The sequence below is a fragment of the Sebastes umbrosus genome, chromosome 21 (assembly GCF_015220745.1).
Source record: "Sebastes umbrosus isolate fSebUmb1 chromosome 21, fSebUmb1.pri, whole genome shotgun sequence".
Lineage (NCBI taxonomy): Eukaryota > Metazoa > Chordata > Actinopteri > Perciformes > Sebastidae > Sebastes > Sebastes umbrosus.
Window position 1 is genome coordinate 26,857,838 of NC_051289.1, and position 144,179 is coordinate 27,002,016.

Here is a 144,179-nt window from a genome sequence, read left to right on the forward strand (position 1 = left end):
TTTGAAGTGAATGACTAGTACTGGCTACTGTATAAAGAACGATGAGTGAAATGAATGACTAGTACTGGTTACTGTATAAAGATCGATGAGTGAAATGAATGACTAGTACTGGTTACTGTATGAAGAACAATGAGTGAAATGAAGGACTAATACTGGTTACTGTATGAAGAACAATGACTGAAATTAATGACTAATACTGGTTACTGTATGAAGAACGATGAGTGAAATGAATGACTAGCACTGGTTACTGTATAAAGAACGATGAGTGAAATGAATGACTAGCACTGGTTACTGTATAAAGAACGATGAGTGAAATGAATGACTAGTACTGGTTACTGTATAAAGAATGATGAGTGAAATGAATGACTAGTACTGGTTACTGTATGAAGAACAATGAGTGAAATGAATGACTAGTACTGGTTACTGTATGAAGAACGATGATTAAAATGAATAACTAGTACTGGTTACTGTATGAAGAACAATGAGTGAAATGAAGGACTAATACTGGTTACTGTATGAAGAACGATGAGTGAAATGAATAACTAGTACTGGTTACTGTATGAAGAACAATGAGTGAAATGAATGACTAGTACTGGTTACTGTATGAAGAACGATGATTAAAATGAATAACTAGTACTGGTTACTGTATGAAGAACAATGAGTGAAATGAAGGACTAATACTGGTTACTGTATGAAGAACAATGAATGACTAGTACTGGTTACTGTATAAAGAACAATGAGTGAAATTAATGACTAGTACTGGTTACTGTATGAAGAACGATGAGGGAAATGAATGACTAGTACTGGTTACTGTATAAAGAACGATGAGTGAAATGAATGACTAGTACTGGTTACTGTATAAAGAACGATGAGTGAAATGAATGACTAGTACTGGTTACTGTATAAAGAACGATGACTGAAATGAATGACTATTACTGGTTACTGTATGAAGAACGATGAGTGAAATGAATGACTAGTACTGGTTACTGTATGAAAAACGATGAGTGAAATGAATGACTAGTACTGGTTACTGTATAAAGAACGATGTTTGAAGTGAATGACTAGTACTGGCTACTGTATAAAGAACGATGAGTGAAATGAATGACTAGTACTGGTTACTGTATAAAGATCGATGAGTGAAATGAATGACTAGTACTGGTTACTGTATGAAGAACAATGAGTGAAATGAAGGACTAATACTGGTTACTGTATGAAGAACAATGACTGAAATTAATGACTAATACTGGTTACTGTATGAAGAACGATGAGTGAAATGAATGACTAGCACTGGTTACTGTATAAAGAACGATGAGTGAAATGAATGACTAGCACTGGTTACTGTATAAAGAACGATGAGTGAAATGAATGACTAGTACTGGTTACTGTATAAAGAACAATGAATGAAATGAATGACTAGTACTGGTTACTGTATGAAGGACGATGAGTGAAATGAATGACTAGTACTGGTTACTGTATAAAGAACGATGAGTGAAATGAATGACTGGTTACTGTATGAAGAACAATGAGTGAAATGAATGACTAGCACTGGTTACTGTATGAAGAACGATGATTAAAATGAATGACTGGTTACTGTATGAAGAACGATGAGTTAAATGAATGACTAGTACTGGTTACTGTATGAAGAACGATGACTGAAATAAATGACTAGTACTGGTTACTGTATGAAGAACAATGAGTGAAATGAATGACTAGTACTGGTTACTGTATGAAGAACAATGAGTGAAATGAATGACTAGTACTGGTTACTGTATGAAGAACGATGATTAAAATGAATAACTAGTACTGGTTACTGTATGAAGAACAATGAGTGAAATGAAGGACTAATACTGGTTACTGTATGAAGAACGATGAGTGAAATGAATAACTAGTACTGGTTACTGTATGAAGAACAATGAGTGAAATGAATGACTAGTACTGGTTACTGTATGAAGAACGATGATTAAAATGAATAACTAGTACTGGTTACTGTATGAAGAACAATGAGTGAAATGAAGGACTAATACTGGTTACTGTATGAAGAACAATGAATGACTAGTACTGGTTACTGTATAAAGAACAATGAGTGAAATTAATGACTAGTACTGGTTACTGTATGAAGAACGATGAGGGAAATGAATGACTAGTACTGGTTACTGTATAAAGAACGATGAGTGAAATGAATGACTAGTACTGGTTACTGTATAAAGAACGATGAGTGAAATGAATGACTAGTACTGGTTACTGTATAAAGAACGATGACTGAAATGAATGACTATTACTGGTTACTGTATGAAGAACGATGAGTGAAATGAATGACTAGTACTGGTTACTGTATGAAAAACGATGAGTGAAATGAATGACTAGTACTGGTTACTGTATAAAGAACGATGTTTGAAGTGAATGACTAGTACTGGCTACTGTATAAAGAACGATGAGTGAAATGAATGACTAGTACTGGTTACTGTATGAAGAACAATGAGTGAAATGAATGACTAGTACTGGTTACTGTATGAAGAACGATGATTAAAATGAATAACTAGTACTGGTTACTGTATGAAGAACAATGAGTGAAATGAAGGACTAATACTGGTTACTGTATGAAGAACAATGACTGAAATTAATGACTAATACTGGTTACTGTATGAAGAACGATGAGTGAAATGAATGACTAGCACTGGTTACTGTATAAAGAACGATGAGTGAAATGAATGACTAGTACTGGTTACTGTATAAAGAACGATGAGTGAAATGAATGACTAGTACTGGTTACTGTATAAAGAACAATGAATGAAATGAATGACTAGTACTGGTTACTGTATGAAGGACGATGAGTGAAATGAATGACTAGTACTGGTTACTGTATAAAGAACGATGAGTGAAATGAATGACTGGTTACTGTATGAAGAACAATGAGTGAAATGAATGACTAGCACTGGTTACTGTATGAAGAACGATGATTAAAATGAATGACTGGTTACTGTATGAAGAACGATGAGTTAAATGAATGACTAGTACTGGTTACTGTATGAAGAACGATGACTGAAATAAATGACTAGTACTGGTTACTGTATGAAGAACGATGAGTGAAATGAATGACTAGTACTGGTTACTGTATGAAGAACAATGAGTGAAATGAATGACTAGTATTGGTTACTCTATGAAGAACGATGATTAAAATGAATAACTAGTACTGGTTACTGTATGAAGAACAATGAATGAAATGAAGGACTAATACTGGTTACTGTATGAAGAACGATGAGTGAAATGAATGACTAGTACTGGTTACTGTATAAACAACGATGTTTGAAGTGAATGACTAGTACTGGCTACTGTATAAAGAACGATGAGTGAAATGAATGACTAGTACTGGTTACTGTATAAAGAACGATGAGTGAAATGAATGACTGGTTACTGTATGAAGAACAATGAGTGAAATTAATAACTAGTACTGGTTACTGTATGAAGAACGATGATTAAAATTAATGACTAGTACTGGTTACTGTATGAAGAACAATGGGTGAAATGAATGACTAGTACTGGTTACTGTATGAAGAATGATGAGTGAAATGAATGACTAGTACTGGTTACTGTATGAAGAACAATGAGTGAAATGAATGACTAGTACTGGTTACTGTATGAAGAACGATGATTAAAATGAATAACTAGTACTGGTTACTGTATGAAGATCAATGAGTGAAATAAATGACTAGTACTGGTTACTGTATGAAGAACGATGAGTGAAATGAATAACTAGTACTGGTTACTGTATGAAGAACGATGATTAAAATGAATAACTAGTACTGGTTACTGTATGAAGAACAATGAGTGAAATGAATGACTAGTACTGGTTACTGTATGAAGAACAATGAGTGAAATGAATAACTAGTACTGGTTACTGTATGAAGAACAATGAGTGAAATGAATGACTAGTACTGGTTACTGTATGAAGAACGATGATTCAAATGAATAACTAGTACTGGTTACTGTATGAAGAACAATGAGTGAAATGAAGGACTAATACTGGTTACTGTATGAAGAACAATGAATGACTAGTACTGGTTACTGTATAAAGAAGAATGAGTGAAATGAATGACTAGTACTGGTTACTGTATAAAGAACAATGAGTGAAATGAATGACTAGTACTGGTTACTGTATGAAGAACGATGAGTGAAATGAATGACTAGTACTGGTTACTGTATAAAGAACGATGAGTGAAATGAATGACTGGTTTCTGTATGAAGAACAATGAGTGAAATGAATGACTAGCACTGGTTACTGTATGAAGAACGATGATTAAAATGAATGACTGGTTTCTGTATGAAGAACAATGAGTGAAATGAATGACTTGCACTGGTTACTGTATGAAGAACGATGATTAAAATGAATGACTGGTTACTGTATGAAGAACGATGAGTTAAATTAATGACTAGTACTGGTTACTGTATGAAGAACGATGAGTGAAATGAATGACTAGTACTGGTTACTGTATGAAGAACGATGACTGAAATGAATGACTGGTACTGGTTACTGTATGAAGAACAATGACTGAAATGAATGACTAGTACTGGTTACTATATGAAGAACGATGACTGAAATGAATGACTGGTACTGGTTACTGTATGACGAACGATGAGTGAAATAAAGGACTAATACTGGTTACTGTATAAAGAACGATGAGTGAAATGAATGACTAGTACTGGTTACTGTATGAAGAACAATGATTGAAATGAATGACTAGTACTGGTTACTGTATGACGAACGATGAGTGAAATGAATGACTAGTACTGGTTACTGTATGAAGAACGATGACTGAAATGAATGACTAGTACTCATACTGACGAACAGATTGCATGTGTGCGTGTGCGTGTGTGTGTGTGCGTGTGCGTGTGCGTGTGCTGTATCTTCTCCTTCCCTCTCTTCTCTGTCTATGTGAGTATCACAGTCGAGGCTCAGAGCAAGCAGTGGGAATGAAAGGTCAATAGCGAAATGAGGAAATCGATGCAGTAAATCATTAAGTGGGCTGTCTGCCCCCTCCCACCCCTACACACACACACTGCAGTGCCGTGGTGTGGTGTGACACTCTGCCTAGGAGCCATTGAGCTGAGGACTGCAGCAGCAGCCCCACTTACTGTGTAAAAGTGCAAACTACAGTAGATCCGGAGGGGGGTTCCATATGGAGTCTCGTATATATTGTGTATACATTGTGTATATATTGTGTTCAGGATGTGCTCTGTGTTGCAGAGGCTGGACACATTTCCCAGGAGAGAGTAGAAAATGCGCTGCAGCAGGTTTCTTCATGATGGAGGTGTGTGTGTTAAGACTTAATATGAAAGAAACACACGTCTGTGTCGTGCTCCGTGCATGTGTGTGTCTTTGAAAGATACACATCAGAACGCGTGGTTGCATGCTCCTCCTGATAGGCACACCCATAAATCAATCCCAACTGGTCTGATTAGAATCCTCCTCCAGGAGCTCCACTCTACTGTTGCTTATGATGAGATTTCACCTGCATTGCATTGCAACACTAACTATGCCTGAGGGGGGGGATGGACTTTATGAAACAGGAAGTGGTGCTGTATTTTCCTCCTTGGTCTGTGTGTGCGGAGGCTAAGAATAGCCTGATAGGCTCTCTGCAGATGGACAGTGATGTATGGATGTTGGCCTGCTGCTGCTGCTGCTGCTGCTGCTGTTGCTGCTGCTGCTGCTGCACACAAAGAGCATCATCAGTCAGCGAGCTGAGGCTTGGCGTGTTAGATAGATAAGTGTGTTAATGTTAAATGGTTAGTACAGCTAATGCATTAATAGTTAGTTTGAATGTCTTTAAAGGGGACATAATGTCCATTCCCAGGTTCCTACTTGTATTTCGTGGTTCTACTAGAACATGTTTGCTTTAATGTTGTAAAATCCCATTCTTTTTCTCATCCTGTCTGTCTGAATATGATGTACCTGTATTCAACAACCAGATAGTTTCTATGATAGTAAATAGAAAATATTCACAGTTGAGAAGGTATTTTTGCAGCTTGTTAATCGATAATTAAATTGTTGCTAATTATTTTTCTGTTGACTGAGTAATTGATTAATTGATTTTTTTATATTGATATTATAGATAATTAATCGTTGACTGATCAACTCTAATATTCTCACTCTATATGCAGTACAGCGACTCAACATGTCTTTATTCAGTCTAGGTTGTGCTCTGGACTCTCTGCCTTGGTAACGATCACCATCGTCACATCTCAGGCTGGAATTCTTGATATTGTCATCACTTGATTGATGGTCGGCTTGTTGCAGTCACATGATGTCACCATGGGGGGGGGTGCTGCTGTCCGTCACATCACTACTCCACATCAGTGTGTGAGAGTGTGTTAGACCAAACTGGTGTTTTTACGTACATATCAAGTATACCTTCCATTACTGCTGACCATTTCAGTTGGGCTTCCTCCTGCCAGCTGTGAAACACATGAATGGGAGCATTTTAAGAGCCTGAGCCGAAGTTGCAGCAGGTGGCACAAATAGCATAGAGGCTATATAGTACACAAGTATTTGTGGTGGGAAAGATGATTTACTTAGCTTTTTATCTGTTTATTATAGGGTGACCAGATCCCAACAAAACAAATGTGGGACAAAGAGTATAGTATGTTTGTGGGGGACGAAGTGTCTGGAAGTTTTTATGGACTTTATTAGTTGTAATCCACAGAAGACAATCCACAAATGTGTACCATGATTTCCAAATATTTCACTATCCACAAACATGTATTTTTGTATTTGTGTTGTGTAAAGTCACATCCACAAAAACACAGGGTGATTTGCAAATACGCATAACTTACTCTGTAAATACGCATTTTAAGGTTTACATGTAAGGTGATATATACACATTTGTGCATCCATTTGTACACGTGGAATGATATTTGCACATTTGCAGATTGCTTCCTGTGGATTTATGGGCTACGTGACATTCGTAACTTTCCTCTTGCGTGGTTACGTCATTTTGTCTAATTCGTACCACAGATCTGTAGATAATAGTTCTAATCTACAGAAGACAATTAACAAATATGTACCATGATCTACAAATATTTTACTACCCACACACATGTATTTTTATATTTGTGTTGTGTTAAATCACATCCACAAAAATACAGGGCGATTTGCAAATACGCATAACTTACTCTGTAAATACGTATTTTAATTCCACATAAAAATGTTATAGGTTTACATGTAAAGTGATATATACGCATTTGGGCATCCATTTGTACACGTGGAATGATATTTGCGCGTTTGTAGATCGCTTCCTGTGCATATATGGGCCATGATATGACATTTGCAACTTCCCTCCTGTGCGGTTATGTCATTTTGCCCAATTGCAGATCTGTAGAAACAATGGGTAAGTATGAGGTGCATTTACTAGCTCCACCAGGAGGGGGAGACATTCCCTCACATGAGCTGACGGAGCTACAGTCTACTGCTGCTGGCAGAAAGCTATAGAAGAAGAGTCAGTCTCACCACCAGGAGACAACCAACAGCCTGGCTTCTTTAAAAACTAGGAAAGTGATATTTTCTACAACCCCATTATGACCCTGCACTGTACTGACCCTGGATGGTTAACCTACCCGTCACTAACATACCCGTCACTGGAGCTACCATCCATGAACACTATCCCCTGTTTCTTCCCCTGTTCTCCCACTCCATTCATCCTCTGCATCTCTCACTGTCTGTAAGGTGGATACATGTTTGACTGTTCCAGTGCTACTCGGATGGACGTTGTCAGACATTGATAGATGGCATTATCCCAGCATTTACATGTGTTTGGAGTCAGTCTCCAAAGGGATTAGAACATCATTACTGCCCTTCATGATTTCATCAAAGATCTCCCACTGAGCACCGGATGGAGATGGAGGAAACACCGAGAGATCATGCAGTATAGCAGGATGTGGGGAATGCTGTATACATTCAGCAAGTGAACCATGTTAATTGCTCAACAAGCAGATGTTTCAAAGATGTGACATGCTCTCTGTATATACAGTATAGTCCCCTTCATCAACCTCCTTGGGCTAAATTCAGTAGGTCAGCCTACATTTCTGTTCTTTTTCTAGCATCTGCTGTGTTCTCATGAAATTGTATGCAGATATGAATCAGATACCAACACAGGCTCTCAAAATGATAGCATTAGTTAGTTAAGTTGTGAAGTTCCTGTTCCATTTTATACCAACAGTTAACGTTGGTTTCCTTTAACCATGACCACAACAGGCCTTTTTCACTGAGGTAAGAAAAGCACGGGTGTGAATAATGAAATAAATGATGGCTGATCCTAGTATTGTGCCTGCTGGCTCACTGTAACTCTCACTGGGACAATTAAATACAACGGAGCTGTTGTTAGTGTTATCAGTAACATCTGTTCTTTTCTTACTGTATTACGACAAGTCAAAATGTCTGCCTGGCCTTAAAAAAGCACTCCCGACTTAGCGTTGTAGTCGCCGTGACGGTTTGTAGACTGCCGTTTTGAAGCCTTGAGTTTGGCATTTTGGCCGTTGCCATCTTGGTTTCTTGCAGCCAGAACATGACAGTGTGGAGCTACGTACAACCGAATGCTGAATAAGACACTTTTAGGCGACCAAAAAGGTTATAATTAATTTTCATGAAGTGAGAACTCTCTGAAAGGGTTAAAGTTGACAAAAGACAAAAACACGGACAACTCCCAGACTGGACAACACTGTGGTAGCGACCTGTCAATCACAAGGTAGCCCCGCCCTAAAGCATCCCCTGCTTTATGGTCTATCTGACTCTAAATGGGACCATCATTTACTAAATGAACATCATGCTGTATTGAAGAAGACTTCAAACTAGCGATTGAGACCATAAACTCATGTTTACAATGTTTACTGAGGTAATAAATCAAGTGAGAAGTCGGCTCATTTTCTCATAGACTTCTTTTAGCAACCAGAGGAGTCGCCCCCTGCTGGCTGTTCGAGAGAATGCAAGTTTAAGGCACTTCTGCATTGGCTTCACTTCTCAGACCCGGAGGTTCCCACTGATTTCCCTCCTATAACATTGTCAGACCCACGATGGACAGTTTATTTCTTAAAAAAGGATCACAATCAATGCTGCAGAGGATATTGTCCTTACGCCTCCTCCTTGTCAAAACGTGATGCCTACACTACCCACAATGCAAACTCATTGCCAACAGTTGGGTGGGAGATAAGGCTGTGTGCTAGTAGCACAATTATCCAGTATTGAAATGTGTTACTTTTGCAGCCTCTAGGGGCCGCTAACAGAGTGTTTTAAAAGTCAGTAGCAGTAGGGGAGAGCGGGGTGAGTTGAACCAGTTTTTACTTGAGGCACTTTTTAAGTGACAGTAATGTCTCCAACTAATATGTACATATATTTCAGGATGTGTTGTATCCTTGGGAATAATCCCTGGATCTAAATAAACAGTTTCCAAAATATGACTTTCCAAAAAAGGTGGTCTCTTGGCTCAACTTGCCCCTTATGAGGGGTAAGTTGAGCCTATAGGGAGGTGAGGGGTAAAATGAGACTATAGGGAGGTGAGGGGTAAATTAAGACTATAGGGAGATGAGGGGTAAATTGAGACTATATGGAGATGAGGGGTAAGTTGAGCCTATAGGGAGATGAGGGGTAAGATGAGCCTATAGCGAGATGAGGGGTAAGTTGAGCCTATAGGGAGATGAGGGGTAAATTGAGACTATAGGGAGATGAGGGGTAAGTTGAGCCTATAGCGAGATGAGGGGTAAGTTGAGCCTATAGGGAGATGAGGGGTAAATTGAGCCTATAGGGAGATGAGGGATAAATTGAGCATATAGGGAGAGGATAAGTTGAGTCTATAGGGAGTTGAGGCCCAGTCTATCAATCATACCTGTCCATCACTGAGGTGAGGTTATCAAAGAACTCCCCCACCCTCCCACCACCATTTTAACTAACTTGTATCATCCAGCAGTTTAGAGCTAATGTAATGCTAACAGTATAGCCTCATATTATAACTTCCTGAATCACTAACATGTGACATTTTTAATTGTTCAGACACAAGAATCATGACTCCTTGAACATCCTTCCACGGGCCTCTCTCCATCACAGGGTGAGTAAAACGGATGACTCTTCAAAAAGGTGTGGTGACGTGACCAATTTTGTCGGGTTGCCTAGAAACAAGGGGTGACTCAACTTCCCCACGGATCAAATCACCCTGCTCTCCCCTACTTATACTGATTTTATTATTAATATCTAATCTAATATCAAATCAAATCAAATCAAATCAAATCAAGTTTGTCATTTAACCATGTGCAAGGCAGAATGAGAGAGCGTTCCTTACATAACAAATCATGTCATCAATAATAATCATATAAACATCTCAATGTCTTTAAATTTGAAATAAGAAGTCAAAACTAAACTTTTCTTTAGAACTTTTTTTGTCAGAGTTGAGGATTTTTTTAGGATTTTTGTAGTGTTACAAGCCAACCTGATTCAAAAAAGCATCACTGAATATCAGCCGCATACAAACAAACTAGGAGGCATTATCTGTCTCAGCCTGATGTAGATAAGTCCAACTTATCCCTGTCCTCTGATGGACAGTGGGACCAGATAAATGACTGAAAGCTCAACTGAAGGGCAGCGTCCCAGGTCAGGCTGCTTTTTACATTCTCTACTGTAATATTGGACAGGATTACTGCAACTCTGCTCTGTAGATCTACTATATAAGGGCAAGATTAGATAGGAAACAGTTGAATCCAGTGGCAGAAGTGCTGTGATCTCACAATTGATGATGATCCTTTAGAAAAATGGTGAATTTTTGGGGGGAATCACATTGAAGGGTTCTATGTAAGAATCAGAAACTGCTTGTTAACAGTGACACCATAACAGTCAGCGTCCTGTCCTGCATCATGCTGATTAATGTTAGCAACATAAGCCAGCTAAAACTACAATATCACTACAATATCACGCTTGGCAGTAATGGTAGCTTACTTTTGCCAGCTCGGGGTCCGTTTTGAAACCCAAATTCAAACAAATCAAAATTCCCTGCATGAATGGAAGGCCTGGTTGATGTTGATCCTAGTTTTCCTCCGACATCGGTCACATTCCTGTTTTGCAAACAGGCTTCACTGGATATAACTTTGGGTTTTTTTGTGCTTCTGTGGAGTTTGTGTCTGAGTTGTGGTGGGGGATGGTCGTTGGCGGACTCCATTTCTAACCCAACGTTACGGTTGCACACTGTTAGAGAGCAAAGACACCCGTGAGCACGTCACATCCGTTGGATTTGACCGGAAAAAACGTTCCACATTCTTCCCATTAAAGCAGTCTATACAGGCTGAGAGAGGAAACCCAGAAAGTCGCAGAAGGTCTCATTTTTTAGGGTTAGGTTACAACCTGTTCACACATTTTAAAATGTTTCTACTGTATGTGTAAAAACGTACATACAGTCCCATTGAGTAAGACTCACGTTTTAGTCTCTGAGTATGTTTAATTAAAGGTAAATCCCAACATTTACAAAATCATATACATGTCGTCTTTTGAAGGGACAAAAAGAGAAAGCAGGAGGGATGAAATAAGCCACAGGGGGAGGTGGTGGTATGTGTGAACGCCAAGGGGTGGGGGGTGCAGATTTGTTTGCAATGTTGCCTAATCCCGGCAGCATCACACACCAACACCATCTGTCACCATTCACATGTGGAGTCAGCTGCCTGGGCTGGTACTGGTGGGAAGGGCTGGGGTGGGGTGGTGTGGTGGGCGTTTAGGACACCTACCGCAGCCTCTGGTCTCTACACAGCGTACACGGGGTCTGCCTTTCAAGCTTGAGCGGAGAGGTGGATGTGAAGGGGGGGGTTGTGATTTGACAAACAGCATCAGCAGCACTCTGATGGTTCGGTGCGCTCAGAGGAGGATGCAGAGGAGGGAGGATGCAGAGAGAAGCACGGTGATGCAGTGACATATGGCAGCTGGTATCGCCTGCACACCCTGACTGCAGCTTCCACTTTCACATTCTCCGGGAAATAGGAGGAGGAGGCTGGACACTGGGAGGCTGAAGGCTGGAGGCTGCTGCAACCACGGACCAGGATCAACCAGCAGACAAACAAGCTGTGAAGAGACTGTAGCCTGCTGATCATATTGCCTCTTGGTAAGCTACATTCTAGCCCCACCTGTCATTACCTGCAGTGTCTGAGCAGCCTATAACTGTAGATCCATCTTACAGCAACCACAGAGCAGCAACAATTGATCTGTTGTCACTTCACATTTTGACTGAGCCAGCAAAACAAAGGAGGTGTTGAAAATTAAACCATTTCTAATATAGCATTAAATGCTTGGCATATTTTGATTTGATTTGACGGGCCTACTCAAGGTGACATTCATTAGCTCATTTTTTTATGCCTCAATATGAGTATTGGGGCCACATTGAGGAAAAAAAATAAATCTGAGATTTCAAGAATAAAGTCATATTACGAGAATTAAGTTATGACTTTATACTTGTAATATGACATTTTTTTCTTGAAATAGTATGACTATTCACATTAAATTATGACTTTTTAATCATAAAGTTATGACTTTATTCTCGTAATATTACGACTTTTTTTCTCGTAAAGTTATGACTTTATATAATATTACGACTTTTTTTCTTGAAATAGTATGACTTTATTCACATTAAATAACGACTTTTTTCTCGTAAAGTTATGACTTTATTCTCGTAATATTACGACTTTCTTTTCTTGAAATATTATGACTTTATTCTCATTAAATTACAACTTTTTTTCTCGTAATATTATGACTTTATTCTCAAAGTCTCAGATTTTTATTTCCCCTCAATGTGGCCCTAATACTCCGTTGTACCTCAATAAGGCTCAATAGCCTTAGTTGTTTTAAATTTGTTAGTAATTTATTTGAAAGTTTCAGCTGTACAAACTTTTTTTTTTCTTCCTATAAGCACCCCCAGTCTTTAGTCTGAATATGTGAACCTCAACCAAAATAATTTAGCCTACTGGTTAAAGGTACTATATGTAACAATTTGCATGTATTAATTGCTTTGTATTGCCATTGTGTGAACAGCTTGTAATGTAACTTAAAGGCCGAGACCTTCCCCGACTCTCTCGGGTACCTCTAACAGCCTGTGGACTGATTTCTATGTAAAGGACTCGGGACGGTTTTGCTTCGTAACGTTAGCTGATGAAGTCATTTGCAAATTGCGAGCTATAGTAGTATCGTGGAGATTGTAATGTCGCGTCACTGTTTTGGCCGATGCCCAGGATGATCGCTCGCGCCTACGGAGTGCGAGCACGTACACGAGCAACAGCATGCCAACTGCAGTTCACTTAACGGCCACCGGGGTCATTGATAACAAGGATCTTCTGAAAGTTACATATAGTACCTTTAAATAATAATAATAATAATAATAATAATAATAATAATAACAAACATGGAATGACAAATATTCATGAGGTCATTGTGCCATTTTATAGACACGAATATCCTCAAAACCAACAGAGATCAGACAAGAAATCTGCATTTCCAAATGTAAAATATGGTTCAAATAATCTGTATGAACTATTGTCTTCAAAACAAAAGGCTCTTTTGTCCCTTTTCCATCTGGCTGCTCTCATCGGTCAGGGTCTGGCTGCTCTACTCTCTAGTTGTTCTCCAGCCAGGTTGGGATGAAACTCCTAACTTGTATTTCTGCTGTATATTGAGCAGTAGATCTCATTGTGCCTATGCATTGCGACAAGCTTTAAACACATCTGCATGACCACTTCCATCCTCCTGCTATTAATCACTAGTGTCCCTTTGCTGGTTTACACATTTAAACATCTGCTTTTCTCAAACGCAATTTCTTATTTCCCCGTTTGTCCGTCCAGTGTCCGCGCCGAGCCGCCGTAGCGATGGGAGACAACGTGTCCAAGAAACTGGGACTGATCTCTGCTACAGACGCAGAGATGGAGGAGCGCTCCTTCTCCAACCGATACCCGGACTGGGCCCCGGGACGCCTGTCCTCAGGCTCCGGAGGACAAGGAGTCCTGTCCTCAGGCTCCGGAGCAGAGCTGGAAGACAACGAAGACTACGAAGACAACCAGCCGCTAGATGCAGAAGGAAAGGTGAGAGACACTAACACTACTGACACTAACCCGAGCTAGTTTAGCCCGCATTGTTGTCACTGTTAGTGTTCTACTTCTCTGGGGTCTGTTTCACTAAACCTAGATAACATAGAGGATTATTAATTCATAATATTACAGATATTAACCCGGGTTTTACAGTTATCCTGGCTCGGTTTAGCCTTGACTCGGTTTCATGAAAGCAGTGGCACATCAGTTACCATGGAGATGTATTGTGTACAGTTAGCCTGCTCCAGATCAGCTAACTGACAGCCAGGCTAACTGACAGGCTAGCTGACAGCCACTAACTGACAGCCGGGCTAACTGACAGCCGGGCTAACTGACAGCCGGGCTAACTGACAGCCACTAACTAACTGACAGCCACTAACTAACTGACAGCCACTAACTAACTGACAGCCACTAACTGACAGGCTAACTGACAGCCAGGCTAACTGACAGCCAGGCTAACTGACAGCCGGGCTAACTGACAGCTGGGCTAACTGACAGCCACTAACTGACAGCTGGGCTAACTGACAGCCACTAACTGACAGCCACTAACTGACAGCCACTAACTGACAGCCGGGCTAACTGACAGCCACTAACTAACAGCCACTAACTAACTAACAGCCAGGCTAACTGACAGCCACTAACTAACTGACAGCCACTAACTGACAGGCTAACTGACAGACAGGCTAACAGACAGCCACTAACTGACAGCCAGGCTAACTGACAGCCACTAACTAACTGACAGCCACTAACTGACAGGCTAACTGACAGCCAGGCTAACTGACAGCCGGGCTAACTGACAGCCACGGGCTAACTGACAGCCGGGCTAACTGACAGCCGGGCTAACTGACAGCCGGGCTAACTGACAGCCGGGCTAACTGACAGCCGGGCTAACTGACAGCCACTAACTGACAGCCACTAACTGACAGCCGGGCTAACTGACAGCCACTAACTGACAGCCACTAACTAACTAACAGCCAGGCTAACTGACAGCCACTAACTAACTGACAGCCACTAACTAACTGACAGCCACTAACTGACAGCCGGGCTAACTGACAGCCGGGCTAACTGACAGCCACTAACTAACTAACAGCCGGGCTAACTGACAGCCGGGCTAACTGACAGGCTAACAGACAGCCACTAACTGACAGCCGGGCTAACTGACAGCCAGTCTAACTGACAGGCTAACAGACAGCCACTAACTAACAGCCGGGCTAACTGACAGCCGGGCTAACTGACAGCCGGGCTAACTGACAGCAGGGCTAACTGACAGCCGGGCTAATTGACAGCCACTAACTAACTAACAGCCGGGCTAACTGACAGCCGGGCTAACTGACAGCCAGGCTAACTGACAGCCACTAACTGACAGCCGGGCTAACTGACAGGCTAACAGACAGCCACTGACAGCCGGGCTAACTGACAGCCGGGCTAACTGACAGGCTAACAGACAGCCACTTACTGACAGCCGGGCTAACTGACAGCCAGGCTAACTGACAGGCTAACAGACAGCCACTAACTGACAGCCGGGCTAACTGACAGCCGGGCTAACTGACAGGCTAACAGACAGCCACTAACTGACAGCCGGGCTAACTGACAGCCGGGCTAACTGACAGCCGGGCTAATTGACAGCCACTAACTAACTAACAGCCGGGCTAACTGACAGGCTAACAGACAGCCACTAACTGACAGCCGGGCTAACTGACAGCCAGTCTAACTGACAGGCTAACAGACAGCCACTAACTGACAGCCGGGCTAACTGACAGCCGGGCTAACTGACAGCCGGGCTAACTGACAGCCGGGCTAATTGACAGCCACTAACTAACTAACAGCCGGGCTAACTGACAGCCGGGCTAACTGACAGCCGGGCTAACTGACAGCCGGGCTAACTGACAGCCAGGCTAACTGACAGCCACTAACTGACAGCCGGGCTAACTGACAGGCTAACAGACAGCCACTAACTGACAGCCGGGCTAACTGACAGGCTAACAGACAGCCACTTACTGACAGCCGGGCTAACTGACAGCCAGGCTAACTGACAGGCTAACAGACAGCCACTAACTGACAGCCGGGCTAACTGACAGCCGGGCTAACTGACAGGCTAACAGACAGCCACTAACTGACAGCCGGGCTAACTGACAGCCGGGCTAACTGACAGGCTAACAGACAGCCACTAACTGACAGCCGGGCTAACTGACAGCCAGTCTAACTGACAGGCTAACAGACAGCCACTAACTGACAGCCGGGCTAACTGACAGCCGGGCTAACTGACAGCCGGGCTAATTGACAGCCACTAACTAACTAACAGCCGGGCTAACTGACAGCCGGGCTAACTAACAGCCGGGCTAACTGACAGCCAGGCTGACAGACAGCCACTAACTGACAGCCAGGCTAACTGACAGGCTAACTGACAGCCACTAACTGACAGCCGGGCTAACTGACAGCCGGGCTAACTGACAGCCGGGCTTGATTAATCCTGATGTCTCATCTGTTCAGTCAGCAGTCACTCTGATCAGAAACCAGTGTGTGTTTTTACAGTTAGTCCATGACCTTATGGATGTATTACAGTTAGTCTATGACCTTATGGATGTATTACAGTTAGTCCATGACCTTATGGATGTATTACAGTTAGTCTATGACCTTATGGATGTGTTACAGTTAGTCCATGACCTTATGGATGTATTACAGTTAGTCTATGACCTTATAGATGTATTACAGTTAGTCCATGACCTTATGGATGTATTACAGTTAGTCCATGACCTTATGGATGTATTACAGTTAGTCTATGACCTTATGGATGTATTACAGTTAGTCCATGACCTTATGGATGTATTACAGTTAGTCTATGACCTTATGGATGTATTACAGTTAGTCCATGGCCTTATGGATGTATTACAGTTAGTCTATGACCTTATGGATGTATTACAGTTAGTCCATGACCTTATGGATGTGTTACAGTTAGTCCATGACCTTATGGATGTATTACAGTTAGTCTATGACCTTATGGATGTATTACAGTTAGTCTATGACCTTATGGATGTATTACAGTTAGTCTATGACCTTATGGATGTATTACAGTTAGTCCATGACCTTATGGATGTGTTACAGTTAGTCTATGACCTTATGGATGTGTTACAGTTAGTCCATGACCTTGTGGATGTGTTACAGTTAGTCTATGACCTTATGGATGTGTTACAGTTAGTCTATGACCTTATGGATGTGTTTTGTCTTGTTTTTACAGTTAGTCTATGACCTTATGGATGTATTTTGTCTTGTTTTTACAGTTAGTCTATGACCTTATGGATGTGTTTTGTCTTGTTTTTACAGTTAGTCTATGACCTTATGGATGTGTTACAGTTAGTCTATGACCTTATGGATGTATTTTGTCTTGTTTTTACAGTTAGTCTATGACCTTATGGATGTGTTTTGTCTTGTTTTTACAGTTAGTCTATGACCTTATGGATGTGTTTTGTCTTGTTTTTACAGTTAGTCTATGACCTTATGGATGTGTTACAGTTAGTCTATGACCTTATGGATGTATTTTGTCTTGTTTTTACAGTTAGTCTATGACCTTATGGATGTGTTTTGTCTTATTTTTATCAGCCTGCATTAAAATACCATATTTTAATGCAGGCTGATAAAAATAAGTTCTTAACTGAATACATATTGCCAATGAGTTAAGTACAGTTGTTATTTTAACATTATGAACATTCATTTTTATTTTTATAATCATTCATGTGATAATCATTATTAGGGTTGTATTGTGTTTATGAAGACTGCTGTTCATATTGTTGTTAGAGGTTTGATGAATATATTATTGATTAGAAATAGCTGATAAAGTTCACTGGACCAGTAGCTATATAGTGTACTGTACATTATATAGTGTATATATACATGTATATATAGTGTTCTGTATATTATATAGTGTACTGTATATTCATGAAACAACAGGGAGAGGACACCACGATGCTTTGACCTTTTATTGTTCTTGGATCACTGGTCTGCTGGGAGAGAAACACACAGCAATGATCAACACATCCTGACAGTTTGTGAATTCTGTAAAACACATATCAGCTCTTAATTCTGCATGGTGTAGATGTCCTACACATTACACTCACTACGATGCCAGGCTGCTCTCAGACTGTACAGTATCTGGGTCCAAAGAATGTCAACATCTGAAGATGGCCGCTCCTGTATCCGGGATATTTTGGCTTCACTTTTGTACAGTGGGAGGAAGTGGAGACCCGTCCTCCATCTTTATATACAAGTCTTTGTTCTGGAAAGGAGTGTGGACTGGTAGCTGGAGAGATGCCAGGTCACCTCCTGGGCGTTGGCGAGGTGCCCCTCTAGCAAGGCACCAAACCCCCAACTGCTCGGAGCGCCTGACTTTGGGCAGCCCCGTCACTCTCACGTCTCTCCACAACATTAATGCATGTCTATAGCTCCTGTGAAAAACATTTAAGTTCCCCAAGAGGGAATCATTTTTCTTCTAAAGACAAATGACATAATTCTCTCTTTCTAAACAGTATCTACTTACTTCTTGAGAAATCCAAGACAGTTGTTAAGCTATGATTCTGATAATCATTTATGACAATAATTGCATCTTGCATTGAGTAAAATGGTGACCGCAGATGCAGACTTGTACTAGCTTTGTAAAAAACAGTGTATACATGGCCGGCTTTCTCTAGCAGCAGCAGAGACGGGAGGCCAGTGGACGGGAGACAATGAGCCAACAAGTAGCTCCTGTGTTCCTCGTGCACTGCTGGACTCCCATCTGTGTTTGTTTGAAGAGCTGATAGACACTCACTGCTCAGTTCACTTTCACTTTATTCACAACACAAGTACAATCATAAGACACAATGGAGATATGTGAAATGGGACATCCTGATAAGCTGTCTGAAGCTTGAGAATAGGGGCCTAAACACTAACATACATTGAAATATGAACTGTCGTCTAGATTTGAAAAAGTGCACGTATTAAACAGTAACGTTTCCAACCTACCAAACACCTAAGACTAACCCAAGACCCTAAAAACTAACTAACCTACGACTTAAATCTCTATTCAACTCGGTAGTCGACGGACGACGCCGGGAGATCTCTGGGTTACCAACTCCCAGAACTATTAAATAGTCCAAAAACACTTATTTCATCAGTTTAAACATTGATTAAGTAGGTAAGATACAATAAGAAAAGGAAAGAACAATACAATATAAATGTGTTTTCACACTATATACTATATAATAACTAGTCCCCGGCTAAACTGAAATATTCATAACAATTGTGCATTTTGCGATAAAAGCAACAAATTTGGCACAGATGTAGGTTTATATGTTATGAAAAGATATAGATATCGGGGCGCTGCAAATTTGATCCCCTGAGAGGCGTGGCGGCCATTTTGAAAAATGGGCGCTAAATATTCCAAAATGTTGCAGAAAACTGATTTTATGACTCTTGATGATTTCCGAGGTGTGTTCTGATTAGAGCAGATGTCAGAAGATCACAGACATGTTTTTATTACCTCTTTATTTTTAGGGTGCTTTTTAAAAGCTTTTAACCTGAGAAAAATGCAAAATCTGAATAAAAGGAGCATGGTCAACTCAGGGTCAAACTTCACCTCCTTGCCTTCATGATAGAATGACAACCAATACATCGTTAGAACTGCAAGATCTCCAGCTTTCCATCGGTGCATTTATCTTTTCATTAGCAGTAAATTTGAGAGAGCTGTTGCTGGATAAAGTTCAAGATCGCTGGTGTTTAGTTTGGGTAGGCGCTTCAGGTTCATATGACAATGTTTTATTTTTGCAGTGGCCTTCAAATTTGAGCAAGGGAGCTGACGTCTGTCTCTAACCTGTGACCAAGCCGACTTGGTTGAACCTATAAGGAAACTAAGATCAGTCTCCTGTCACAATATTTAGGGTATTCAAGCTTTAACCGGTTTTTGTGGTAACTGCTGCCTTAAGCTGGTTTTAAACCCAGAGACAGAGACATTTTTATATTATTATCAATTTCATTCAAACCACACTAAAGCTCGTACATCTAAGTTTACATTTTTTACCCTTTTATCAGATGCTTTTTCCTAGTCTTATAAATGTAAGTCGGTATAAGGTCACAGAGTCTTTGAGCATATATACAACATTATACATTCTACAGGCATTGTGAAAGATGTTACATTCAGTAAGTTTCAGAAGACTGTAGCTGTGGATAATAGGGTTAGTGGGAGTATTTACCTTGAACCATAATATGGCACGTATGACTTTCTAATTGGGAAAAGTATTGCAACTGTATATAACATTACAGTAATTCATATGGGGCTCAAATAAAGACTTGTGTAGGTTAAAAGTGCTTTAAATGGAGGAAAAAGCCTCAACCTGAAAAATAAAGCCAACATATTTGGACAGTGTTTTCATCAGTTCATCAACATCACTCTTAAAATTAAAAAATTCATCAACATGTACCCCCAGGAAGTTAGTGTACTTCACTCTCTCCATAACCCGACTATCGATTTTGATGCAAACATGTTCAACATTATTTTGAATTCTATTGGAGCAAAAAAAAAATGAAGTTCGTCTTGATTATATTTAAGGATCATTTATTGCATTTAAGCCATGTAGCCACTTTAATCGGTTCATTTAGATTATTTTGCAGATTATTTGAATTTGTGTGAGATGAAAACAAATTTGTATTGTCAGCAAATAATACTTTATGCAGAATCATTAATATACAGTATGAAGAGGAGCGGCCCCGGTGAAATCTCTGTAGCGGCTTTGATTCAGGAAGCTTATCGTCTGAATGTGAACGGAGCCTGTAGAGAATGAATTAACTCCATATTCATGAAGCAGGCTTTGAAGCATAGTCTGACCTATGCTGTTAAATCTGTAAAGGGTAAATAGAGCCTTGAGCCTTGCGGAAAATAGCCTAATTAACATAGTGTGTTTCTAAATGATGAAGAGTCTGGATCATAACCCTCTGGGAGATGTCTGAGAAATGATTAATCTGCCGGTATATACCATGCAACAGTAAAAATGGATCAAGGATGTGCCTCCTCAGACCATCACTGATCCACCACCAAACCGGTCATGATGGATGATGTTACAGGCAGCATAAAGTTCACCATGGCGTCTCCAGACTCTTTCACGCCTGTCGCATGTGCTCAGTGTGAACTTGCTCTCATCTGTGAAGAGAACGGGGCGCCAATGGTGGACCTGCCAAGTCTGGTGTTCTCTGGTGAATGCCGATGGAGCTGCACGGTGCTGGGCTGTGAGCACAGGTCCCACTAGAGCACATGTGTCAAACTCAAGGCCCGCGGGCCGAATCCGGCCCGGCACCTCATTTTATGTGGCCCGCGAGAGCTTGCAAAGAATATAATTTGTTTATCATACAATTCTATGCCGCTTTATAGAAGTACGGTGTCCATGAACTACATGTGCCACAATGCATCTTGATTTTGTTACCTGCGCACTGAAGCGTCTCAATATCAGCCGTTTCCAGCAGCGGCACTCTAGCAGAGAGATGTGGTCGCCAAAAAATGTCCAAGATTAATATTTGTGTGAATATATGCGTACAGGAAACAGCAGAACAATCAAATGTGCATCCTTGGTCGCACTACTGAAAAACAGTTTAGGGGAGAGGGATATGTCGCGAGGTGTTTTAACTCCTGAGTGAATCAGGAAGGGAGCGGAGAAATGTTTGGTGTGTGTGTGTGTGTGTGTGTGTGTGTGTGTGTGTGTGTGTGTGTGTGTGTGTGTGTGTGTGTGTGTGTGTGTGTGTGCGCGCTGCCTGCAGCCAGTGTCGCAGCAGAGAAATGATGATGTGTGTGGCCTGGGGGTATGTGTGTGCGCTGCCCACCGTCAGTGACGGCTACTCCGTCTCGTTGTTGTACCATAGTTCTGCCCCTCTCAACTGTGACTAAAAAGTTAAACAAAGTCAATGTAATAAATAGTGCTTGATAATATTTGTGTGATGGTAAAAATAAAAATAACTTTATTACTCACTTGAAAATGTTGATATTTGATGGATAAGTAATGATGAGGGTTTCTTAATCTCATAAATTCATGGGATCTATGTTATAATAACACATAGAAATGTGAGTGTGTGCCCACATTCAGTATTTTTGTGTCTATACGTACATGCATATATATCGATGCAAAAGCATGTGTTTTTGTTACTGAACTAATTTTTTAAATAAATTGTACAATAGTTGTACACTTGAATGCCTGCTTGCAATAATTTTTCCTAGATTTCTGCTTTCAGAGCTAGTTATTAATTTAGTTATTACTAAAACCAATAATAATCGAATGCAGAGGCAATTAAGTAACATGATAAAGACTAGGTATATTTATATTGTCTTACGATACGTGTCGGACGCCCGTGATTTGCATAATGTAGATGAGCCCTCAACTTTATGCAGATGAGGAGCGGGCGTCGTGACGCCTAGTCTCTCGAATCGCGACGCCACGCTACCAGAATGCATTGCGCGGATGCTTACATAGACATTGAATGGGTAGCGTGGAAAGCACGGAGCCTTTGTACACGTACCATTACAGTTACAACCGGCCCTTTGAGGGCTACCATAATGCTGATGTGGCCCGGGATGAAATTGAGTTTGACACCCCTGCACTAGAGGATGTCGGGCCCTTGTGCCACCCTCATGGAGTCTGTTTCTGACAGTTCGGTCAGAAACATGCACACCAGTAGCCTGCTGTAGGTCATTTTGTAGGGCTGTGGCAGTGCTCCTCCTGTTCCTCCTCACACAAAGGAACAGATACCGGTCCTGCTGCTGGGTCAATGCCCTTCTACGGCCCCGTCCAGCCCTCCTGGTGTAACGGCCGGTCTCCTGGTATCTCCTCATGCTCTTGAGACCTGTCTGTGGCCACCACATGCAGAACCATTCCCTTTTGGCGGTTGTCTTGCTGTTGCCTCTCCGTTGCACCTGTTGTCACTTTCATTTGCACCTGAAGTTGAACTGACTTGGTGTTCTACTGTGATGATTAAGTGTTCCCTTCATTTTTGTGAGCGGTGTACATAGTAGGCTTGTCGCGGTAGTCGGTGTTACACGGTGGTCGGGCACACACCGATTACATTCCGTACCCAACCCCCACCGTCGTTTTGCTTCTTTGTTTTTACAGAAATAAAACCCATCTAGTTCATTCAGTTCTATCAGCGCCGTGTTATCAATATAAAGTCGGACGACGGACGCTGCAAATTGACCGTGAATGCATCCGTACGGAGTCTCAGCTCAGAGTAGCAGGTGTCATATTTCACACACACGGGACGAGAGGGAGTTGACAGACAAGACGATGTGAAGCGACAAGCAAAAGTGCCTATTTGGCAATATTTCAGATTCCAACCCAATACTACAAGGGATCCATAACGTTACTTAGGCCACACTTGTGCTTTCTCTCTCCTCAGGTGAGCGCAGCATTCCAGAAGAAGGTGGAGAACAAGATCAAAGATCTCCTCCAGCAGATGGAGGAGGGCCTCAAGACCGCCGACCCCCACGACTTTTCCGTTTACACCGGCTGGACGGGTCAGTTGCCAGCGCTGTAAAACTGAAGAAAAGCCAAATCCATGTGTCAGGTTAAGCCTATCACTGATCCCCAGTGTGCTGTCTTCACTACAGGCATTGCCTTGCTGTATCTCCAGCTGCACCGGGTGTCCCATGAGGCCACCCACCTGCAGAGGGCGCTGGACTACGTGAAGAGGACCATGAGGATCCTGAATGGCCGTAAAGTGACGTTCCTGTGTGGTGACGCGGGGCCGCTGGCAGTGGGCGCGGTGGTTCACCACAAACTGAATAACACCGCTGACAGCCAAGACTGTCTGTCCAGGTGAGTGGCTGGTCTGTTGGTATGGATGTGGTTGTTGCAACACGGTGCATCTCATGTGGACCACGTCGCCGCCTTAGATGAGTAGCAACATTTGTGTTTCACCACAAAGGCCAGTCTGTGTGGAGTTGTGATCTTTTGAACCGTATTTCTGTGTCATTATTGTTAACCTTTTAATGTTAATGTGTCTGTCAGGCTCCTCCAGCTGCAGCGGTCAGTGCTGAGTCCAGACTCTGAGATGCCAGATGAGCTGCTGTACGGCCGGGCTGGCTACCTTTATGCTCTGCTCTACATTAACAAAGAGATGGGAGCTGACACGGTGGATGAGAGCACCATTACGAAGGTCAGACAGGCCCTTAGTTATTCCAATATTTACGGTTTAACTTGTAAAACTTTGTTCATCTTAGCATCTAGAACTTTCAAGTATTAATCTATGAAGCGTGGACATGTTGCGTATTTGGCCTTGGGCTGCCATCTAAGACACAGATCTCCATTATGGTGCATTTTGTCAAGCAGAATACTGAATTCAGCGCTGAAGGTACGTGTTCACAGGGGCGTTTTTTATCGCGAGGGAACGCGCCGCTTCCCAGCGTTGGACGCTTGGTGGGCTGCCACTAGAAACAAGGCACTGGCTCCTGATTGGACGAACGCTTTCCCTCCGTGGGCTAATGTTCCCAGCTTTCATTTATCGTGTAGCATTATTTATTTATTTTTAACTATTCTTAACAAAATTGTATATTAACTATTTAAATCAAAGGTAGGATTGGTAATGTTCAAATCCATTTTTGTTATATTTGTTGAAATTCTCATTATCATCTGAAGAAACAAATCAGGTATCTGTGGCTGTCGCAGGACTGTAATCAGCCCGAATAATAAAGTACAAACGTCAGAAGATGGCAAGTACTGCTCCCCCCATCTCCAGTCTGATCTGGAGCGCACAGCAGATAGGTATGTGGTTTGTTTATATGACGTAACGTGGCGCTCAAGACAGACCTCCTGAATGAACGGTGCGTGGCGGCTGCGTGATTCACGCGTCTGGTGTCCAGACCAGACCAGACCAAAGAAGAGTACCGGCAGCATGTGAGAAGTGCCGGCGCGCTATTTAAAAGTCACGATGTGCCAAAGAGTCAAATGTAGAAGTGCCGGTTCTGCGCACCGGTGAGTACCGGCCCACTTTGAGCACTAGCAGGGACACAACCTCTCAGCTGAGCGTGCACGCACACACACACATTCGTAGCCTATAGAGCATGTTGGACGGTAAAATCATCATCTGCCCAGTGTCAATGTAGAAAGACAAACAGACAATGGGCCGATCTACTTGTTCTATAGGTCAGTCAGAGAAAAGATGGTTGCATCGGCCCAAAAGGTCCGTCGGTCCACCGAGTGTCCAGAGTGCCAGATGGCCAGTCCAGCCCTGCATGCACACACTCACTGCAGCAAAATGCAGGACCAGCTGTCCCCTTTGGTAAAGTGCCAGGCCAAAACACATATAGTACACACACACACACACACACACTCACACTCACACTCACTGTGACAGAAGGGCTGAGAGAGGAGGCAGCAGCAGCGGCTTCACAAGTCTTAGATAGAGATAGATATTATTATGACTGATGAAGGAAACTAAATGTGAAGCTGCAGCACTGCTCTGCTGTTCTTCTCCCCATCATTTGTGCTTCTATACCTGTCACCAGCTCACACAGCACAGCAGCACTCTGCACACTTTACCAGAGAGTGGCTGCACTCCAGGCTGCTGTTTACACATGCTTCATCTTTGTCTCTTACCTTGGTGTTGTTCTCTGAAGACACTTTTTCTTCTTCATGTCAACTTCTTGTCTCTAGGTTGTGTCCTCCTCCTACTGTCTGGGATGTGTGTGTGTCTTTCTTTAGCCTATCACAGATAGTTTTCTGCTTGGTTTGGTTATGAGCATTAGTTTGTCTTCTCTGACTGACAGCTTGTAGTAGAGACGCCCAGTGCTGAAAAGAGTGTTTCTGCTGAGGGTTGTGTTTTTTCAGTGTCTATTGTTTGAGTTGCAGCCAGATAGACACATCTCCAGTTTGTGCCAGCTCAAAAAGAAATAGGCTGTGTTACTGCCTTTGCTCGACTGAGAAACAAAATCTTTCCCAGTCCAATGCTGAAATGAAATGAACAAGATAATTAGTCCAAAGCACTGCTGGATTATCAGTCTTTAATTAATAAACCTCTTCTCAGAGCCTCACCAGTAGTGGTTATAGAAGGTCAGGGTCATTCATCCTCTGGGCAGCATCAGTGTTCTTAGTAGATTTGGTTTTTTTTCTCGTGTTTCACAGGTTGATTTTGTTGGGGGGGAGAAAGGTGCATTTGAGGCAGGAATGTCAGTATAGATGTATAGGAGTGAAGGGACGTGTATATGAACAAGCTGCTCTGTCATGAGGGAGGCAGAGCTGCTTTCTTCCCTCTGTCTTGCTCGGGGACAACAAACTGCTGACTCACAACCTCCAGAACCTCCCGTACACACACACACACACACACACACACACACAGAAAAGCCCCCCTCCAGCCAGTTTTACTTCCTGTTTTTCCTCTTTCTCAAACAGAGAATGGGGGTGTGGTAAATAGTCAGACATAATTCATTACCATGGCAACCAGATTGCATCGTTTTTCAACCCAGTTTAGATGAATTTAGCGCCCGTCTGGCCGCTGCCTCACCGAGGAGCTGCACAGCCGCACGCCGGCCACAGCGCACCGGAGGACGCATAGACACGTTACAGAGGTCCGCCGTTTGAAATTTGGGACGTTTTGGAGTTTCACCGTCCACCAGCACTGTCCGCTCTCTCTCCTCTGCTCCAGCACCGACACCGCACAGGCCTGCACTGTGATTCCTTTATTTATCTAATGGGACTTTTTCTCTTGTTTTTCTTGTCGCACTCCCCGTTGTTCAGACCTGTTACGGGCCACCAAACCTCCAAAATGGCATCGGCTGCTTAGTGTTAATTTGACTCTCGTTGAGAGAGACGGTCAGTGTGATGTACTCATTCTGCCGGTGGCATTTTGTGTAGACTAAACCACTGCATTGATTGCATCCGTTCACCGCACACACAAATTATATTATGAAAATAAACACACTAAACTAAGGTGGAGGAAAGTAAAAAAGAAAGTGAAAACCCCTCAGTTAGCTGATGCAACAAGTTGGGCTAGCTAACTACACCATCACCTAACTAGCTAACTACACCATCACCTAACTAGCTAACTACACCATCACCTAACTATCTAACCACACCATCACCTAACTATCTAACTACACCATCACCTAACTAGTTAACTACACCATCACCTAACTAGCTAACTACACCATCACCTAACTATCTAACCACACCATCACCTAACTATCTAACTACACCATCACCTAACTAGTTAACTACACCATCACCTAACTAGCTAACCAACTAGAAAGACAATATAACAGACAGATAAACTGCTCGGACACAAACAGTATGACGGCATGAGTCCGCCTGCAGCTTGGAGGATGACCTTTGACCTGCAGCTTGGAGGATGACCTTTGACCTCCAGCTTCTACTTTAGTCATACGTCATATTCACATTATACCAACAACCTTTTCTTTCTCTCCCTCACCGATCCTCAGGTGGTGATGGCCATCGTGGAATCGGGGAAGAACATGTCTGCAGAGCAGAAGAAGACGGATCGCTGCCCTCTGCTCTATGAATGGCACAAGAAGCAGTACATCGGTGCTGCCCACGGCCTGGCTGGCATCTTTTACATGCTCATGCAGGTAAGAGGCTGAACGGGTTGGTGGTTGATGTTGTGATGTCTAAGCCAAGGGTTCTCAACTTTTTGGAACCTAAGGCCCACTTTTGATTGTTGATTTGCCAAAAAAAAAACATTACATGACAAAAAAATAGAAAACAGTAACCTGGGCTGTAAAAGTGTTATGCCACTGTCAGCTGGAATGACCAACATATATAAATACTGCTCACCGTCAACCATCACTGTCTGCCATTATGAATCCAAATGGAATGCATTCAGGGACATAAAATAAGAAGAGCACTAGTTATGTCCCTACATTTGCCGCAGTGACAAAACCTGAAATTCACTGAATCAAGCCTATATTTTATTGGCAATTGACATAATAATACTTAATATATAATGATGCATTTTATTTGTTACTGACTATGTCTTTACTTGCATATAACAAAACATGTTTTTCTGATTGTTTATTTAACTTCTACGACAAAGTCTGTAAAGCAGGAGATGGAAGGCTACCGTTATCCTTCTGCTAATGTACACACATCAGGAAATAGAAAGATTAGATGGCGTGTTGCATAGAGTAATTAAAAGGGGACCCCAAATATGTTACCAAGTCAATCATAAATGAGCTGCAAACGTGTATTCAGTTTGCTTGTAAAACACAAAAAATGTGAAGAGCAAAGAAAAGCTAAACAATATTGGAAATGTGCCGAAGAGCATTTCACTTCCACTGGACATTTGAACCGCGATGCGATGCAAACCACGCAGCAACCAGAAGGCAAACCGCCACATCCAGTTGACATAAGGTGTAAGCTCGGGTTCTGGACAAGGCTCAACCTGCAGCACGCTCTCACTGCTTCTCCAATCTTGACCAGAGAAATCACCACCACCTCTCTGTCTCTCCTCATCCCTCTGTGTGTGTGCGAGTTCAGATGTGCCTCACAGTCATGTTTGCGGCCACTCTCCCCCTGAACGGCGGCGTTTTGAGGCTGATGTGTCCGTGCATTACGCACCGCCTCTCCGGCAGTGCCCGGCTGCATGCAGCCTTCTTCTCAGCCCTTTCAGACAAAGCGATGAGATCTCAATGTGGACACTGAAGACACATATTAATACCAGGTGTAAATATAATTAGGTTAAATCATATCTGGATAGGAATGCATTTTAATGCCAGGTGAAAAGGGGGTCAATAATGTTACTAAATGAATGAACAGATGTTACTGTTCTGGCCTGAGGAAAGGAACTTTCAGTTCATTTCTGCAGCCACTAGGGGTTGCTGTTTATCTTTACTACAGGCATTATCTGTTGACCTGTGACCTGTGACCTTTGACCTTTGACCCTAGCTGCCATCTTTGTTTTTCTTGCATTCCTGAGTAGAAGCACATGTTGAAACTATCTAGTCCATATCTACATCCATCTTCTTTTGGAAGCACTTTTAGAAGCATTGTCTGTGAGTACTGCTTTTATAAGATGTCCATATTTATATCTATGTTTATATTTTGTGTGGATGGCTAATTTAAACCATGTTTTTTATGTGTGATGCACTACTCATTGTTTCCTTTATATCCTTTTTCATTTCAGTTTTACTCCTTTGTCATGCTGGCAATAATAACGGTGGTGCAAAATAAAGCCTCCATTTATTGTCTACAGTGTGTGAAGAGTTATCTGTCTGTCTAGTCAAGGAAGGGGACTCTCTGATGAGGGCAGAACAGTAAAAAGACAGACTCTACGGTGATTTCTACCACAGTGGGATAGATATCAAGCCTTCTCAACTCCATCTGCAACAGCCAAGATGTCCGCTGCAGAGGGAAGAATCCATGGGACTAGATCAGTGTCCTCACACTCATCGAAATTGTCAAAACACTCCAGTAGATCGGCAGCTACCTTGGCTGCAGTAGAAGCACGCGCCAAGGCGGAAGCGGCACGAACAAGAGCATCTTATGCACAAAGGGAGATCGACGTGAAGGTAAAGAGGGCTCAGCTAAAGGTAGAGGAGACGCGTCTTGATGCTACACTGGAGGCCATCCAGCAGGAGAAGGAGGCAGAGGCCACTTTAGCTGAAGCGACTATTTTTGAAGCGGCTGTGGATTCAGCAGACATTGAAGAGCCGTCTGCAGTTCGTGACATGGACCAAGGTTCCTCTTATCAAACAGCTGAGAGAACTGAAAAGTATGTTCAGGACCAGTATGCCTACATGAACACCAGCCAGCCATCGGCATACAATGACAATCCACGTCCTGACGCGAAAGTTGAAGTGACTTCCCCAGGAGCTGTAAATCCCATGCCACGTGATGACTCTCCCCCACATCACAAACCTGTTCATAGCCAAGGTGAGAGGCAACATTCATCCTTGCATGCCCCTAACCCTATTGAAGCAACTTCTATCTTGAGGATCGTTTCAGGCCTAAAAGTGAACGGGAATGGAACATGCCACAGTCAACCATTGGGTTCAAGAGCTCATCATCACCCAGGGACAATAGAGGAGATAACGGGCAGTCACGTAGAGGAGGACACCATGCGTCTGGTGAATCCGGTTCCAACGTCTCAGACCTCGCAAAGTTCCTAGCTCGCCGCGACCTACTTACAGCTGGACTCACAAAATTCAATGACAAGCCAGAAAATTACTGGGCTGTGAAGTCTACATTCTCCAATGCCACTGAAGACCTCGATTTGAAACCCAGTGAGGAACTTGACCTGCTGATTAAGTGGCTTGGACCAGAATCAGCAAAGCATGTGAGAAGAGTGAGGTCGGTTCGCATCAACCACCCTGCTGAGGCCCTCAGTATGGTCTGGGAAAGGTTAGAGGAGTGCTATGGATCTGCAGAGGCAATGGAGACTGCTCTCTTTAACAAGCTTGAACGTTTCCCCAAGGTCTCGAATAGGGACCCCCAGCGTCTCCGGGAGTTAGGTGACCTTCTCCTTGAACTGGAGTCAGCCAAAGAGGAAGGTTACTTGTCAGTTCTGTCCTACCTGGACACTGCACGTGGCATTAACCCTATTTTGGAGAAATTGCCCTTCAGTCTTCAGGATAAATGGATGGTGCAGGGGACAAGATACAAACAACAAAACCACGTCAGCTTCCCACCCTTTTCCTTCTTCTCTAGTTTCATTCGTGAGGAAGCAAGGATGAGGAATGACCTTAGCTTCATCCCTGCAACCTCCAGCATCACACCACCAAGGGAAGAGAGATTCTCAATGAAAACAGCGAGAACCCCCATAACGGTGCACAGAACAGAGGTGGACAATACTCAATGGGAGGATGAAGCAAGAGGATTGGACAACCCTAAGAAGCAGTGTCCTATTCACAAAAAGCCTCACCCCCTGCAAAGGTGTAGAGCTTTCAGAGAGAGACCCCTAGAGGAACGAAAGACTTTCCTTAGAGAAAATGGAATATGTTTTCGTTGCTGCTCCTCAACCTTGCACCAAGCAAAAAACTGCAAGGCTGTCATTCAGTGTTCAGAGTGCAACAGTGACAGGCACATTGCAGCCCTTCATGCTGGCCCGGCACCCTGGTCGACAAGGCGGGCTATCTTCCCCTCGGAACATCATGGCGGGGAGGAAGAGGGATCGCCCTCTTCTTCAGTCGCCACCTCAACTTGCACAGAGATCTGTGGAGACGGCACTGCAGGGAAATCATGTGCCAAAATCTATCTTGTTTATGTTTACCCCAAAGGTCAACCGGAGAAGAAAGCAAGTGCGTACGCCATTCTAGACGACCAAAGCAACAGGTCTTTAGCCAGGTCAGCCTTCTTCAAAATGTTCGACATAGCTGATGACACATCCCCTTACACACTCAGAACATGTGCAGGTGTGTCAGAGACTGCAGGCCGAAGAGCAAGGGGTTTCATTGTGGAATCGGCTGACGAGAAGACCAGTCTAGCTCTTCCTACACTTATTGAGTGTGACCAGCTACCTGATAATAGGGCGGAGATCCCAACGCCAGCAGCTGCGATGTATCATGCTCACTTAAAGTCCCTAGCCACTAAGATACCTCCACTTGACCCAAAGGCTGAGATTTTGCTCCTCTTGGGAAGAGACATCATCCAAGCACACAAGGTCCTAGAGCAACGCAATGGGCCCCTGCATACTCCCTTTGCACAACGATTAGCCCTTGGCTGGGTGATAGTAGGTGAGGTCTGCCTCGATGGTGCACACAGACCCTCACCTGTGAACACCTTCAGAACCTATATACTCGACAATGGACGCGCCAGCCTTATGAGTCCTTGTCCCAACAAAATTAATGTCAAGGAGAGTTTCAGCCACACCCACCAGTCTCAGAGTTATCCTGCCTCAAACCAGGAACCACGACTTATGCCAAGAGACATAACAGATCTCATGGGAGAGTCTGTTTTCCGCGTCACAAAGGATGATGACAAAACAGCTCCTTCTATGGAGGATCTTGCCTTCCTGAGGATTATGGAAAGGGAATTCCATCAGGATGAATCGAACAGCTGGGTTGCTCCGCTCCCTTTCCGTAGCCCACGACAACGCCTCCCTAATAACTTTCAACAGGCAAGGAATCGTCTCACCTCACTGAACCGCACGCTGAGGAAACACCCAGAGAGGAAGGACCATTACATTGAATTCATGAGTAAGGTCTTAGAGAACGGACACGCTGAAGTGGCTCCGCCCTTACAACCGGATGAAGAGTGCTGGTACCTACCTCACTTCGGGGTATATCATCCTCGAAAACCTGAACAAATAAGGGTGGTGTTCGACTCTAGCGCCCAACACCATTGTGTGTCTCTCAATAATGTGCTCCTTACTGGCCCAAACATGAACAACAGCCTGCTTGGGGTGTTGCTGCGGTTTAGGAAGGAGCCAGTCGCTGTGACGACCGACATACAGCAGATGTTCCATTGCTTTGTGGTACATGAGGACCATCGGAACTTTCTGCGCTTCCTCTGGTACCGCAACAATGACCTTGATGATGATATTGTAGAGTACAGGATGCGGGTTCACGTATTTGGGAACAGCCCATCACCATCTGTGGCCATCTACGTACTCAGGAGAGCTGCCAAAGAGGGAGAGAGAGAACACGGAGCAAAGGCAAGGAAGTTCGTTGAGAGGAACTTTTATGTTGATGATGGTCTGGTGTCCCTCCCCACAGAGGAGGAAGCCATCACTCTTCTCCGGAACGCTCAAGACATGTTAGCCATCTCAAACTTGCGGCTTCATAAATTATTGTCCAACAGAGTCACTGTTATGAGAGCCTTTCCTCCAGAAGACCTTGCTAAGGGGCTGAAGGACCTAGATCTCAACACGGACCTCCCTCCCATGCAGAGAAGTCTAGGAGTGAGCTGGGACGTCTCAGAAGATGTGTTCACCTTCCAAGTGTCAGAGGCAGAGAAGCCCTACACAAGGCGTGGGGTCCTGTCTACTACAAACAGCCTGTTTGACCCGCTGGAATTCGCTGCCCCTGTAAGCATTCAGGGAAGGTCTCTACTCAGGGAGCTTACCACAGAAGCCAGTGACTGGGATGCCCCTCTGCCAGAAGAGAAGTACAGAGAATGGAAACTGTGGAGAGACTCACTTAAAGAGCTTGAGCAGGTCAAGATACCACGCCAATACACCTCCATCTCTCTCAGCCAGGCGCAAAGTAAGGAGCTGTGTGTTTTCTGTGACGCATCCACAACTGCTATTGCTGCTGTAGCCTACTTGCGGACAACTGATGCGAGCAGTAATACAGATGTTGGCTTCATATTTGGCAAGGCAAAGCTCGCTCCACATCCTGAGATGACTGTTCCAAGGCTTGAGCTGTGCGCTGCTGTTTTGGCTGTGGAAATAGCAGAGGCAATCATGGATGAGATGGACACCGAATTTGATGCTGTGACATTCTATTCTGATAGCAAAGTGGTCCTAGGGTACATTAACAATGAATTTAGAAGATTTTACGTGTATGTACACAACAGAGTGCAACGCATAAAGAGATCAACCAGTCCAGAGCAGTGGAGGTACGTCCCTACTAAAGAGAACCCAGCTGATCATGCTTCCAGATCGGTACCAGCAGGCAGCCTGACTCACACCACATGGTTGACAGGACCAGCATTCCTGTTGAAGTCAGTTGGATGTGAAACCCCCTCTTCCTTCAACTTGGTTGACCCGGCTTCTGATGTTGATATTCGCCCACAGATTACTTGTCATGTCACCAGTGTCACCAATGGCAGATTAGACCCCAAGCGCTTTCAGAGGTTCTCAAGTTGGCGATCACTCACTCGTGCAGTTGCAAGGCTTGCACATGTTGCCCACTCTTTCAAGCAAGACATCAGCTGCAAGGGCTGGCATATTCATGAAAGCCCTTGTCTCAAGGAAGACTTGGATCAAGCGAGGACCATCATCATCTGTAGTATGCAACAGCATGCCTTCATGGAGGAATTAGAATGCATCAGAGAAGGAACATCTATTCCCAAACAAAGCCCACTCTACAGCTTGTGCCCTTACATTGATACTTCTGGCCTTCTCAGGATTGGGGGACGCCTGTCCCAAGCCAGCCTAGGCAGGGACGAAATCAATCCTCTAATCCTCCCTGGACAGAGTCACATCACAACTCTACTCATCCGACATTATCATGAGCAGGTCCAGCATCAGGGGCGTCATATCACGGAAGGTGCCTTGAGAGCGGCGGGTCTGTGGATCATTGGTGGAAAACGACGCATCAGCAGCATACTTCGTCACTGTGTCCAATGCCGAAAACTGCGGAGGAAAATAGAGACTCAGAAGATGTCTGATCTACCTGTTGACCGCCTCAGTACCGACCCACCTTTCTCCTTCGTAGGTTTGGACGTTTTTGGACCATGGATGGTTGTGGCACGGCGGACTAGAGGAGGTCTAGCAAGCAGCAAACGGTGGGCGGTGTTTTTTACATGTATGAGCACCAGGGCCATACATATTGAGGTCATCGAGTCAATGGACTCTTCGAGCTTCATAAATGCTCTGCGACGGTTCTTCTCTATCAGAGGCCCAGCCAAACAGATAAGGTCTGATTGTGGTGCAAATTTTGTGGGGGCCTGCAGAGAGCTGCAGATAACATCAGTGAGCAGCAATAAGGAAGTGCAGGGTTATCTGAACAACAATGGATGTACATGGGTCTTCAACCCACCGCACTCATCGCATATGGGAGGCAGTTGGGAGCGACTGATAGGACTCTCTCGGCGCATCCTGGATTCCATGCTGTTGAAGGTTGGACCATCAAAGCTCACCCATGAAGTCTTGACCACATTCATGGCAGAGGTCGCAGCTATAGTGAATGCTCGCCCATTGGTTCCCGTATCCACGGATCCAGACTCCCCATTCATCCTGACACCAGCAACACTTCTCACACAGAAGATAAGTGCACTTCCTCCTCCCCAAGGTGCATTTGATGGGAAGGATCTCTATGGAAAGCAATGGAGGCAAGTACAAAGTCTCGCCAACACCTTTTGGCATCGCTGGAGGACAGAGTACATTCCTACCCTGCAGAGACGTAGGAAATGGCAAAAAGAAGAACACAATCTTCACGAGGGGGATATCGTGATACTGAAAGACAACCAAGTGAAAAGAAACGAATGGCCCATGGGCATCATAGTCAAGACATTTCCCAGCACAGATGGTAGAGTAAGGAAGGTGGAGATCAAGACAGCAAGGGATGGTTTGTGTAAGACCTTCTTACGGCCTGTCTCGGAGACTGTCCTACTCCTCTCCCCAGAGACTGATTAGAATTTAGTTCTGTTTTTCGTTAGTAATGGCATCCTGCCAGATACCAGGCGGGGAGTGTTCTGGCCTGAGGAAAGGAACTTTCAGTTCATTTCTGCAGCCACTAGGGGTTGCTGTTTATCTTTACTACAGGCATTATCTGTTGACCTGTGACCTGTGACCTTTGACCTTTGACCCTAGCTGCCATCTTTGTTTTTCTTGCATTCCTGAGTAGAAGCACATGTTGAAACTATCTAGTCCATATCTACATCCATCTTCTTTTGGAAGCACTTTTAGAAGTATTGTCTGTGAGTACTGCTTTTATAAGATGTCCATATTTATATCTATGTTTATATTTTGTGTGGATGGCTAATTTAAACCATGTTTTTTATGTGTGATGCACTACTCATTGTTTCCTTTATATCCTTTTTCATTTCAGTTTTACTCCTTTGTCATGCTGGCAATAATAACGGTGGTGCAAAATAAAGCCTCCATTTATTGTCTACAGTGTGTGAAGAGTTATCTGTCTGTCTAGTCAAGGAAGGGGACTCTCTGATGAGGGCAGAACAGTTACATTATGAGTACAATCATCTACAATCATATCAATTGCTAAATTCCCCAATTCTTAATCTCCTGCCTCCTGTTCTGACTCCATCTTTCTCAGTTCAGACCCAAACTGCCTTGACATCATTAAATGGAGGAAACAAAGCAGGATAGTATAAAATCAGACAGAAATGAGCAGTAATAATTAAACTGTCTCCCTCCAGCCAGAAGCCAAGGTCCATCCAGACATTCTGTCAGAGTTGATCCGTCCCAGCATCGACTACGTCCGCCACAAGAGGTTTCGTTCGGGGAACTTCCCGTCGTCGCTAAGCAACGAGAGTGACCGGCTGGTTCACTGGTGCCACGGAGCCCCGGGTGTTATCCATCTGCTCAACATGGCTTATAAGGTGAGAGCGATTTATGCATTGTACTGTGTGGTTCACGTTGTGCAGCAACATCAACAGTTCAACACCAGTCGGACCACATCGGTATCTGTCTTAACTGACCAGACAGAAGCTCTTGCTTTATGAAACCACCCTGTCCAACTGTGGCACCTTGTGGCAGAGTTCTGCACTGCATAGGCGCTATATTGTCTGTACTCCCGTCCTGACTAAACACAAGCTGTCTTTAATGTGAAAAGCCTGACTATGCATACAGTACACACATACTGCAGCAGTGCATTGTGGGATAATTTCTTCTTTTCTTGGCCCATTAGGGAGCCACTTGATAGCTAATGTGCTGCTATTCTGGCATTTCCATTCATCTCACTAATACAGAGACACCACACAGAGAACAAAGCACAATGGGAGACATGGTTGCTTCTCTCTGTCTCACTAGTAACAGAACACACAGCAGATCTCTCATTTGTTGTTGCAGGAGGAACATTTCCTTGGCTGCATGTATTTTGTCAGTGAACATTTCAGATCAGCTGTAACAGCTGTGTCTGTATGCTGTTTCATTTAAAGCTTCAGTAGGCAGTATGTTTTTGTCATAATTGGGCAAAAATAATAATAACATTTCAGCATATTGTAATTCAAGTGTTCTGAGAGAAAACTAGACTTCTGCTCCTCCTCATGGCTCTGTTTACAGGCTTTAATGTCCGTGACGGGACACTTGATTTTTTTCAGGTTACCTATCTCATGAACTGCTGTCATGATATAGTGACCATTTTGTAAAAATAACTTCTTTTTTTTTTTATATTTTTTATACATTTGTAATCATATTTTTTCTCCATTTCTACCCACTGCAGCTTTAACCCTTTTCTCTCAGAAACCCCCTCATTGTTAATCTAGCTAGGAAAGCCATCCATCCTCTGAATGCTCTAGGACTCTAGTTTGATCCATCCATCCTCTGAATGCTCTAGGTCTATAGTTTTATCCATCCATCCTCTTAATGGTCTAGGTCTCTAGTTTGATCCATCCATCCTCTGAATGCTCTAGGTCTCTAGTCTGATCCATCCATCCTCTTAATGGTCTAGGTCTCTAGTTTGATCCATTCATCCTCTGAATGCTCTAGGTCTCTAGTTTGATCCATCCATCCTCTGAATGCTCTAGGTCTCTAGTTTGATCCATCCATCCTCTGAATGCTCTAGGTCTCTAGTTTGATCCATCCATCCTCTGAATGCTCTAGGTCTCTAGTTTGATTCATCCATCCTCTGAATGCTCTAGGTCTCTAGTTTGATCCATCCATCCTCTGAGTGCTCTAGGTCTCTAGTTTGATCCATCCATCCATCCATCCTCTGAATGCTCTAGGTCTCTAGTTTGATCCATCCATCCTCTGAATGCTCTAGGTCTCTAGTCTGATCCATCCATCCATCCTCTGAATGCTCTAGGTCTCTAGTTTGATCCATCCATCCTCTGAATGCTCTAGGTCTCTAGTTTGATCCATCCATCCTCTGAATGCTCTAGGTCTCTAGTTTGATCCATCCATCCTCTGAATGCTCTAGGTCTCTAGTTTGATCCATCCATCCTCTGAATGCTCTAGGTCTCTAGTTTGATTCATCCATCCTCTGAATGCTCTAGGTCTCTAGTCTGATCCATCCATCCTCTGAATGCTCTAGGTCTCTAGTTTGATCCATCCATCCTCTGAATGCTCTAGGTCTCTAGTCTGATCCATCCATCCTCTTAATGGTCTAGGTCTCTAGTTTGATCCATTCATCCTCTGAATGCTCTAGGTCTCTAGTTTGATCCATCCATCCTCTGAATGCTCTAGGTCTCTAGTTTGATCCATCCATCCTCTGAATGCTCTAGGTCTCTAGTTTGATCCATCCATCCTCTGAATGCTCTAGGTCTCTAGTTTGATTCATCCATCCTCTGAATGCTCTAGGTCTCTAGTTTGATCCATCCATCCTCTGAGTGCTCTAGGTCTCTAGTTTGATCCATCCATCCATCCTCTGAATGCTCTAGGTCTCTAGTCTGATCCATCCATCCATCCTCTGAATGCTCTAGGTCTCTAGTTTGATCCATCCATCCTCTGAATGCTCTAGGTCTCTAGTTTGATCCATCCATCCTCTGAATGCTCTAGGTCTCTAGTTTGATCCATCCATCCTCTGAATGCTCTAGGTCTCTAGTTTGATTCATCCATCCTCTGAATGCTCTAGGTCTCTAGTCTGATCCATCCATCCTCTGAATGCTCTAGGTCTCTAGTTTGATCCATCCATTCTCTGAATGCTCTAGGTCTCTAGTTTGATCCATCCATCCTCTGAATGCTCTAGGTCTCTAGTCTGATCCATCCATCCTCTGAATGCTCTAGGTCTCTAGTCTGATCCATCCATCCTCTGAATGCTCTAGTACTCTAGTTTGTGGCTGTAAAGTTTCATGAGGCTGTGATTATCCTAGAGGTCACCACAGGTCATTTTATACAGTGAGGTCAAGTTTCCAAACATGGTCTCACTACAATGAAATGTCTCCTATGGGGACTAACATCATCACACATGAATACAGTTGGGCTCATTGGATACACAAGAGTCTCTGCTTTTGAGTCATACCCAAATTATGTAATTCCAAGATTGTTTAGGGACCCCAGTATGCAGATATATTGAAATACGCCATTTTAGAATAGTAGACAATAACACCTTTGTACTATTTGCTGAATCAGCATTCCGTCAATGAGTTTGAGCGGTGCATGACTAGGCCTTAAATCGGTCCCAATCTGCAACCTCACCACTAGATGTCACTAAACCCTACACACTGCTCCTTTAACGCTGACCGTTTTCAATTGTTTTTTGTTTTTTTTTACAATGAGGCTCATTTGCATAGAAAGGGGCCGGTATTGCGCTAAATGTCTGAATATTACCTAATTTAAATATGTGCAAATAGCACAGGAGCACCGAGATCATTCATTTTAATGAATGCTGACGTCTGTCATGAATTTGAAGTGCAAGTGCAATTAACAGTGGTTGTTGTGAGCTACTTCTTTGTCTTCTGTGTCTCCCCAGGTGTTTAAAGAGGAGAAGTACTTGAAGGAGGCTGCAGAATGTGCTGAGGTGATCTGGCAGCGGGGTCTGCTCAGAAAAGGCTACGGTATCTGCCACGGCACGGCAGGCAACGGCTACGCCTTCTTGTCCCTTTACAAGCTCACCCAGGAGAAGAAACACCTGTACCGCGCCTGTAAGGTAAGAACAAGTGTTAGCCTGCTTTTGATTTCATCCCGTTACCTAACAGCAGTCAAGGTACTGTTGGCTCTGACATGGAGGTCTGTGCGACCCTCCAAGGATAGGCCTCCCGAGACCATCACTGACCCAGTGGATGATGTTACAGGCAGCATAACGCTCACCACGGTGTCTCCAGACTCTTTCACGCCTGTCATATGTCCTCAGTGTGATCCTGCTCTCATCTGTGAAGAGAACGGGGCGCCAATGGTGGACCTGCCAAGTCTGGTGTTCTCTGGCATATGCCAGTGGAGCCGCACGGTGCTGGGCTGTGAGCACAGGTCCCACTAGAGGACGTCGGGCCCTCATGCCACCCTCATGGAGTCTGTTTCTGACAGTTTGGTCAGAAACATGCACACCAGTAGCCTGCTGGAGGTCATTATGTAGGGTTCTGCTCTAGCAGTGCTCCTCCTGTTCCTCCTCACACAAAGGAGCAGATAGCTGCTGCTGGGTCGATGCCCTTCTACAGCCCTGTGCAGCCCTCCTGGTGTACCGGCCGGTCTCCTGGTATCTCCTCCGTGCTCTTGAGACTGTGCTGGGAGACACAGCAAATGGATGTGCCATCCTGGAGGAGCTGGACTACCTGTGCAACCTGATTGGGCTGCAGGTACCGCCTCATGCTACAAGTAGTGACAAGGACACTAGCAGAACACAGAACTAGAGAAGAATCAGCCAGGAAGGATGAGGAGAGAGCAGCTGTCTGTGGCCACCACATGCAGTATTTAATGCAGATGACAAGGCATCATTGAAATGTTCAACCATGTCATTAAAAGAGCAGTCATAGCCGTATGGCTCAAATGATCTCATAATATTAGAGAACTTTGTTTCAGCCTCGCCATCTAACAATCTCTTTTCAAACAAAAATTCCCTTTTAGTCTATCTAATAGTTTTCTGTTGAGACCCAACAGCATTTTATTATTTCTGCTATGAAAGCAGCTGGAACGTATTGTATCATATAGCAGGGCTGCATTCAAATGTACATTTCCTCACCATTAGCAACCACTAGGCTTAATGGTTTACTGTCTGATTGAATGGTATCATATTACAAATCCCCCCCCTCAAAATCTCAGCAATAAAGCAGGTGAATAGTGAGAATCACGTTGTCCACAGCTTAAAGAAAGGACATGTTGTACTGCTGAAATGGGTTGTTGGTGGCACTGACTTAGATCAGGTCATTACTTGATGTGTCAGTTTCTTTCTTTTCTTTTGCATTTTCTCAAACATGTACAGATGAATGTTGCATGAATATCTCTAAACCCGTTGATATGACCTTCCTCCAGTTTGCTGAGTGGTGTTTGGACTACGGGACCCACGGCTGTCGCATCCCAGACAGACCCTACTCTCTTTTTGAAGGTATCAAACATTTCACATTTTCCTTACCGGGCAAGAACCCCAACAACATTTATGCTAAAATCAGTGGGCAAATATGTGATGCGTGATTGGGGGAGAGAGTCCAGTAGAGGATGGAGCCTGTGTGAGTTAGTGAAATAACCCTGTAATATACTGTCATATCATGTCATATCCAACTACCGTTGTATTATTGTTCTACTGTTTACTCATTTGAATTGTTTCTATTAAATACATGTTTAAGCAACATCAGAAAGAGAGAGGGACCAGACTCTCCAGTCTGTCCTTTTGCCATATAACAGAAGATCAGATGAGCCTCTATGAGCTGAAAGTGTGAGTCAGAAATACAGCTAGTACAGATAAACAGAGAAATGTTCCAAAAAATAAAAATAGAAACTATAAAAGAGCAATTAAACTGAAAATGACAAGGTAAGCAGTATCCAGACAGTGCCCAGATCAGTGTTGTACTGAAGGCCTTGAGAGAGCAGGAAAGTACAACGTTGAAACGTGACTACTGGACAGTGAAATGTGTAGCTGGCAGTAACGGACGTGTTTCCCCTCTCAGGTATGGCGGGGGCCATCTACTACCTATCAGAGGTGGCACAGCCCGAAGCCTCCTGCTTCCCTGCTTTTGAACTTTGACCTACCAGCTGATGGGGACTGAGGACGACGAAGGGGAACGGGGGACTAACTGTTTTGGACAAAAAACTTTGAGTCTTTGCTTGAAAGCTGGACGAGGATGTGTTTGTAATGCAGCTTTCAACCGAAGTCGTGAGTAAGTAATGTCTGAATTGAAAATGAAGAACTCGACAGAGTTAGTGCAATTCGTTGTTTGTTGGAGTAACCATATTGTTTGGTTTATGGAATTGACATTTAAAAGATAAATGGAAGATTAATTTTGAACAAAACTATAAGTTGAATGTTGTTGATAGAGTGAAAATCAAAGCAGCTGCTGGACTGAAGAGGACAATGCTAATGGATGTTTCTCTCCCTAAAGATGGACAGTTACATCCTGTGGGGTCCAAACGTCCCCTCTCATCCTCCACTGTTTTGGGGCATAGACATGTCCCATGTGTCCTCCTCGCCCATTACAAGTCAGTGCTAGCTGGCATGGACAAAGATGAACACCCTTTAACCCTCAGCCTTTAATATCATAGCACCTAGGCCAAGAAAGAGGGCGTGCGGGCGGGCGGGCGTGCACTTACCTTCCTATCCAACTGTGGACTTCGGCGTCGTTACACATTCACCAATAGGGGACTTCTTAGCAAGCAGGGGACATTTTGGAAGTCCCCTGCTGGTCATGCTTTAAATCAGGGGTCTCCAACAAGTAGCTCACTACCCGTTTCTGAGTGGCTCGCTAACGGTTCAGAGAATATGTACATACATTTGATAACAAAAAGTCACCAAATGATTATATCGGCTGTCAATTAAAGTAGTGAGGCTGCTGTCAGGTTTGTAACGCCATAACATACAGCGATGTGAGCAGACTAGCAAGCGTACACCAGATTTGACAATGACCACAGAAAATAGCCAGGCACATAAAAGGCAACAAATCTACTATTCTATACTATATACTATACTACCGTCAGTAAAAGATGTAACATCGAGCGCCAAGTCCACAGACACTTTTCATGGGACTTTCCGTCTGGTAGCAGTCTACGAACAGAGAAGGTAAAGGAGCCAAAAGCAACGCTTAGAAGACGACAGTCTCCGTTTACTAATCTGACGAAGAAGGCCGATGAGGCAAAGAGCCTTCGTTTAGCGGCTCACATCCTAACAAAACACAAAAAGCCCTTCGTCTATGGAAGATATGTAATAGAGACGATGACTGCGGTGGCTGAAACGTTATTAAAGGACCATGAAAGTAAGACAGAAATGATGTCTGTTATTGGCGATGTACAACTTGGTGCTTCGAGGAGCGCTCAGCCACTTTCATTTTGTCCAATTAGCTCTCAGAGGGGAAAAGGTTGGAGACCCCGGCTTTAAATCATGTATAAAACCCTCTTGTTGTTTTTTTTTTTTTATTTATTATTTTAGGCAAGAAGGGACTTGCAGATGTGTAATGTAGGTATGTGTGAAGCTGTTGTGGTATTTCTATGCACATGCATGTACTGTATAACAGGCTCCTGGTCTCCTCTTCCTGTATTTGTCGGTGTGCTGTTTCCCTTCTATTTGTCACATAGTGGGGACAAGTTTCTCTGTCATATTTCATTTCATGAGCCATATGAGCCTATAAGCCAGTAAAACTGAAGTGAAACTAACCAATATATCAGCCTTTAATGTGGCAATCCTTCAGATTTCAGTCCCGGTTGATTTAGAATTTCTATTTGAGTGAAAACCATGTAATGTGCTTAGAGTTTATCAGTCTGGTCTGTAGTCTTTTTCTTAATACACAAGCTTCACATTTTCAGAATTGTGTGCATAGTTTCTGGGAATGTCGCCACAGACACTTGTAATACTGGAAATATATAAATATTGCAATATTACGAACATCAGTTGGTCATCAGTGGGCTACAGGCTCAATCACCATTGTGTTCCCTCCTTAGGTGATAGTTACTTAACAGACATTTATTTAAATGAAAATCTTTGAGATTGCCACTTAAAGTCAAACTTAAATTTGATTTCGCTTTACTTTTTGTTTAAAGGGACTATTTGTAACTTTCAGAAATGCTTCTTAACAGCGACACCTGTGGCCGTTAAGTCAACGAAAGTCAGCGTCGGGCTCGTTCTTGTGCTCGCTCTACATAGACATGAGTGAGCATCGCTCAAAACAGTGAGGCGACACACGTCAGCTAAAAGCACAATATCACTCTATATTTCAGCTGCTTGGCAGTAATGTTAGCTGACCAGACGAAGGTCTCTTCATGAATCATTGCTGATACTGTGTTTGCTTCTCCTGCCTCAGCGCAGGCTTCAGCAGCGGGACTCCGCAGCGAGAAACTCGTCTCCCTCCGCCCGCAGCCGGAGTGAACAGGGAGACACCGGCACCCGGTCGGTAACGAGACAACAACGTTTCTCTCTGCGGAGCCCCGTCACTTCACAAGACACGGGAAACCTCCGTTGGAGGAGCTGCGGCATTTATTTCTGCACAAACGTCCACTGTACATTCACTAGATATTCTCAGAGCTAAACTAACTCTTCTGCAGTGTGGAGTGAGCGCGCGTTCACGTCTAGAGGTGGAGCGAGAGAGCGAGAGAGCGAGAGAGCGAGAATGCGCGCACTGTCTGAGTGAAGGTAAGCAGGCAGAGGAGCGGGGACGCCAGCCACACGCGAGCGTGCATATGCGAACGCGCATGTGTCCCGACCCGCTACATTTATACGCTTAAAAAGTTACAAATAGTCCCTTTAAGGAAATATAAACTATAATTAAGCTACAGACATTGTGCATATTTTTCAGTTTTTCAAAAAAACAATAAAAAACATTTTTGGACGTGATTGATTTACATTTTAGAGAGTGTTGCTAAGACACTGTCAACTTCTGTGGTGACTGACCAGAGAATGTCACATTTTCTAACATACAGACGTTCAAAAAAAGGAAAAGGCTTTGTATGAAGTCTATTTAGCATTTGGTACTGTATCAATCATTAGCTATTCAAGCCTTACTTTATGTCCCGTTTATGATTGAGTATTTGGTAGGACCCATGGTGCTGTCAAGTCCTATTCCACTTGGAAAGTGGAAGCCAGTTAGCCATGCTTGCTAATGTTGGCTCTGATTCCCACTAGACATTCCATTTTGCTCATGTCATTTCAGCATCTGCTGAGTCACCTGCAGCTCCTTCACACTCGGGTCAATTCATAAAGAATGGATTGTGGCTGCCGACAGAACCATGAACTGCACATCATCTGTTACTGCTGTCTGCCCCATCTCAAGGTCTGATTCACAAAAGACATTGCCCTAATGACAGAACAGTGCAAACATGCCCATAAACCTTTGCAGCTGAGTGGAATTTGCCCTTTTTTTGCATCTGATTGCAATTATCCATGTGGTAAACTATAAATGTGCCAAGAACACAGTAGGCAGAACAACGGCAGAGAGAAAAAAATAATTAAAAATACAGATCCGGACTGACGAGGTACAGACATATTCCTCAAAACTTCAGGCAAAAATGTTTGCGATTGGTCATATGCTGCAAAACATGGCCCATTTAATGTGAACGCGCTAACAGCCAGATAGAGAAACCCTGGGTTACCGAGTTAATGAAAAGATACCCCGGGTATGTTGAACTCCCTTCATAGTACAGGCCTCTGATGGTAAAAGTCTACAGTATGTCCAATAGTCCCGACAGCACACGAATGCACATAAATGCCTAATTCTCTTGCCGAGATCTCGTCATGAATGTCTTTGCATGAGGATAATGTCACATATATAATGTGTGTGTTTAACTGTAGGGAGTGTTTCCAGGTGTTGTGGTGGTGATTTGTGTCCTGATCCCAGCGGTGAGGAGTGTTTCACCTTTCTGTCTGTGTATTTGATGTGCTCTCTGCCTCATTGGTGTCAAGATAGGAATGCGTGTGTGTTTCCTTTTCCTCATTAGACTCCTGGGCTTCAGTGACTGAGCAGGGACAAGTAACATGTCTTCATTGTTCTTCTTAACCTGCTTTTGGGCTAGTCAGTGCTTACAAAGGTCAAGTGACAGAATTAATGTAAGGTTTGATATTGTTGGAAATAAAAAAAATATGAATAGAGCTCCTTTTTCATTGTTTGTTTGTTTATTATTATTATTATTATTATTATTAAAGGATAAATGGTATTTTCTGAAAATGAGGAACGTGGAGCATCTTGTGAAGTTCTACTTTAGTTTAGGTTTCACTAATAACCAAATACTTCATCTTTTGGCACATCAGCAGCACATTATCATGTGCATCAGCAGCACAAATGTCATATTAAATCACTCTATTTCCTCATTCACAACATCTCTTACTAAAAGGCAGGAAAAGGGTATTCAATATAGGACAAAGCAAGAAACTGCATTTATTCCAAAGAAAGAACCACATGGACCTGGAGGAAACTGACTCTTTAGTGGAGGAGGAAATTACTTTTTTTCCTGTAAAGTTATGACCTTATTCTCGTAATATTACGACTTCTTTTCTCGTAAAGTTATGACTTTATTCTCATAATATGACGACTTTTTCTCGAAAAACTATGACTTTCTTCTCTTAATATTCAGACTTTTCTTCTCATAAAGTTATGACTTTATTCTCGTAATATCACGACTTTTTTTCTCGTAAAGTTATGACTTTATTCTCGTAGTATTACGACTTTTTTTCTCGTAAAGTTATGACTTTATTCTCGTAATATTATGACTTTATTTTCGAAATCTCGGGGGGGTTTCTCTCAATGTGGCCCTAAAACAAAAAAGCCATTAAGACCTTTAAATTATTAAATGAATATAACATGATGTATATAGCATAAACTCTGGCATTATGAAATGTATATGTGTAACGGTATAAATAAGAGTGTTTTTGTAATATAGTTAAATTCATGTTTAATTCGGGACAACCAATCATTGTTTCTGAGGAGCTTTTATTTTATAAACAGTGCATCTAGCATTGCGGACATCCAGGGCTTTTATTTTGTATTCCATGCAGGTGCACTGTGGGTAACCTCCAGCAGAAAGAGACTGTCATGCTGTGGGTCAGTTGGTCCGCTGCTAGCTCCGCTATAATAAGTTGTTAATATTATAATTAAAGTTGTTACACAGTGTGGAAAAGTGGCAAATATTACATTGTTTAACACTGTAACTCATGTACAACACATTTAGTAACTTATCAGTCCTGTAAATGCATTATTTAGGCGATGCTAATGAAAACGGGGCTGCTAGATTGATGTGTAACGCCCGGCCGGGTGTCTGGTTGTAATGCAGACAGGGAATGAAATGAGCACCTGCCAGATAACAGGGTCAATGTTGGGTATGGCAGGTGAACATTTCAGGTCACCTGCCACCATGGCAGACAGGTTTTCCTTGTATTAAGAAATATTATTTTTAAAAAGCAATTCTAACACTTCATTTTACAGGTCCACAAATTGCATGGTAGTTAAGTAATAATTAGCAAGTGACCTATGTGACATTTCTTTGGAATTACTGCCAAATTATCCAAATATTGACCTCTAAATTTATTGAAAATTACTTTATTATAAACATTATTTAATAATTATATTCCGCTATTTCTCAATAGCTGGTGATTTATTTAATACATTTCCAGGAAAAGAATACAAAGTGAATTGATATGCTTTATTTCCATGTCTGCTGGTAAATAGATGATAATTAGCAAATAACTTCTTTGAAATGTCTTTAAAAGCTCCCTGAGTCATGACATCAGCTACCAGGTTACATCTGTGTAGACAATAAGTCACACAATGGTGAGATCTGTGTCTGATCAGAAGTGTCTTCTATTAGTTTTGGTTTTCCACCTCCGATGAAGAGCAGCGCCTAAGGGCCCTATTTTAAAGATGATATACTATTTTAGCATATAATTATTAAATCATGTTTATAATAAAGTATTTTTCTATACATTTTGAGGTAAATATTGGGGTCATTTGGCAATAATTCCAAAAACATTTCAAATAGGTAACTTACTAATTATCACCTAATTACTATGAAATTTGTGGAGCTGTAAAATGAAGTGTTACCAAATATAGTCATGGATTAAGGTTACATGATATATTCCATAATTCTACAGTCTGGTACCACTGACTCAGTGTTTACAATTTGAAAGCGTTGTACATATAGATTTCAGAAGTGGCAGACAAAAAAATGAGTGGCTGGTAGAAATGTTCAGTGACCTGCCACAGTGGTAGGTGAGGAAAAAGGTTCATTTCAAACCCTGAATGCAGACCTTTCTATATTTTTCATCCAAGTTGGAGCGAGCTGTGCCGACCACCTTAACAATATTCCTGTCTGGTTGTGTGTGTCCCATTAACACAGAGGAATAAGTACCCAAGTGCTCCATCCACCATTCGTGCCATAAATGGGTGAACATGCAGAACAGAAACACAGTGGTCACATATGTCATTATTTTTGTTTGTCTTCTTTTTTCTATATTCTGTGTATCTGTTTGTACCTCTGTCAATGAGCATGTGTTTAATAAAGAAAGCATTAGCCCCCTGCCACAGAGGACCGCGGACAGGATATGGTCTAGTTTATTAATAACTTTATTAAACTATTTGATACTATTACTATTAGATGAACAAATACGAAAGTCAACAGTCAAAACATGTGGCAGGTTCATGAGTTAAATCGGAGCTTGTACCTAAGTAAACACTACAAAATCAGGTGTTAGCGGGCTAACGTTAACAAGCCAATAATGCCAAAAGTTGACCTCCAGTCTCATACACTATTCAAATGCATCAGTGTAACGGTGCTGTAGACAGGTGGTTATCATCAAATGCTGCATTAAAAATGTACCATTGCCACTGAATTGGTTGACAGTGAACCTTTTTTTATATGTGTGAAGTACACTAAAGGCAGCGAGTGGGAGATTTCTGGAGGATGGCTCTGAATTAGTTTGAGAGGAGACGGACATTCACACTGATGCATGGAACGGCATCATTCCACAGCCTTGCAAGGTACACTTCCCCACACATCACTCTCTGTCCCTTCATGTGCATGGAACTTCTAGTTCTTAGTAGTGGGTTACCTCAAGGGGACTTTTAGAAGGATGTGAACCACTGCCATCTTGTGGGCAAGTTATGGAACTAAGACTAATGGGTGCATTTTCTGAAGAAACTTCCTATGTTGTTGGAAGTAACTTCATATTCCAAGTTCAAGTTTACTTCAGATAAATCAATATCCAAAATACTTGCTGAAATTGACTCCACATGAATGGAGGACAGTTAAGGAGATTTTTGTAATGTTTTTACTTTCAATACTTTACAATCTGTCTTTTAGCTAAGTTAAGCATCTTTATAATTAGGATATACTCAGGGCCAGTTCTATCCTACTATTTTAGGGTGGGCTGGTAGAAATAATAGGTGGGCAACTTGGGCGGTGGGTAGTCCAGAGGTTAGAGAAGTAGACTAGTTGCCGGAGGTTGCTGGAGGTTGCCGGTTCGAATCACTGGCCAGGTGGCTCAAAAATCTGGCAACTGGCAAGCAGAGGGTTCTCAGAGTCAAGATCAGATGCAAGCTCCTGCTATTGTGCTCTCAGGCCTCTCCACATTATGGCTGTGTGATTGTGGACGGGATGTTTGGATGGGTTAAATGCAGAAGATTCATTTCCCAATGGGGATTAGGAAGGTAGGTTTCTATTTTATTCTATTGTAATTTATAAACAGGTGCATACTCATCAGTGGTACAAAAGGTGACCAAGATGTGAACCCCCCATGGGGTCCAAGGACATGAACCACTCTGGGAAGACATTTTTAAAATACCAGTTTTAAAATGTGGATTTGCAGTTGCTTTTAGCACCCTAAATGTTATGATCTTGTTCACAAAAGCGTGGACTCAATTGCAGGCACAAAACACAAGTCTCTTGAAGGTGTAATAAATATAAATTTATTACAAATATATAAATTGGAACTGTGAACAGGGGCTGGAGTTCCTGGAGGTAAAGATCCAGGTCGAGGAGGAGGAGCGTGCAGGAGTGAGCAGGCAGGTTGGTTCCAGGAAGCAGCAACAGCTGACAGGTGAACAGACCTGAACAAAGGACAAAAAAACAGTGTGAATCCAAAAATCCAAAAACACGAGCATGAGCAAGTCCAAAAGCCAAAATATAAGGGAGCCTGAATATGTCATGTACCACTGTGGGTGACGGAACGATCTGGCGATGAGTGGCAGGAAGACCGGGGTAGATATACTGCAGGTGTGTGTGATGATTGGTTGATTACTTGATTTGTGTCAGCTGATCCAGCAGTGCCTGCCCAGGAGGAGGGGGAGGAGGAAGGCCACACCTCCCAACACACTGACAGACTAGACACACAGGGAAAACACACAGGAGACAAAAGGGCAGGGAAACAGAGGAAACACAAGGAAAAACTAGTCTGCCAAGATTATAACATGACACTAAAATTAATGTAATCTCTCTGCTACAAAAGTAATGTAAGGGGGACGTCCACAGTGTCTGGTTTACCTCACCTGTCCCTCTCATTGTCTCTCTGCTGGTCTGATTATATGCCTCGCCATACTGATATATTCTTGTTATGTATTATACTCTATACCGTATGATACCATAGTATATTTGATATTCTATTCAATTCTTTGTTATATTGCTGTACTATACTATATATTATGGTATACTACACTACTATATTATGTATATACTGTATATATGTATATGCGTATATATATGAGCCAAATATCTTCCTTGAATCGTATCGGAACCATGGAAATTGATACGTATCGTATCATTGTAAGAACATATTGTTACACCCCTGATTCCCAGCAAATCATATCACAAATCCAATATCAGTCAAAGTAATAGCAATTAGATGTTTTTTTTAAAAATCGTACAGCCCTACTGTAAAGGTTAGTCTGTGAGAATGTTACTCGCCCTGGGTTCATTCCCCGCCATCTCCATCAGGCTTTATGTTGCCAACAGTGAAGGTGTGGTTACAGCACATGAGGTCTAGTCAGCTGAAAGAACTTGAAAGTTGAAAGCATTTCACATTCAAGACTGAAAATACACGCGAGAGCTTGTATCCGGGTGGGGGGTAGATAAAGAAAGGACATAAAAAGCGGTTGAATATTTCTCACTCAGTAAAGCAAAGACAGTTGTGTTTTTTATTTGCTGGTGATGGACTACCTGTTGTAATTTTTTCTCTGCAACATATTTGCTAATTTCGTAAAAGGGAAATGTGTGAAAGTGACATTTCTTTTAACTGTTTTAACCGATAGCGTTAATCGGTTGAAATGCTTAATGTCGGTTTAAGGTTAATTATGAACATCCCTAATTCAGATGTGATGTGGGTTTGACCTGCATCCACGTGTTGGTCTGAATGGGATGTGAGTCAATTCTCTTCTCTTGTCATGCTTTGTGCTCTGTGTCTCTGTTTTCACAGAGGATGTGACTCAGTGGTACAGCGGTTGTTTTGCATGTATGAGGCCCTATCCATCTTTATAAAGCTCTATGTTACAGTTTTTCTCAATTGTTTACACACAAATACTGGTACTTGACACACAATGACCACAACATGTAACTCATGCACCAACCCCCTGAACCAATTCTGCTAAACTACAAGCACAATTCCTGCTTTACACTCAAATTGCAGTTCTAAAACACACTTTTTTCAAAACACTACACACAATTCTCTGCATTTGGCACAATTTTCATGAAGAAAATCTCGTTTTCACAAGGAACACACTGTCATTCAAAATTCTAAAGTCAATTGCCCTACTATGCACACTGACTCATCACATGGGCAAACACCTGTCACACAGTGTTACAATTAGCAATCAGAGCTTTAGCATAAAAGGGCAAACATTGCTTGTGATGTGGATGAGGTGCTGTGGTCAGACCGAAACAGAAGAGAGGATGTAGCATAGTTTTTTTTTTCTTTTTTTTTTTTACTGTAACTGTATACAGTAAATTCCTCTGTTTTGTATGTAGACCACTGTATGTGCAACTTTGTGTTGGTTGGGATGTACACTGTGTACATTGTTTTTGTGGGGAAAATAAAATATATTTGTTACCGTGTATTTGTGTGTTCTGAGTATAAAAACAATATTCTAAAATATTTTACAACACACTTATGTATGTACTGTCTGTAGTAAGTGTAACACTGAACAAAAAAAAGGCCTAAGTCATTATGATGAATGGAGAAGAAGTGTTTTCCATTCATCATAGTGTTTTACATTGAGCACATCAGTGTTCAACTGGTTCTTATAAATGTCTATTCATATGATGGTTTGTGTGTGTCATTTGAAAACAAAATACCATTTTGAGAAGAAATAACATTGTTTTGAATGTAAAGTTTCATTTTGCAGGAGAATTGAGGGGTTTTGCCCATTGTGTGTGTGTTTTTTGATTTGTGTGTAGAGTTCTGAGAGTATGAGGCATGCTTTCAGAAAATGTGTGTAAACAATCGAGAAAAACTGTAACAGCGATGAAGCTGTGAGAGCATCGTATGTGGCGTGGTAGTCAGCTGGAAGAATGTGTAATGCTGCGTTCACACATGTAGGAGGCAGTGTGGTCCCATACATCTGTAGCTCTTTGTGTGTCTTGTGTTGAGCATGTCATTACATCCTCTGCTCTGAATGGACAGTAGTTCTCTGATGGAGCTGCCACATGAAATCATTCATTTCCTGTTGCACAGTTTGTTTCCTGAATAGTTTAGATTCTGTCTTTTTTGATCTTGTGATATGTGTTGGTGATACTGCTTTAATGCAACAGTGTCCTGGAAGCAACACCCACTTTTGAAAAGTGGGAGTTGAAGGACATTTGCACAGTTCTCTACTAAGAGACACTACCGATACTTGTAAAATGGCAGATTGTGAAAACAAAGTGGAGGTTTTGGTAATGTACCTCCCCCTTCCTCTCCCCCTTCCTCACCTCCATTCCTCTCCTCTTCTTTTCCCTTCCTCTTCTCTCTCTGACATGAATGGTTGAGTCTGCAGTGGAAAAGCTGTACACTCTGTGGCGATGGTGGTATAGTGGTGAGCATAGCTGCCTTCCAAGCAGTTGACCCGGGTTCGATTCCCGGCCATCGCAGACGTTTTCTTCTCTGGCAATGTTTTTGGTACAAGTAAAATCACTGTGTTGTAGATAGATAGAGCTTGATATACATTCCCAGGCAATGATTACACGTCACTTGCGCTGAATACATCAACAAGTGTTTTTCTAGTGATTAATTGTTGAAGTCATTCATAGCTTCTCAGCTGTGAGGATTTGCCTTCTCTTTTTGTTATGTAATGACACAATACAGCCGTAATGATAAGAACTATCATAGAGAAAGAATGTAAAAAGTAAAGAGACTTAAGCCCCACTATTCCCGGCTCCCACCCTCTCAGTTGATCTGGGTTCGATTCCCAGCCATCGCTGTCCTTTTCTTCTTCTAATGACGAATGCTTGGTTTTGTTGTCAGACAATAAGCAGTAAAGCTGGGAACCAACTTGGTGCTAGGGGTGCTTAGGGTGACCAGGAGGAGGAGTACAGGAACCTGGTGGGGGACTTCGTCGCCAGTGTCACTCCAACCACCTGCAACTCAACACCTCAAAAACCAAAGAGATGGTCATAGACTTCAGGAAGTCTAGACCACCCCCACGACCAGTCCAGATCGATGGGGACGAGGTGGAGGTCGTGGGTACCTACAAGTACCTCAGGCTGCAGTTGGACAACAAACTGGACTGGACAATAAACAATGACCACCTCTACAGGAAGGGCCAAAGCAGTCTGTACTTCCTGAGGAGGCTGGGATCATTCAACATCTGCACAAAACTCCTGCAGATGTTCTACCAATCTGTGGTCGCCAGCGTCCTTTTCTACGCTGTGGTGTGCTGGAGGGGGAGGGGGGCAGCACAACTAAGAGGGACTTATTCTATTTTAAAAAACTTCTCTACCTCAGTTCTCATCCCGCATTATATTCCATATTTGACATTTCCTAATATCTATATATCCTATATTTTATTATCCAGCACTATATCACTTTCTGCGCTATATTCACATTTTTAACAGTTTCTTCATCTCCTGTTATTTTTATATCTGGTATATTTTTTTTATACTCTGTATTACTTACTTGTGCCGTTTTTACTAATATGTTTGCACTATAGAACTGTGATGCTGGAAACTTGAATTTCCCTCAGGATCAATAAAGTTACTATCTATCTATCTATCTATCTATCTATCTATCTATCTATCTATCTAGTTCCCATCAACAACACCACAGTGTCTTCTTAGTGAGCTATGTTTTGGGCTTCCTACATTCACTTTGACGGTAGCAATGAGCTGTGTTGTGTTTTTTTGGGGGGTAAACATATTCTTTGGTTTTGAAATGCGTTTGGTTTCTCTTGATTTATTTCCACATTTGGTCATCTAGTTTTTCTGACAGGGGTCAGGTTTTCTTTGGTTTTGTTTTTGTTTTTGACATTTTTTTTTTCAGTAGGTCAAAGTTTATTTATTCTTCAACTGGATGCCTTAAAGTATCCTGGTCTCAATGACGATATAGACTTAACATGCTTTCTGTGAGTAATAATAAATACTAAAAACACATTCTCTATATTTCTCTTTTTCTCTCTAGGCTCCTATGTTCTGCTTTGCAGCCTCTGTTGTAAAGTAGGAGTACTTTCATTAATGAAGGACATGAATTCCTTGGTTCTGTGTTATTTCTTTGATATGTTCTAATATTATGATGATCATGTGGTTGTTGATACCATATACAGGCGAGGCCTCATCCGCCTTGTCTGTTTGTTAGTGAGCCCTGACGAAGACCTCCAGGGGGCCAAACAGGTTGGCTTTTTACACTACAATAAAGGCTTTTTAATATATTCTCTTCCTTGTTGTCACTTTTTTTGATATTTTGGAGTTCCTGTTTATCCTGATTCATTTTGAGCAATTCAAATAGAAGTGATTCAAATTCAGTTTCTAGTGACATATTTCTACCATTGCCATTTGACAAATGTTAGTCCAATACTCCTGCTCCTTTTCCTCTTCTGGTGTCCACCAATAGAGAAGCAGTAGGTGGGGGGGAGGGAGAAGGGGTGGGGTAAAGGGGCGTGGAATACATCCACATCACAGATCCACATCACATGCTGATCCTGATCCTGATCCAGCTTCCCAGCATGCCATTCATCTCCGTCTGTGGACCGTCTGACCGTCTGACCGTCAGCCAGGTCGCCTTCCCCCGTCCTGTCAGCCGGTAGACTCCATGGCGGACCGGCTGGATGCTGGATGGGATCTGTGATCTGTGGATGTGTGGATGTCTCCAGTAGCGGGATGACACCGACATCAGGATAAAGGAGATAAAGGAGATACAGGAGATAAAGAAGCATCTCCTCCTCCTCGTCTTTGCTGTCTCTCTCTCTCCTCCCGGCGGAGACATGAGGAACCCGGTGGCGGATCTAGCGCTGACACTCTGGCTGCTTCTAGAGGTGAGCATCGCCTCCTGGCTTTACTGTCACATTCACTATGTAGTGTTAGAGCAGCTTGTGTGGTGTAAAGGTTTAGTGTTGGTCTGTTTACCATGTAGAGACAGTAGGTGGATCTGTTGGAGGCTGATCGGTCTGCTAGCAGGCTGCTGGGATGGAGCTCTGATGTGTTTTGTGTTGAGAGCCAGATTCAGTTAAAAAATAACACAATTCAATATTCATCCGCTTAACGCCGAGACTGCACACATCACAGAGGACAAACTGGGATATTTATACAATGTATGACATCATCTGGTAACTTCGGCATGTATATGGTCTCACCAAGAGTCACTTAATATCGTTAAAATCCTAACTTTTATATTGGTGGCACCCTGTTCAGCTACCTCCATCTCGACTGTGATGTAAAGAACAAATCCATCTGAAAAGAGGTGAATGGATGCTGGCATCATATGCATGCTGGAGAGAGGAGAGGAGGCTACAACATTCTGTGAGAGGCTACCTGGGATTGTGCCATCCTTTGTCCTTGTGCCCACTGAGCCCTAGAACTACACACTAGGTTACTAGGCCTGTAGCACACACACACACACACACACACACACACACGCACACACACACGCACACACACGCTCAGGTGTACAGTAGGCAGGAGGCTGAATCCAACTGTATATGATGATGATGATGATATCAAATGTTTCATTTCTCATTATGTTAATGTGATGTTTTACCTAACATATTTAGTGCCATGAAAGTGTTCCTCTTTTCTTCACCATGTAACACTGTGATGTCTCAAAATGAGAGTCATTTTCAGTCGTGTGAATGTTGTGGACATCATTTGGGGATTTAAAGATCATTTATGGAGAATGAGCTCTAATTTTATTTTTGACGGGGCTCTGAAAGTGTCACAATACGCTCACAATCCCCATTCTTCCTGCCAGTCCATTACAGGCTGACACTCATGTCTATTCATGTATTATTAATTCTCATCATTATTATTTGATTTCATTCAGCTGACTTGGTGAGCACTTCCATTTTGAATGTGAGGAGGCAGCCTAGAGGGACTCTGAACCTCGAGACCTTGTGTTGGTGCGGCTGTGTTCACTTTGATAAGTGCTCCTGACAATTTGTACATTTGGATTGAGACTGTTGATGTATAGTTTAATTTCCAATGAGTTCTTTTATCATCTTATGTCTGTCATGGTGGACAAGCCTCTGAGACAGTTAGACAATTAGACACTGGGAGACAACACTTCAGTGAAACCAGGATATTTAGTTGGAATTTAGCTTCAAGTGTCTCTGGGAAAAGGGATGCAGGCAGGGTCTGAAATCAGCACCAGTCACCAGCCAAATGTGAGTGAAATTAACTTTCTTCACTTCCTGCCACTGTGGCAGGCAAGTCTCTTTTTTTTATCTGCCACTTTTTAAATCTCAGCGTTAAATGAAGGAAATAACATTTTAAATCTGAAGTCATTCAATGTTCGATATATTTCACATAAAAAACATGATATACATGATAAATTACAGTGTTTTAATTACACCGTGGAGGGAGGTTAATGTACACAGTACTTTACTGTACTTTGTTATTGTCATCTATAGTGGTTATTTACATAAAAACAAACAATTCAAATGATTATGAATATTTTAATATTTGCTTTGATTAAAAAGAATCTTGGGAAGTTGTTATGAAGTTAAACAGGTCAAAATCCCCTCTCTATTATCTATTTTATATTGATATGAAAACATCTCCATCAAACAACTGGATTTATTCAAGTTTCTCGCCAAAAACTTAATTTTACCAGATTACATTTGAACACATCATGATAACGTTGTAATTTACCTTCACCCAATAGTCATTTTACTGAGCAGACTTTGAACGCCTCATAATAATAACTGAATGGCACTTCCGTTAACGTTAGTAGCTCCGTTATTTAACCAGTCAGGACTGTGCTGCTAATGGCTGCTAACAGCTGTTACGTTACTGTGTGTGTAAGAGTGCAGATTAAGTAGACAGCGAGTCGGCTCAACAGTGTAGTAACGTAGTCCGTTTATTATCCTGACCCGGAAGTGTTCACACATAGAAGGTCCGTGTAACATCCTCTAATGTAACCTCACTATAGTTCCTCTTAACAGAACACCTCCCCTTTTAAGTAAGAACACCACCCTCTTTTAACATCTTCAACTCTGCTGTAATAACATCCTCTTACAGGTATCTTAGCACTGAACTCAGACATTGACCTCTGAAACACCTTGAATGTCTATTCACATTTTTCTAACATTCCTAAACAGAAAATAGAAAACATTTATATCCAACAATTTTCCCTTTTCTTTTCCCCCACCCAGTAACTCACTTACAAGTCCATACGCACAGGTGGGCGTGACACTCGGCCTGAGCTAGTCACATATGGTGTGTTTGTCTCTTGAGTATGTGTCTCTGTGTTAACTGGCTCTGAGGGTGTGACAGGTGTATCAGGTGGTGTTGACTGCACTTCTGGATGGTTTACTGTGCGAACCTGTGTGCGGTTTCTCCTGACCTGTCCTACATCAGTGTCAATAATATAAGATCTGGGTGTTGTGGCATGTTGAACAACTGTCCCTGGTCTTTTCTCTTTTGCCAGTCATACATTTTGGCCAGCCTGCAGTGGTGGCAGAGGGCGGGCTCTGTGCCGCAGGTTGTAGTTGCGTCGTTGGTTCTCCTTTGCGCGCTTCTCTGACTTCCTGAACCCTCTGATATTCGGCCAGCGGGGATGAAGACTCGCTGGGAGCTGTGGTATGGTGGTACGTAGCTGTCTCCCCATGAGGAGTTGTGCAGGGGAGTAACCGCATTCAAGAGGTGTTGCGCGGTATGTCATCAAAGCTTTTAGCTTCTCCTCTCCTCCTTTCCACAGACTTTTAATAGTCGCCACAGCACGCTCGGCTTCTCCGTTCGCTTGTGGATACCTAGGGCTGCTGGTGACATGTGTAAAACCATACTCAGTGGCAAAGTCTTTGAATAGTTCACAGCTGTATTGCGGTCCGTTATCTGACATAACTGTCTCTGGTATACCGTGGCGGCTGAACGCCTCCTTCAGGGCTGCAATAACTGTGTTGGCAGTGGCGACGTTGAGGTGGGCTACTTCAATGTAGCGTGAAAAGTAATCCACTACTAGGAGATAAGTCTTTTTCTCCCAGAAGAATAAGTCTGTACCCACTCTTTGCCAGGGTCTAGCTTGCACCGGAGTTGTAAGCAGAGGCTCTCTGTGCTCTGCTCTGTGCTGTGAACATGTGTTGCAGTGTTCCACCAGCTGACTGATGTGTACAGACAGTCCCGGCCACCAGACGGACTGGCGGGCTCTCGCTCTGCACTTGACTATACCTTGGTGGCCGCTATGAAGGTCACGAAGAATCTCTGGCCTCATGCAGTGGGGTATCACGATTCTTTGACCTCTGAGGAGCAGCTCTCCCGCCAATGTGAGGGTTTCTCTTTCAGGCCAGTATGGCCCCACCTCTGGAGGGAGGGCGTGTTTCTCAGGCCACTCAGTCTGACAGTACTCAATGAGCTTTGCACATATGGGGTCAGCTGCCTGTTTCTCTTGGATTCCCTTTAATCTTGCCTCTGTAGCAGGAAGGCTATGGACGACAGCGTCCACAAACACTTTGACTTCTGCCTCATTGTCTTTTTCATCTTGTGTGAACATGTGTTTCACCGGGGCTCTTGATAACGTGTCCGCTGTTATCAAGCGTTTACCGGGCACATGCACTATGTCGAAGGTGAACTTCATCAGCCTCAGTCGAAACCTCAGCACTCTGGGCGGGAGCTCATCTAGTGCCTTTGTACTCAACAGTGGCACTAGAGGCTTATGATCCGTCTCTAGTTGGAACTGCAGTCCCAGCAGATAGGGTGACAGGCGCTCACATGCCCATGTAGCTGCCAAAGCCTCTTTTTCGATCTGTGCATAATGTTTTTCAGCCTCGGAGAGACCTCTGGAGATGAACACAATTGGTCTCCATGTCCCATCTGTTTGTCGTTGATTCAGGACACCCCCTAAGCCAAAGGACGAGGCATCAGCTGATACGCATGTCTCTGCTATCGGTGAGTATGGAGCTAGCACTCGTGGTGAACTCAGTTCATTTTTCAGTCTCTGAAATGACTCTTTTTGTGGCGCCTCCCAGCACCACTCATTTTTCTCACAGAGCAGATCTTTGATTGGTCGCGTGTATGATGCAAGGTGGGGTAGAAACTTGCCCAGATAGTTGGCCATCCCCATCACTCTCCTTACTCCTTCGACCCCGGTAGGTTCAGGCATCTCCATAATAGCTCTAACCTTGTCTGGATCGGGTGTCACGCCATCTGCTGTGACACGGTGACCCAAGAACATGATACTGTCTTTGGCGAACACGCATTTTTCATTTAGCGTGAGTCCCTCTTTTTCCAACCTCATCAGGACCTGGTGCAGTCTCTCGTTGTGTTGCTGCATGTCCTCTCCGTACACGACGATGTCGTCCGCATGACACACGACTCCTTCGCACCCCTCCAGCATCTGTGACATGCGACGCTGGAAATGCTCTGGGGCCAATGAGATCCCGAACGGCAGTCGGTTGAATGCGTAGCGTCCGGATGGGGTGATGAATGTTGTGAGGAGCGAGCTCTCCTCTGACAAGGGGATTTGCCAGAAGCCGGAAGTGGCATCCAGCTTCGTGAAGACTTTCGCCCCAGCCAACATGGCTAGTGTATGGTCGACTGCTGGGAGTATGTGTCTCTCTCGCCGCACCCACTTGCTCAGGTGTGTTAGATCCACACACAGCCGTATCTTTCCTGGCTGCGCCTTCGGTGCCACAACCATACCAGCGCACCATGGTGTAGGTTGGGTCACTTTGGAGATCACTCCCATGTCCTCCATGCGATTCAGTTCTGCTCTCACTTTATCACGCATGGGCAGGGGCACCCGACGTGGCGATGACAGAGCGTATGGAACCGCCCCTGGCTCCAGCTCAATCTTGTAGGGCTCCTTTAATTTCCCCAAACCGGAAAACACTGTGGGGTAACTGCGCTTTAAAATCCTCCTGATGTGCCTGCACTGTGCAGACACGCTTTATCAGGGCAAGAGCTTTTAATGCAGGAAGACCCAGTAGTGGCTTGGACAGCCCAACAACAACATAAATGTCCTGTTCTGTTGTTTTACTTTCAAAGTTCAACTTGCCTTTGAAACGTCCTTTAACGTCCAGTTTGTGATTTCCTGGTCCATACAGCACTTTTCCTGGCGGTTGCAGTGTCCCGTGACTTTTGATGGAGTAGGTGCTGCTTGGGATTGCTGTAACAGTGGCTCCATTATCCAGTTTAAAAACAGTATTTTCCCTGTTCAGCTGCAACCGTTCCATCCACTCCTCCTCCTCATCAGAGCACATTTCTCCCAGGAAAGCAAAATCCTCCTCATTGCTCCCTGTCTGTGCGTCTGTGATGTCGTGGACGCCGCCGCTTGACCTGCATTTCTTTGCAAAGTGTCCTTTTTTATGACACTTCCTACACTCAGCATCATGAGCAGGGCAGTCTTTCCAGAAATGCTTTTTCATTTGTCCACACCTGCTGCATCCTGATGACGGTGTGTCAGTTTTTTCTTTCGCCGTCCTTGGTACCTTATTGTACTTTTTGTGTACAGCCTCAACATGTCCCGTCGTCTGCTCTGTCCCACGCAGCACAGGCTGTTGCTTTTTCACCGCTGCACTCTGCCTCACTCTCGTCATGGCCTTTCCCAATGTCAAATCAGCGTCTAGCTGTAAGCTTTCCGACAGCTTAGCATCTCTTATGCCGACAACAATTTGGTCCCTGATTAACTGGTCTCTCAGAGCCCCGAACTCACAGTGTTCCGCCAGTGTATGTACAGCCGTTATAAAAGATTCCACGCTCTCACCCGGCTCTTGACTCCTCCGGTTGAAGCGTGCTCTTTCAAAGATGACGTTCCGCTTGCTCACACAATGCGCCGTAAAAGCCCGCGTAACAGCATCGTATGACTTTTTCTGCTCCTCTGTGAGCGGCAGCACATTTAAGATATCTTCTGCGTCGTCTCCAGCAGCATACATAAAAGCATTCACTTGGAATTCCTGTGATTTTTTTGTCCAATTCAGTTGCTATTCTGTAGCGTTCATAGCGCTTCATCCATCTCGGCCATTCGTTAGCATTGGTAAAGTCAAACTTGCCTGGCGGCGCTAACTGCTGCACCGTGGCGCTTCCGTCCACTCTCGGTGGCAACACCGCACCTCCGTCCATTTTCTGTCGGTTTTCAGGTTTAGTTTTTCTTTACTTCTTCTCTGCTTTTCCGTGTTTCTTCTGACACCATGTTACGTTACTGTGTGTGTAAGAGTGCAGATTAAGTAGACAGCGAGTCGGCTCAACGGTGTAGTAACGTAGTCCGTTTATTATCCTGACCCGGAAGTGTTCACACATAGAAGGTCCGTGTAACATCCTCTAATGTAACCTCACTATAGTTCCACTTAACAGAACAACAGCTAACGTTACTAACTCTCCTCCTGTTGATTACAGCACAAGTCTGTTGTTCACAGTGTCACATTATTATCAGGGAAAGAATAGGGTGCGCCCCTTCAGGTTCAGTAGCCAGATGTTGTTGAGCGCTTTTTTTCTCTCCGCCTAGTCTCCGGTCAAACATATTGAAACAGGATACGGCGTGCGTACGCGTCATTGTGCAGCGTAACTGTTGGAAAGCATCAATAAGAGGAATCGATAGTCACGGAGACATGGTGTGGGTGTGTCCTGATGATTTCACCCGCCACTGCCAACAGTGGCGGGTGCTAGTTTCAGACCCTGGTCGTAGATATGAGAGTCAACGACAGCCATACAGGATTATGTATGTAGTTAAAAAGAGAGCTGATGCTCTAATGCATGAACCCACTTAAAGGTACCCTGTGTAATCTTGTAAACAGTCGGTATTACAAACCAAAATGTACATGGGGTAGAGTTAGTGTGAAAACATTTTGTACCAGTTGGCAATATTTTTTATAGTTTAACAATATTCTCAACTTTATTCAATGTGTATCCTAATTTGGGGGAAAGACACTAATGTCTCTAAACAGCCATCTAGAATATTTTTGCATCAATACATTTTAACCTTTAAACCTCGTACGATTGAATTACTTTGATGAAGATACAGAAGTGCATTCATATGACTTAGCAATAAGATGTTCAGTGCTGAGTGGAAACATGCTAACATTACCTAGGAGAAGAGGCACCAGACACATAAAGGCTTTTACAGTTCAGAAACTTAGTTCAGTGTGATGCATGGAGTTAAAAGAAATCTGACATGCTCAGGGTGTGACTGCATTACCTTCCAGAGACTTCCCACAGTACGTTGGTGCTTAGCAATGCATCTTGTTGGATGGGATCTACTTTTTGTTTGAGTTGTCTTCCTCCTAGCCTCCATCATACAGCATGAATCAGTGCTGTAATAACGTCCTGACAGCAGTATTAAAGCGAAGGTGTGTGGCTTGTTTCTTCATTTTATTATGCCTCCGCAACAGCTGTGGCCGGGAGGCATTATGTTTTCGGGTTGTCCATCCGTCCTTCCGTCCGTCCCACTCTCGTGAACGAATTATGATAATTTCATATAAATGTCTAATAGGATGAAATGATGAAGTGATGACATTTTGGACAGACATAGATGTAAACTGCAGCGGAGGCGTACAACTGTGAGGTGGTAATTCTAGTTTTCTATAAATCAAAGTCCTTGGGTCTCATTTATAACCATTACGGATGCACCGATTGTGAAATTCTTGACCGATACCGATACCAATGTTTTAAATAACAATTTGGCTGATATACTACTGTATACCAATGTCTGTTTGTTTGGGTTATTTATTCCCTTTCTTTCAGTCATTCAGCATTTCAATACACTGCCTCTGAATGAGCACAAATTCCACATCAACAACCTTTAATATAACCTTGAAATATATACAGTACATATACTTAAATAACTGTTTCAAAAGTCACACCAACTTCATCGTCATCGTCTTTTTTTGACTTGACCTTTTATTTTTAAATGTGCGAAAATTTTCAACGAAAAAAATGGACTTGGTGTGCAGAGGCACACCGGTGACTCCCAGTGTTCTTCTGATGGGGCGGCCTGATGGTTTGCTTCCTCAGGTTGTCTACCCTGAGAACGAGCTAATCCCAAGTTTTGGCTGACGACCTCTGGGCCCGTTTCATCCGGCTCTACGTGCTGAGTCTCTACGTGCTATACCTGCTGACTTCGTCATCGAGTTCTGTGTGGTGATGATCACTGATCTTCATCTTCCCAGGGCCCTGTGGCCCCACTGAGAGGGGGGGGGTCAAGACTCATCCCAGCCCAGCGGGCACATCAGGTCTGCTGTCGTCTGCCAAGAGAAGAAGTAAACAGCATATCCACCATCACCTCTGGAGATTTGGCCTTAAGTGGTGTTCTGACCGACACGCCCAGACAACCCTGATGAGCTCCACTACACTTCCTGTTTACATCCACCAACGCATCTGGAATTATAGTTCCAAAACTTACCTCATTCATTACCTCACAAATAGAAGGAAGACAAAGAATAAGGAGGGCAGTTGTCTTGATTTTGTCTGAGGACTTTGACAACCTACAGTAAGAAACATCCAGTTGATTCAGTAGGTAGCTGAATCCTATTGTAATTCCTTCTCTCTGATGTTCCTGACTTCTTAATATACAACCTGTACTAGCTCCACCAATTAGCCTCTGCGCCGTCTGTCCCGTCCTGGTTCATCAGCTTCTTTTTGGCTGGACCGCAGAGGGCCAGTGCTACAAACGCAAAAGTCTGTCACTGAGTGATGAAGCTACAGGATTGGTCGGCCACACGTCACTACAGCGGTATGAACCCAAAATAAACCGACTGTGCTGTGATTTAATTGCAATAAACAGATCAAAATGATGCCGAAATAACTACATCATGATGCTGATTTGTAAAAAGACTGACTTCATGCTTTGTCAGGTCTGTCAGCAAGACGACAAGAAAACAACTTTTAAAATGCTTGTTTTCTGAATGGAGTTTGGATCGATCAGTGCCAGGCTATGCAGCTGCTCCATTAACACTCCATCTAGGAATGAATACGGCAGCAACAACGTCAGTGATGACAGCAGGAGAATCCCAACGCTGATAAACTTTAGTGAAGTATGTATATATTGTTACACACCACTTATATGATGAATGCTTTTGATACACATGCTTTAATAAAAAACTGAAATACTTTTAACCTTGCATACTGTATGTCATGCTAATACCTTTTTACCTTGCATAAAATGTATAATATACTGACTAGTAAATGTTACTATTTACTATTACTGAATGTACTGAACTACATTTGCTTCATTATTAGTTGTCTTTCAATCAAACATTAAGATATAAATGGAAAAACTGTTCACAAAACATAATAGACATGACCACTGACTATTGGTGGAACAATTTAACCACAAATTCACATACTGACCGTATACGGTCCAGACGGATACTGGGTTTGGACCGAGTCTTGTTATGCTTTAGTTTAGCCCTGTTTCACTTACACAACAAAGAGAAGCTGTGATCTTGACTTGACCTGTTCAGGCCACCGTATCCCTCCTCCAGGTAGAGCGGGCTGGTTGTGTGCAGTCGTCTAGTTAATGAACAGTCCATTTCCGTGCGTTTCTGTGCCTATAATTAGAATATGATTGTATTATCACTCAGCGATATGATCAAGGTTTGTTCTCTGCTGTTTGTCGCTTCTCTTCTATATACAATAGAGGCTTTGAAATTGAATAACAACAAATAGCCTACATGGTGATGTTCTAATGATTGAAATGATTTTCTTGTGTCATAAAGAAAGAAATGCTACAGCAGCCTCACACATTGTGTGATGCTTGCAACATCTTCCTCTGGTAGGTTCACTTTGACAAGCAGGAGTGTGAAATAAAAACCAACCTGACTGTTGAATCATCTCTCCATCTCTCCATCTCTCCATCTCTCTTGAATCCCAAGAGAACTGCATTTAAATCTGAAATCTGTTTTTTGTTACAGAAGTAAGAAAACCGTATTCAAATTTACATCAACATTTTTAATAATGCAAACTTCCTTAACAATATGTTGTATGGCTCACTCTGTTGGTGCATTTTTAAAGAGTGATGTAATATTATTGTTTATTTAATATTTCTGTTTTAATATCATTTAACGAACACCATTTCAAACAATCTCCAGACTGTTTCAGGTTGAGCGTCACCATCTTTTAGTTTGTAATGTTCAAATTTTGCAATGACTGTCCGTGGTCGGTTATCGTTGGTCTTTGGTCCCAGTCGGAGTACGCGGTGGAAAGTGATGTTTTTGGCGGTCTCTGTGGGTCTCTGTGGGTCTCTGTGGGTCTCTGTGGGTAGTGTGAGTTCTTTTGAGATCAATTCCTCGACTGATATTTCCGGGTCTTCTGTGGTTTGCTGGGTTTGCCGTTGAAAACTACGTCGTCCCTCATAGTGTGTGTTTGTAAATCCAGAATTGGCAGCGGCAGTAGCTCAGTCCATAGGGACTCGGCCTGGGTCGCCGGTTCAAGTCCCTGCATGGACCAAGTACTGAGTGTGAACTGGTTGCTGGAGAGATGCCAATTTGCCTCTTGGACACTGCCGAGGTGCCCTTGAGCAAGGCACCAGCCCCCCAACTGCTCGGAGCCCCTTTCATCTCACTCTGACATCTCTCTCATTAACGCATGTTGAGGTCCTGTTTGTGCCTGTGTGTGTATTTCGGGCCTGTGTGTACTGTGTAAAATAACATAGTGATCGGGGATCAATAAAGTGCCTTTCTTCTTCTTCTGCTTTCGTGAGTGTGAGTATTTGGTCCTGACTCAATTCCAAGCTGTGGCGGAGTGCCTGGAATTCCATTTGTAGCGTTCCGATGAGTGAAAGTCTGGCGTCGAATCCGGTAAGTTTATTTTCGATGGACATTAGAATGTCGCTGGTCGTGGTCGTGGTTTAGGAGATGTGGATGGAGGTGTAGCTGAACTGGAGAGAGCATCCTTTATCTGATGATCTTTTACTGTTTAGAGTGGTGGCTGGTCTTTTTCCCTCTTATCCGTGTTGTCTTTATTCATGATGCAGAATCTGTTCAAATACTCCTCGATGTCATTTTCAAGATGTTCCAGGAGGTCGATTAATGGTTTAGTCCGGGTTATGAGTGAAAAGGGAACGGAAAAGTGAAGGACAAAAGAAGGTTTTTGTGTCCGAAGGGAAATGTTTGTTTCTCTCAGTGTAGCAGCCGGGAGCCGCCATGTTGGATCTCGCACCGTCTCGTGAGAGTTTCCTTCACAGTGGCATCACAGCCTCTCACGGTCTCCCTGCAGCTCAACGTCACCATCTTGACAAACTAAGGCCAGTTGAGTGGCGAGCTGTGAGAATGTCAGAATCAAACCTCCAGCGTCAGTGAAAGCAGAGCTGTTTGGGTTGACCTGCCGTCGTTCCGCCCCCCCCCAAGCTGACAGCTGATGGTTTTTCTATTTTGCCATGAACAATGTGTCTCCATTTCTGCACCTCTTCATTAAAACGAATGACAATGCTTTGTATTTCTGGTATTGGCTGGTGTATGCTGCTCTCTGCTGGACAATACCGATACACCTCTTTGTCTTCCCTGTTGTGATCTGATTTGAATGTGGCATGGGAAATCACATTACCCTCTAAGTGGGTATATATCCAGTTTTTAAAGCTACAGTTATCACAGGTATAAAAAGCATAACATGTGTATTGTATTTCACTTTCTTCTTTCTTTCTTTCTTTGAGTTGTTTTCATTTAGGCACTTTGAATCTTCCATATATGTGACCAGGCTGCTTGGTCTTTATTCCGAGTGTTGTGTCTCTAACAGTAGAGAAGCAGTAATAACTGCCCATTAATACATCCAGGCAGAGCAGTAGATTAACAGAGGTACTTCTTGTACATGCTTCCTCTCCAGCTTTGTTTCCTCTTCACTGCTGGCTCCACTTCAGGCCAAACACACACTTGACAATCACATGATGCTTGTTGGCCTGTTGCTGCTTGCTTATGGCGGAGGCATCTGTGAGGTCAGCGGAGATCAATGAGACCGGGTGGAGGGGGATTTTGCGGATGGATGGCAAATGGGAAGAAAGGATGAAAGGAGTGAAATATAAAGGAGTAGAACAGATAAAACAGAATCAAGCAAAAGAGGAAATTTTGAAGGCAAATATGAAAATACATGTTTTTTTTTTAAGGCTGATATTGATGTGTCAATATATTCAAAATCTTTTTGGGGCCATTTTCAAAGCAAGATATTTCCTGATGATTCAGAATCACAGATATTTAGAGGTCATTCTGGGCAGTGTGAAACACCATTTGGATCATAATGAGAGACTAAACTGCCTTGAAATCCAAGAGAATAAGAAAACATGATCATGCTTTGTGAGCAATATGATCAAAATGTCATCAGATAGATGTTGTAGCACACTGCCAGCTAGAGAGATTTAGGAAGTTATGGCAGTGGAGTTTGAATACCCGGCACTGGAGCAAAGCAGTGTTCAGTAATGTCTGACTTCTTTATTGACCCGTCTACTTTCACAATCTCACCTCCAGCATCCAACACAGCCTGATCAGCTCCAGCATCCAACACAGCCTGATCAGCACACGCTGCTGAATCATTTCAACTATTCATCACCCCCCACCCCCCCATCTGAGCTGCTTTTAAAGCAGGAAAACTCATTCTCTGGTTACATAACGCTCATTTTTTGTCCCACCAGAACACAGAGGGACATTTTCTCTGAGCTCTAATTAGAGAAGGACAATGAATAGAGCTGGACGGTCGGTGACACCGCTGGCAGAGTGTCGACAGGATAACAACCAGGACAAAACTAATAGAATACAATAGAATGCTTTTATTGACACTGCACACATTGTACAACGGGATTTGTTGTACCGTTTTTATGAGCTATAAAACGGTATTTTCAAAATTCCTCAAATGCATGCACGTTCCCACAACACACACACACACACACACATACACGCACTCGCCATAGTAATACAAAGAGAGTAAAAATGTAGTTGCATTACAACAAAGTCAAGAATTGTGAAATCAAAGCTTTGTTATTGTAGCTATTGCGTGTATTTCTATATTACTAACATCATTTTGATATTATATACATAAATATATACACTGATCAGCCATAACATTCAGACCACTGACAGGTGAAGTGAATAACATGGATTATCTGGTTACCATGGCACCTGGCAGTGGGGGGGATATATTAGACAGCTAGTGAACATTTTGAACTTTGAACTTTGTGTTGGAAGCAGAAATAATGGGCCAGCGTAAGGATGTGAGGGACTTTGACAACAAGGGCCAAATAGTGCTGTCTAGACGACTGGGTCAGAGCATCTCCAGAACTGCAGCTCTTATGGGATGTTCCCGGTCTGCAGTGGTCAGGACCTACCAGAAGTGGTCCAAGGAAGGAGAACCGGTGAACAGGCGACAGGGTCAGACCAGAGGCTCATTGATGCACGTGGGGAGTGAAGGCTGGCCCGTGTTGTCTGATCCAATAGAAGAGCTACTGGAGCTCAAACTGCTGAACAAGTTAATGCTGGTTCTGATAGAAAGGTGTCAGAACACACATGAGGAGCAGTTTGTTGCGTATGGGGACCGGTCAGGGTGCCCACGCTGACCCGTGTCCACCGCCAAAAGCGCCTACAATGGGCACGTGAGCATCAGAACTGGACCACGGAGCGATGGAAGAAGGTGGCCCGGTCTGATGAATCACGTTTTCTTTTACATCATGTTGATGGCAACGAGTTGGAGGTGTTGACTCGGCCTCCAAATTCTCCAGATCCCGATCCGATGGAGCATCTGTGGGATATGCTGGACGAACAAGTCCGATCCACGGAGGCCCCAACTCGCAACTTCCAGGACTTAAAGGGTCTGCTACTGACGGCTTGGTGCCAGATACCACAGCAGACCTTCAGAGGTCTAGTGGAGTCCATGCCTCCATGGGCCAATCTAATAGTTTGAATTTTCTTCATGTCATAAACATGTCAACAAACTTCCTGTTATTAGAACATACTGTATGTTAGCTCAGCATAACATTTCAATTAAAGTCCATGTTAAATTGCATGAAATGTCAGTTTCATTGAGTCTTATTCACAGTTTGTGTCTCTGTTTATGTGACCGTGCGTGATTTTGAGAGGTCGTAAAGGTCATAAAACCTATTATTAGATTAGATTATGTATCTTCATATTGTTTCTCCAGTTCTGTACAGCAAGCTTCACTTCTCTTCAGATGATTAGTTAAACATAGCATATTAATGAATGTACATTTTAATGGCAGAATTAGTTTAGTCCTGATTCTCTGAGTCTTTGTGAAGAACCAGATATCAGGGCCTTTGACCTGCTCAGCTGGTCAGGATGGGTTCTACATCCTGTTGTTGTTTGTCCTCTGTGAGCTCCACCAGGCTGCGTGTTCATTCAGCGTCTCACCACTTAGTGCCCTTGAGAGAGTTTCTGTTTCAAGAATTACAGAATAACTTCATTATTTTTTTCATCTTTGGGTATTCTTTGTCTTTCGGTCGTCACGCTACAGTGAATATGAATTTCATAAATACCTTTTTTTTTCTGTGAAATAAGCATCTGATATGTCATATATCAATTTAATAACCATATCCAAAAACTGCATATTTTCATTTGCATTCTAGTTCAACTTGTTATCTTTGAGAAGATGTCTGGACTTTAATGGAAGGTGATGATGTGCGTGCTGCCTGCCATCCCAGGCAAGGCATGTCCCTGCAGTGGATTCACTTATTTTTGCACGCTCTCTTCTCTCCACCTCCGACTGGCTCCTTACTCTCCTCTATCACCTTCTTTCTCTCTTTCCTCTCAACACCCTCAGCCTATCCTGTACTGCTTCTTTGCTTCTTTGCAGAATGATAACAGTGAAAATCCTCTATACGCCGCTACAAAGCAGGCTGCATTTTCACAGAGATCATTTCAAAGAGCGTTCATTTAAAGGCGCTCTCCAGCCGGCCAGCGTTGTGCATTCTCAACTGAAGCCAGTAATGGAAAAAGTAAGCTTCACTTAGGATGCAGGGGGATCCTCACTGAGTATACTGCTCTCTGCATGTCATTGTAGAATTTGATCAAATTAGAAAAATAATAACTATCTTAATCGGTCTCTCTTTTACAGTGTGTAGAAGCCAAAAAGTACTGCTGGTATCTTGAAGGCGGATACCCCATCTACTTCATGTAAGTACCACAATGTTCCACTCCTACTACACCATTTGGCTGCGCAGCTCAAAACGTGAAGAAGAACTTAGACACAATTCATCCAACAGGTTTAGGATGAAAGTGGACCAAGTGCACCACACCACCTCTGATCTGCTAAAATAAGATAAACCATGTCAGTCTGTGAGGGAGCTGGAAAGTATCTCCCTCATTAAGGTGAAAAAACCCAAGTCAAGTCCATTTTATTTGTATTGCCCAAAATCACAAATCACAAATTTGCCTCGGGGTGCTTTACAATCTGTACAGGATACGACGGCCTCTGTCCTCTACAGTATGACCCTCTCATTGGATGAGGAAAAACTTAACCAAAAAAAAAACCTTTTAACATGGAGAAAAATGTTATAAACCTCAGGAAGAGCAACAGAGGAGAAAACCCCCACTTCCAGGATGGACAGACGTGCAATAGATGTCGTGTGTACAGAATAACAACATGATGAAAATACAACATAGACCTCCTCCACGCCAACCAGATAGAGCCAGAGCAACACAACCTCCTCTCCACGCCAACCAGATAGAGCCAGAGCAACACAACCTCCTCTCCACACATGCACATTGACTGTGTAAACAGACTAAGGGCCCTATCTTACACCAGGCGAAAAGCGGCACACAGCGCACTGCGACGGTCCTAGCTAGTTTCATAACCATGCAGTTGTCTTTTTCACGCCCAGTGCCCACGTTGCGCGAGTAGCTAATGTACATCTGGGGCATGTTTGTCTTAAAATGAGGTGTGGTCAGACGCATTGTTGGCGCACATATACAGTAAATATATATATCTATATATAGATATATATAGATATATATATATATATCTATATATATATTTATTATTATTATTATTATTATATTAAGGCTTAAAGTTATGCGTGGCCGCTCTGAGTGACAGGTGGGTGCCGTCACAGCCGCTAGCTGTCTGCTAGATGTCACCTCAGCTAATTCTAGTCACTGAACTTAACCTCTTGGCCGTTTTTATGATGTTGGTGCCTTTTGGAAAAAATTTTAGATTTTTTTTTAGACATAATATGACATACTATTTATGTTGTGCGGTTAATTGTACGCCCGGCATCCTGCTGGCCAATGTGCGGGGGGTTGGATGATGGGGCTGCCGCTGGATGACCTCCAGGCCCACATCACTTTCCAACGGGATATCAGGAACCGTAATGTCCGTGAAACTTCCTGGAATACGGGACAACGCCAATCAACCGACTCTTTTCTATATACCTGAACAGAGGACTCTGAGAAAGAAGGAGGTGTGTGCTTTATGGTGAATAACGTTAACGTTAATGCACACATTGAAGGAGCTGACAGTATTTTGAGGCTAACTGTGTTATTGCTGACCCGTACGCCTCGCTGTGTGCTTCCTGTTGCAGATGTCGCTCCTATGAGGACTGCTGTGGGACTCGCTGTTGTGTGAGAGCCCTGTCCATCCAGAGACTATGGTACTTCTGGTGAGTTACAGTTTGGGCTGTGTTCTCTCTTACAAAGTCAAATGCCCAACTAAAGGCCACATATAATCATATGATATCTGCATGTCTATATATAGAGAGTATATAATTCTCTCCATGCTTAAACTGTTAGCTCGGTCTGTAACGGGACAATAGATGGGTTTCTGATCAATGTCATTGTATGTGTGGGCAATGCAGGAAATGTGTGCAGAAATCACAAAAGCAATGTGTGTTAAATGATCAACCCCCCAGTAGGAAACCCTCCCAGTTAGCTGAGGGTGCGTGCATAATTAACTCCAATATTAGCATCTGGCTGTCTGGTCAGAGCCCTGCTCTTTAATATGGTGGAGGATGGTTTTGCACTGAAACTGCAGAAAGACAGACTGTTTCTAGGTAAGACATCTCACACAGTTACTGTCTGTTCATTTAATATTGCTAACATGTGTCAGGCTCTGAGGAGTTTCCTTTCATGATCCTGTTTGGCTATAAAACAATATTAAATCCGGTATTGACATAGATCCTTACGAGTGAAGCTTTCCCTGTTTGTAATGCGGTATAAACTTAACACACCTGGCAGGGTCTGGTATATTTTGATGGTCAACACTAGGGGTTTTCATACATGCTGACATTATATATAATCTAATATCCAGAATGAAGGGGTCTCTGTGCTTAAAGGTCTGCAGCAGGCAAACAGCAGGAATTTCATTCCTACTAATATTCTAATTTTCTTCTGCGTCCGTGTTATTACTTCTGCTTCTATACTGTAGCTGCTGTTTTGTGTCATGTCAACTCACTAAATGAATAACTTCACTGTGGTAGTTATTATAGGCGGTGAAACTAAACCTTCACCAGCCACTGTTGATTAATAAATTATAAGAGAAAATGCAGCTCTTGTGATTTAATTTTAAATGTGCTAGCAATATAAAAATAAGTTTTCTCAGCCCTACAATTATTGAAAAGTAACTCTTCACAAGTCAAGGTCATCTGAGGAGACAATGTTCTCTTTTGCTTCTCTATGTGTGACTTTGTTGTGACCTGTCATGTTGGTACCTCTGTGTTGGCTTGCTGTGTTGCAGATGATACTTACAAATCATTGAAATGATCATTAGACACCAACAAATGGAGAGTCTTTGTGCTCCCGCTGGACAGGCGTGGGTGTGTTGATGATGTCTGGTTGGTGAAAGGTCTGAGATATCCTCTGTTTTTTCACTCAGGGTGCTGCTGATGATGGGAGTATTGTTCTGCTGCGGTGCTGGCTTCTTTGTCCGCAGAAGGATGTATCCGTCCCCTCTGAGAGACGAGACAGCCTTCAATGTCTCCTTCACCAGACACCCTGCCACATCACCAGGTACAGTACAGTGAGATTCAGACAAATAGGTGGCAAACACAATGCCTAACTAAGAATCCAATTTCACATGGTAACTGTTACGGGAGTTTAGTCAGCTGGACTATGGCCATGTTCAATATATATTAATATAATATTTCTCATAATTCTAGGGTAGGTATATTGATGAAAAAAACACAATTAATAATGTGCAGTACGTTTATGTTTCGGATAAACCTGATAATGTGACACTGTGAACAACAGATCTGTGTTGAAATCAACAGGAGGAGAGTTAGTAACGATAGCTGTTAGCAGCCGTTAGCAGCACAGTCCTGACTGGTTAAATAACGGAGCTACTAACGTTAACGGAGGTGCCATTCAGTTATTATTATGAGGCGTTCAAAGTCTGCTCACGAAAAAGGACTATTGGGTGAAGGTAAATTACAACGTTATCATGATGTGTTCAAATGTAATCTTGTAAAATTACGTTTTTGGTGAGAAACTTGAATAAATCCAGTTGTTGGATGGAGATGTTTTCACATCAATATATAAAAGATATTAGAGAATTATGGCCTGTTTAACTTCATAACAACTTACCAAGATTTATTTTAATCAAAGAAAATATTAAAATATTCATAATCATTTGAATTGTGTGTTTTCATGCAAATAACCACTATAAATGACAATAACAAAGAACAGTACAGTACTGTGTACATTAACCTCCCTCCACAGTGTAATTCCAACACTGTAATTTATCATGTATATAATGTTTTTATGTAAAATATATCGAACATTGAATGACTTCAGATCTAAAATGTTATTCCTTCATTTAGCGCTGAGATTTCAAAAGTGGTAGATAAAAAAAATACTTGCCTGCCACAGTGACAGGAAGTGAAAAAAGTGAAATTTCAGACCCTGTGTGCATCAATAATAAAATCCTTTCTGACAAATCTGTTCTGCAGTAATTGGATTGCATTATCATAATTGACTTCGGACAATGGCAATTCTGCAACAACAGAAGCGGCTGCACAGGAGATATGACCTCAGATCTGTTTTTCTCAGGTTGGGATTTGTGCACAGCCATCTCATACTGTCCCAAAAGTACTTCCACTGGCTGATATCCCCTGCATATTCATCACTTACAAGTACTTTCCTAAGCACAGTGTAATGTGTTCCTTGTACTCCATCTGTGTTCCTCCCTCCACTTCCCCCGTCTATCCTGTCCAAACATTCCTCTTTAATCAATAGTTGTTCCATCAACTCCTCGAGTACGTCAGGATCACTCTGTGATTTACGTTACTTAGTACTTTTGTTACATTGGAGCGGATTGAAGATCTCTTTTTTTTTTCTAACGCGGTTGCTTTCAGTCATGGTTCTTCTTTTCTGTCTTCGTGTTTGTCATGCAAACTATTTCTCCACTTTTCCTGTGTTAATTCCTTCATTTCTTTCATTTCCTCGGTTTCGGCACCAACTTTTGCAAGGTATCTTTTTGTTTCAAAGAAGACAGAAACAGGAGTGCTCTTTATCGTCAAGAGAAGAACAGTTACCCAAACTAGCTGGGTGCTGTTTTTTAACATGCTGCGTTGCTGTTGAATGAAATGATGAACCATGAGTTGTGTATGAAAGATGACAGTGTATGAAGCCATAAACCACATAGTCTCTGTCTCTCCTCTTCTTTCCAGTTTCCCAGCAGCCGGGGAGTATGCAGGGCTTCGGGGTCAACGGGATGACGGGTGGCGACCCAGGTGTTACCATGACACACCCGGCATACCCGGCACAGCCTGGCTCTGCCCATATGATGATGGGCTCCTTCCCTCCGCCTCCGTCCTACTGCAACCATCCGCCTCCGTCATACGAACAAATATTTCATAACAGCAACAAGAAGTAACATCTGCAAGGAACAAATGAGGTGGAACTTGACAAGGAAAAAAGGAAGGAAGGAAGGAAGGAAGGAGGCAGTGAGAGTTCAGATGAAGATGAGGAAGAGGAAAGAGCTGCCAATTGTTTGCAACTTAGCTGTTTGTGAATGTAAGACTTGGAAGACACACAATCTCTTGTCCCTGTGGAAAAGACCAAAAGAGGCACAATAACCAGAATCTAGATGCACGGACACACACTCACTCATTCACGCACACACACACACACACACACGCACACGCACGCAGACACACACACACACACACACACACACACACACACACACACACACACACACTGATGATTTATTGACTTATGTGGATCTATATGTGTACAGTGATTGTTCCAGCCTTGTTGAACTGAAGACAAGCAAAGATGCACCCATTCAGGTTTTGGATTCACCCACTGTCACCTTCTCTCCTCCTTCATCCTCCCAATGCAACTACAGTTATAACTGTACATAATGGAAGAGGAAATTACAAACTCATATTGTATTAAAATGCTGGATACTGTACGTTTTAATGGACAGTGAACAAAGTGAAACGTATTATTACAAAAAGACATTTTGACATCTCTTTACAAACCATTCTTAACAATTTCAAGGATGACACTGGCTTATTTTCCATCCAGCCTTTTACTGCAAGATGGGCTCTTTACTAAATGATGAGTTCTTGATACATTTTTTATGACAGTATGTGTGGTCCAGTTATGTAATGACAATGAGCCGCTCCAGCTCCAGCAGTCACTGGCTCATTCTCCTGTTAGCAGCAATGAAGGCTTTAGTTCACCACAAGATGAATCAGACAAGGGCAGAGTGACGCTGAGATGGAAAAGTGGCTGATGCACGTATGCCACTCTAGGTCTAGTGTCATATGCAGAGTATTAGTGCTATGTCACTTTGATGATTGGTATGCTGCTGCTGTACGACTGGTACAGTTGTGTTCCATCACACCCCACTGGCATATACGGAGTCTGCCACTGACCTGTGCCTCTCTTTATGCTATTGGCCATTATACTTTATACTGGAAGATAATCACTCCTTGAAGGCAGCTGTCACTGATGTGATCAACACTCTACTTTTCTGGCAGCTAACCCAGTGAGGCTATCCGTAGCTACATATTAGTCCTGTACAGCTAGCAGCATAACGAGTGTAGCCTCGCAGCATTTCCCTGTCACATACCAGTGGCGGCAGAGGCTTCCCGCTCTCTGACCAGCCCGCTGGCTGTACAAGCTAGTTGGCCGTGAGGCGCTGGGGCGAAACGCCTCTGTGCAACCCTGCACCCTGAAAAAATCCACCATACCTGCAACCGGAGCTCTTGTTGTCAATGGTTGTAGCCACGACGCCTCAACACATTGCCAGATATCCGGAAGTGAAGGTGAGACGAAAGCCACCTGAGCTGGACGAGCCGGGCCATAAAAGCCGTGGCGGAGGCGGCTCACGGGCTCGGGAGGGAGTGGGGGTGCAGACAAGCTGGTGTCTCAGCAGGGATGACCAGAGGCAGTGGTGGAGCGGGGACTTCGACGGTGTCGAGCTCAGACTCTGGGAGCATCACGTTGCTGCGTCAGAAATGATCCCACCACTGCTGCCGTCCAACCTCGGGAATGGACCGGCAGGCCAGGCGGTCTGGAACACTCTCTTCTGCGTGGTCCACCCCGAGGCACTGGAAACGGTCTCCAGCGGTGAGGCCGGGACACGACAGACACTGCCGTGGTTTTTGAAGCGGTGACTCCCTCCATGGAGATGAGCAGTCAGTGGGCAAATCGGTGATCGCTGAAGAGGAAAGGATGTTTGACATACACTGTAGGGTGTCACCAAGCTTTTAGAATCACATATTTTGCAAAGACATTAATTTTGCTGCACCACTTTTTGATGTGAGCAGGCCCTAAGCCCTGTAGTTACACCAATTAAATAGCCTTGTGTTATTTGGAGCAGTTCATTAACAAGTAAAGCTGATTCAGAACTAAACTGTCTATAGCTCCTTTTTAAATGAGCTGAATTGATTGTATTAGTGTTAATATTGGATTTGAATTAGATGTTATATCACTGATAGTGATGAAGGCTTCGCAGCCATGGTTGCACTGGTTCATTGACAGTTCGGTCGTACCTCCAACTCAGAATTACAACTGTAGGAGGCCTGTTTAAAGCCCCTCAAATTACTTCATTTGTCCAACCAACCGTCTAAAACCCAAGATAACAAAGTAAAGCAGCAAATCATCATAACTGAGGTGCTGAAACAAAGTAGTGTTTGGCTTCTTTGCTTGAAAGATGACGATAAACTATTAATAGATTATCAAAATAGTTGTTGAATTATTTTCCATCAATCAACAGAGGTTTCAGCATTATTAATGATCACGTTTGCAGCTGTGGCATTGTTTGCAAAACCCAGAACCATACAGCTTGTCTTATGCATACCGCTATATGCCATTAAGACTTGGTAAATGCAGGTTTAGAGTAGTATCTGACAGTGGAACATGAGTGACATATTGTTTATAAGTATCATTAGCCAGTAGAACAGCAGCAACTTTATACTAGTCAAAGTGAATTGACCACAATCGGTATACAATAGAACACTAAAATGAGCGTACCATCAGCCTATTTTTCCATTTTGGCGCTGCTGCATGGGTGTAAAACATGATGTGACATCGCACTGTAGGCTCCACATTATGGAGAAATATTTAGGTTGAATTTGAAACAAATGAGTAAGTAGTTGAAGGGACATATTTCCATAAATAAATCTGTGCACTGATGTTTAAATAACAGGGAGCGGATTGACAGAAGTGGACTCTCATTGGTGTTGTAGATGAGACTAGTGATTGTAGTGTGTAGGAGCTGCAGCAGTTATCCATGTTCCTCATCTGACATTCCTGCTGAATCATTGAGTGTTAATGTTCAGAGAACCTTGTGCATCAAGCTGTATCCCAGAGCACCACAGGGCAACAGCATGGCTGTTTCATCTCTCCATGCACAGCTGACTCTCCTAGTGAAGGAAAATCAGTTACTCTAGACCGACTGCTTCTGTTTGGCCATTCAACATTTCATTTGATGACCTGACTGTATTTAACTTTAACATTTTTTCTCCTGCAGCAACAAACATCTGAAGTACATTTAAGGTAAAATACTGAATTATTTCTCACAGTACAGTAAAGCTGCAATGGGAACACAGTTTCTGCTTGGGTGAATCAAACCTCAACTGCAATCCAAACTGTTTTTAGAAATCAAAATCAAAGGAGCCAAACTAGGCTGAGGAGGAGAAACCTGTGTTATCAGCTAAATCTGACAGAAAGAAATAACGAGTACTCTGTTTACCTCCAACATTCTTTCACCTTTTTGTTGCAACATCTAGGGTGTGTAATGCCTGATTTATATACGTTCTGTGTGAGCTGGTGCTGGCACCTCTCGTGCACACCAGGCATACATAATGTAGTACCGTGGCGGATTGTACATTGCATATATTTTCTTTTTGATTTTTGACCCACGGTTTTGAAATCCTTTGTCAGGCGGTCTTTTATTTGATCTATTTGACGGACTTGTTTCTAGGGGTGTAACGATACGTTTTACAACAATGCGATACGATTTCCATGGTTCTGATACGATTCAAGGACGATATTTGGCTCATCTAGATTCACGATTCAATGATTTCAAATCGATACAGTAACTTTTCTTTGCTAAAAATAAGTCAGTGTAACTGAAATAAATATCATACTGGACAGAGCAGGGCAGGATTCCTCAGAGTTTTTCTTGTGAGGGAATCAGTAATAAATTAATTATGGAAATTATCAAGTTAACAATGATTAATGGCAAATACATACAGCTTTTATTAGAAAATAATAAATGTGCAACTGCAGGACCTGCTGCTTCAGTTCTCAAGATACAAGGCAGTGCAATATTTAACACTACATATAATAAACCAACTTCTATTCAAGTTAAATGAACAGTGGTTTAACCTACTGCTTCTGTCCTCATTTTCAATATAAACAGTAGATCAATAATACAGAGATCAACCGCTGATAGTGATCAAACAGCTGATAGTGATCAAACAGCTGATAGTGATCAAACAGCTTGGGACAGAATCATTCCTCTACAAACGCTGGTTAAATAATCTGCTGATAGTAATCCAGTAGTCCACCTACATGGTTCATTATGGCTCTTTTCATACATGAAAACATCTGGAACAACATGTTAAAACTACGTTAGACTAACGTTAGCTGAGTTTCTGTTTTGTTTTTTACTTTACTCCCGTCGTGATAATTCACCTCTCGGACCGTCTGCTCTCCGGCATTGATACGTGAGGCTGATGCTGCGTGCACGTAGATATCATGACGGGGAAAAGAAAGTCATTTTCTCTGAGTAAAAAACAACAGCGCACAGGGAAAGCTCCTGTGGGTGAAGCCGCCCTCGCCAAGTGGACTGATAGCGCCTGAAAGACCGGTGTCCGTCTCCCTCCACGCCACTACCGGGTGAGAGAGCGAGGAGTCCAGTGCTCCGTTTGTCTGCATGCACGCCATGGATGCGCGCTTGCGCTGCAGAGGGCGGAGCTGGCAAGCTGGCGCATGTCTGGAGAACCGGAGTTACGTCTAACATTTCTTTAATAATAAAAGTGCTAAAAAACACTTTCATAAAACGTTTGTCGTCCTTAAATACAAGGTGCAAATCCTTAGTATCCATACAATCGTTTTTAAAATCGATATACGTCTCCCGTGAAGGACAACTTGCCGAGTACCTATGGATGTAGTTGGATTGTAGGAATATAAATCGATACATCGATGTAGTAGATGAAGCGTTACACCCCTACTTGATTCAATAGTTCCATATTAGTTTGGCCCAACACAACTCCATGGCTGGAAAAACATCCTGGAAGCGTTATGAGGAGGATGTTCTGTGCCTGGAATTAATAAGGTTGCTGTTGTAACAGAGGTACTTGTCCAGAAATCTCACCTCCCGACTCTGATGTCCAATCTATCATCTGCCATGTCCGCGGTGCTTGGTGCGTAGTCATATTTTTCAGGAAGTGCGCGCCGCTTCTCTGCGGCTCTCTGCGAGCTCCGCAAACCACCTCTGTGACTCTGCACAAGCTTTACACAGAAGTATAAATTAGGCATAAGGAAGTACTTTGAATCCAAAATGCAAAGGAATACTTTGACATTGTGGGAAATATGTTAATTTGCGCTCCTATCAAATATGGAGCTGGAGCCGGGAGGCAAATATCTTAGCTTGCCATAAGAGCTAACATATTTTATTGGGACACACCTGCCAATATAAGGTCACTCATTACCACGTTGTTCCCATTTCTTTAATCTATTGAAACAGATCTAATGAATTTGTTTAATACATTTGTTGTTGAGCTGAGTTACGTGCTGGAAACTCACTGCACCCCGTTCCAAACAAATAGTCGTTTTTGCATTTCTGAGTTTGTTCGGATTAAACAAACAAGATAGATCATGTGGATTGTGAGCTTTAAGGATGGATAGCTGTTTTCTCTGCTTGATGCTCAGCTTCCACTTCCTGACTCCAGCTCTGGACTTCACACACAGAGATAAGATAGATATTCTCATCTCACTCCCACAATGTTAAACTCCGTGATTTGAATGAAGCACCCACTGTTACTGCTACAGTTTAGAAACATTAGTGAGCAGGACGTCCACCCTTACTGTAGTAGAGGTGAAAGAAAAGGCCGGGTTAGAGTAGACACTTTATCCTCAGTATGTCCACAATGATGTGGTCATTTTGCTGTAGAGCAGAAGGGCCGCTCCAGGGGAGTAACTTGTTGCTTTTGTTTCTCTTTTGACTTTTGTGCTGCAATAAATACCAAGATAATGATGTGGTATAGTTTGAAGAGATAGCCAAGCTCTTTCTGTAGCATCGTTGTGTCCCCGCTGTCGTCCCATCTACACTCACTCAACAAGCAGCAACAACTCTGAAAACACAACGGGCCTCTTTTCTTCTAAAAGACCCCATTGTTAAACTTCTCAGCCATGATGCACATCACACTGATATTACATTACATCTTTATGTTCATTTCTGTAACACATTTAAACTGCAAATTCATTCAGATTAAGGAATTTTGATTCATATAAGTCAAACAAATGTGCGACGGGTTCTCTTAAATGGCTGGTACATGCCACACAAATCTGTTGGTTTGTTTCTCACACGAGGCCCATTGTTCCTTTATGTGGACTTTGAGTTATTGTAATTACATCTGGTGGCCGTATAAACAGGCTGTTGACATTTCCATTTTAAAAAATCAAGTGTCATAACAGAACCCAATAGACTTGATTCTTCTTTTTTTAAGGGAAGGACACATTACTTTGTGGCTTGCATGGCTAAATAAATATGTAATAAAACATCCTTTATGGAGGATGAATGTGCTCTCTCAGAGAATGTTTTTTTTTTTTTTGTCATTTCTAAATGGAAATTTGACCTGAGGGGGAGGGGGAGGGAGAGGGGGGGGGGGGGGGCGGGCTAAATATGGAAGCCCAATTCTGCCACTGAAAAAAAAAGTTTCATTAATAAAATAATTATGACTTAGTAGAGCTACTATCTCATAATTATGATTTAGTATGTCGTCATTATGACTTGGTATCTGATATAAAAGATGAAAGTCAAATAAATTTAATGATGAAAACAACTTGCTGTTGAATTTTTCTTCGGGGGGGAGGGGAGGGGGGGGTACTGCCTGTAGTTACATCTTGCTATTACAAACATTTTAAAAACTTAATTTAACACAAGATAAGAGATAAGACAATCCTTTATTAGTCCCAAGGGGGAAATTTGCAAGCAGCACATCATCTATGTTAAAGGCAATTATTGACACCATTATATACTGTACGTACCTATATCCAGTCTACCTGTATGTCTCTTTTTCCTGCCCAGTTGTGGTAGATTTAAAAGTATAACCCCGGGGACCGCCGGTACAATAACCTTATATTTTGATGTTCTAAAAATGTTAATAAAATGTACCCGAATTCACGAATATGTAGGATATTACTACAGACATTCATGTAATATTACGTCACAACGTCTGCTGTATTAGCCGTGTGTTTACTACGTGTTTATTTGCATATAGAGCGGGGAAATGAGATCAGATCACACGTGGGGATGGGTAGGGAGGGTACTGTAGCCTACACAGTACTGTACTGTATTTTTTGTCAATATTGTCATGTAAAGTGGTTGTTTGCATAAAAACACACAATTCAAATGATTATTTAAATATTTGCTTTGATCAAAAAAAAGAAAAATCTTGGCAAGCTACTTAGAGCTAGTGTTAGGAAGTTAAACAAGTCATAATTCCCTCTCTAATATGTATTTTCTATTGTTGTGAAAACATCTCCTACAAACAACTGTGATCACGATGAGGTTTAATTTACCTTCGCTCAATAGTCATTTTTACTGAGTTGGATGCACCATAATGTAACTCAATTTCTCCACGCCATAGTCCTGTACAATTTAGAGCCGTAACAAAGTCTTGCATCACTTTTAAGTTTTAAGGCATAGTCGCTAAATATATTCTATTTAAATTTTTCATCAGAGTGTGTATACAGAGTAAATGAGGTGAATATAGACTAAAGAGACTGAATACTAGGCCTACTGCACATGGTAAACTCAATCTTAGCAACAGGAAAATACACTGTACTTTTGATCAAATCGCAGGAGAAGAGAAATCAGAATATATGAAAAAAAAATGTCCATAGAACATACTCAAGCATAAACAAGTATGCAGCTTGAATCAGCGTTAAAGAATAACTTGCCATCTTTTTCAGTGCTGCACTTGTTTCTGAGGAGGTCTAACATGCCTGCTCTGATCTCCAGGGTGAAGGACTGGTGGAAGTGATCTTTCATTGTGAAGAAACTCAGCAGCTGTTCTCCAGTCTGGCTGCTTGGATCGAAGCACTCAGAGATGTCGGCGGTAATGGGAATGGCGTGCTCCTCGTATTTCAGTCCCAGGCTCTTCAGGCAGGCGGTAACATCTACCGATGTGCAGTACTCTGTGATGCGACCAACACACAGCTCCTCCTTGTAAGTCTTCCACAGGGTGTCCCAGCCAGAGTTAGCTGGATAGTAGATTAAAAAATACATTCATTCAAGAAAAAAGATATTGGCAATAATAATTACAATCAAGAGGGCTGGTAGCCTCACCACAGCATTACTACTGACCTGTTGAAACAATGATCATAAGCCTGCCATTGTTCTTCAGAAGGCTGTGGTAGAACTTAATAGTATCGGCGAGGTTATCCACATAGCCGATCATCTGTTAAGGAGAGAGTTGTGGAGAACCTTTAATCTGACCTTTTGGGTTGAAGCTTCCTCCAGTTTGAAGTGTTTTTGAATTACTGTAGTTATGTAAAGGACACTTATGTCAGATTATCAACCCTGTTTCCTACAAAATGATGGTCCCATAAAACTACTCTGCATTCTCAATCAGGTTTCGTGGGAAATTTTTTCAAACGGGGAGTGTCCGGGGCATGTGGGGTCTCTGATAAGGCTGCCAGCCTTCATCCTCAGTCGACTGGCATAGATAATCACCAGGTTTGGGAGCTTCGTCCCAAACCGCCTTCACCACCCGATGCAGGTCTTTACGCTCGGCGGCTGTAAAGCCGGCGTACCACACAGTGGCGCAGTTAGTCAGGATGCTCTCGATGGTGGTCCTGAAAAAATGTAGCAGCAGTTTCTGTGGGAGCTGGGCCTCTTTCAGCTTCCTGAGGATGATTGTTCGGCCTTTTAAACCAGGTGTGAGGTGTTAAAGGTCCATGTCAGCTGTTTAGACATATTGACTCCAAGGAACTTTAGGCTCTCCACGCTTTCCACTGCCTCTCCATGTATGTGGAGGGGGAGGTGGACTTTGTCCTTTGTTCTCCTGGAGTCAATAACCATCTCCTTTGTCTTAAGCTGGGGACACACCAAGCCGACATCAAAGAACTAGCGGCAACTTTGTCTTGACCAAAAAGTTGCACTCGAACACACCGCAAAGACGACAGCCGACGGCCAGCTACCACGTACGTTCTGCGCCTGCGTGAGATGAAATAACTCTCCACCAGCAGGTCGCGATTAGCTGTATTCATCATTCAAAAACGGAAACCGTTGACCGAGGATGGCGGATATAAAAGTTGTTGTTATGATACATACATGAAAAAAAGCAGCGTTTGCTGACCATTTCCACACCACTCTCACTCACCACTCAGCTTCATTCCAGATGTTCATGTCGTGAAAATATCCATGTGTTGGAATGATCAGATGAGATGAAGATGAGAAACGAGAAGAGCCTTCTGTGTTTTGTCTCTTGACTCTACTCTCGTTTTCTTGCTCTCTTCACTTCCATTTCTCTTCTTGTGCACTGATTCATTTTTCATGTTGTTGTGTCTCTAGAGTAGGCCTGTTTGTCACCTGACCTGAAAGATACATCCCGCTCCTTGAGTAATGTCCTCACATTGCTGTTTATCAACGGCTTTTGGTTAGGAAACACCTTTATTGTCCTTTCACACACATTTTCTGTGCAAAAGTTTATGTATCTTAGGACTGATTCAGCATATTCCTCAAGATCTGCTCCTTCTTCAAGTCTATGTCAACAAGGCAGTCTTGCAGCATTGAGGTGGCTTCCTCAGACCACACTTGTACTGTCCTGATAGCTGGTTTTGTTCTGCAGATGCGTGGTCTGTAAGCTGGGGTCAGAGTTGGTCTGATTGTCCTAGATGTGGAAATGGGGTTGCTTTAAATGCTCCTGGGATGTTTGTGTAGACTTCGTCCAGGATGTTGTTCTCTCTTGTTGGAAAGTTCACATTTTTATGAAACTTGGGCATGACCACTTTGAGATGAGCGTGGTTGAAGTCCCGTGCTACAATGATCACACTGTCTGGGCGTGCCGTGAGCTGTTTGTTAATGCCGTCATGTAGCTTTTCCGATGCTTACTTAGCCCTAACTGGTGGAGGAATGTATACTGACATAATTGTTATTGACATAACTACCCTCGGTAGAAAGGACGGTCTGCACATTACCGTTAGGAGCTCCAAATCTGGGCCGCAATGTTTATCCACCATGCTGTTGTTTACGTACGCACACAGTCCTCCTCTTCTGCTCTTCCCGGAGTCCCACGTTCGGTCCGCTCTGTAATCAGAGCATTCGGCTAGTTGGCAGCTGGGACGCACAAGTTGTGGTTCAGCCAGGTCTCTGTAATGATTGTCACAAAGTGGGGCATAATTAGGGCCCGAGCACCGACAACGTCGGGCCAGCGAAGGCCCTATTGAAACTGTAGCGTTTATTTTTTTTCACAAAAATTATGAAAAATTGGTGAAAAATTTGATATATCAAGGGTCTAGGGTTTGGCTGTTGCAAAATGGCTCGCTAGCGCCCCCTAGAGAGTTGGAAAAATTGAGATCCTTGCTCCAGTTTCACCTACATGTATGAAATTTGGCAGATAGATGTAACATGTGGAGACACACAAAAAAGCCTCTGGGAGGTATGCCCAAAACTCAACAGGAAGTCAGCCATCTTGAATTTAATATGCAATTTTCGCCCATTTCTAGCGTTTTATAGGTCATGTACTTTAACGAACTCCTCCTACAGATTTAATCAGATCGACTTGAAATTTGGTCAGGACCATCTTAAGACCTTGAGGATGAAAAGTTATCAAAAAGGTGAGTTTTCACTGAACGACCTGACCGTGGCGTGGCGGCCATTTTGAGCGATTCACCATGAAACAGGAAGTTGTTGTAACTCATGTGTACATAGTCCGATCTTCCCCAAATTTCTCAGGTATGATGGTGGTCCAGTCTTGAGAACATGTTCATGCACAAATATACTCATAGCCCCGCCCCAAGACGTTAGCCGCGCCCCCTTTTGTAACTCATGAACCGTTTGTCGTAGAGTCTTGTGGGAGGTGTCATATCACTCAGCAGAGAGTGCCTGTTAAGTTTGTATTGTTATCCCCGCCCCCTACACATTAGCCACGCCCCCTTTCATAACTCGTGAACCATTTGTCGTAGAGTTTCGTGGCAGGCGTCATGGCGCTCATCAGAGTTTCGGTTTCACCGTGCCGGGCCGCTTCAGTCGGCGTCCCGCCAGTACCCCCAACACGCGAGGAGGGATGAGGGCCCGTTCATCGCTGCTCGCAGCTTTAATTCTCACTTGGATCTCATCCACCTTGTTGGTGAGAGACCTGGAGTTGGTGAGGAACAGACTCGGAAGTGCTGGTCTGTACGGGTTAGCCTTTAGCCTAGCATGTAGCACGGCTCGCTTACCCTGCATCTGGTTCCTCTCCCTCCACCGCTTCGCTGGTGCGATAGCCATAGTCCAACGTGCTCCAGGCTGCGTAGAATCTCCGGGGGAATGAATGTTGTGTCCAATCTGAGAGCTTTGTGGTGGCATCAGATGAAAAATAGCTGGGATCGGTTGTACTTATTGAAGGCTGCTGCTTTACTGATAAAAAAATATATTAGCTTGAGACATATAAGCAAACTACGAGAACTAAAGCAAGAGAGCCAAGCCGCTGCATCTGCACACGCCGCCATCTTGGATCCATTTCACCATGAAATATGCAGATTTCGCAACGAACTGGCAACCGCTTGTTGTGAAGTGAATGCAATGGAACGGGGGAGGGAGAAAGAGACATCTGGTGGCTGAATGTTATCAATGTTATCAATAGCACCTTTAAACACATGGTTATCATCGTAAATTGAAACAAAACAAAACAACAAAAGTAAAAATCACATCATGGTTTGGCTTAAAATGACTACGTTTGATACGTTATTAAGCTACAGACGTAATACGTTCCCCTCCAAACGTATTTCAAGATGCAGTTTGATTGTATGGGAACGCAATTTTTAGGAGACAGGGCTGCAGTTTATACAGTATTTGTGCCTATTTATAGCACTGATCGCTCCCCAATGAATGAACATGCAAAGCCCAGAGGCCAGAAAGTGAGCCTAAAACATGTTTGTCATTACATCATTTTTAAATTGAATGTCCAAGAAGCAAAGTCATGATACCGTACATGAACCATGTGTATGAGGTCGAATGTCTTCATGCCTCTGTTTGCTTTGACTTCCCTCTCATAGCTCTCACTTCTCATGAAATGCCAAGTAAATGGGATCTTCTGAAGGTTGGTGGTCTTTGCTACCAGAGCTATAAGTTGGATAAAAGACAGAGAAGGCAGAAAATAACATTGACATATATGTACTGTATACAGTGCATCAGAACATTTTATAAAACAAACCATGACCTAAACTCAGATTATGATCAGAAACAAAACCAATACAAAGTTTAGCTGCTAGCAATCCATTAAGAGCATGCAGTTCAACAATTTCCCTACAATTTCTAAGTGCTATCAGATCTGTTCCCACATTATGTGTGCTGATGTTTTTTCTCCCTTTTTACGCAATCACCAGGCAGTGTTAACATAGCCTAAGATATATATGTTCAAGCTGATTTTACAGTTACACCTGATTTTTTTTTTTTATTAGGAATATAAATCACAAATTCTGTGTAAATCTGTTTCATGAGTAGACACTTTTGAAAGCTTTTGAAAAAACAAAACAAATGAAAAAATGCTGACAGACCTCATGAGTTTGTAAGTGATATGTGTGTCAGGAGACGGGACAGTAATATGTAATTATGTTAAATGTGTTATTTTCCGACATATAAAACCTTAGTCATCTGACAAAAAGCAATGCTACTGCTAATAATAATAAAAATGTTTCACAAAAGGTTCAGAAGAAAGATGATAAAAATAAAGAGAGAAAAATAGAAATGTAACAAAAACACTATGTGGCGTTTTGAATTGTTGATACCTTTGAATTCTGTGAGCTGAGTGCTGCCCTCCACAATGTCAGCTGTGATCGGGACAGCAGGGAATGTAGACTGCAGTAGAGAGAGCAACTGGACATCCAGTTCCCCTGGAAGACACCAGGAAGTCTTTAGACTTTAAACCTCAGTGTAGTGCTGCTTCAATGTGAAAACCTCATGCACCAAAATTGGAATATTGCAAACATTTCTTAAACATTCAAAACTAATTTTGTGTCGACCTGTCAGATATGAACAATGACTTTAATGTTGCCGCTGTGCAATAATCCATGTATGATCTTGATTGACCTTTAGTGGAGCACAGTCCAGACTACAAGAGCTTTGACCAAAGTGTCCTCCTAACCCATCACTGTCCCGTCTCCTCGTCCCTAACTTATTATTAAAACTTATTATTAAAAGGACAAATTTTAAAATCTGTCATCTTAAACAAATACCAGGATGCTTCAATGGGCTTCTAATGTGAGTGATGGGGGATAAAATCCACAGTCCTGTTTCTGTGTAAAATGGGTTCAAAAGATTATATTATATGCAACCCGGTCTCACGTTGAAGGCAAATAAATTTCACATTACACGGACGCATTTTAGCCTTTTTGCACGTCATTTATACGCCAACCACTAACTTAGGTTCAGGCAAGAAAACCACTTAGTTAGAGTAAGGGAAAACGTCATGGTTGGGCTTAAAATAAGTAAATAAACTAATTAAAATACGTATGGAAACAACTATGGAAAACACGTCACAAATGTCAATAAAAAACACGTGATCAATTTTTTTATAAAAAAACGTCACAAAACAAAACAACCGCTGTCTCCAACACGGGTCTCCTGGTTAAAAGTCTGGTGTTCACCATAAGTGGTCTTTTTCCCTTTTTATACTACGACACTATTCTTACCGTAGCATTTATCACGGATGCCTTTACATTGCAGTCGTTACAGGATACATGGCGTACAAATGACATGCGTAAACTAAGAAAGGCGTATTTATTGCACGCTAAACGCCTTGTGCATTATTGTGGCATTTATACGCCTTTTTGTGTGAACGGGCTGGTGTATTATAAGTAAATATGAGGTTTCAGCAGTCTGACTCAGTCAAATCAAGTGGGTATCTCCAGAGTTACAGTGTTTTTAGTACAACATGTCCTCCTTGTGTTTGCCCAGATAGTGTTTCCTTACGAAACTGCAGTGGAGCAACACAAAGAGGGAATTTTGTACTAAAAACACTGTAAGTTTGGGAGACAAGTAATTTGATTTGTTTAACTGAGACAGTCGAAGCCTCACATTAGGCTTCAGATAGACTTTTGAATATCATTTTGCACAGAAAAGGGACTGTGAATTTTTTTCCTCATCACTTATACTGGAAGCACATAAGGCAATGATCTCTTCAGAGCCAGTATGAACAGAAGGAATGATTACAACAATAAAAATGGTGTCAATGTTCATATGGGCAACTTTGATGAGTTGATAAACTCATATATACATAGGGTATTTACTATATGTAGACTTGCATAGTTCATGATAACAGTACGGAGCCCCCCTAGACCCCAAGGAAAGAATTGTATGAATTCGTTCCCTCAAATTACTAACTCGTTCCCTCAAATTATTAACTCGTTCCCTCAAATTACTAACTTGTTGCCTCAAATTACTAACTCCCTCCCTTAAACTGATAACTCGTTCCCTCAAATTAGTAACTCGTTCCCTCAAATTACTAACTTGTTCCCTAAAATTAGTAACTTATTCCCTCAACTTAGTAACTTGTTCTCTCAAATTAATAACATGTTCCATCAAACTACTAACATGTTCCCTCAAATTACTAACATGTTCCCTCTAATTACTAACTCGTTCCCTCAAATTAGTTACTCATTTCCTCAAATTAGTAACTTGTTCCCTCAAATTACTAATTCGTTCACTCAAATTAGTAACTTGTTCCCCCAAATTAGTAACTAATTTCCTCAAATTAGTAACTTGTTCCCTCAAATTACTAATTCGTTCACTCAAATTAGTAACTTGTTCCCTCAAATTAGTAACTCGTTCCCTCAAATTACTAACTTGTTCCCTCAAATTAGTAACTTGTTTCCTCAAATTAGTAACTTGTTCCCTCAAATTACTAACTCGTTCCCTCAAATTACTAACTTGTTCCCTCAAATTACTAACTTGTTCCCTCAATTTAGTGACTTGTTCCCTCAAATTAATAACTCGTTCCATTGAATTACTAACTCAAGGGCGCAAGTTACTTCATAGTGCACTTCCTCCAATCATTCAATAAGTTCACTGTCTGGAATGATTGCAGGAATAGCACTATGAAGTAACTTGTGAGGGAATGAGCTATTAATTTGAGGGAATGAATTAATAAAATGTTCTCCTAAGGTATAAGGGGGCTCCGTATTACAGTAACTCTGACTTTGGAGAAAAATGAAGTCAAATTCAGTCATTATTTTTAAAATCATGGAACAGTGTCCCCTCTGGTCTTTAAATACAACTGCTTCTTTAAACCCATAAAATCACACAATAATGCAATTTCTTGCACTTGTGGATCTTCGCCACACACTACAGTTAGTAACTGAGGCAAAACTACTTCAACAGGTGTTCATAGTTAGTGTCATCACATACCTCCACCACTTCCAACACCAAGAACATCTAGGCGGCTTTCGCCTGCTCCAATTCTGCATCTAGACATGATAGATGGAACAGAGAAACATGGCGAAAGGATACAATTGTTATTTACAATTGATACGGTAAACAAAGGAAATATGAAAAACAACAAAAAAAGGGTCTCTTCCCGCCTGCCTGTAGGCTTGGAAGAAGCATTCACGAAGCCAGACACTCTCGAGGCTTATTCGTCCGAGCGATGTTCCCTGTAACAGGTGTTGTGGGGACCCCCAGTAGCGTAGATCATTCTCTACCGAGGGGGGAAATGTAACCAAGAGTCGCTTGTGCTTCTTGGCACTGAAGCGTATGCTGGCTAACCACCTCTGCAGGAGCCGCATGTGCAGCAACCCCAGCAGCACCACCAGGTGAGCAGCCGCCATGGACCCCAGTGCCTGCATGATGGTCAACGCCCCATCGCCCCCCGCCACAGAATGCAAACTACCCGCAGCAGGGCTATGTCCTCACATAGGCTGAAAGGTGTGGAGCGCCAGAGAAGAGCCGAAGGTAGTTTGTTGTATTCGTAAGCTATCCCCTGAAAGGCGAAACGCAAGGATTTCCTGTGGCCCTCACAGCCGCCAAACCCTCCATTGACGGGAGGCTGGCCTGACTGGGGCCGACATGGAACACTGACTTTTTTCTTCATTGTCGCTCTATGATAGGCAAGCGGCCGTGGATGTTGGCGGCTATAAGCTGTGATTTCTTCCCATCCAGACATAAAAAGTGCTGAGCGACAGTGTAAATTGGGATGTAGCGGGGTAGAGATGTAGCAGCCAGTGATTTTCTTCTCATAATTTTACGACTTTTTTTCTCGTAATATTACAACTTTTTTCTCGTAAAGTTATGACTTTATTCTCGTAATATTACAACTTTTTTCTCGTAAAGTTATGACTTTATTCTCGTAATATTACGACTTTTTTTCCCTCAATGTGGCCGTAATACTCCGTAGTACATTTGCTCTTTGGCCCTCACTGCATTTGACTTATATAATATATACTTAAACTATAAACTGTGTTATCTTCATCCCAATGCTCAAATGTTTTGCGGCTCCAGACAGATTATTTTTTTTTTGCCTAAATGACTCTTTTATTAGTAAAGGTTGCTGACCCCTGGTATAGCCCAAAATCACAAATCACAAATTTGCCTCAGGGGGCTTTACAATCTGTACAGGATACGACACCCTCTCTCCTTTACAGTACAACCCTACGACGATGCTAGTGTTTCCGGTTATTCAGCATTCCGTTGTTTTGGAGTTATTTCTGTTACCACCTTGATGTTGAACTCCGAGCTGTAAGTCTTTTTTGTTAACAAATCATCAAACTGTCCCTGCTGCCACCTCTTAAATTCATTCTGCATTTGGGTCCAAACCATGCTTTCCTAAAACATGACAATGCTGTGACAAATACAATATTTTCCCCTGAACTGTAGTGAAGTATAAGTATAAAGTAGCATAAAATGGAAATACTCATGTAAAGTACCTCAAATATGTACTTAAAGCTGCAGTGGGCACAATTAGAGCAAATATGATTTTAAAAAGTGATTTTTCTACTGACAGTAGTGCATGAGACAGGTAATCTGAAAAAAAATCATGTTTCTCTGTGTCCTCCAGTGTCAAACCTGAAAGCTAAAAATGATAAAGTTTCCCTATAAAAATTATATTTCACAAACATAAAGGTTTCAACCTTTTTCATCTTCTCCATAAACATACGTACATATCATGTCACTGCCAATATTAATTATTCACACTGTATATACATGTATACATACTGTACATAATCCAGTCCATGTTTATCCATTCAGTATTTATTCTTTGCACTATTTGTATTGTTTACACTTAAAGAACATTTCACTTGTATGTAGATGTTTTTATTTCTCATTATTTTATTGTCGGTCATTGGTGCTTTATTTATATATATATATATATTAATATATATATATATATATAAAATATTTGTCTAGCGTTATTGCCCTTGTCCCTCACTGTTCTATGTCTACGTTTAGAGATTTAAGTACACAAAGATATCAATATATTCCAGCTGCAAGTTGGCTGATATTTGTGATATGAATAATTTTATTAGATATTAAAGGCAGGGTTGACGATGTTCTTGGTTTTAGACGGAGCTCCTGAGGCGATGCTATATTCAAATTATGCTAGCTTTCCAACATCGTTGACCCTACCTTTAACTAATTTACAGTATATAGAAAAATATAATAATAGCCTATAATAAAAACAAAGGCATGTGATTTAAATTCATTGATAGGCCTACACATGCTTGTTCTTTATTTAATGATTAGATGAGTTGAGCCTACTAACAGTGTGCATCATCATTACAGTAAAAACAACCGTCTTGTCCCCTACATTACTTATATCACAGTTTATTAATCTGGAACACATTTTCTCTATAGTGTTCATGGCAGAGCCGATAGACAAAACTCAGTGAACTTTGAAGTATCTGAATGTCTTGATGGTGAAATACATAGAAAACACTGTAGACTTTCAAAGTGATCAAATCTCACATTTTCCATGATAGAAGTTAGTAGTGTGGCTCTCGTCAGTCTCTGGGAGCCTTTAGTTCTGGTCAGGATGTAAGAAGATATGAGCTAAAACAACAAAGGAAAGTAATTTATACTGTATGTCTGTTTGTAGCTTGTAGTCCCATAGCACTTTATGAATTCTTTATTCCCTAAAGAGAACCTATTATGCTTATTTTCAGGTGCATACTTGTATTTTGAGCTTCTACTATGTACATGCTTTAATGTTTAAAAAGGCTTTATTGTTCTCATACCAGCTGTGCTGCAGCACCTCTTTTCACCCTCTGTCTGAAACGCTCTGTTTGAGCTCCCTTTAGATGCTTAACTGTGAATTGTATTATTTACATGTTTCTGTTCCCATAGTTAGACTTAGAATATAAAAGCCTGTTAAGTAAGACACCTTGAAAGTTGAATGGTAATTTCAACTCAAATGATCATTACATTACATGTTGCATGGAATCATACATTTTAAGTACTACTGTCTTAAATACATTGCAAATTCCATTAACATGGCAAAACCAAAATTACAAAAACAAAACCTTTACAATTGTGACCTCTAGTGGCTTGATAGATTACATGCAGCAGCCTGCTTTCAGCTACATAATGTGCATTAGTCCATTTGAGAATCCAGTCAGAATGTATGAACATTTCCAATTATTGTCTCCCAATGACAGGTCAATCAGATTTATTTTCATATAACATTAATATACCATTAATAGCTTATACATTGCACTTCCAATATTGCTCAACACCATTTTTTTGTATTTGTTTGAGCTGCGGATAGGTCCTGAGAACATCAGACTCTTCGAGAACTTCAAGAAAAACAGAGCAGGATTCTTGACCTTTAACCCTCATCCTACTGACGGGTGGACCACCGGTGCTCTATTCTATCATTCCAATGTTTCACGACTTTGTCAATCAATTTGTTCCTAATGACTTCATGTCATTGTTTTCTGTTTCCCTTCTAATCAGTGCTTTTTAAAAAAGCCAATGTATTGGGGTCCTAGGGGGGCCAAAAGAACCCAATTGCAGCCTAAGCGATTAAAATAATTATAATACTATATAATAGAAGTTATTTGCTAATTATTATCTATTTATTAGCAGACATGGAAATAAAGCATATCAATTAACTTTGTATTATTTTCCTGGAAATGTATTAAATAAATCACCAGCTATTGGGAAATAGCACAACATAATTATTAAATAATGTTTATAATAAAGTAATTTTCGATAAATTTGAGGTAAATATTGGGGTAATTTGGCAGTAATTCCAAAGAAACTTCAAATAGGTTTCTTGCTAATTATCAGCTAATTACCATGAAATTTGTGGACCTGTAATATTAAGTGTTACCTACTGTGTATGTATTTATCAGTTGTTGCACTGCAAACATTAACATAAATCCAAAATGTCATTGCAGGGATTTGCAGAACCACCCTTATCCAGCCTTGATATCCAGCCTCCATATCCAGCCTTCATATCCAGCCTCCATATCCAGCCTTGATATCCAGCCTTCATATCCAGCCTCAATATCCAGCCTTGATATCCAGCCTTCATATCCAGCCTTCATATCCAGCCTCCATATCCAGCCTTGATATCCAGCCTTCATATCCAGCCTCCATAAACAGCCTCCATATCCAGCCTTGATATCCAGCCTCCATAAACAGCCTTCATATCCAGCATCCATATCCAGCCTCCATAAACAGCTTTCATATCCAGCCTTCATATCCAGCCTCCATAAACAGCTTTCAAATCCAGCCTTCATATCCAGCCTCCATAAACAGCATCCATAAACAGCATCCATAAACAACTTTCAAATCCAGCCTTCATATCCAGCCTCCATAAACAGCTTTCAAATCCAGCCTTCATATCCAGCCTCCATAAACAGCATCCATAAACAGCCTCCATAAACAGCTTTCATATCCAGCCTTCATATCCAGCCTCCATAAACAGCCTCCATAAACAGCTTTCATATCCAGCCTCCATATCCAGCCTCCATAAACAGCATCCATAAACAGCCTTCATATCCAGCCTCCATATCCAGCCTCCATAAACAGCCTCCATATCCAGCCTTCATAAACAGCCTCCTGTTATTACAGCAGGCCCGCTGCCAGCCGCGAGGTGGCAGCAGCGTGCCAACCGGACATAGCTGCTCTACCGGAAATGAGGAGTAGAAGAAGAATGTAACCGAGGAAAAGAACCTCCAGTAGTATATACCACCATCAGCCGCCGCGTCAGATGATCAGCTTTAGAGTAGAAACCGTGTGAACCGACTGACAGGTCACCTCTCTGTCTCTCTGTTCAGCATTACGACCCGGTGGAAGTTGTCCGTGATGTCTGCTGGTCCGGTCTCTACACACTGAAGCCTCTCAACCCTCACCCTCTCTCAGCGCTGAGAATGCTGAAAATGAAGCTACCGATGAAACCGGAGGACGGAGGCGACGGAGCGGCCGAGGACTGTTCAGTGGACTTGTCGGAGCAGCAACATGTCCCCAGGGCGGGACCTCCTCCTGCGGTGTCCGGCGGACCGGACGAGCCGCCCAGATCGTGTGTGTGTCCGTCCCAGCTGGATAAGGAGACGGTGTTTGAGTGGTTCGGCCTCCATCTAAACCCGGCTAAGCGGATCGAGTTCATGTGCGGGCTGCTACACATGTGCCAGCCACTGGAGCTCCGCTTTCTGGGATCTTACTTAGAGGATCTGGCCAGGAAAGATTACCATGTTTTAAGAGACTTTGAGTTTCGGGCGAATAGTCCGAGCGATCTGGGAGTTTTAACGGACGTGATTGATCCGGTGGTTCGGTCCAAACTGCTGGTCTGCCTGTCCCTCCTCGGGTCCGACAGCAGGGAATGTGCTGGAATACTCTTTCGGATCCTGAGCCATGTGGATCCGGCCTTGTTCTGCTCCCTTCCTCCCTTCAGGGACCCTAACCACCACTCCTTCCATCCACCGGGTCAGGACGGCCGTGTGTCCGGCCGGGCGGAGCAGACCTGCGGCTTCTCCACTAGCGACATAGCGGCAGGACCTCTGGAGCAGTTGGCGCTGCTCTTTGCCATGGCCTCTCTCCACCCAGCTTTCCACTTCCACCAGCGGGAGATGGTCCGAGGACAGCTCGACAAGATAGAGCTCTCCATAGAGGAGGAGGAGAGACGTCAAAGTCAGCTTAGAATAACGGTAATGAGCAATACACCTACAGTAGTACCAATACACCTACATTAGTACCAACACACCTACATTAGTACCAACACACCTACAGTAGTACCAATACACCTACATTTGTACCAACACACCTACAGTAGTACCAATACACCTACAGTAGTACCAACACACCTACATTAGTACCAACACACCTACAGTAGTACCAATACACCTACAGTAGTACAAATACACCTGCATTAGTACCAACACACCTACAGTAGTACCAACACACCTACAGTAGTACCAATACACCTACAGTAATACACCTACAGTAGTACACCTACAGTAATACACCTACAGTAGTACCAATACACCTACATCACCTACAGTAGTACCAATACACCTACAGTAACACACCTACAGTAGTACCAATACACCTACAGTAACACACCTACAGTAGTACCAATACACCTACAGTAGTACAAATACACCTACAGTAGTACCAATACACCTACATCACCTACAGTAGTACCAATACACCTACAGTAGTACCAACACACCTACAGTAGTACCAATACACCTACATCAGTACCAATACACCTACAGTAGTACCAATATATGCTAAGCTAGCTCAATCTTAGGAGGCAGTTGACGTATGTAGCATAGCTGGCTAAAGTTAATTATATTATACATGTATAGCTGATTAGATAACAGCCTAATGTTACATTACATATTGGCCAAGTGTGCTAAGTACCCTTAGTAGGACTTCCTTTTCCTACCATGAGCTATACTCCACCAACAGCTAGCTAACAGATATAAGCTGTAGTCCATGGCAGGACAGCTAGCTAACAGATATAAGCTGTAGTCCATGGCAGGACAGCTAGCTAACAGATATAAGCTGTAGTCCATGGCAGGACAGCTAGCTAACAGATATAAGCTGTAGTCCATGGCAGGACAGCTAGCTAACACATATATAAGCTAACGTTAGTGGGTTAACCTGCCAGCAGCTTAAGTTCGGCAGGTGGCTTCTACCAGTTGCATGAGCCTTGTTCAAATGCTTGCTATTACTTCTATTCCTTTGCTTTATTCCCATGATGTAATGTTATTACTGTCTCAGTTGTTGCTACTGTGGATCTATACAGGCTCCAGTGAAAGTCATTAACAAGCTTACTGGATGCTAAGCGGTGCCCCAATTAAAGCTACATCCATGACATGCCAAGTTCTAGTTCTGGCAGTATTGTCCAGTCAATTCAATTCAAACTTTATTGCAGACTCAAGGTCCAGATAAAAAAAACAATACATTACATATAATCCATTACAATACAAAAAGCACTATAAAAAGTCATGATTAAAAGACATTAAAAAATAGAAATATATATATATATATATGCCTTACAGATAAAGAACTATACCAAAGCCTCCACTGTTGTGATTGGTACCGTGTAGTGCTAACTCTTATGTTAGACAACTGCAAGATTATGTCGTTCTCAGAGTGATTTAGCCAGCATATAAATTTGCACATGAGATTTCTTGAGACCGTTTGAAAAGTATTTATGCCTGCAGACACAAACATGTCACTTGCACTGCAACATCTCTGTCTTTTGAGTAATATTCTCATTGCATCATTATATGCGACTTGAAGTGTCTGTAAGCTCGCATTTTCTTTGTAGTTTGACGACAGATGGGCTGTATACAGTGGTGTACAATATGCTCTGAACAGAGACATTTTCACTCTATCTGAACACATACTAAACTTCTGTGAGAGGATGTTTGCTTGTGCATACATCTTGCGGCATTGGCTATAAATATCATCATCATCTGTCATGTCTTCAGTAATGACATGTCCAAAATATTTTACCTTATTACAGACACAAAGATTATCAGACAATTTGAAGTCTGTAAATTTTAGACATTTGTTACTGTCATTATATTGGATATCATGTTCCACACCATACACAGAACATACATTGAGGAGCTGCTGAAGACCAGCGCTAGTTGGACTAAAGACCACAAGATCATCAGCATACATAATATGGTTCACTAAAGTATTACTAACCATGCACCCAGTATTACAGGCTTTCAATTAGTAGTTAGACTGTCTAATTATCTTACAGCTTCCAGATTGTCCCAGCTGCTCGGTGCTGTAACTGCTGCAGCAGGAGTTTGATTAAGTACTGATTCACTTGTGGCTCTTAAACCAGGTGTGACATGACACTGGTGTCTGCAGGCTTTCACTCCAACCAAACAGGACAGCAGCTGATTAAACTAATCATTTCCTCCTCTGTGGTAGAAGTTTTGAGATACATTATGTGGTGTGTTGTGGTGCTCCATACATTGGAGTGAAATTTTGCAGCCAATACTTTTCAGTTTCTGTCAATAGTAATAATATGAACTACCAAGGTTATCAGCTATGGTACTGATGACTTGAATTACTAGACTGATTTTAGTTTTTATCAAAGGCTCTGATGGTAATTATTACAAATTAATTGATGAAATGAGAAACAGCTGTGTGGAAAGCAGGCAACAACTCAAACAACATTATGAAACTTAGACATGCCTGTGAATAGGAGCATATGTGTGAATGTATAAACTAGGGCTGTCAATCGATTCAAATATTTAATCGCATGATTGTTCGTAGTTAATCGCACATGTTTTGTCTGCTCAAAATGTACGTTAAAGGGAGATTTGTCAAGTATTTAATCCTCTTATCAACATGGGAGTGGATAAATATGCTGCTTTATGCAATTGTATGTATATATTTATTATTGTAAATCAATTAACAACACAAATCAATGACAGATATTGTCCATAAACCCTCACAGGTACTGCATTTAGCATAAAACAATATGCTCCAATCATAACATGACAAACTGCAGCCCAACAGGCAACAACAGACTTGACTATGCCTTGCTCCAAACTGCATGTGATTATCATAAAGTGGGCATGTCTGTAAAGGGGAGACTCGTAGGTACCCATAGAACCCATTCACATATCTGGAGGTCAGAGGTCAAGGGACCTCTTTGAAAATGAAATGAAAATTCATCACCTTCATGACAAGCTAGTAAAACATTGATGGGGACAATGGATTCTTTATGTTTTGTAGTTTCATATGATACCAGTATCTTCACTCCAGTTTTAAAACTGACCCTGCTACAATCTCTAGGATTGCGTTAGTGCGTTAAAGAAATTAGTGGCGTTAAAATGAATTTGCTTTAATGCGTTATTATCGCGTTAACTTTGACAGCTCTGGTAAAGCCCTAGAAAAAAACCCCAATAAATTCTAGACAAGCATGGGTGAAGCATCTTAGGAGGGAAACTAGGAAGTGAGCTGCCTTTTTAACAAAGTAGGTTTACTGGGAAATATGAACTGAATTCCCTAACTAAACCTTTAACCTGGAACATGGACGGCCATCGAGTCCATGTTCAAGATTTTAGATGGCTCTGCCTTTTACAACTCTGTAAACCTTCTCCATGTAACAGGCCCCTGGAGTCTGGGTTTAGTGCTTGCAGAAATATTTGTCAGTTACTGAAGCCAGAAAATCCCAATTTTTCCAAAGTGGATGGAGCCTGGGTGGGAAGACCAAGTGGCAATCTCCAAGGCTGAGTGGGAAACACCTGCCAATCAAGCAAACATAATTCCAATCATACCTCTATATTACAACATTGAAAAACAGAAATAAGCAATAGACACCTTAATGTCAATTTAATAATGTCTGAGCTTTCTTGGAGCTAGCATCTAGTAGCCATTTTAGGAAACTACATACAAAACGTCAGTATTCAACAGTGGTGGTTGATGCTGGGGAAAATATTCCATCTAGTTCCCTAACTAATTCAAACGGCTGCCTTCACTGGTTACACCTCTCCTCAGGTTGGGGTTATCAATCAATGGAAAGAGCCATTCTAGTTTTTGCTTGGAATGAAACCCTCCAGTCTGTTGAAACATCGGATCATAAGCACACAGTTACTGTACTGTATGTCTTTGGGGCAAGGGTGGATTATTGACTGATCCACATAGAGCCTCCTGGAAAACTGTTTAACAAAGGTGGTAGGAGTTTTCTGTTGATGACTGATTGTTTCGGCATTTGTGAAATGTATGTACACATAAAAATGGAAAAATCACTTACCTAATCTGAAGTCATGTTAGGAATGCAAAGCTGTTCTGCAGCAGACTATCAAGTGTCAGAGCTCCCCACCCACCAGCACATGAAAACCCCTCACCCTTCAGGGTCAACCGCTGAAAATCATTCTCAACTTCTCTGAGTGTCTTTCTTTCTGCCTAAGGGTGGTAAAGTGGTACATATGGCAGTTTACATTATAAATAACCAGAATCTGTAATCTTACAGAAAAAGTGATTGCAAAATAGGTGAGGATTAGGGATGTCGTGGTGAAGGGATTTTCCCTGCAGTGTTAATAATTGGCTAAACAGTGCCATATGAAGTATCATTGTGATTTTTTGCGAATTACTTAATTTATCTTGATTTTAGCGCTATACAAATAAGCTTTATTGTTAGGCTATTATTAGGTGTATTGTTGCTTTTTGAATAACAGAGATACTAATTAATATGTGTTTATTGTTAAATAAAGAAGGGCGATGAGGCGCAGCATTTTTTCAGCTGAGATACTTTGGTTGCGTCTGGTTGCTATGATACGGAATAGCCGCAGAAGTAAAAGTGTCGGCACAAAGTAGAGTACTTGCTCTGGATGAAGGGAAGGCCGAAGCACATAGGGAGAAAATACGGACCCGCCGGTCTATGTGTATTCATTTCTCCTCCGTTGTTGTTGTTCAGCACTTGTAGCCTACATGTAGGATGTGACGGTTGGTCGTTGTGGTATTCGTCCCGACCCTCCTCCATTGTGATTGGACGGCTGGGTAAAAAGTGACACTGATGAGCGCAGTGTTTTACCCAAAGTTGGACCAGAAAAAAATACCATACGTGCAGCGGTCAGCGCAGAATATCTCGTCACGCCGTTGCCGTGGCGCTCCCATTGCAAAGAATTCAAAAAAGGAAAAACGTGAACATAGCGGTTGTGGTGGTTGCTTGCCGTCCCCTGCGGTTGACTGTAAGTATTGCAATATTGCAGTTATTGCGACAGCCCTAGTGATGACTACAAATAGTTAAGTGTTAACTAAAACATCCCAGCTTGGTGCTAGTCTTTTCCCTCGTTTGTTTAATGCTGACTAACCACAGTGAGCGTAAAGTGGGTTTGTATAGATATTATTATTGTGTAGATTGTAATTCATCAACAACATTCAACAATATGTTTACTTGGGCTATTTAATCCAAGTCCCAGTGTATGCCAGAACTAAATGTCATTACAATTTTTGGAAAGCTGAAAGATATACCAGAAGGTACTCGACTAGAATCCCAATTAGAGCTGTCAATCGATTACAATATATAATTGTGGTTAATGGGCAAATATGCTTGCTTTATGCAAATGTATGTATATATTTATTATTGGAAATCATTAACAACACAAAACAATGCCAGATATTGTCCAGAAACCCTCACCCCCAACAGGCAACAACAGCTGTCAGTGTGTCAGTGTGCTGACTTGACTATGACTTGCCCCCAAACTGCATGTGATTATCATAAAGTGGGCATGTCTGTAAAGGGGAGACTCGTGGGTACCCATAGAACCCATTTACATATCTGGAGGTCAGAGGTCAAGGGACCCCATTGAAAATGGCCATGCCAGTTTTTCCTTGCCAAAATTTTGCGCAAGTTTGGAGCTTACCAATGGATTCATCAGGTTTTCTAGTTTCATATGATGCCAGTGTCTTCACTTTAGCTTTAAAACTGAACACGCTACAACCTTAAAATCGCAAGTTGCATTAAGGCGTTAAAGAAATTAGTGCCATTTAAACAAATTTGCATTAACGTGTTATTATCGCATTCATTTTGACAGCCCTAATCCCAATATTTGCTTCCTTAAAATGACATTAAGCACTAAGTTCTAGGAAAACCACTCCTGATGTGGATGATCCAACTTTGCACAGTGCTTAAGCATTATCAATTTGAATTAAACCTATCTAACAGGGGTCTTGTTCTCTCAAATAATTCAACTTAAACATGATATCGTTGTTACTGCTGGTGTAGATTATGCAAAATATAAAGGGGCTGGTGCATTTTGGCAGTGTGTTCCATGATTAGCTAAATATGTAACCTGTGAAACGCATTACAGTCCTGCTGTAATTAAAGGTCAAAACCCCAGTGTGAGTTAGTAACACAGTAACTAACTTAGTGTGTTTTTGGTCTCCAGGAGCTGACAGTTCAGAAGGCGGATTACCGGCCTTCCCCAGCGCTGGGTTTGGGGGAATGCACCTCCTCCCATCCTCCCTGCCAGAGCCGCCGCTCCAGCCGCTGGGCAACACAAAGAGAAGGTGATAATAATGAATCTGCTTCAGGTACAACAGGAAAGTGGGCAGCATTTTGATTTTTTGGATTTCCCCAGGCTGCCGGATTTACTCCAAACAGTCTTAGAATAAACACTGCAGGGGACAAATACCAGCCCAACTAACTAGCTAGAATTATTCTTTTAAAATGCATTTTGATGTCTTTGTTTGTATTTACTCATTTACTTGACCCTATGATGTTTTTTTATGCTTTTTTTACGGCTGGCGGTTACAGTACAGCACCGCCACATTTCTTCTAAAGCGTTAAATTGTCTGGACACATAGAATGTGCTGATTGGTTCCTATTAAGTGCTATAGTAGCGCTGATAGTTGTACAGGCTTGTTGTGTTTGTGAAGTCGATTAGCTAGGTGCTAATAGCCACATTACTCTTGTTCTGCTAAACCTGTCAGAGAGACTGAGTCCTAATCATTTATTACCTCTCTCTGTTGTTGCAGCAGTACATATAGAGGCAATTGTGCTCAGGGGCATCTCTCGGAACAGAATAGACAAGGAATACAACTTTGAGGTAGGTAACAGCACTGCACTGCACTGCACACACACACACACACACACACACACACACACACACACACACACACACACACACTGCTCTGCTTCAGGTTAAGATGTCTGATGGAAGTGTTCTTTTAGTGTGATACTGTGTTTGTCTATGTAGTCTGAAGTTCAGTAAAACTGTAAACACTCACAGTCTTGATTAGTGTAGTTATGTGTCGCCTACTGGACACACACACACACACACACACACACACACACACACACACTTGCTTTCCGCTCTGCTGCTAAACACCTTCCTGCACGTGTGCTCTCAGCTTTGGGGGGGGTGGCCAATTATCGGCATTTGCAGAATGCTGCAAACAGTTTGCTTGATAGATTGGAGTGTATCAGTAATAGCCTGGTGATGAGCCAATAAAATCAACTTTCAAAGAACTCACATCAGTGGCTTTTTAATGTGTCTCTCTCTGGCACAGACACACAGGGAGACAATGGTATCTCCACACGGTCTCTTTTAGTCCAAAACCCAAGTTCAGACCTACACTGGCCAACTATATACATAAAGACTAGGGCTGTCAATCGATTCAAATATTTAATCGTGATTAATCGCATGATTGTCCATAGTTAATCACGATGGATCGCACATTTTTTATCTGTTCAAAATGAACCTTAAAGGGAGATCTGTCAAGTATTTAATCCTCTTATCAACATGGGAGTGGGCAAATATGCTGCTTTATGCACATGTATATATTTATTATTGTAAATCAATTAACAACACAAAACAATGACAGATATTGATCCAGAAACCCTCACAGGTACTGCATTTAGCATCAAACAATATGCTCCAATCATAACATGGCAAACTGCAGCCCAACAGGCAACAACAGCTGTCAGTGTGTCAGTATGCTGACTTGACTGTGACTGCATGTCCGTAAAGGGAAGACTCGTGGGTACCCATAGAACCCATTTACATTCACATATCTTGAGGTCAGAGGTCAAGGGACTCCTTTGAAAATGGCCATGACAGATTTTCCTTGCCAAAATTTAGTGCAAGTCTGGAGCGTTATTTAACCTCCTTCGCGACAAGCTAGTATGACATGGTTGGTACCGATAGATTCTTTAGGTTTTTCTAGTTTCATATGATACCAGTATCTTCACTTTAGCTTTAAAACTGAGCCCGCTACAATCTAACAAATCGCAAGTTGCGTTAATGCGCTAAAGAAATGAATGGTGTTAAAACAAATTTGCGTTAACACATTAACTTTGACAGCCCTACTATAGACATAAAGACCCCTCTTTACAACAAGCATGCACAAACAGATGTAAAGTCCCATACTTACCCCTGCTCTATTCTCTGTTGTTTTTACAATGTGAACAGAGCATGTGGTGATTGGTTATTTAATAGACAACAACCTGTGCTGCTGCTGTCTCCTCGCTGAATCACAATCAGATCACATACATCACGGACTGTACACATCCATCAGTTAACAGCCTTCATATGCTAGTTTGTGCATGAAGAGGCTTTCTGAAAGGTGTCTGCTACTCTTGTTCTTTGGCATCACTTTCTCCCTGTGGTGCATTGTGCTGGTTATACCAGTGCCAGCTTTTTTTTTAATCTCCAATATGGTGACATTTTCAGTAAGGTTGAGCAGAATGTGAACAGCGCTGCTTCCCTGGATGTTGTGGCAGCCAAATTGGACTTGACCATGCAGGAAAAATGCAGGTTTTACATGTGTCCATATTGTTACAGACAACAATTGTGAGGCTGTGGGTTAACTGTGGTGGGCACATTTTGTTTGCTTTTACCGCAATTGTCCACTGCACTAAACTAATCCCAAACTCTAACTCCACACTGAGTCATAGCGAGGCAGCTCATCACTGCTAATGGGCTTGTCCCTTCAAGAATTTATGGATTCACAGTAACAAATAGGAATATTTAGTGCTCAATTACAGAAAGAAAAAAAAAACTCAGTAAGACAGATGGAGAGGAGAGACTGTCCTGTTGGCTCCGCTGAGCTTCCACAGTCCAGCCAACAGCACTTTCAACAGTGAGCAGTTCTCATTCTCCATCTGTTTGGACTGGACCAAACCACTGATGCACACACAAAGACACGCACACATAGTGACACATGTATTCACACCGCCCCCATGAGCTTAGTAGGCATGTGTTATTTCATCATGTGACATAATTATATAGATATGAATACTGTTTATTAAAGATTCTAGCAGCCAAATTAGTCTGCTGGTTAGGGATGTCACGAGAACCGATACTTCGGTACCAACTCGGTACCAAAATTCTAAAAATGTGACGGTACTCGTTTTCTTCGGTACCGAACGATGCCTTTATTGGTCATTTGGTACCGGAGCGGAGGTACAGGAGATGTGATTCTTCCGGCTCTAATGGGGGCAGTATACGCTTACAAGTGTTCTCATCTGCCGTGAAATGAAGGAAGAAGAAGAACGCCGTAACAGCACGGAAAGAAACAACAACACGAGACGTGAAAGATGGCAGCTGCTGCAGCGCTACCTCTGCCTCAACTCGTTGAGAAAACAAATAGCAAGAGTCGGGTATGGAAGTGCTTTGCATTCGAGGCGGATTTACAAAGAGTAATAATAGATTCGCAAAAACCAGTATGCGGTGTAGTAACGGTGCCGTCGTGCTTTTCTTTCCAAAGGAGGAAATACTTCCAATTTATCAAAGCACCTCAAAGACAGACATCCAGACAATATAGTTTGTTGTAAATACTTGAATGCGACATGCCACTGTTCTGTTTTGCAATGTTTATAGACGTTTCTTTTTATTTATTACTTAAAGGCTACATGCCTCTGTTTTTTGTAATGTTCAGATGTTTTTAATAAAAGAGTGTGTGTTGAATTACATGGGATTTATTGTTTTTTTTGTTTTTTTTTACCGTGGTACCGAATTGGTATCAAGAATCGTGTAAATTCACTGGTATTGGTATCGACTACTAGATTTCTGGTACCAGACATCCCTACTGTTGGTACTACTGGGAGGGAGTAAATAGCCTTCTGTGGTCTTTTTGTGCCCATTAAGTGCATGAATGTTTCCTGCTGCTCTATTACAAAAAAGGCTAGGGAAGAGATGTTCGGGTCAGGCTATTTGGGACCAATACTGATCATCAACCTAATTCACGTGGAACAGGCCAATCTGTCCCTGACAACTTCCTGTAAAAGCTACATTTATGCCTCATGTCTGTGTGTTACCCATATTTTCTAAGTTGGGATTGCAACCTCTATAGTCTACATCTAGTTACTCAGTAATGTGGTATTTTACTGAGAACTAGGGATGTCAGGATCAACCATTTTGCCGTAACCGCGGTTACATAATGTTACAGTGTCATAACCGTAAGAACTGTAGAAGCTATGATATCTATGGTGTCCTGATTCCTGCATTGTTGCCCTGTGAATTATGGAAACGAATCTCACGAGTCATGTTGTTTGTGCGCGCGGTGAAACCTCCTCTCACGCGAGTCACGTAACACGTCCATGTTTTTTTCCTGTCAGGAACCTTGTGCTCAGGTAGACGGATTATTTACCCAGCCGGTGGAAATGCATGCAATTGGCTTTCTATTTGTTGCCACATCTGTAACATTGGCTTTAGATTCACAGATTGTGGAATCCAATGATCATGCAAATTGGTTACGGTCAGCTCAAATATTAGTGATCAGGCGATATGTAATAATTGAGACAGGCCAACAGACATTCATGGTTTCTAGGGGTGTAAATCACCAGTTTCATCACGATACGATATTATATTGATTCTTTGGACAACGATGTGATATCACAAAGTCCGCCACCATACAATGTTTAATTTGATTCAATTCAGGGGTTGATATGAGACGATATCATATGCCCATTTAACACGATCAGTTACGTTTATATCAACTCACAAAAAGCAACTAAAATATGATTTGACAGTTTTATGACAGGGGTCCTCCAGGTATTTAAATGAAAAGCAATCCATTGTTTTGAATAAAAAGACTAAAAATAGACCTCCTGTTGTTGGAGGTCAGGTTGCTGGTCAATGCTGGTGAGCGGCTTGTCAATGAAATGAGAATAGCTGGTCCACCTTAACAGCCCACCTTCAGTGAGCCTGAGTGAGCTGAAGTTGTTGCTAGCTTCAGGGCTAACCCCCTTCATTTGAACCAGCAGGTAGCAAACAAGACACGGGAACTTGGCCCGGGTCTGGAGTAGCTGTATAATAAACTGTAACGTACACACACTGCACTGTTACGTTCACAGCTACAATCTAATGCTACTCCCACACGCTGGTGACCAGACACTCGCTAACATTTCCGTCACTAGCACCGCTTGCCAGCGCCGCTTGCCGGCGCCGCTAGCACTCTTTGGATGTTTAGGAATGAGCTGCGCTTGTACGGAAATGGTGAAACAGACGGGCCATGGGAATTTCAAAATAAAGGTGTATCTTAAAGATAGTAATATGTTTTCACTTTGCATCGATGATATCGGATCGTTGATCATTCAGTCGATATATGGATTCAGATTGATGGATCGTTACGTCCCCTAATGTTTTCCATCAGTACTTCCTGACAAATAATGAGCGAGCGTACTCTGGCAAATAGATTGCGAAAGATTGTCGTGATATAACTACGGGCGATGTCACTCTCTATTACATAGAGAGAGTGATATTGATTTACGTTAGTTACTGTCAGCGCAGATTTTGACCAATGAAAATAGGTTTGAGGTGGGGCAGGCGCAAGACACTTTGCATAAATAGAGCCAGTAAAACAACGACACGACGCTTAGCCTGTTTGATGACGCATGGAGCAGGTTAGGACATCTTCATTGGAAAAAACTGAAACAATCTGATGTTCGTTCGTGCACATGGCGTCCAGTTAGGAGGAGGCGTAAGTCTAATACCATAGTGTACCACATTAAAGTGCGTTGAAATCCTAACATTAAGAAGGGCAGAAGCAGTCCAGTGTCAGTAAGATACAGTCTGCTTATTAAAGCCTAACTGAGCAGAGCTTTGCTTTAAATACAGCCTGCATCATCTCACTTGTGATAGTCTTATATCAGTTTATCTGGTGTTAAAGACAGTAATACTTCCCCACAGTTGCATATTAGTCAACGTAGTCATAGTGATGGCATTCTTGTGATACAAAATTCAAGAAGAAGCTGTGCAATGGCATGTGTTTTGTAGAAAGACCAAAATAGAACATGCTAAATAAATAAATATGAACATTCCTGTAAAGTTTTATAGTCTCAACCGTAACATAACTTGAACACATGTGGCTTCTGAATGGGTGTAACTAATGCCATATCTGTGATTATAGAGGAGGATTAGAAGGATGCATGTTTGTGTAGACTTGAAGGGAGGGGGAGTTGACCTGCTCTCACTTCTTTCTTTTCCCATAGCACTTGTTATGTTTTGTTAGTGTTCTTAGTTTGGAGTCATTTTGGTGTTGGTGTGTGACTTGTATATGTCAGTTGTCTGACATGTCTGTCCGTTCAAGACTGGATCACCAAAACTAGATCCTAAATCAACATGGTGTAATCTAGTCTGTCTGGGTGTGTACTTGGGTGTATGTGTGTTTACTCTTTACTCTTTACTTCGACATTGTACCATGAAGTGCAAACAGCCCCGTTTCCTTTTTGATGTTGCTGTTGCTGCAGATTTCTCATTGCAGTCTGTCCTCTGCTGTGTTTCAGGTGAAGTGGTCCGACTCTTCTTCTAGTAGTGTGACAAAAACCCATCTGGAACTGGAGAATTTCCTTCTGAAGGTATCCACTTCACCCGTCCAGTGCAATGACAATGTAGCCTAAGTTATGGGTCATGACAGAGTTTTTTTTGGGATATACATTTTATCTAATTATAGACATTTTCATTTATTTTTAAAAAGTCTGTTTTTATTTAGTAATTTCATTTTTCAAACTGTTTTAATAATCTAGCCACACAAGAGTGAGAATATTATTTTCTATTCATCGCCTACAGCAGTTTGAGGCACAGTGTACACAAGATATAAATATTTTTTTATTATATTTTTATTGACACTTAGCAACAGACATATTTCCATAAAACAAGCTACAGATCCTGTATGCATACATCATCTACCTATGTCTGTCTAAAGGGCCTTATTTTAAGATTCATTCTACATAGAGAAACAAAACAGTAAAAACTGTGAACAAATAGGGAGTGATCTTTTCATTATCATACAATCATAAATTTGCAAAAATCAAATCTGGCCTGTAGGGTGTTACATAGTTAACCCAGTTCTCCCAGCGGGACACAGATAACTGGTTAACATATGCTGATATCCTCTCCATTTTGTAAATGTCCATTGTAATGTCCATCCATGTATTTAGAGTTGGGCTCTCCTGTGACAGACACTTCCTCGTAACTACCAGCAATTAACAATATATTTAATACATATTTGTCTCTTTTTAGCCATCCTTGAGGCACAATTCCAAAAAATAAAGTCTTACTCTCCAGGGGAACTTGACATCTGAAAATATCTTGTAAGGCATCATGAATCTCTCTCCAATAATCTGGAATGACAGGACAATCCCCGAAAACATGGAAATGATGTGCATTTAGATTTCCACAATTTCTCCAGCAAGCTGGGGAGTTCCCATCAGAGATGGTGTAATAAAATACCCTATCAGGCTTTTCCAGTGTACACAAGATTTTATTAAGTTCCAAGTACTAACTATGAAGTGTCGAGAAGCCAGCGTCTCAGCGTAAGGCTAGATGTGTCGACAGCTTCATTCAAGACCACTGAAATGCATTTGACTGCAGATTTGACAAGTTCACACATGAATTGCTTTAGCTCCAGATTACTTCTGTAGTTAAGACAGATGATGATCAACATGCATCCTTCTTTCCCTGCAGCTTCCTAAGGATCAGTGTACCCAATCTTTTGAGAAGAGCATCCTGAGGCTTCTGAACCAAGGGGACCGCAATGAGAGCAGGGAGGTGGAGAAGAACCTCAGGTACGTTAACCCAGATATACACCAACTGTGTCAAATAATGGGGATATTGCAAGAATGACGACACAATATTTTCCCACTACTGATCAATATTGATCTTTATTACGATAAATCTGGCTTTGAAGAGAGAAATCTGGGGGGTTATTTATGATGAATTGTGAACATAATTCATTTTAATAAACAAAATGGAACTGTACAGACATGCTTTTTGAACTGACTGATTAAGATAGGGCAATGCCGTTTGGGAAATCAATTCTTAGCATTTATCCATGGATTTCCTTTAGCGAGCTTCAGTAGCCAGTCAGTCTGCTATGTTTAACACGTCCGTGGCGAGATAGAGTTCAGACAAGTCTAATTTTGTTTCCATCTGGACTCTGTGCTGTTGTTCGGTGTTCTCTGGCATCCACGCCATATAAGATCGCATGAAAACAACAAAGTGCAGTCTTTACTGAGGATAAATTCATATTCATTCATTCATTTCATATTTTTTTCTGAGTTCTCCAAGGACAAGAGGTCAACATCTGTCTCCTTTTACCCGAAAACCTTCTATTCTAGGGTCATTTCCTGCATGTAATAAATCTGGAATACATGTTTACACTGTGCTGTGCCACAGTTCATTCAGAACAGAACTAAGACCCTTGCTTTCTGGCATCTTGAAGCAGTCAGAAGAATTTGAATGGCATTATTCTCACCTAGAAGAACCTCAATCAATGCATTGAACTCCCCATCGATTTACATTAACCACTGCCATTATAGTATGTTTAATGTGACGGCTATTGGTTGTCACTAGGGCTGTCAATCAATTGAAATATTGCACATCTTTTATCTGTTCAAAATGAAACTTAAAGGGAGATTTGTTAAGTATTTAATCCTCTTATCAACATGGGAGTGGAAAAATATGCTGCTTTATGCAAATGTATGTATATATTTATTATTGTTAATCAATTAATAACACAAAACAATGACAGATATTGTCCAGAAACCCTCACAGGTACTGCATTTAGCATCAAACAATATGCTCCAATCATAACATGGCAAACTGCAGCCCAACAGGCAACAACAGCTGTCAGTGTGTCAGAGTGCTGACTTGACTATGACCGCATGTCTGTAAAGGGGAGACTCGTGGGTACCCATAGAACCCATTTACATTCACATATCTGGAAGTCAAAGGTCAAGGGACCCCTTTGGAAATGGCCATGCTAATTTGTCCTTTAGGAGCGTTGTTTAGCCTCCTTCTCAACAAGCTAGTATGACCTGGTTGGTACCAATGGATTCCTTAGTTTTTCTAGTTTCACATGTCAGTATCTTCTAGCCCCGCAACCTCCGAAATATCACAAGTTGCATTAATGCGTTAAAGAAATTAGTGGCGTTAAAACGAATTTGCACGAACACGTTCTCAACACGTTAACTTGGACAGCCCTAGTCGTCACACAACATGACTTATTGTGATTAAAGAAGATCTGCAGCCAGTTAGTGTTATTCAAGCAGATATTCTTTATTGGTAGGGAGTTTATGAATAGCAGCAATGCCAAGAAAACACTAGATGAGATTTACAAATGAGTGTTAATCTTCAAAGTCTGCCACTGTGGACTGAGTCCCGACTCCGGGAAGAAGTGGATTTTGGACGTAAACTGGGGCGATCAGGCTCTAAAGGGTGTTAAAGTACCTTAAAGGCCTCCGTGCTGCTGATTGGTAAGCATGCCAAATCAGCAGGTCAAACTGCATTGTTGTGTCAGGCCTGCTAGGAAAGGGACCGTATATTCAATTTTCCATCTACGCCCATTTTGTGACGCACAACACACACAGACACACACACCATGGTATCCATCAGTTTCATTTTGTGTGAATAGAATCTGTAGAAAGTGAAACTTATCTGTCTAAACTGGAGCGTTTCATCAGTAGCCCTGCCTTCAACCCAGCTACATTGCAATCATCTTTGCTGCTTGCTCTTGCAATCCTCTCACCTTTTATGGGTCGAGGCCTACCAAGGGAAAGCTTTTGGTTCTATTAATTTAACTACAGTGTGCTGCCATTGTTTTCATTAAGAAGTCATTTGCATGTTATGGTTTGATCATAGTCAGACAATACTGTAAATGAACATATAGGTTCATTGTTCACATGTAGTTTTTATGTAAGTATGAAACTGTGGCTTCTTATAAAGGATTCTTTCCTCCTTATGGATACAAAAACAAATATATGTAAAAGAAAGAAGCTCTAAATTTTCATTTTACCCTCAAAGGTGTCAGATATGACAGTCAGACCGTTGCTTGGAGAACTTGTGTGAATGCAGCAAGGAATAGGAACTGAACATAAATGTTTTGAGAAAACGCAAGGAAAAATGTTTGGATGGTAATTAAGGCTGTGAAAATGAGCGCGATAATAAGGCGTTAACGCAAATTTGTTTAATATAAATGCATGAACACAATCAATATTTCGGAGTTTGTAGCGGGCTCGGTTTCAAAGCTAGTGCAGATACTGGTATCATATAAAACTAGAAAACCTAAAGAATCCATCTGTACCAAAAAAAACGAGGAAAAACTGACATGACCATCTTCAAAGGGGTCCCTTGACCTCTGACCTCCAGATCAGTGAATGTAAATGGGTTTTATGGGTACCCACGAGTCTCCCCTTTACAGACATGCCCACTTTATGATAATCACATGGGTAACAAGGTACATTTTGAACAGATAAAAAATGTGCGATCAATTTGTAATTAATCACGATTAGCTATGGAGAATCATGCGATTAATCGGGATTAAATATTTTAATCGATTGACAGCCCTAATAGTAAAGTTACATACCTGTGTGTGTGTGTGTGTGTGTGTGTGTGTGTGTAGGATTTGAGGATGTCTACATTGTGCTCAGCTGCCTGCCACAAATATATTGTAGTTATTCTGCTGCGTCGTGTTTTAATTTTCCTGAGAGAAAATAAACCCTAACAGCCAGGTTTGTGTCTCAGCCTCTCCCCCCCCTCTCTCTGCCTTCAGGGAAAGGTTCCTGTCTGCTCCTCCAGTCTTCCGACAGACCAGAAAGGTCTGCAGCTTCTTCAATTGTGACTCCAGTTACTCTACAAAACCTACCAGCTGCAGATGTGAGTGACAGAGTAATGCTTCATTTCCACTGCACGGTACGGCTCGACTCGGCTGTACTCGACCCTCTTTTGGTACCAGGTACATTTCTAGATTTCGTTTTCCAATGCCGATAGTACCCCGTCAATGTAGGCGGGATTCTTAGCTTATCATCATAGCGCACCCGTGTGAAACTGCCGTGACATCATCCTCAACGCGACCCTCGCTGAATCGTTTTCATCGGCAGTCAAACGGAGGAGCATCTGCACCTCGTCAGTGTTTTAACTCCACCTTCTAGTATCGGCTCAGCTCACTTGGAACGTCGACCGAGGTGGTTCCAACTTAAGTACCAGGTACTATCCACAACTTTTTTCAATGGATAACCAATAGAGAGCGAGTGAAGTGGAGCCGTACCATGCAGTGGGGAAGAGTAAACTGTCATACATCTACAGCAACACATGTCACTGAGCCGTGTCCAAAATGTCAAGTCAATTCTATTTATATAGCCCAATATCACAAATCACACATTTGCCTGTATGATTACTGTTGTAAGAAACAAAGTGATCTTGTTCTTTATAGGCAACTGCCAGCTGGGTAAGGCCTACCGAGACTGTTCTGATGCCTCCAGTCAGGAGGAAGGTGAGAAGAACTTGGCTCATTTATTTCATTCTTCCACTCATTTCCCACAGTGATGTTGTCTTATCCTCTGTGGTGAGTAGAAGTGTCAGGGAGAGAGCCGCACATAGGACAAAAGAAATGCACAAGAGCATGTATAATGAGTGAATGAGGCCTGATTGTGCGGCCACTAACGGGGGGGCTGCCGTCCTGGCAGCAGCTATATAGTAAACATGAAAAGCCAACTAGTGTTTATTTTTGGAGGTCGTTTGGAAAGGCTGAGTCTGTTTCAAATCCTCATATTTCACGGCTATATTTGCCTGATCACGTGCTGGACTGAATTGAGCTCGAGCAGCAGTACCACCACAGCCCTGACCTGCACAATTGTTAATGCTCGAAGATCTTGTGTGTGTGTTAGATTCAAGATATACTGCTTTAAACACACACTTCCCTTTAACCTTAAAGAAATTATGCAATGGAAAAATCATTAGAGACATTTTGGCCTTTTTATTTTTTATTTTTTCAATCATTTTGGATTGATAATACATATGGTATACATTTTGGCAAGGGTGTGAGGTTTTTTTTGTTTTGGAAGTTCAACCTCAGCTTTTATAAGAAGTCTATAATAAACTGTGTGGCCAGAATACAGACACTCAGACCCTTAATGACAAAAACCTCTCCATTGAAACCCATTAAAACCACAAAAATATCAGCAATAAACTTAGCAATACAAGTACAAAAATATAAACAATATGAAATATAATCCAATAACGATAACTTACAACTACAAATATCATCATCAGCAGCATCAAAAGTCCAGTAAAGATGGATAAAATACAACGGTGGCATTATGTAAACAAACTGGTATGAAGGGTTCAAATGAATGAATATTTGACGATGATCAGGACTGAAGTTGATTAAAATATGAACTCAGTGAAAGTGGAAAATTATTTTAATATAGTATTTATAGCAGTTTTAGGAAGGGGACATTTATGTCCTCTAAGGTAACAGGTGGGCGTTTTTTTTACTTTGACACAGCACAAACAATGGAGAATTTTATAGCAGTTCTTTGACGCAGACATTTTTGTCCTCTGAGGACATCAGAGCTGCTTTTTTAAAGTGAGGCACAAGGGGTTAATGTGTGCAGGGCTGCACGTAACTGGACAAAGAGTCAAAGCAAAGGAACTAGGTACAGTGAGATAGAAAAATAAAAATCAGTTTGTTCTGAATAGTTTCTCAATGGGTGTGTGTTTGACTGGAAATATGATTAGTAGTCGTACTCCGACCTTTTCCCGGGAATTTAGAACTAAATCATTTCATATCTGTGTGTCCAGTACAGAGAGAGGTCAGGGCCATGTTCAGCTTAGTGTAGCACAAAGAGTGAAAGCATTGCCCCGTTAAAAGTGATTAAATAGGTCTCCCAATAACACCACATTCTTACTGCATATGTAATGCTCTGTACCAGAGTCTGGCTGTAGGTTGCTATACATGCCACTTCCAGATCAAAGGTGCTCTGGCAGCAGCCATGACAATAAATTGATGCCCCTGCTGATGGTAACTAAATAGACTTGTCTTTTCCTGTCCCCTTTCACATTAGAAATAATAGGAATAATAAGAAAGACGACCTTTGACTTCATTTGAAAGGATTAGGGCTGTCCATTTGCGAGTTTTAGGGATGCTCATTTTGAAACATTTTCTTAACCGATAACTGACCCTCGTTAACCCATTATTAACCGTTAACCAACAAGATTTGTGCCTCGTACCAGCTGCAGGAGCACAACAGATATTGGTTGACGGGAGTCCCCAGAGTCCGGGAGCGTTAACTTAGCAGCTACGATGCTGCATGTAGTGTCGCAGACATGCAGCCACTTTCCCAGTAAAAGTCTCCACCGCACATTTAGTTTAGTTTAGCAGGTTGTCAGCTGTGTGTCTGCCCGGCGTAACTTTAGCGAGTTTCCAACAGACCGTGTGTGTGTGTTGGTGGTGAGTGTGAGGTTGTTGGTGGCGTTCTAGCTGTGAACGTAGGTGTAGCAGTGTGTGTACAGTTTATTTGTCGGTGAATAAATGCTATGAAACTACAACTCCTCCGCTCAAGAGAGCCAGAGACCGGAGCCGACTTCCTGTATCCTGCAACTCCGGCTCCGCCTCTTAAGGTGGACTGTTAAGGTGGACCAGCTTTTCTCCTTAAAGAAACGAGCCGCTCCTCTGAGCCGCTCAGCTTTTGAGTTAATATTAACATTTCTTTTAACCGATAGCATTAATCGATTAAAATGCTTAATGTCGGTTAACGGTTAAACGGTTAATTATGAACATCCCTAGTGAGTACCGTTGTTTTGGGCGTCGAAGCTTCGGTGAGAAATATTTGAAGGTGCAGTGCAGCTGCCGCACTACTGTACACACACGCACCTCTACACATTACAAACGGAGATATCCATCTGAGAATAACTAACAATAATTAATGTTGAATATGAATAATGAATAAATTGTGGGATTATTCCTTATTTCATGGGCTATTTTGGGGTTTATACTTTATTATTACATACTTCTTACAAACAAAAAACGAAGCATTGGAATACTGATTTGGAGGTTGGTTACCATGGCTACGGTCGAAGCTTCAAAGCATTCGGGTCAGCCATAGAAAGGATATATCTGTTTTTTATTAGCAATGAGTTGCATTTCCATACATCAACGCGTCACTTGAACAGCTGCCTTGGCCATACCTAAGTATGGTATAGTATGTCTTGTTTAAAGGTTTAATTGGTCTTTTTAAGAGAGCTAATGATACTGATAGGATTGCTAATTTTCTATATCCTCAATATCCGTTTTTATATTCTATGCCTCCAAATTTGTCATCAAAAAGTGATTCCCTGCCGATTTATTTTCCTTGTCACAGTGAGGAAATCATCTTAAAAGCACAAGTAGTCTTTTGGACATGGATTAACAGTCAGTGTAACGGTGTTGATTTTTCTCTCAGATTTAGGGTCGTATGCTCAGGGACACAAGAAAAAGCACGGGACCAAGAGTCCATGTCAAAGGTAAGTCTGATCTGTGCCTATGAAATCACTTAAAGGGATAGTTCAGGAGTTTTGAAGTGGGATTGTTTGAGGTACTTCTCCATAGAGTACCAGGACGGGACAAAAGCAATGTACTGCTGTGGACGGGGGCAGCAGTAAGACGCTTTCTCAGCACTGGGGGCATGTCGCGGTGAAGGAATTCCCCCCCGCGGTGATAATGATTGGCTCAACAGTGCGACATGCAACATTATTGCATCTTTTTTTTTTTTTGCAAATGACTTTATCTTGATTTTAGTGCTGTATAAATAAGCTTCAGTTCAGTTCAGCTTTATTGTCCCATTAGGGGAAATTAGGTTTGCAGCCACAATGTACCGAGCATTTCACAGTCACATCAATTAAAACAAACAGCAGACAATACAAATCAGACAAAACAGTACAAGATCTTGTTAATAAAAAACAACTCCCCAGCAGTACCACTGTAAAGTAAAGTGCAGAACAACAGGTCATAGCTTAAAATAGATCACTATATGGAGATCAGTGATCCTTAGAAGAGTTCAACAGACCAATAGCTACTGGAACAAAGGATGCCTTAACTCTCTTAGTCCTCCCTGCATGCATCCTAAAGCGTTGTCCCAGTAGCAATAGCTCAAACTCCCCTTCCTGAGGACCTGTTGATGAGAGATGTCAGTAAGCTGAGCCTGACTTACCCCAATGATTTTTTTTAAATGACAAAGATGACAGTTTTAAAACAAATGAAATCCTTGTTTATTGTTAAATGCAGGACAAAGAAGGGCAACGAGACGCAGATGCTTTGGTTGCGTCTGGTTGCTATGATACGGAATATCACAATGGGGAGAAAAAAAACATCAAACCTCGTCACGCTGCTGCCGTTTGTAGCAAAGTATAAAAATCTGGCGCTCCCATTGCAAAGAATTCAAAAAAGGAAAACGTGAACATAGCGGTTGTGGCGGTTGCTTACCATTCCCTGCGGTTGGCTTGTCAATATTGCGGTTATCGCAACAGCCCTAGCCGACCGCCATCTACTGCAGGTAATACACTGACTGGAGAAGTAGCTCATACAACCCCACTACAGAGAATCCAAACCATCCCTTTAAGCTGATAATAATATAATACTACTATGCTCTACTAGAGCAGACTAAGTTCAGTACTAGCTGTGAAACATGCTGAGAGTACATTTTTTATGATCTGATAGCCATTTAAAAAGACAACACTTATATTTCATTGTTGTCCACCAGTCTCTCTAGTGCCAGGGGCCCCCAGGGGGACAGTCGGAGGGGAGGCCACGCTGCAGAGCTCAATGGTCCAGTAGAGAGGAGGAAGAGCTGTACACTGAGGAGCAGCCAGGAGTCTGAGCAGGTGAGGGTTGAGGGCTGAACACGTTCCTTCTCTTTATCTGCACTACTTTTTCTGTACAGGGATTCCTGTCATAATAATTCTTATAAAAATGTTTGGACAATTGCTGTCCTTCAAAGTTCTAATGTCCAGTACCAATCTATTAGCACTAATAAGCTGGAAAACAGTCATCGCACAAGACATTGCCTACAAAACTAACATTTTTTAACACATTTGTGTGAGAGGAGTGAAAATGTCTGCTTCAAACCGTGTTGGTGGCAACTTGTTTTCAAATTGATGGCAAAAATCAGTGAAAATGACTGATAGGAGCATCTATGATCATGGTGTCACCTGCCCAGACCTGAACTACGAAACAGGATTCGGGGTTAGCCAGCTAACTTCAGGTTTAACCCTTCAGGGTTTTCGGTCATAAGAAGGTGGATCACTTCTTACCGAGGTAGATCGCCATGGTAACTGATGCTGAACAGCTAACCTGCTCCAGAGCAGGTTATGTTCCAGATAAGAGATCAACTCTTATAAAAGCACCTCCTACTGACCAATCAGAGCTCAGTGAGCAGATCGTATGATAATATTACACACATATGAAGGAGTTACCGTCATAATCAGACTATAAACAACACAGTTTAAACTGACTGATGCAGGAAGGACAGCTGGCTGGATGCTGTGGGTGTTTACCGCTTTGAATTATGTTTTTACATTTATTTTTTTACTTGCTCTTGAGTCCGTTTCACACCGCCGGAGACGGGACGCAGCTGAAAGAAGGTTTAAATAGTCATACACGCCACAACGTTGTCAAAGGGCATAATGAAGTATAATCCATCCATCCATTACACTTCTATTAGCTATTTATATCTAGATGACTATATCTGACTGTTGAGTGTTCCATTAAATTAATAAGTCTGTTAATTTACGCATTCACACATCGGGAGTTTTTTCTTTCACCAGCTGTTCTTCCTGCATTTGGCAGCTTCAACTGTGTTACTTTTAGTCTGGATTAAGTGTTTAACTTCTTCGTATTTGTCTAATATAGTTTGCTCTTCCTTTGTAAAATGTGCCGCTCTGCCTGTCTGTCTATTGACAGTAGTCTTGTCCATGTCTGTGATTGGTCAGATGCTGCAAACACCGCCCCGTTCATGTGAACGCGCTCACAGCCAGACTGAGAAACCCTGTTGATTTACCGAGTTGATAACCAGCGTTGTAGGACCGCTTAGCGAGATCACGGTTGTTAGGGTTAGTGAAGTTTATGTTGAACTCACTTCATAGTACAGGCCTCAGGTGTGACACAAAGGTAGGAGTAGGAATACTCTCAACAAGAGTTTAGAAACTGTTTCATTTTTAAATTAAACATACCGGTAAAAAAGGAACAAGCTCAACGGTAAAGAGATGATGGCTGTTTGTGCGTCTGTTTGGGTCAAGATGTTTGGATTGTCTCTCGTGTTCCAGCAGCAGAGGTATTTAGCAGCGTTAGTCTAATGATTAACACAACTGTAAACCCCAACAGCACAGTTCACAGTCACAATTCACAGGACAATTCCTCGAACACTAGTTAATCATTACAGGTTGCTGTTAGATAGTTACATGAAGGCCTGTAGTCGATCCAGAGCCGTTCCTCGTGTGGGTGTGTGGTTGGATGTGTCACACACTGCCACGTGAATGGGAGTACTCACCGCTAATCTCACTGATATAGGTCAAGATTACATGTATGTGTGAGTGTGAGAGAGAGGCAGCTGACAAAGCAACCCCCACCCCCTCTCTCTCTTCTCTGTCACAATAAAGGCTTAATACATTTCAACTGACTTCCTGCGCTGCTGGACGTTACCCCACATTTGTTTGTTGTTCTAAATGTTAGAAGTCCTCCGTGGGATTGTCTCTGAGAATCCTGTCTTGATTGCAAGTGAATTTTTTTCCTTAGAATATACCTGGAGCCCTGTTCAGACCTGGTATTAACATGCGTCCTCAGTGATCCGATCACTAGTGGACAGCTCTAAGTACAGGTGTGAACACACTCAAGACGCATTGAGGACGCATTGAGATCGGATCTTTCAGACCACATTCAGAGGTGGTCTGGGCCACATTCTTGTAGCAGTGTGTAGTGAATGTGTCCTGGACCACATGAAAGACCGCCTACTAAACTGACGTCCCGCTGGGATCCGCAGGTCTCTGCATTCGTCATTTAAATAGACAGGAAGACGTGAGCGCTCATATTTATGGCTACAGATCTACAGACTATCAGACTAGGCACGCAAAGTGCATTATTATCATACTGTCGGAGATGTACTGACGCCCTCTCGCTCTCATCCCCGGCTCTCCGAAGCTCTGTACGCCGCTGTTGCTTGGCTAAGGCGGTGGGTTCGGCAGCATGGAGGTCTCCGGGGACCGTCGGTACAATAATTCTATTTTATATTTACTTATATTTTGATGTTAATAAAATGTACGGATTATACTTAAGTTCCTCGACCGATATTTCTACAGACATTCCTGTAATCTTACGTTGCGAGGTCTGCTGTATTAGCCGTGTGTTTACTGCGTGTTTATTTGCATACAGAGCGGGGAAGTGTGATCGGATCGCAAGTGGTCACTCAGGACGCATTCTAATGCCGGGTGTGAACAGATGGCAGCCATTATATATTTGGAATGAAGACAAAAGTATACCATCTCTTTTTACAAGTTACATACAATGTGTACAGCATACAGAGTACATATAAAACATAACACATCTTTGATAATAGGAAATTCCCAAGAACAATGATATAGTGTCCCTCTATCTTCCTTACATTGATGCACCGCTCAGGGATATTTGGATCAAAATGATATACCTTACCTTTTATTATTTTATTTTTTATCTATTTACTTTTTTAAATTATTTTATTTAATTACTGTTTATTTATTTATTTCATGTCACAGACACTGAGTTATGTTCTACATTTGATAAGATGCCCTTTGCCATGTCTGCAAAAAAAAAAATTAAAAAAAAAAAAGATTTGGAAAACAAAATGATGTACCCTACATGGAGTAATATACTGTAGAATCATTTGTCTGAATTATTTAATTATTTTGTAAAAATGTGAGTGTAATGTTAATATCTTGAATTTGAAAAAGAAGTGTTTTTGTTTCACTATTGTCTTCACATTTGTTCTAACTATATGGTAGTAATTTAGTGACTTTGTAACATCTCTTTAACGGCGTGATTTGTGGTTTTGACCACATTAGGCGGTAGTTCTGAGAAAACAAGCTTAAATCACCAAGAAAATGCAACAGTGGTGGCAAGAATCACCCGCCTTCTGGAGGAATTGAATACGAAATGTAATGTTGTGTTAAAGGTTTTGGTTAAAATTGTGAATCTGTTCTGACTCGGTGTCTTCCGTCCTCACAGCACCAGGACTCTGAGAAGAGAAGCCACCCGGTCACTAAAACAAAGAGCAGAGGCCTCCCTACAGACAGGTAGGTCAGCGACGGACCATCACCATCATCATCAAGTTGATCACAGTGTTGTGGTGACTTTGTACGTTATCCGTGCTAGAGGGTGAAAGTGTTCTGTGAAATATAAAATAAAATAAGTTTCATTGCTTAGGACAACCATCAGTGGATTTTTTAAAGTTACAGTCACATGTCTGCAGATGAGAATGACTTGATCATGTCTGTGATCTGTGTAGACATTTTAGAGAGTGTAGTGTCACTGATATTAAAGCTATTCATGTTACTGGACCGTGGCAGGACTACAGCACTCTGCTAAAGGTCTAGAATCCTCCACTGACTCTACTCATCACATACCACATCTGTATTCTTTGTTACGGTGTTTCTCTGTTAAAATTGCTCTATCCCCTTGTGTCCCATCTCTGTCCCTTTTTAGGGACAAGGGGAAGGGGAAGGGTGCTGCCTTTGTAGCCAACGGTAGGTTGGTACCAGCTCTGTCGCCTCAGAGGAAAGGTGAGTGTCTGGACGGCTGTTGGGAAGCCTGTAATAGAAGTTACATGTCAATCCTCCTGTGAGTCTATACGCGTTGTGTCAAATAGAATGCGTTATGTTCAAAAGTTTCAAATTGATTCTGCTTCCAAGAAGCAGTATTAGTCACTGGCTGCGGGAGGGTAGAACTCAACACAATTAACATTATGAACCTAAAGACTGAGCCTTCGTATTGGCTGCATCCTGCCTCTCAGAATAAACTCACAAGGCAATTATTTGCACAATAAGAATGCCAGATTACTATCACAATGCCATGCACATGTGGAATGTTTTCCCGTACGCCCACATTCGATGTGGTGTGAACAGAATGGCATGCTCGTCCACTGTCCCCATTGCTGCTTCCATCAAGGTCCACTTTGGAGTATAGCAGGATTGTTACTCCATGGAGATAGAAAACTCAGATATGGCCATGAAATGATCCTCAAAAAGCCTGTTATTGACTTCTGGGGTTCCGGTGTAGCCAGCCAGCCTGTTCTCATTCCCAGGGCGCTACATACCGAGGCTTTGTCACGGCCGGCGGCGTTCAGTACCGCCGCAGAAGTCACCCTTTAGAGCAGGTATGAAACACACTGGCCGTTCCATTAACTATAATGTAAACCCATCCGTGGCAACGGGAAACACTCCGAGAAAGTGCGCCGGGAGTGTGGTGATGTAGTTTAAAGAGTGAAAGAGACACAAGGTGTCCAACAAACACAAAGCTTTCGTCCAGGAGACCGCTGTTTATGTCCCGTGCATAACGTTACAATCAGCTGTTGGTTCATGTCCCGTGTTCACAACGTTCAGTGTCCTTTTCACTGTACAAACGGAGTAGTTTTAAGTCCAGCCATGTATTTCTTTCCTCAACCTAACTATAGTGGTTTTGATGCTGAAAATTATATATATAAAAAAAAAATGATATGCCTCTGTGTCCTCTGGTGTCCTCCGGTGTTCCTAATGGCATCTACAAGGTCTCACAGACCGGAGGAAAACAACCAATCAGAGCTGATCTGGAGTCTGCCGTCTCTGAGCAGCTGTCAATCACTCGTGAACTCCAATCAAACGGTGAAACTAGGCAGCGCTGATCAAATATGAATCAATATTCTATTACTGTAATGTTTCTCTAGCTAAACAGTACACTACAAGATAATTCTGAGAGCATCTGAGGAGAGAAATAGGCATTACAGTAACAGAATATTGATTCATATTTGATCAGCGCTGCCTAGTTTGATCGTTTGATCGGAGTTTGTGAGTGATTGACAGATGCCTCCGTTGAATGAACAGCCAATAGGAACGCTCTCTCTCTGAAATGACCTGTGATTGGTCAAAGTCTCCCGTCACGGGCTAGATGTCCTAAAGCCTGAAAACAGAGCCATGAGGAGGAGCAGAAGTCTAGTTATCTCTCAGAACACTTGAATTACAATATGCTGAAAGGTTATTATGGAATTTTTGATGATGATGACAAAAACGTTCTGCCTACTGCAGATTTAATGGTGCCAATTTGACAAAAAGAATAATAATAGGATTGACAAAATGTAATTTTGTGTGCAACAGCGTCAGGCTTTGACAACCCTTGTTATAGAAAGTTCCTTATCTACATAAATGGTTTGCTTATCTAATCAAATCTGACACAGACACAATCACAGAATAAATATAAAACGGTTTTAACTTAAGTGGACGTAATGTAAGGGATGTTTTTTTCAATATTTACTGCATAAGATGATGTCACACCCCATTCTACACAGCTCCAAACTGCTTTACAGAGCAGAACCTGTGCAACAGTGGCCCCACTTAGATTAAATAACCCCATTTTAAACAGGTACAATAGTTACATTAAGTGAATGCTCTGTAGGTTGATGTTTGGTGGCTGTAGTTTAACACACAGATGTTGTTGCAGATGGAGGTTCTGGTCCAGATACGTTTGGTGAAACATCATCAGAAAGCTACAGCTCCCCATCCAGCCCTCAACACCGAGGACCAGAGAGCCTGGATAGTGAGGACGACAACAACAAAGGTAAAACGAGCACACACTATGTACGAAGTACACTGGATATGCTTGATAAGCTGCTTTAACATTTAATCAAACCACACTCCCTATCTGTGAATACATTTTAGATATCCATAATAGCATTTCTCCTAGTCTAAATTGTGTTCTCACTAGTCACAATGGCAATTAGAGATATCCACAATGACATTCTTATTAGTGGAAATTGATTTCCAAGATATCTGAAACGTTATTTCTCCTATTCAAAATTCAATTTAAGATATCTTTAATCCTTAAAAAGTATAAGTGGCCGTTTTAACATTTAATAGCTAGACTGGATATGTTCTATTAAATGTTAAAACAGCTTGCCATATACTACGTACTTGGGGAATTCAAGTTTTTGTAGTGAAGCATGTACCTGTACCGGGCTACTTCTCTTATTGTCACAAGGATGTTGGTGTAACATGGACTGAACCTGTGCTTACCTAATCTTGTTTCTCTGTTAGATACAGACAGCCACTCTGATGAGTCCAGCAAAGTTCCGGTACCTGACATGTTCTTCGCTCACCTGACTGATCCAGCTGTTGTGGGGGATGTCTCCTCTGGCCACCGTCTGTCTTCCAACAACCACCAGGCCCAGACGGAGCCGCTCCGCCAAGAGACCAGCACAGATTTCCCCCCTCTCACCTTCATGCGTTCTCTGCCCTATGTGCTCCCTAACGGCGCAGGTGACTCTCCACTTCCACTTCCATTTCCACTGGTCCCTCCTCCCAGCCAAAGCATCGTCCCCGATGGGAAGCCCTTGTCTGGGACCCTGATGATGCAGATGCCCCTTGTGCCTCCAGCTGTCCTGGGCCCTGGAATCGTGGGAGACCCAGAGAAGAGGGACATGCCCCCAACCTTTGGGATTCCACCTATTGGCCTCCACCCGTCAGGAAGTCCTGCTGTGCAGCCTCTGGTTCAGAGGTTCAAAACAGCTTTGTCTCACAGCCAAGGTGGCAGTGATGGAGCTTCGGGAAGTGGTTCTAATCCTGCTGCCCCGCAGGCTTCACACCAGGCTCCCGTAAGAGCCATCGGTGTCATGTCTCCTGGCACCTCATCCTACCCCTCTCCTCTTCTGCAGTCTCTGCCCTGCCAAGACCCGGCCAGTGTCAGCTCAGGCCTGTCCTCCTGTCTGCCACATGTGGAGACTTCACATGCCAAGCACCCCGGCTTAACCTTACCATCTGGCCTGCCTTCTCCCTACACGCTGCCCCCCGTCCCAACCTCTGTCATGCCTGCTGTAGGAGCACTTGCAGCCACTGGAATAGCTCCATCTCCTGGACATGTACAAGCAGCTGTTCCTCCAGCTGTGCCCACCCACACCCCTGGACCCGCCCCCAGCCCCAGCCCAGCGCTTACTCACAGCACGGCACACAGTGACTGTACGTCCTACAGCAACAGCAGTGCTTCCTGTGGAAGTGCCCCTGGTAACCCCGTTACTCTTCAGCAAACCCAGCAGCATCAGTTGCTCCCCCAGCAGCCAACACCACAACAACAACAACAACAACAACAACAACAACAACAACAACAACCACAACAGCAGCAGCAGCAACCAATGGGCTGCGGGACCTGTGGTTGTCATAACAACTGCGGCAGCCGAGGCAGCGTCAGTAACAACAACAGTGTCAGCGCTGCCCCCGGCTGCCAAGCACCCTTATTCTTTTCCCACCAGATGGCAGCAGCGCGGCAGGTGTTCAGCGTTCCGCCGCCTCTCTTCCAGCTCACGAGCCTGTGCAGCAACAGTTACCTCACCCAGGCCCAGCCTCCCCACCAGGCCAACGGGGCCGCCACCCTGGCCCCCTTCTTCCCCACCGCTCCGCCTCCCGCACACCCGTCCCCCTACGGCCCCCTCCACACTCACTCCCACAGCCACGCAGACGTGCCATCACACATGCTGGGCACCCAGGCTGCGGCAGTGGCAGCCGCCGCGGCCGCAAACTACAACCTCCAGCAGCAGATGGCGCCGGCGGCGTCGTTCTGCCAGCGCGTCTACCAGCATGTGTACCCAAATCCCCTGGGGATGCTGCCTGCTGCTGCACTGGGGGGAGGCGGAGTCAATAAGAAGAGCGGCAATGTGTCCTGTTATAACTGTGGTGTGAGTGGCCACTACGCTCAGGACTGCAACCAACCCTCCATAGACTCCACACAGCAAGGTAGCGCAGCTACACGCAACAGGGAGAAACAGAGGACTCCCTAGTTTTCCTTCCCCACAACCCCAGTCCAACATTCAGCCCGTAAAACGTTAAGGCTCATCCTCACCATTTTGAGCTGTTTAATGTGAGCTCTGATGGGTTACCTCATTCAGTTTGGTTTATTTGGCCGGAAGAGAAGTTGTGCCACTGGAATATTCATATTGCACCAAATAACAGCACTACAATGCATAAAGCAGGGGGGAGGCAGTTATTGGGCAAAAATTCCATAATAACCTTTCAGCTTATTGTAATTCAAGTGGTAGCCAAGGGTAAACAGTTTTCTGGAAAAGCCATAAAACAACCAGATTTTTAAAATCCAACCCTCATCCTGCAGCTCTCCTCTCCCACCAGACGACCACGGTCAAACGCTTCATTCACTAACTAGTCCGAGTGCTAGTCATTCATTTCAAACATCATCTCGATGCCGATATATAGCGGCAATTCTATGAGAATTACCGTTCTGTTTTCTTGTGGTTCTGTTAAGCCCTTTGAGATGACGAATGGTGATTCGAAGCTATCGGCGAAGCGTTTCAGAGATGGAGAGAACATGTTGCTAATAGTTCAGCCTGCTGTGGCCTGCTCACGGCTACGATTAGCCGCAACCAGGCCGTTAGCATCCTTTCTCCATTTCTGAAACGCTTCCGATATTGTCCGACTCTTTTTGACAAGTCAGTCTTCCTTTAGGCAGTTGTCGCCAATGCTGGAACAGCAACTTTTCTGGCAGGATTTTCCACTGTTGAATCGATCTTTCACTATCTGAAGGAACGTGCACGCGCATCTGCAATTGTAGAACAGCCAATAGGAACGCGCTCTCTCTGAAATGACCTGGCCAAAGTCTCCCGTCACGGGCTACACTTTCTAAAGCCTGAAAACCGAGCCATGAGCTTAGTTATCACTCAGTTGAATTACAATATGCTGAAAGGTTATTATGGAATTTTGGCCCAATGATGTCAAAACTATTCTGCCTACTGCAGCTTTAATTGCTAGTGTGGGTTATCTTCCGGGACACCTGTATTGCAGTGTAGTAGGAGTCACCTGGAGTAAATGCCAGAGAAGGGAAAACATGGCAAAAAGCAGACACATTTGTCACACACAGCTATCAGGGATAGTTTTGGACGGTTCCCATAGAAAGGTATAGGGAAGTGGCTGTGGGCTGCACTTGATCGGAGTCTTCCTCCTTTAAATATTTTCATAAATGCATAAATGTCACCTTTGTGTTTGAGCGCAATGTCTTCTTTGCCTCATTTTGGTGCACCGAGCCGTAATGGGCTCATCCCTTGACCCCTGAAAACACCCACTGCAAAGCTCTCTGATGGTTTTGTTTTTGGCTACAAGTTGCAGCGATGCTTGAAAACAACCTCGGACTACCTGCACAGAGGTGCTTCCCTAAGCTTTTCTATGGGAAGCATGTCTCCCATGCGGTGGCTGACACAGTCCCAGTGGTAGTACTTAACTCTCCCCGTCGATTAGCGACACATGCTGACGTTGTTGAATCAGAAATGGAAAAAATATTGTAGCTGTCTGTGGTCCCCCAGAGCTACGATAGTATATCATATTTGCACAGAGGCTGGACAAAACTCTGTGTAGAAACCACAGACTGTCTATGATAGAAACAACAACGTTGCTGCCGTATTTATGCCTAGATGACTTTATGTTGAGTGTTGATGGATCAGCTACAATGTTGTCATAGCCTGGCACTGATCCCTCCGAACTCCGTTTGAAAAACAAGCATTTTAAAAGTTGTTTGCTTGTCGTCTTGCGGACAGACCTGAGAAAGCATGAATTCAGACTTTTTACAAATTGGCATCATCATGTAGTTATTTCGGCATCCTTTTGATCCGCTTATTGCAATTAAATCACAGCACAGTCTGTTTATCTTGGGTTCATACCTCAGGAGCGACGTGTGGCTTGCTAGATACAGTCAGTTCAGTGGCGCTGTATGTGAAAACAGCTCGCCGCCGGGTGACGTTATGAACCCAGACAGGATGGCGTTTGGTTTCCTGACATATCTGGGACTTCACCAACATGTACAAAGCAGCAACAGTGGTTATTTCTTCCATGGTTGATGGAGGAAATGGCAGAAAGAAAAGTTGTTGGTATCTATGGAGACAAGCTCCTCCCCCTCTCCGCCGCGTCTAGCGCGAATGAACACAAATGACCCAACTAGCGCAAGTAAAGCGAGGTGAACATTCCCTTCGCTCTTCGTCTGAACACAGCATTAGGTTGACAATAGCAGTTTGATCAAACCAGTGACTGCCACGGTGGTACCACACATTCATAGTTGAAGTTGGTTTGAATGAGGTGAATTTAGAACATCAAACACATGTTTAGGCCCTCACTGAGCTTCAGGAATGTTCAGACTGCACTTTTTCCCTACTGTCCACTGATTGTATATCCTCTGTGTGTTTGGATGCATCTCTCTATGTGTGCATGTGGTTATGTGTGTGTTGGTGTTGACATTGCAGGTGGCTTCCGGTTAAAGTACGCAGCCTCCCACATTTCAGAAGCACTTGACAATGCCGACTGAAGAAGAAGAAGAAGAAGAAAGGAGGAAGAGGAGTTCCTCCGGTCTCGTTTCTACAGTGACGGACATTTGTTCTTCCCTGGGCGCTGCGTGTGAGCAGTGCGCTGAAGCTTCTGTGTACTTCAGGAAAAACATTCTGAAAAAGAAAGCAACCTGCCAAGGGCTCAGCGGACAAAGCCTAAGTACTTGTGCCTGAGAGAATCTTGTTCCCATGGAGATGACTCACTGTCTCGTGCACACTAACAGTGTGACTCCCGGTCCCTTCCCTTTTAGTTTGTCTTTGATATTTTTGCACTGAGGGTTGGAAACGATTAACTTATTACTTAATTATTAGGAAGAGATTTTGATTTTACATTAAAGCAGAGAATAGTCTCGGCTGAAAAAAAGTTCTTACACACTTATTTCTAAAACAGCGTATTTATGCTTTTTCCTCCTTATTACTGTTCACCTAGGATTTTATCTGCGGACAGATTGTACAGCAGTTTTCAAAAATCGGATCAAAAGAGTTTTTCAATTTTGCTGTCAGGTTTTTGAATGTACACCTTCTCGTTTAAGGAATCTGAGCGTATCAAAGTATATGGATCTCGTGCATTTTTGCCACTTGATATATATGTTGTTGTTGGAAGGTAATTGCTGCTTTGTAATGTTCTGTTTTTGTTTTTCATATTTTTAAATACTCGGTGAAATGCACTACAGCGAAGCAGGAAGTGCACTAAAACAGTCCGCATCACAACCAAGCAGATGTAAGGATCTATTTATTTTCACTCTCCAAATTAACGTGAAATAGCAAAACTAATACAACAGGTTTAGTGTCGTTTTCAGGTGTGAAACAGCTTTTTATGGCTAACATTTTGGAGAGGGTGACATCTCAGTGTTGTAAATCTACACTACAGATAGGAATACAACAAAAGAGAAAATCATTCTACCCCCATCCCAGTTGCATAAAAACCAGACCCCGGATCAATCCCAGTGTCCACACTCACAGACTTTGAGGCGCAATCCCACAAAGTCCGTGAGGGTTTAGGGCTGTCCCATTGTCAAATCATCAAGTCCTTGAGGGCTCTCTCACAGACATTTTGAGCCCTTTACAAACACTTTCTGTAAGTCCGTATTCTGCAGACTTTGCCTGAGAGAATTACCCACAATTCATAGCGTTGTGACGTTAAAACCGGGAGGCATAAAAAAAAACCTTGATAAACAAGGAGGACGGCACATAGGTGTTCAGCCTGGCATATTTAAATATACACAGAAACATTGACATTACGGATTTAAGATTGTACTTAAAAATATGAAATCAGAGACCTGGTTTATTCATCAACCATTTCTTTTCATTTTGCTTAATGAAGTTTGACAAAAACAAATAGATTTTTTGACAATTACGTCTCCTCTCATAAGGCAGGGCCTGGAAGACGTTCAAATAGATAGTAAGAAACTTAAAATAAAAACCCACGATTGGCATCGTCAAGGTAACGGGATTCGTTGCTGCAAAATGCCGTCCTATACACCATTTCAAGCCCCTTGCAGTCACACTCAGCCATTTACCAGGTGACGTCAGAGGGTTCAGGGTTTAAGGCCCTAAGGGGGACATTGGGATCGGGCAAGATATGTGGACTACCTGTCCTGCTGTGGTCTCCAGAGAGGATTTAGACGGTAAAGCTTAGTGTTTGTTGCTTTCGTCAGTGCTCAAGGCACAATTCTGCAGAGGGCGTCTAAACTATTCTGTGGATTCATTTGTCAAAGAAAGACATGTCTATAGGAAAATAAACACTACTTTCCTACCCTGTTGGTATATACGTGCAGATTATCACAGTCTATTGAAGCTAAAACACTGAGCAGGGCAATAACAGACTTTTTCTTTACCTGTTAATTGAATCAATCTGAAATATCGGTTATTTTTTTTCACAAAATTGATAACTGACCTACGATGTCTGACAAACCTGATTATTGACATTTGACTACACCTTCTGAACTGAGATCCCTCTATGTGGATACAAACTCTTTAACGCTCTTTGAGGGTTTTCAAAAAGTATTTTGGGAAACATTTGAAATAATGATTGGAGGCAGTGTGTGAGAATATGGAGCCCCAAAGTGTACAGTATTAAATAAATAAATAATAACAAATGAAACATAGTTGGTGAAAGCTTTTAAGACACTAAATTAAAGCTCAATTCGTTATTATGAAATGTCACTTTTATATTAAGGCTATCAATTGAATAAAATACTTAATCGTGATGAATCGCAAATTAATCACACATTTTGTATCTGTTCTAAATGTACCTTAAAGGGAGATTTGTCAAGTATTTAATCCTCTTATCAACATGGGAGTGGGCAAATATGCTTGCATTATGCAAATTAATGTATATATTTATTATTGGAAATCAATTAACACAAAACAATGACAGATATTATCCAGAAACCCTCACAGGTACTGCATTTAGCATAAAACAATATGCTCCAATCATAACATGGCAAACTGAAGCCCAACAGGCAACAACAGCTGTCAGTGTGTCGGTGTGCTGACTTGACTATGACTTGCCCCAAACTGCATGTGATTATCATAAAGTGGGCATGTCTGTAAAGGGGAGACTCGTGGGTACCCATAGAACCCATTTACATTCACTGATCTGGAGGTCAGAGGTCAAGGGACCCCTTTGAAAACGGCCATGCCAGTTTTTCCTCGGCAAAATTTAGCGCAAGTTTGGAGCGTTATTTAACCTCCTTCCTGCCCAGCTAGTATGACATGGTTGGTACCGATGGCTTCCTTAGATTTTTTAGTTTCATATGATACCAGTATCTTCACTCTAGCTTTAAAACTGAGCCGCTACAACCTAAAGATCGCAAGTTGCGTTAAAGAAGTTTGTGGCATTTAAACTAATTTGCGTTAACTTTCACAGCCCTGTTTTATAGGTATTTTTTTTAGGTATTTATTTGACAATATAAATATTTATTTCATAAAGTCACTCTTCATGACAGCGGTGTTGTCACCACCCTCTCATCTTTCAGCCAATCACATGCCCCCTGTCTCTTAAAGGTCAAGTGTGTAGGATTTAGGGGGATTTATCGGCAGAAATGGAATATAATATCCATAACTATGTTTTCATAATCACTTGATAACTCTGGCTCTAGAGAGAGCCTTTAGAGTTTTTACATTACCTGAAGGCCGCCGTAGTTCTCCGACACGTTTGGAAAGGGAGAAAGGTGAGCGGAGGGGTATTCAGCTGGTTGCAATCTGCAACCTCTCTGTTAAATGTTGCTAAATGCTACACAGTGCTCCTTTAAGCTAGCAAGCTCAACAACTGCTACCAGATTTAGATAGATAGCATCTGTTAGCCTGAGCAAAGAAAAGCGACATGAAATAAAATATTTAATGTGGGAAAAAAAGGCTATTGTGAAAAACAAATGTTCATACTGAAATACAATTTAATAGTATTAAGATGGTTTATATATTTTACATAATGTTTATTTCATAATATATTTTTATGCATTTAATATTGAACACTTCAGGGTTCCATGTGAGAAAGTGAGAGGTAAAGTCATACAGAGACATATATGACAAAATGTGAATGCTAGTCAACGGCGAGAGACAAATATTTTTTGATCCCCTTCGAATTGTGCCATGAATCACACAGATGATGTTTGACAATTTGAAACATTTCAAGTTTTCAAGTCAAGAAAGTCTCAGTTTGTCGTAGTATAGTTCATGTAGTTCACTGAGCGGTTTCACACTAAACTATATCTCTCCTCTCACCAACACTAGCTAGTTAGCTAGCTAACTAGCTAACTTAGCTATGTTCCACGCAAGGCCTATGGAGAGGAGGCTGGGTCACGCGTCATATCTTTGAGGGTACAACACATGCGCAGTCAAATCTGGTCTGCACTCGACGAAATTGAGCCAATCGCAACACACGACCGCAGCTTCAGTTATACTGCGTATGTGTCATACCCCAAGACCCGTGTCTGCCCGTGACCCAGCCTCCTTTCCATAGGCCTTGGTTCCACGTCACCAACACTAGCTAGCTAGCTAACTTAGCTATGTTCCACGGACAAATGAAACAATATCTGACCTGATGTGTTTTATCCAGCGACTCCTGCTCTTTATATTAGCCGGGAAGAGAAAGAACGATCGGACCCGTTGACAAAACACAGAGAGAGAGACGTCACTTGCGCCACTTTTGGGTGAATAGTCTTTCTAATGACGTATTTTCACAGTCTGATACTTCAACAGTTTTACAACAAACTGAGACTTTCTTGACTTGCAAAATGATGTGTTAAATAGACAAACATCATCTGTGTGATTCATGGAGCGATTCAAACAGGATCACAAATGTATTTGTCTCTCGCTGTTGACTACTGTACATATTTTTTTCTGAAATAAGGTCCCATGGTGGTCACCAGAAGAGACGTGTGTGCGTGCGTGCGTGCGTGCGTGCGTGCGTGCGTGCGTGCGTGTCCCGAAATGTTTCCCAGAACGTTCTTCCTTTTATTCGACACTTGAAGTGATCACAAGCCGTGAGCAGATGTGGCCCAGAGGGAAGTCCAGTGTATATACTGAGGATGCACCAAACAACCCAAGTGTAGTTGGGTCGACCTCGATGGTTTGAAAAATGCTGTAATGTACATTTGCAAAGGGGTCACTCTGCTGCCACCCTCCTTTGTAATGTTTACTGTACTCTTTTATATCTACGTACTGGAAAGGTCAAATATATTTCTAGAGCGGAATTTGGATTTTATGCAACTTGGTGATCTGTTTTTTTTCTCCCCTGTAATTAAAAGCAATAAATATAAAAATGGAAATTCAATTTTTGTACTTTTGATTTATTGTTGGGTTATTTCACAGGGTTGGGCAGCATGTACCACCAGTCACGTTTCCTGAACTGTACTGTTAAAGCAGTGACCACTGTTTTAAATGAACTGTAGCCATAAGGATCAGGTTCTGTGCTTGTACCAATTCTATTCACCTTACATATGCTTCCTTATGCAGATAATTCACAATTATATATATCGATCAAGCCAGGCGAAACAAACCAGTTAACTAAACTTCAAGCATGCTTTAAGGACATAAAAACCTGGATGACCTGCAATTTCCTGATATTAACCTCAGACAAAGCTGAAGTTATTGTACTTGGCCCTGAACGCCTCCGAAACAAATTATCTAATGATATAGTTACTCTAGATGGCATTGCCCTGGCCTCCAGCACCACCGTAAGGAATCTGGGAGTTATCTTTGATCAGGATATGTCCTTTAACTCCCACATAAAACAAACCTCAAGGACTGCCTTCTTTCATCTACGTAACATTGTGAAGATCAGACACATCCTGTCTCAAAACGATGCAGAAAAATTAGTCCATGCATTTGTTACTTCTAGACTCGATTACTGCAACTCCTTATTATCAGGCTGCTCCAATAAGTCTCTTAAGACTCTCCAGTTGATCCAGAATGCTGCAGCATGTGTACTGACAAGAAATAGAAAAAGAGATCATATTACTCCTGTATTAGCTTCTCTGCACTGGCTCCCTGTAAAATCCAGAATAGATTTTAAAATCGTCCTCCTCACCTACAAAGCGCTAAACGTCAGGCCCCATCATATCTTAAAGAGCTCATAGTACCCTATTACCCCACTAGAGCACTGCACTCCCAGAATGCAGCAGGGTTATTTGAGGTTCCTCCAAAATTAGAATGGGAGCCAGAGCCTCCAGCCATCAAGCTCCCAGTTTCAGTGCGGGAGGCAGACACCCCCTCCACATTTAAGACTTTCCTCTTTGATAATGCTTATAGTTAGGGCTGGTCGAAGTCTGGCTCAGGCTGCCTTGGACCGGCCCCTAGTTCTGCTGCTATAGGCCTAGACTGCCGGGGGACTTCCTATGACACACTGAACTCCTCTCTCCTTCTCTCCTTCTCCTTCTGTATATATTCACGTCCCATTCATGCATGTTACTAACTTGAGTTCATCCCCGGAGTGTTTGTGCTTTCTCGTCTCGCAGGTATCCATAGATCGGGGTTACAGCTGGATCGTGGTTGTGTCTGCTGCCGGCTTGACAGCCTCGATCCTCGATCTCAATCCTCGCTCCTCGGTGCAGAAATAAGAGCTTTGGGACGGTCTTCAAGATGGCGCAACAGAACAACCTCTGGTTCAAGCGAGGAGCGAGGAAACGACAAATAAGAGCTTTGGGATGCACCCACTCAGTTACTTGATGTTTCTTTTGTCTTGTTGACATTTTTTCTTCACTGCCTCCTACTGGCCTGGATCCGACCACTGCCACCAAATTTTAGGAAGCCCGACCAAAGTGGTTTACGTCCACACTGGCATCAGAGGAAATCTGGCTCAAGTCGAACACAAATCTAACGGGCATGCGTTGCGCTGCAATCGCCGATGATCGATTCTGCGCAGGCCTGGCTCATCTCCAACGAGCCTTGAGACTGCTCAATCAAGATGAGCCAGGCGTACTCCCAGAAACACTTTTTCATCTACTCTGGCACTGTGACCATACCAAAAGGCTGTGGGAGGACTTGAGTAGATTCATAATTGATAATATTTACCCTGATTTTACTCTATGTCTAGAGAATGTTTTGTTTGGTTTCCATAAAGGTAACAGTAAAATCAAAGAACATCATATTATTAATCAGATTATTCTCTTAGCAACTGAATTTAGTAAATCTAAACTTTTCTTTTTTTGTATTTGAACATGAAACCAAACAATCCATTAAACCGATTCTCTCTTCCGAAGACGAAAAGGCTAATATGTACCTCCTTTAATATATTTATCTAAATGTATATTTTCCCTGGCTATGTACTTGTGTGATGTTCATCACCTGGCATATGTTGTTTGTCTTGTCGATCTTGTTACAGAAGGGTTGTAATTGACCTGTATGACCGGTTTGTGACATACATAAGCGTTTTGTATTGATCTGTTATCTGTTTATTTCTTTATTTTAAGCCAACATGGGCATGGTCTTTTAACGAAATTAAATCACTGCACCAAGTCACATTCACTCACCTCACTCAGCAGCACTAAGCACATTCTACACTTACATGTTCACACAACACTTACCTGTTTCACACATCACTAAATCATTCTCCAGACACGATTCTCACTTCCGCATCACGTTCCCCCCTCACTCGACACCACAACTCAGTGCACCAAGCGCATCCCACCCCAACAATCACCAACAATCACTTGTTTTTGTATTTATTTTTAATTGCCACCACTACTACTACTTGTTAGTTTAATCCTCTTGTTATATTTTATTATTCAGTCCAGTACTGCAGCCTAGCCAACTGTTTTAATGCTGTTTCCTTGTCCCTCTCCACAACACTGCACTCTGGCATATTAGCCCCATTTAAACACTGTTGCAACCTTCTGTTCTATTCAATTATTCATTTATAGTCTACACCCATCACAAAACCCCCTCCATCCCCCCAAACCCGAAAAACACCAACAAAAAGACCCCAAACAGGACCAAACCATCACAGGAACAAGACAACCAGCAGAAACCCAGACAGCCCCAACCTCCACCTGCAAAAACCCCCAAAGACCCACGCCTGTACCGCCGTGAGCAGCTTGACAACAAATCCAAAACCATCCAAAACCGATCACCCTCAGTAGACAGCTTCATCAAAGAAACCCTCAAGGAACTGGATTCACTACAGCCCATCACACCACCAGGGGGAGCCACTGCACCACAAACTACCAGTCACAAACCACAAGACACCAAAGCACCAAATGAAACAGCAGCACTGCACTCACTCCTCACTATTCCCACCACCAGCAATAATGAAACAGTAACCCCCCAACCCAACACCCCCATGGAAACCCAGGTCCTGGCAGCACTACTGGACAAAATCCAACAACTATTCACCGAACTCAATAAAAACATCAACTCAACTCCACTTGCCCACTTCATCCCACAACTCTAAAACACCATCGGACTCATGAGCACAACCCTGATGCACGGCAAACCTACACCCACAGCCCCCACCGCTGCACCCCCCCATCCAGCCACTTTTGCAGAGACCGTCAACCAAAACATGGCAAAATACAGCGAACGTTTCAGCACCAACCCCAAGAAGAGAGCACGGAAAGAACAAGAAGACACAGATTCACCCAAAAGCCCCTCACTCATACCACTGGTCATCAATAACATCAACCACGACATCTTTACCACCAACAAATCCATCTACGAAGAACTCATGCGCTGCAAACCTGACATCAAAACCAAAAAGTTAATCCGCATGAGGAAAGGAGCCATTCTCATATTCACACACGACATACACTCCATAAACTCCCGTCTCTCCCCCTGGCACCAAGACTCATTTCAGCACTCAGAGATCACATACCGCCCAGCAAGAAAGCCACACCAGCCACCACTCTGCAACCAACCAAACAACTGATTATCAAGGGTATCCACACCGACATAAACACAGAAGAAATAATAGAAGAACTGGAAAAACAAGGCATCTCCACAACCAAAGCACACCGCATCATCAGCAGAGCCACTCAACAGCCCACCACCTTCATAAGGATCCACCTCACCAACCCAGCAGATGCACCTGGTCTCATACAAGAAGGCTCCTATATGAACTTCTTCCACTACAGAGTTGAAAAATCTCACCCACCCCCATCCACCCAACAATGTTTCAAATGCCAACAATTCAACCACACATCAATGCAATGCAAGAACCCGGTCACATGTCTCAGATGTTCAGGAAACCACCAGCACAAACAATGCAACAAGGACAGAACAGCCCCCACCCTCTGTCCCCCTGGGCAATCCCCTGCCTCTTTTACAAGCCCCCACCTTTTTTTTTCATCCTACTCCCTGCTTCATGTCCTCTCCCATTTTGTCACCCTCTCTGTCTTGTGTAAAACATAGAGTGTGAGGAATATAACTCGTGTAGTAGAATAAACACTGAGAAAATAGCATTAAAAGTAGGAAAAGAGAATAATAAATTGGAAGATAATAAAGTATTTAAAGAAATAAAATAAAAGTACTGTTCATAAAACTGACTAGATAATAAATAAAACAAGTATTTAAAGAAATAAAATAAGAGTACCGTTTATAAAACTGAGTATATAATAAATAAAAAGTATTTAAAGAAATAAAAATTGAGCAGACTGATCCACCCGGTGACTGCAAAAATAGAAAACTAATTACACGGCGGGCGTAGTATATTCTGTGGGGGAAACATAAGCTGTTGATTTGGGGAATTTCTCTGGATCAGAGATTGAAGCGCACCCTCTCTGGGACACTGTTGTCACTCACGCCGTTGGGCGTGAGAACACGGCCGGTAGGAGTGGACGCTTGTTTTCTCTGCAAAAGAGGGATTTCCGGGAGATACAGTAAAAAGAATGAAACGATGAGCCACTGAAATGAGCCTGGTTACGATAAACGCATACACATAAGATAAATAACTATAAACCAGGACAAATAAAGTGGAGTTGTGTAACTGCAGTACCCGTATGACCCGCGGAAAAGAATAGAAATATATAATAATAATAATAATAATAATAATAAATAAAAAACCCTAGATACTAAGATAAATACATATATAATAATAAGATCGGTTACCATGGTGACCTTTCTCAGAGAAAGTTGAAATAAAATCTAACTAAACTCTGCTAATAAACGCCCACATTCCCAGAAAGAGTAACAGATACTAATAAACTATACATTAAGGGAAGTGCAATAATTTCTTTTGAGCATCTCCCCCTTTGAATAAAACGTTTAAACACCTCCAAGCCCTGGCATCACAGGCCACACAAGGCTTCATGGGGACCGAGCAGGGAAAACCATATAGCTCAGGAAAAAAATCCGGTAGAACCAATTATATCACGTCATCCGAGTCACAAACGGTGTATTCACCAGTGCATGACCAAGTGGTATAGGAGGACAGCAGGTAATTCCCGCTGGCCTAAGGAAGGAAGTTTCGAAATGGCACGTTGTGAAGAGGTGGAAACACAAATTAGAAACAAAGAGACCCAAGATAATAAGAAAAAAGAAAAACAAAAGAACTAACGGACGAAAGAGAGGCAGGTGCTAAGCTGGTTTAAACAAGAAAGCTACAAAAGATAAATGACGCTAAAAGAAAAGACAAAGAGGAAGAACAAAAAATGACCTCCATAGCACCCTTGCCCGAGCATCCTCCTCCTTACAAAAAAAAAAAAACGTCAAGTAAAAGGACTGTACCCCGTGAGGACACCGAACCCAGATTGCGAAGACAGTGACACAGTAGGGGAGATGAATATGGCAGGAAAAATGTCAGGAAAATTCACCATGAAACTCAAACTACGAAAGAATGATGACAACAATGGAAGCGATGGCAGACCATCCCCTAGGACCAGCAGAAGCAGAGAAAGAGAGGCAACTAGAGAAGATACCACTGAGTCAGAATCAGAACCCACTACTGATGAAGATACATCAGGCTTGGACCAGTTCCAAAGAAGTGACAGACAGCACTATAAATCACTTAAGCAGCAGAAAACCAGATCCCGCAGATCATCAAGAGACAGTAAAAGTGCAGGGCGCCGCCAACTCCTTGAACAGTCACGACGAGAAGCAAAGTACCTGGAAACTTCCCACCGACGTGTGATGGGAAAAAGCTACGAAGATGATGAAGATGAGTCCCTCTACGAAAAGATTAAAAAACAGGAGCAACGATCACACAGCACCCCCAATGTGCCCAGGACACTACGTGAACACGACGCAGGCTCCCTCCGTGACGAAGAAGCTGCCACACGACCCAAAGAATCTTCATGTGCCGCCCCAAGGTCCCCAGACGGGCGGACTGAGCCTTTCCCCAGGGCTATTACAGGCCATGTCTACCTGGAGGAGGCAGAGGCCGCCCGCCTACGATATCAGAGATTGGGAAGAGACAGAAGCAACAGAATAGAGGACATCAATAATCAGATGGACCGCACAACAGCAGAGATCATTGACATGATGAAAACATACGAGGACGGAAAGCGTGCGGCTCGGGATAGAGAATGCCAAGAACAACACACTCTACGAACCCGAAACCACTCATATCCTCGCGACCCACCACCACAGTCGCAAGATCAATTCCAGTGGAGCTGGCTTCGAGAAGGACAAGAGGAACAGGCACAGGTGAGAATATGCCCAATACTGGACAAAACAGGTGGCGAAGTGTACGTGCCCTGGTCTTTTATGGACATGATTGGCTTGGCCAATAGACTGCCAGATCTCACTGGAGGAGCTAACAAGTGGATAACAGCTGTGGAAGAAAGTACGGTTTGAATACGACTAGCCCTAGGAGACCTCAAGGCTCTGCTGATGTACGTGTCTGGAAGAGCCATCACAGATGAAGTATTCAACGGTGCAGGACTGACTAGAGCTGTGACAGGACATACGGCGGACAAAGTGGGATTCGATGGATTCCGAACAAAGTTATGGGAGCAACTAAGAAGCTAATACGCTGAGAAAATGGACATGTCCAAACTGGAAGGAGAAACACTGGGAGATGAACAATGTCCAACCAAATTTCTACACGCTTTCCAGCGCAGATGGAGAGAAGAAACAGGAAAGTCCTGTTGGAAGACAGACCTAAAACACAGATGTCAGTAACAACAGAACAAGAACATTTGTTGGATCAAGATCCAGCGCACCTATGGTCACAACACAAAACTGACGTGGGTTTTGTAAAATCAGCAGCACCAGCTAAATTTAAGATAAAAACAGGGGCCAAGTTGCCCTGGCAAAAGCAGTATCCAATTCTATCACGTGCCATTGCAGGGATACGACCTACCATTGAGGGGTTGGTAAAAGCAGGAGCATTGGTTAAAACCAGTAGTGCGTGCAATACCCAATTTTTCCTATAAAGAAACCACATTCCAAAGATTACCAATTGGTACATGATCTAAGAGCAATTAATGCTATTATAAATGATGAAGTACCTATTGTTCCCGATCCACACACTCTGCTCTCTAACATTCCACCTGAAGCAAGATGGTATACTGTAATTGACCTCTGCTCTGCTTTTTTCAGCGTACCCGTACACCCAGACTCAAGGCACCTGTTTGCCTTCACGTACGAAGGACAACAATACACGTACACAAGATTACCACAAGGTTTCTGTGAAAGCCCCACATTGTTCAACTGCGTGTTGATGCAGGACCTTCAAAATCTAGATGTCCCAAGTACCATCTTACAATACGCTGATGATTTGTTAATATGCAGCCCCTCAAAAGCTCAATGTGAGACTGACTCCATCGCAGTGCTAACTACATTGGCAGAAGGAGGACATAAAGTAAGTAGGGATAAACTTCAGTTCTGCCAGCAGACGGTAGAATATCTTGGCAGACAACTAAGTGGGGAGAAAAGACACATTGCACCCTCACAAGTGGAAGCTGTAACAAAAGCTCCACAACCAAACACTGTAGGACAAATGTTGTCCTTTTTGGGAATGACTGGGTTTAGCAGGCCCTGGATATGCGACTACGCGTTAAAAACTGCACCTTTGAGAGCTTTAATAAAAGCAGCTGGCCAAATAAATAACTGCCCATCTCATATGGACGGAGGAGGCTCTTGGAGCCTTTCAAGCGTTGAAAAATGACATGCAAACTGCACCGGCACTGGGAAACCCAGATTACTCAAAGCCTTTCCACCTCTACGTAACAGAGAGAGCTGGATACGCATGTGCTGTACTAATGCAAGACACACCAACAGGCAAACAGCCATTAGCTTACTACAGCACTAAACTTGATAACATTGAAACTGGTTTGCCACCCTGCTACCAGGGACTGGCAGCAGCTGCATTTGCGTACCAAAAAGCTTCGTCACTCACTATGGGACACGCAGTGGTTCTGTATACGTCACATCAATTACATGCACTACTCACAAGTCCTCGATTTGTTTTGACGCAAGCTAGACGCACCGGATATGAGATAATACTCTCCGCCCCAGAGCTCACCATCCAACGATGTAACACAGTAAACCCCGCAACAAAGATGGTTTTGCCAGTAGATGGTACACCACACGATTGTGTACAAACAACAGAGAAATTTATGCGAGCACGAAAAGACCTTCACAATCAGCCGATCCCAGACGATCTCACATTGTTTGTAGATGGCTCATGTTTTCATGACGCGACCGGAACCCGCGCAGGGTACGGCATAGTGTAATTGAATGACCAAGATGGTACCTTTACCACATTGCAGTCCCGCCAGGTTGATCAGCCCTGCTCTGCTCAATTAGCTGAAATCAAAGCTCTCCTGTACCTTGGCCGCTGGTAAACGTCTTAATGTTTATACAGACTCTGCCTATGCCTACGGAGTTTGTCATGTTCATGCTAACATTTGGAAACAGTGAGGATTCCTCAGAGCAGACGGCACTCCAGTAACGCATGGAGAAGCCATTTCCCATCTTTTGGAAGCATTGCATCTCCCAACTGCTCTAGCCATAATCAAATGTCCCGCACATCAAAAGACCAACTCTTTGATAGCTAAAGGAAATAATTTGGCAGATGAAGCTGCTAAACAGGCAGCACTGGGCTGCATAATAGCCCCGATACTCATAGCAGATGACTGTGCACCCCTAACCACTCTTAATTCCCTAATATTAGCTCAAGATAGGGTAACAGATGCTGAAAAATGTTTGTGGATACACAGAGGTGACACAAACTAAGACAGGACCTACAGTCTACCCCATTATAATCACCTGATATGGTTCTGTTTGTAGATGGATCCTGTTACAGAGATGGACAGGACACTACTCTATAGTTCAAATGACGTCAGACAATTGCCATATGCTAGAAAGCCCCATGTGATCGACCATGCTTAGCTCAGTTAGCAGAACTAAAAGCTCTAACTCAAGCCTACACTCTTGAGGCAGGTAAAGAAATTGATATGTACACTGACTCGGCATACGCCCATGGAGTATGCTATTTAGTTAGAGCAGTGTGGAAAAATTGTGGGTTCATTAAAACAGATGGCTCGCCTATTCAACACCATACACAAATCCAGTTCCTTTTACTGGCCATGATGAAATCGTAACAAATTGTAATCGTAAAATGTGCGGCACACAGAAAAGACTCATGAAGAGAATAAGTTATTACCAAATGTATTAACAAAACCGATGTAACTGCCCAAGTAGTGGCTTTGGCCTTCCCCACATCTATTCTAATCCTAAATAACATCGGCACCAGGAAAAAGAATCCCGTGTTTGAATGCTGCCTTGCAGACAAGGTCACGGAAACTGATCTACGCGACCTACAAAACACTGTCTCGCCGACCGAAAGGGATCTTTGGCTGTCAAGGGGGGCGTCGACTGATGTGAAAGACCTGTGTAGAAATCATGAAGGCCTCTTATTAGAGCCCTTTATTCTCTTGCACCTTATGATTCAGGATGCACATGGGTTTGCCCATGTGACAAGGGGGGAAGTAATGAGTAATGAAGTAATGAGTAATGAGGAAAATCAAAATAGAATTAAATAAAATTTCTGGGCTCTAAATTGCTGGGCTCTAAATTTCTCCAAATTGTCGATGCAGCCATCAGCTGATGCAAAATATGCTTTAAAAAGTAACATGAGACGAGGTATTACTGCTCCACCAGGACACATACCCACTCCTAAAGGATCATCCCGATACCTGACAAAGTATTTTTGTAGATATAATCAAACCTGTAGGAGGCAATAGATACATGCCAGTAGTGGAAGACAGGTTCAGTAGATGGGTAGAAGCAATACCAGCCAGATATAAAAATGCAGACACGGTAACAAAGTTATTGTGCAGAGATCATTCCTAGATTTGGTATAAATCAGCTCAGACAACGGGAACGGTAAAAAACAATGTTACAAAAACTTGGAGTAAAACAAAGTCAAGGAATGGTTGAAGGAATGGTTGAAGAGAGCGAATGATGTGCTGAAAAGCAAGCTACTAACAATATGCATGTGCACGGAGTTAAATTGGATAGCTACACTAACGCTTGCACTAATGGCAAACAGAGGATCTGCGCATAAGACCTCAAGCTTACGCTGCATAAACTGCTTACGGGTCGACCCATGCTTACGCCTGTATAATATACATGCCAAAGCCCCCTCATTGGATGTTTTTATGATAAATATGAAACTCTACATGAAACAAATGACTAATGTGCAAAGGAGTATCTATGCTCAGGTTGTATCAGTACAGGAGGAGGAGAAGGAGAAAAAGAAAGGAAAGAGAGACCCTGATGATACCAGGTGATCCGGTATACGTTAAAGTGGTCCTCCTGACGTCACCTACAGCAGTCAAAGTTGACGGAGAACCATCCTGGTAGTACCTAGAGGCCCAGGAATGCTCAAACTCCTGCCAACAGACCGCCTGGTCAGAATCCCCCATATTCTGTCCAGTCGGTGAGCTCGGACAACTACAACAACAACAAGGCTATGAGTGCTGGCTGCTGGACACGGTGTCAGTGCACGGCTTCTCATCTGAAGGCGACGAGGACCACAGCCCAGCTGAACCGCAGCCGTCAACTTCTCAGCCGGTGTCATCATCTCGTCCAACCGACAACCGAGAGAGGGACGTGCCGACCCCGCCTCCAGAGGAATCACCCTTTGCATCTGAGGACATCATCAAGCTTCTTGAGGCTCTTGACGTTGATGAAGCCTGGTCCCAAAATATTACCCGCAAAACGTTCCAAATTG

The 144,179-nt window shown here is 42.5% G+C and overlaps 4 protein-coding genes, 1 long non-coding RNA gene and 1 other non-coding gene across 19 annotated transcripts; 4 read left to right on the top strand and 2 right to left on the bottom strand.

Moving 5' to 3' along the window:
* The first annotated feature begins 11,863 nt into the window (after positions 1-11,863).
* On the top strand, positions 11,864-45,542 carry lancl2 (LanC lantibiotic synthetase component C-like 2 (bacterial)). Of its 11 annotated transcripts, none has more exons than XR_005204916.1 (11): positions 13,452-14,082; positions 23,491-23,608; positions 23,702-23,909; positions 24,102-24,249; positions 27,527-27,673; positions 36,084-36,266; positions 39,296-39,472; positions 40,789-40,861; positions 41,421-41,630; positions 41,853-41,949; positions 44,607-45,542. XR_005204916.1 is itself a non-coding variant. In XM_037756570.1 (10 exons), exons 2-10 carry the CDS (start codon positions 13,870-13,872, stop codon positions 44,684-44,686), a joined length of 1,347 nt encoding a protein of 448 aa, XP_037612498.1. In that variant the 5' UTR covers positions 11,864-12,119; positions 13,846-13,869; the 3' UTR covers positions 44,687-45,542. The 11 variants fall into 11 exon arrangements, 5 of the variants coding, with proteins under 5 accessions (XP_037612498.1, XP_037612500.1, XP_037612497.1 ...); XR_005204918.1 differs by lacking the exon at positions 41,853-41,949 and having other exon boundaries at positions 44,607-44,726; positions 45,391-45,542; XM_037756570.1 differs by lacking the exons at positions 41,421-41,630; positions 41,853-41,949 and adding an exon at positions 11,864-12,119 and having other exon boundaries at positions 13,846-14,082.
* LOC119480410 lies at positions 38,704-46,889 on the bottom strand. The gene is made up of 3 exons (XR_005204922.1): positions 46,878-46,889; positions 43,988-43,992; positions 38,704-38,939 (listed from the first exon to the last, which is right to left on the bottom strand). It is a non-coding gene; the product is annotated as an uncharacterized LOC119480410 (long non-coding RNA).
* Positions 46,890-52,428: 5,539 nt separating this feature from the next.
* On the top strand, positions 52,429-52,500 carry trnag-ucc. The gene has a single exon. It is a non-coding gene; the product is annotated as a tRNA-Gly (tRNA).
* Positions 52,501-54,513: 2,013 nt separating this feature from the next.
* On the top strand, positions 54,514-75,066 carry vopp1 (VOPP1 WW domain binding protein). 3 transcript variants are annotated; one of them, XM_037756584.1, is made up of 5 exons: positions 54,514-54,875; positions 70,030-70,088; positions 71,495-71,572; positions 72,784-72,917; positions 74,576-75,066. In XM_037756584.1, exons 1-5 carry the CDS (start codon positions 54,825-54,827, stop codon positions 74,779-74,781), a joined length of 528 nt encoding a protein of 175 aa, XP_037612512.1. In that variant the 5' UTR covers positions 54,514-54,824; the 3' UTR covers positions 74,782-75,066. The 3 variants fall into 3 exon arrangements, with proteins under 3 accessions (XP_037612512.1, XP_037612513.1, XP_037612514.1); XM_037756585.1 differs by having other exon boundaries at positions 71,495-71,563; XM_037756586.1 differs by lacking the exon at positions 71,495-71,572.
* A 6,472-nt stretch (positions 75,067-81,538) lies between these two features.
* Positions 81,539-90,623, bottom strand: LOC119480973 (histamine N-methyltransferase A-like). The gene is made up of 6 exons (XM_037757632.1): positions 90,382-90,623; positions 90,205-90,263; positions 87,588-87,692; positions 86,792-86,922; positions 82,963-83,056; positions 81,539-82,859 (listed from the first exon to the last, which is right to left on the bottom strand). The coding sequence occupies exons 1-6, from the start codon at positions 90,621-90,623 to the stop codon at positions 82,507-82,509; spliced, it is 984 nt and encodes a 327-aa protein (XP_037613560.1). The 3' UTR covers positions 81,539-82,506.
* Positions 90,624-94,949: 4,326 nt separating this feature from the next.
* On the top strand, positions 94,950-130,664 carry zcchc2 (zinc finger, CCHC domain containing 2). Of its 2 annotated transcripts, none has more exons than XM_037756626.1 (14): positions 94,950-95,942; positions 102,168-102,312; positions 102,757-102,827; positions 108,509-108,580; positions 109,689-109,789; positions 112,774-112,877; positions 113,434-113,493; positions 116,444-116,504; positions 117,740-117,860; positions 121,231-121,298; positions 121,708-121,784; positions 123,694-123,810; positions 124,287-125,975; positions 128,480-130,664. In XM_037756626.1, exons 1-14 carry the CDS (start codon positions 95,169-95,171, stop codon positions 128,539-128,541), a joined length of 3,522 nt encoding a protein of 1,173 aa, XP_037612554.1. In that variant the 5' UTR covers positions 94,950-95,168; the 3' UTR covers positions 128,542-130,664. The 2 variants fall into 2 exon arrangements, with proteins under 2 accessions (XP_037612554.1, XP_037612555.1); XM_037756627.1 differs by having other exon boundaries at positions 102,168-102,288.
* Positions 130,665-144,179: the final 13,515 nt, after the last annotated feature.

Excerpts from the sequence above, each read along its gene's own strand:
- lancl2 (XM_037756570.1), top strand. The coding sequence starts at position 13,870 with ATGGGAGACAACGTGTCCAAGAAACTGGGACTGATCTCTGCTACAGAC. Across the intron at positions 24,250-27,526 it reads ATGAGAGCACCATTACGAAG|GTGGTGATGGCCATCGTGGA; the intron begins GTCAGACAGGCC and ends ACCGATCCTCAG. Across the intron at positions 39,473-40,788 it reads ACCTGTACCGCGCCTGTAAG|TTTGCTGAGTGGTGTTTGGA; the intron begins GTAAGAACAAGT and ends ACCTTCCTCCAG.
- vopp1 (XM_037756584.1), top strand. The coding sequence starts at position 54,825 with ATGAGGAACCCGGTGGCGGATCTAGCGCTGACACTCTGGCTGCTTCTA. Across the intron at positions 54,876-70,029 it reads CACTCTGGCTGCTTCTAGAG|TGTGTAGAAGCCAAAAAGTA; the intron begins GTGAGCATCGCC and ends TCTCTTTTACAG. Across the intron at positions 71,573-72,783 it reads CAGAGACTATGGTACTTCTG|GGTGCTGCTGATGATGGGAG; the intron begins GTGAGTTACAGT and ends TTTTTCACTCAG.
- LOC119480973 (XM_037757632.1), bottom strand. The coding sequence starts at position 90,623 with ATGGCGGCTGCTCACCTGGTGGTGCTGCTGGGGTTGCTGCACATGCGG. Across the intron at positions 90,264-90,381 it reads TGCTTCTTCCAAGCCTACAG|ATGCAGAATTGGAGCAGGCG; the intron begins GCAGGCGGGAAG and ends TATCATGTCTAG. Across the intron at positions 83,057-86,791 it reads ACCTCATACACATGGTTCAT|ATGATCGGCTATGTGGATAA; the intron begins GTACGGTATCAT and ends TCTCCTTAACAG.
- zcchc2 (XM_037756626.1), top strand. The coding sequence starts at position 95,169 with ATGCTGAAAATGAAGCTACCGATGAAACCGGAGGACGGAGGCGACGGA. Across the intron at positions 112,878-113,433 it reads AAAACCTACCAGCTGCAGAT|GCAACTGCCAGCTGGGTAAG; the intron begins GTGAGTGACAGA and ends TGTTCTTTATAG. Across the intron at positions 113,494-116,443 it reads TGCCTCCAGTCAGGAGGAAG|ATTTAGGGTCGTATGCTCAG; the intron begins GTGAGAAGAACT and ends TTTTTCTCTCAG.